The 128608-nt window shown below is 32.3% G+C and overlaps 1 protein-coding gene across 1 annotated transcript; it reads right to left on the bottom strand.

The window, feature by feature from the left end:
* Positions 1-37027: 37027 nt before the first annotated feature.
* On the bottom strand, positions 37028-120558 carry LOC115880525 (octopamine receptor beta-1R-like). Its single transcript, XM_030897742.1, has 3 exons — positions 119816-120558; positions 82803-83033; positions 37028-37385 (listed from the first exon to the last, which is right to left on the bottom strand). The coding sequence occupies exons 1-3, from the start codon at positions 120556-120558 to the stop codon at positions 37028-37030; spliced, it is 1332 nt and encodes a 443-aa protein (XP_030753602.1).
* Positions 120559-128608: the final 8050 nt, after the last annotated feature.

Below are 128608 nucleotides of genomic sequence, written 5' to 3'. Positions count from 1 at the left end.
CCAGTTAAATCTGTTGTTTACGTTTATTTTGTTGGACGAAAGAATAACATATGTGTGGGTATAATAAAGCTTTTTATTTATAAAATTCTCGCCTTTTCTTTATTATTTTCCTCCATTTCCCGACAAAATGATACCCGGGGATTTATTTATTAACAATGCAATAATTTTAATAAACATAAACTAAAAATTTAAACAATAAAAATACAGAATTTATGAGATATTTTTAATGTTTTTCTTATTTACAAAATTATATGTTTCGAATAATTATAAGACCTTGTATTATTTTCTTCATGTGATATATTTTTATTTTTGCGAATTTATAAAAATTTTCGACCAGTAGTTCAAATGAACCGTCTTTAAAAATTAATTTTTGAAGTTAATTTATTTAATAAAATAAAAAGAATATATTTTAATGTATTGTTTACGCAAATAAAGATGGATTACTTAAATATAGCATGTGATATTACTAGTAATTTGTTGTTTGTTTTTGTTAGAGGCGAAAAAAAAATGTATATGTATGTACTAGTTAATAAAGCTGATGTTTTTTATAGTCTTCTGGTCTTTTATTTATTAATTTCCATATTCCTATAGAAAACTGGATCACCCTGTACAGCACGTAATAATACTCCAGTTAAATTTACGTTGTTTACGTTTATTTTGTTGGACGAAAGAATAACATATGTGTGGGTATAATAAAGCTTTTTATTTGTAAAATTCTGGCCTTTTCTTTATTATTTTCCTCCATTCCCGAGAAAATGATACCCGGGGATTTATTAAACTGCCATTTTGACATCGCGTAATGCATTTGGAAGTACCGCTGTGTGGGCGTACGTAATTTCGGGATTAAAGTTTGCCTCTCCCGATGAAACGAGGCTTAAAGCTCTCTTTTTCCTGACAAATTTGGTGTTTTTTTTGCTTAGATCATTCACTGACTAGATACGAATATTTTTTCTGTGATTTGAAGTTAGTTTAAAGTATATTTGTTGTTGGTAATTACCTTATCTTATGGTCAAAAGTTCATAAAATCATGATATACTTTTATGGATCAAGAATTTAAAGTATTACGGCAATAGTAATAAATGCATATTGTAATTTTAATTGCAATTATTATTTGCAATTGTAATTGCAGATTGCAATTACAAATTGCAATTACTTAATTGCACATTGCAATAGTATTGCAATTACAGTAGTGTAAATAAAAATTAGATAAGAATGATAAGTAAAAATGTGTCTTAGATTTATATGTTTAATTTTTTAAATATAAACATAGCCATATATCCTAAACAACTTGACAATATTTTTGTGAATTTGTAAATCAATCCATATTTACAGTAGCGGATTTTGTTCATAAAAGGACAAATTTGCTGACAACTAAATGTTGGGACAAGTATTGTTAAATAATTAATATCATCATAGGCGGCTTTGCTATAAACAAATGTCGCAAACTGTTTACTTCAGCATTGACAGCTTGTAAGTGACTCGATACTTTGACTAGTGAGATTTACTGTAAGAAATTTTAATTTTTTTAATTTTCAATTTTGTTAATTTAATCCAAAGTAATGGTCCGTGGAAAAGCTACAAATCAAAAACTACGCGAAATTATCATTCATCAATACAGTACGGGAAAAACAATTCGAACAATTTCTGATGATTTAAGTATTCCAAAAACCACGGTCTTTAATATAATAAAAAAATACGGCGAATCTGCCAATGTGGACGTTAGAGGTAAAAGTTCGGGAAGGCCAACAGTTTGTATCTCAGAGAGATTTACGAAATTTAGTAAAAATTTGCAAGTCTGCGAGAAGTACTCTTCGCGAAGTAACAGAAATGGAATACTGTAACTGGTTTAAATATATCAAGAGAATGTTGCTGAAAATATATCCACAAATGCGGTCTGGGGTTTTACAAGGTACACTTTATTTTGTGTAGATACTCAATTACCTGAAGATTATGGATACAAATTCTTATTTAGGCCAAATGAAAACTGCTACTGACAGAAATTCAAAAGAAAAATCGCTACAATTGGGCAAAATCTAAATTATCGTGGACACAAAATGATTGGAATAAGGTCATATTTAGCGATGAGTCTAAATTTGATGTTTGCGTTGGAGATCGTCGAAAACGAATAATACGAAATAAAGCAGAAGCCTTTCATAAAGATTGCTTAAAGAGGGTTGTTAAATTTCCCAAGGGGATTATGGTTTGGGGTTGCATGTCAGCAAGAGGTTTGGGCAAATTAAATTTTATAGATGGCACTGTTAACGCCCAAAAATATCAACATATTCTTGAGACCTCACTTTTGCCTAGTGCTCAAGAATTGTTTCCAAACGAAGACTATATTTTCCAACAAGATGGAGCATCGTGCCATTCAGCAAGATCAACTAAAAATTGGTTCGGTAATAATAATATAAAAGTTCTATCCCATCCTTCAAGTAGTCCGGACCTCAATGTTATAGAAACTGTGTGGCATAAAATGAAGCAATATTTAAGAAACCACCCTCAATGAACAATTTTTGACTTGCGGACAAAACTGCAGGAAATTTGGGATAATTTTTCTCCTCAAATGTGCCAATCTTTGGTAAATACAATGCCATTAAGAGTTCAGGCAGTTGTTAAGGCGAAAAGTGATGTAACTCCGTATTAAACAAATTTCTTGTTGTGCTGTCCCAATATATATTTGGCTTGATCTTGTCAAAATAAGCTATTATCAAAAGTGATTTATTTGCAAAGTTATAAAAATGTAGTAAAATTGTCTAGATCATATTGTACTGTTTGAATTTAGAATAATAAACAAAATAAATTGAGTCGTTTTAACAAATTACTATTTTTATTGCAAAAAAGACCTTGTCCCAACATACAGTTGTTAGGGCTCGTATTTCCGATTCAATTCCATAACTAAAAGTCAACATGTTTTGTCTCTTTAATATCGAAATATCATTTCTAATTTGGATAAAAAATGATTTTTCTGACAAATTTCTCCGTCAGTTTTTTACTTAAACTATTTACTGACTGTATTCGATTTATTTTTTTATCTTTGGTTTGCAGCGATTTGAGGGTGAATTTTTTGTAGTTATATCATTTCATAACAAATATTTTATTAAATTTACTTGAAATCACAAGTATGTTGAAATTATAAAGTAGTGTCTAGATAAAGCATGATATAAATTTTTGTTAGAGTTATTTATTATAGAATTGTAATTGCAAAATGCAATTGTAATTGCAAAGTTCAGTAATTGTAATTGCAAAATACAATTGTAATTGCCAAATGCAATTATAATTGCCAAACGCAAATGTAATTGCAAATTGCAATATCAATTACAAATTGCAATTACATTTGCAAATTATAATTTTAATGACAATTGTAATTCAAGTAATTGCAAATTTTTGTTAAAAAAATTGCTACTACCTTCTAGCCTGCAATTTTAATAGCAATATAATTGTAAATTGCCCGCGGAACAAGTAAAAATAACAACTTTTTCAACCAATACCTGACATTTTCTTTGTCTGTGGTTAACGCGAAAATGCTTTTAATTATTTCCTGTCCAATATTGTAAACTCGATTCACCAAATAACACCAACTTAAAAATTTAAACACACTATAGGTGTGTAGGAGAAACACCTTACTCTACCCTAACTTCGTTCCAGAAAGATATCGAATTAGAGACTTAAAACTTTACTCTCCCTAGACAAATCGAGGTAGGGGGGTAAGGGGGGATCCCCTGATTGCCTCCAACTTCCAGCGAAGCCCGACTGATACGTGACAATGGTGGCTAATGTTTCCTCCCAGCCCCTCACCTGTTCCTCGAACGCTCCGTCGAGCTCCTGACTTATTAATCGACCTCGAAAGAGCAATTAGCGTGACGCGGGCCTAAGGGATGTCAGGGACGATGGAAAAAAGAAGAAGATTGAAGGGGAAGGAAGTTAAACGATTGTTTAATAGTTTGGAGAAAATTTTCTTAACTTCATGCGGGTTAGGGTGTCCGTTATTTACCTGTTATTTACTTGATCACGATGTCCTCTAAATTTGTAGTTTATTGTCTAAAAAAAATAACAGACCATCGTAAACCCTTAATATTCACAACAAACCTTGCCCCAAAGACGATTAAATTTTCATTTAAATTACATGGGAATTTGCCACTTTTTGCAAATAATTTTTTTTCTCTCGATCTCGTTCTCTCGCAGCCATGATAATCATATATTCTTATACAGAATTGAACGCTCTACAAAAAAGGTCTCTTACAATTTTTCGATAAACCTACTGCTTCAAAAGTTATTCCTACCTTTTACCTAATTAAAATAAATCAGCTATACTTAAATCAGTTTAAATGGTTTAAATTTAATTAGACTTGAAGCTTTCTTAATTCCAAAACTTAACATCATCAGGATTGTACATTTTTACAGTAATAGATTAAACTTTTCAAAAATAATCATAAATTTTGTCAAATAAGTTGAAGAATTTAGGAATTTACCGAGTGGTTAGGTTTAACCGTGAATAACTTTTGACGGAGTAGGTTTATCGAAAAATTGTAAGAGACCTTTTTTGTATAGCGTTCAATTCTGTATAAAAATATGTAATTATCATGGCTGCAAGAGAACAAAATCGAGAGAAAAAAAGTATTTGCAAAAAGTGACAAATTCCCATGTAATCAAAGCAAAATATAAAACTAATTTGAAAATATTATATTTATTCATAAAAATATGGAACAATCAAGCTGGAACTATTCCTCCCTCAAAAATAACAGGCTATATTCTCGAAAATCGTCCAATTACCACAAATTACCATACGAACGGCCTCGGGCCATCGTTTATTTTCCACGGAATTATCCGAATATGTTTCCTTTGAGGAAAGAACGCCTCCTTCCGCTACCCAATTGGAAAATTGGGTTTCCCTTTGTAAATTCACAAAAGCACGCTCTCAAAAAACGTACCTGCCTCATATAGGTTGGTTTTAACAAAAGCCTCTATTTTTTACACCCTTATCAACTAATACATCGATATTCTTTTTTGTTTTTAGACAGATGCGTTATTAATTATTTGTGCTTTGAATCAGATTATTACGTGAACTTGAAAAAAAACGGCGTCAAAGAGGGCTGGGGAATGACCGATCGATGCTTTTTTGGCTAGGTCAAGCCCTCGACGTCATTTGCTTGTAATTTTTAATGGTTGTAATTTGTAATAAATATAATTTGTATAATTTTTAAAATTAAAAACTTACCGTAAGGAGATGTAGCATGTTTTGTCACACATTTTTATCAATTTTATTATATAAAATTCTATTTTAAAATCTTCTATTTTTATTCACAGCTACCTAAAAGAATAAATAAAATTATATGCTTGGTTTACCAAAGTTGGAATATTAAATATTTTCTCAAAGACATTTAATTTTTTTTTGTAAGAAAATCAAATAGAAGAATAATTGGTTCTAAATAAAACACTTATTAATTTTACGTTATTTATTTATTTATTTATTTAACAAATAATAAATCAGTACTTTACCAAATAACAAAAACCATAAATTATTATTTTTATAAAGATATGTCAGCTACTTTTCTCTATTATGATAACATTGCTTAAATTTTCTCTACTAATTTTAATTTAAAATAATAGAATATTTGTTCTTATATTATTTTTCCCTACAGTCACCCGAATCTACTAAGAAATTTACAGATTAATTAATATAATTTACCCTCATTTTATTTCTGTACTTACAGAATAAAATATTTCATTTTTTTCTCTTTGTAAGGTTTTTTGCTTTATACCCCTTTTCAGTGCTATAGTTTCTAATAATAAAAGACATAGTATATTTAGTATATTTTTTAGATATACAACATTAAAATGTATTTATTCTGTTATTTTGGTGTTTGGCATTTTTGGGACATATACTATTGGCGTTATCTACAATTTTACATGGAGTTTAACATTTTTATTGTAGCCCTGGATAACTATATACAGAGTGTTTCCTGTATCTAATATCTAAGACAACAATAATGTACACTCTTTTATACTTATTATGTACAATAATAGTTAAAATTAAATATTTCATCTATTTTTCTAAAATACAATATTTATCCTATCATCAAAGATTGTTTAATAAATCGAGAAAATTTTCAAAAACTCTATTATTAAATCAAATAATTTATACACTCGTATTCTATATGATTTGTATTTTTTCCTATAAAAATTGGATTGTATGTAGAATTGGTCAGTTTAAATTTTTGAGGTATTATTATATTCTTCTTCATAATATATATATTTGTTACTTTTTTATAAAATAAATAGGTATAACATTTTTTATAGGTATAATGGGACTTCTTTTTTGCAAATACATTTAAAAAAATTACTCAAAAATGATTTGGGGCAAGTAGTTATTGAGCCACACTGTTACCTATATAATTTTATACAGGGATTATTATTAAAGTAAACATTTCTTTGGTTTGTCGCAATTTAAATACATTTTTCTGAGGAACATTTTTATTTGAGATTATCTTCGTTCACCCTGTATATAAATGTAATGTATAAGTATATTTTTTTTAGAAAAATCTTTCTTAGTATAGTTAACAATTTTACAATATTTTAAAATATCTACAAAGTTACAATTTGATTGCATGATTTATATTATATTTAGTATTTTTTTTGGTATACTATAGTTTGAACATGTTAGTACAGCTTTTTGTATGTTAAAGTTTCTAAATTCGGGTTTCTTATGGATTTTATATATAGATATTGGATTGCTTTAAAGAGGGATTAAAGTTTATTATAAAAATTTGAATTATATTAAGAAAAAGCTGTACTTTACAATATATTATTTATCGTAATCTAGTAATTATAAACAAAACAATAAAGTCATTGAACTGTTTCTTTCATAGTTTATTATTTACTTTGTTTATAATAATATTTATACACCTATTAACATGTTTTGAATTTAATTATTAACTGTTTATAAATCAACAAATTAATGGTTTATATACAATTATTGTTTACTAAACTACTACGAAAATACAAAAATAAATAACAAGATATTTATACATAAGGTTTCTATTATACAGTGTTCTAAAATATTACAGTAAAAAATAAAAATTGTTACATTTATGTAGCAAGTAAAGTAAAGGTATTTTTTGAGCAACAGAATTTTTATTAATAAAGATTTTTTTTGAGCTGTTATTATAGGATTTATATTTTTTGTTATATAGACATTATATTTTTGATTTTTCCTGTACTATATACAGGGTGTCCCAGAAATAAGTGCAAATATTTTAAAGGGTGGTAGATCTCGATAAAAGAAACATATTTTCTCTTTATCGTTTTTCAAATAAGTCCAAAATAACGGAGTTATTTTACTTTGAAAATTTCCAAAAAAAATGATTTTTTGCTAAAATTTTGAGAACCACTGGATCTTTTCTGGATTTTCTTTCATGTAAATTTAATCTAATACCTATGTTTTCATATTATCAAGAAATTATGTTTTTTAACTAAAAACTAAAAAAATTTCCAAAAAAAATTTCAAAAAATTTCGAATTTTTAATTTTTTTTTTGCGAAAAAAACCTCATAGGCGTGTTTCTGGGGTTGAACTATACTACCAGTTAAAATATTTGCTCTTATTTCTGCGACATCCTGTATAATAATAAAAGTTGAAGATGTGTGTTCCTACAAAGTTATTTAGTTATATAGGGTGAATCAAAATACCTAAGATACATATTGCGATTTTAGTTTACCCTGTATCAGTAAAAAAACTTTGTAGAGAAAATCACCAAGTACCTACTGTAGAAATAAAATTGATTATAAAAAATCTAAATTGTTTTATTCTTATTTGGATCTTCTTGAGAGTTGAACCTACGCATTTTTTCTTTTGCAAAATACTAATTTTCCCTTATATCTAAGCACTTCAAGCATGATCAAATCAAATTGAAGAGCTTCAGAAATTGTCTGGCTATTGACAGGTCGGGAATGTAAAAATAATATCCAAGTTCGCCTGAAAGATCCGTGGATATAAGAAAAAAAAAGGGTGTAAAGAATTTTTTATTTTGTTTGTCTGAAAGCCTCGTAAAGAACATCCTTTTATACATGCTTTTTATTCATTTAATAATAAAACAACAATTTAAAAAAAAACGAAAATAATGTTTGAAAAAGCTTCTTCAAATATAATTAAATTTTTATACAGGGTGATTCATGAAGTACTGTCGTTTATATGAAAAGTAGTATAATTTTTGTTGTTCCAAATAGAACACCCGGTATATTATTACACTTTTGAAAACTATTCTTATTTTTCTATTGTACAGGGTGTCCCATTTTCGTGTATTTTATGGGTTTTCTCGTTTATGAGTTAAGATACAAATACTTTTTTAAACTAGGTTGATTTATGTTAAAATGATAATATATTTTTTACCTTGTTTATGAAAAGTTTTAGAAGGCTCATAGCAAGGCAAATAAAATTAAAAAAAATTACAGGGTACTAGGATTGCTAGAAACACTCATAAATAGAACACCCTGTACTTTCCTACATATATTTTTAATAGTTTTCCAGATAAAAAATAAAACATGATCTCCTTGAATTAAGCATTGGTAAAATTGTTTCGCATAATGAAAGTTGAAATTTGGGCTATATATTATGAAAATTCAATAGGTACGTTTGATCTATCTAAAGTAATCAATTGGATGTCATAATATACAGGGGGTTAAAAAATATGTTTGTTACCATTTCCTTCAATAATTATATTATTTAAAAAAAAAATCGAAAGTCTATTTTTTTTCTCTTTGAAGAAATGTAATCATGATTTATCTCTCTCTAAGTAGGTTATTTTTATTAAATCTTTCTTTTTAGCCTGTTATAAGGCAAATAAGGCAAATTGAAACCATTTCTATATAGAACGACTTTCCCCTAAGTAGGTCAGTTTTTTTTTATCTTTTATATAATCCAAAATAGTCAGCCTACGCTTTCGTCATCTCGGCTTTCCTCATATACGCTCTAATATGAATGACCTTTTATTTTCGTTTCTTAGCTACTATAATACCGTTTTTTTTGTAAATGACTCCTGCGATCTTATTTTTTTGGTCTCAAAATAAAAGAATATACGACAGAAATCCTTCAAAAAATAAATAATTATAATAATATCTGAGTTGTCCATATATTAATTATTATCTTTTTTATTATTTTTTTTGTTGTTCCGTTGAGGTACATAAGAGGTAGGTTTCCATTTTATGTAGGTTATCTGTGGTTCCCACCTATTAGTCTTATTGAAGACAAAAAAACTGAAAATAAAAAATCGGTAAAAAAACTTTTAAGTTATACGGTTTTATCTTATGTGCACTGAAAACTAGAAAATAATAATAACAATTAGGTATTTTGAACTTCTAGTTCAGAAATATTTTAGTACTAGGCAGAATAGCTTTTAGGCATATTAGAATAAAATAAAAACGTGGGGCCCATTAACTATTGCTGTAATACTTTCTTCTATACTAAGTGTGGATTGCATCGACTTACTATAATCGTAACTGTAGATTTTGACAATCAATAACCAGCCGTGGCGGCTTCACCAGCGAACGCCGAGCTCATGATCTACCAAAGTATAAAGATATGCTTTGCCATAGGTAGGATTTCAGAGGGGCCCAAGTTTTTATTTTAGTCTAATATGCCTAAAAGCTATTCTGCCTAGTACTAAAATATTTCTGAACTAGAAGTTCAAAATACCTAATTGTTATTATTATTCTCTGGTTTTCAGTGCACATAAGATAAAACCGTTTAACTTAAAAGGTATTTAACGCAAATGCCTACCGAATATTCCTCATTCTATTTAATTCATTTAGTGCATCATTATTACATGGTTTTTACCTGATAATTTATTACAATCTGACGCTCAGGTGTTTCTGACGCTAACAACTCTCTCTGTCTGTCGCGTTCTGATGCTAGCCTAGACTCATGACGCTCAGGTGTTTCTGACGCTAACAACTCTCTTTGTCTCTCTCGTTGTGATGCCAGCCTGGACTCATGACGCTCAGGTGTTTCTGACTCTACCAGCTGCCTTTGTCTCTCACGTTGTGCTATTAACCTGGCATCATGTTGCTCAGGTGTTTCTGTTGCTAACCGTTCTCTTCGTTTCTGTAGTCGACTATAGGTTTCATTTTCACTTTCTTTTGCACGTTTCGTTCTATACTTTTCTTTCGCCTTTTCGAGCCTTCTTTTTTCGTTGTGTAGCAGTTTCGTTTTTTTATTTTTGTTTGTTTTTTATTTATTTTTTCCATGTTGTTCCCACGAGTAATGGACATTTTAACGGACTCGACCCCCCCAGAGGTCCAGTAGAGGGACAAGGCTATAATATACAACAAGAGACGCCCAATCTTGAGGGGAAAACGCTTGCGACATTACATTTTTAGCCACCCTAATGCCATACAGTCCTCAGCACGTTTTAACCTATTACCTTAACTTGGGTGGTAAAGCTACCGCTAACTACGTAGGTACATCTAATCACCTATTTTTTTTATCTGTCCTTCTAACGTCACACAATCTTGGACACAACTGTTCTGGACACGACTACTCATGCCCTCACCCAATACGCCATTTTGTAACGACGTCCATCTTGGATTTTAAATTTTGTCGTAATCACAGTATTCTACTAGTGTAGCCCTTTCATTTGATATCCATATTGAGGGGGTTGTGGAAAAATATGAAATCCGCCATTTTGTACCGGCGGCCATCTTAGATTTACAATGTTATTGATATTACTATATTGTATTGTCACCGGAACTAAAGGTGTGTACCAAATTTCAGATCAATTTGACAACAGGAAGGTACTTAAATTTCAATTTCTAATTTTGACCCAAATAAATAAATACCGTACGGGTTGAGCTAAATAAAACCGTTTAAAAATATTACAGAATTTAATTATGCATAATTTATACTTGCTACTTTCTTTTAAAAAATCACGATTTTTAATTAAATCTTAGCTAAGAAGACTTGTTCATTAAAAAAACCGAACCAAACCAATTGGGATTGATTCTTTTCGAGTTTTTGAAATGCAAATGAAGGGTTGCAATAACGGAAGCTAATCAAGGTTTTTAAAATGGCCAGCAAAGTGACAGGAGTGCTATAAAAGGAAACCGCAGCTTTGCCTTTGTATAAAAGAATGAAGGAATATTTTAGCGTGAATTTTAAATTTTCCACTATAGCTTCAAAATTAGATGGAGATTCATTGGTTTTTCTTAACTAAAAGAATTCCTATTTTGAACAAAAGTCCGGTTTCTTTCAGTTCTACTGACCAGTACATACAAAAACGACACCCCATTTTTTTTAGACATTTCTAAATGTACATATTGTTCTATATTTACAAGGCAAACCCTAGGATCCATTTTGCTGCCCACAGATTACAGAAATTAATTCGTAATGCACAATGGCCGGACCTTTGGTAGGGGAAAGGCTAGCCGTTCCGGACGCACGGGTAACTTTTACCCCGGTCTCCCCTCTAGCTCATTTTTTACACGTCACGCGCGCAGAGATTATGATTCTTCCTGTCTACGCCTACGTACGAGTTAAATTAGGTTAGGATGCGTTGGCGAATAAGGGTATTATGCGACGGAAAAGTAACTTTCTGTTAAAAAAACAATACGAATTTGTGTTTAATAACGCCGTTAATGAATGAAGGTTTATTTTTAGATATAAAAAGCATTAAAGCTTCATTAAGAAACTCCAAATTAGTGCTTTCAATTATACTTTATATTTAAGGCTGTATTCCGTTGCAAAAACCCCCCAAAAAAGGTGAACCAAACATCGGTTTGGTCCGGAACAGTTTGATAAAATACTGGAAACGTCAGATGCTTTTAAATGGAAACACCCTTTTCTATAGGAGATAGACGAAAACTAATATCGGTGTCAGGAGCTCAATTTTTGTCAAAAACATGATGGTAAAAACCACACATCAATATCTGTTACTATGTGCATTTTTAACAAATCGCTGTAACTTTTTTGCTATGGAAAATTTTGTATATCTATGAAAACATTTCCAAAGCACCTTTTTACGTAAAATTTAATGGTGTAGGTATAATTTTTTTAAAATTAATAATTTAAGAGTTATCAACAGAAAAATTGATATTTCATTTGGGACACCCTCTATATTTTTAATTAACTGAAAAGAATTTAAAATTACCTTTTCAAAAATATAGCACACTTGATATTTTGTTATAATCCCCTTCGAAATACAGAATTTTTAAAAGTTTGCCAATGTTAACTAGTAGGCTTTGGACCCCTTATTGATGATATGCCCTTAATGGAACTCGAAAACATATTTTTCCAGCAAGACGACGCACCGCCTCTGAACGCTGAAGTTATCAGCAAATTTTTGCAGCCAATTTCAAGAATAATTGAATAGCTAACCAAGATCCCAGCCGTTGGCCGTCGACGCCGCCTGACTTAGTGCCCATGGATCTAATCCTATGGATATATTTGCGGAAGAATAAAGGTTCCGTATAATCTAGACAAGAATTAGAAATACTCAGCAGTTATGAGAAGGTATCTTTCACCCCTACTGAATTAATGAATTCCGCAAGAAATGCTCAAAAACTGCCCCATCTGTCCATAACAGAAGACAGTAAAATCTCATGTCTTGGTTTGCTATTTATTTTTATTTTTATTAGATATAGTTTAAATGTGTTGATGTTGGTTAAATATATTTTAAATGGTTATAAAATTCTGCATCTCTCATTATTTCGTTTAATATTCGTTTTAATTGATGCTCACAGCTAGAATTTTTTTGCATTACAGCCGGTGCCGTTCAAAGCCTACTTATTTAAAGCGGGCGAATTTTTATATACTCTATATCTCGAAGAGGAATCGAGCAAGATATCAAGTATGCTATATTTTTGGAAAGGTAATTTTAAATTATTTTCAATATAAAAAAATACACAGGGTGTCCCATATAAAAAATCAAATTTTTTGTTGATAATTCTTAAATTATTAATTTTAAAAAAATTATACTTAAACCATTAAATTCTACGTAAAAAGGTGCTTTGGAAATGTTTTCATAAAAATACATAATTTTCCATAGCAAAAAAGTTACAGCGATTTGTTAAAAATGCATATTTTTGAAAAACACCCCGTAACTCCGAAACGGTAACAGATATGGATATACGGTTTTCACGATCATGTTTTTGACAAAAATTGAGCTCTAAACACCGATATTAGTTTTTGTCTATCTCCTATAGAAAAGGGTGTTTCCATTTAAAAGCGTCGAATTTGACACACCCTGTACCTATTCTCTGCTTTTACATTTGCTTCTTCTTTTCAATGGAGTTTAATATTGAAAAGTACTTTATAAATAAACTGTTAAACTCGTTAGACAGCTCAAGTGAAGATTTGCAGGTCCAATATTAAAACAGATCAATAATAAATAAACAAATTTTCTCAATATTTATATTTTTATAGCTTACAAAACATTCACGATTACTTGTTGTTTTGTTTTTCATGTTTTCTTAAAATGTTCCTGACTTTAAGAAACGATGGCTGCATAATAAGTTTAAATGGTCCTAAAAAGTCATTCTATTTAGTTAATGAAATTTATTTACCTTTACTGCCTACCTCCATTGCTTTTGGATGTAAATACAAAATATTATTACAAATTTTAGAAATTAAATGAGAATTTCACTCGAACTTCGAATATTTGCTTGATTTCTGTCACATAAATGACGCTGATTGACAAACAAAACCAGAAAACCAGCCTCTCGCGCTGGTTAGTTTGGTGACAGTTATAACCGAATTTTTCAAGAACCGTGTTCCGTAATAAGAAAACTTTCAGGAGACCGATAGAAACGGAACATAAAATCATAACCATTGCCTGGAAACTTATATGGTGAAATTTTGATAAAATAATTTAGTAGATACTAAAAACACGGTATGTCGCTAGTGGTAGGAAAAATAATTTTTAGAGGTTACTAGTTTATTTGGTTGCTTTTGGTTGCCTCTGATATGCATATACAGGGTGTTTCCTAATTAATCTAAAAAATAAAAAATCGTTAGAAAACGGATTAAGGCGGGCTCTTAATAAGTATATTTATTTTTTTCTCGACAACCGTTTGATGAACAAGAAAAACTCAAAAGATCAATTTTGTTGAAAAAGGATGGCCAGTCAATAAAAAAATATATTTTCTTTAAAAAAGCAGTGGTGTACCATTTATGTTAAGCAAAAAAATCGAATTTTTTAAAATTTTTAACACCCTGTAGATCAGAAAGGAAGTACTTTAGACCCAATGCTTAGATAAAAATTGTTTTAATAACACGACATGAAGAATCACACAATAATTTTTTTAGACTAATTCGAAAACACCCTGTATATTGTCAACTTGACAATGACTGCTGATAAATAAAAAAATACCTTTTCAGTGAAAAAAAGCCTGATTTTCGCAGGAAAAATTTTGATTTTTATTGAATTTGGGCCTGCGTTTGCAAATACTGGTTTGTTTTTTAATTTTCTATCTAAATTTTAAATATCATAGTCAGAAATAGTTTTATTATTTATTAACTCTAAAAATGGTGTTTTCTTGTTGTGTTGCATCTTACAAAGAAACTAACAAAACTGCAAAAATGCACGTGTTTCCAAAATACGATAAGGTATGTATCTTAGATAAAAGAAAAATATATGGTATGTATTCGTAATCTCGGTCTATTCATTAGACAGCCAGTCGACTTACGATCATTTACATGAAACTGTGTAAAATAAATAAAAAAATAAACTGTAAAATATATATATTCTTATGTTTTATTAAAGTTACTCTGGTATACTAATATATCAGTGTAACTTTAAAAATAAATCCTTTCAATTCAAATATAAACATAAAAAACATTTACAGCAGAAAAGGCGAAGGCGCTGGGTTAAACATAGTCTCTACTAATAACACGGAGGGGCGCTTTGACCCAAAATTTTACTATTAAGTTTCATATCTATCTGAATAGTAGATTATTTTCTTTTATCTATGATCATAACCAAGCTTTAACCAAGGTAAGCAACGGAATACACCCACTTGACAGATGATAATCAAATGCCAAAATGACATTCCTCGCAAATTTTGAAGCATAATTAGCGGAAAAGTTAAAAGTGTGGTAACTTTTTCCACTAATTGAAAATTCCTACCACTAATTTTAACGTTCTGAATGCTTACATTCAAATTAGAGGAACAAACTTCCACTAATGGGCTCTTTCACAAAAAATAAAATACCCAATTCAAGGACAAAATCTGAAATAGAAGACTATTTTCAGTATATTTATCCAAAAAAAAAAAATAATTCCACGATATTGAATAATTTTTTTATAGGCCCTCAAAATTGCTTTAATTTGAAATAATTTTAAAGCGCCAATTGATGACGTATGAAAAATACACCCAATCACATTGAAGAACCGTACTCGTGCGCCAGCAAACAACTGGCAACATTGCGATTTGATTTGACCAGCACCACCTCAACTGAAGGCCAATCAACATGATATGGGCAAGGCGGCGAAATATGGCGGCGAAGGCAGCGCATTATTAAATTGTTTACCTTTAACCTGAAAAGCCGGTAGTGGTTTCTCGTTCCGATTGCATACCAGAAATAATTAATTATCTCTAGTTTGTTGTACTTCTGCAACACGTTTGTTTAGTTCTTAGTGTTCAGTGCATGGTGTGATCAGAAAATTGTGATAAAATAACAGTGTAATAAAAATCCAAACCAGACATTCCACATAAGGAACTTCTAACTTTTTTGCTTGTCGTACTTCTCTATTATTAATTATTTTAAGGTAAGAACTAGAAGTATTTATCAAGATATTACACCTAAATGAGTAAAACGCCTTCGCCGCTAGTCTGCATAGTACTTTATAATGGTTACTTACAACAATCAAAAGATAGGTATTAAAGGGTAGGTATTAACATTTTATTGTAGCATGCCTTTTACATGCTCTGTTCCAAATTGTTACGGGAATTATAGAGGGGTCCCAAGGTTTCTGCTTTTATATTCCCCAAAAATGACGAGCTTCGTAAAAAATGGTTGACAGCTATTAAAAGAGATAATTTCACTCCTACTAGTAGTTCTCGGGTAAGAAGTGCATTAAATATGCCTCAAAAAGGTCAAAATCCAAAGCCTCTGTTACCCTAGTGAGGATGTATTTATGGCTACTGCTTACACTTACCTCACTATAAGTAAAATATTGGAAGAAGAATCAAGCTTTTTACATCAAAAAGATCACAGAAAGATACTGACAACATTGACATTTGAAAATATAAATGGCCTGGATGTAAGTCTTTTTTAGGTCACAATTGCCCCTCACATACGTCAGAATTTATTATTAAATCCATCTTGTTCAGAATATCCAATATTTTATTGAAGAACTATGCAAAAAAAAGGAATGACGTCTTTACCACAAAGACAATGCCCTATGTAAAGAGCAAGAGTAAAGAAAACTAAGCTAAGCGTAAGTTTTACTTACGAACCCCCAAAAAGGTATTTAGTTTTTTTTCTATATAAAATCTTGAAACACATATTATATTTTTTATTTATCCTGACCTATTATAGTTTAAATTTATTCCCATTTGTGGAATGCTACAAAACATAGAAAAAATATTCCATATTTTTTGACCCAAGCCAGTGTAGTTTATAATTCCAAGAGCATTTACCAAGGCTTTTACTAAGACAAGTAACTTCCTATACTGTCCATAATAATATATATTTATCAAACGTTCAGTAAATTCTAAACTATGGCAATTGAATATTTAGTTTATATTGCTATTTTCTGTCATATATTTCTGGTTATTTCTTTTTCCGATGATTTTGAACACCCTATATATGCTACCTCAAGTTTGAATATTTTAACACTACCTATTTTCTTAGAAAGCAGACCTTTTTTTTTAAAAGTAACTAACTAACTGATGTTTTCATAAAAGTAATAATACTAAAAATTCCATACTTATGTGGAGAGCTTTAGACTCCCTGTATATTAAAAAATTAGTGAAATATTACATAATCTAACCCGACATTTGTGTGAAAAATGTCTATTTGGAAATAAAACAGGTTTTAAAATACGCGCCAAATAAAGCACTTCTATCTCCGCCATATTGGAAAAGGTTGAATGGCCTTGTGTGGAGGTGGTGGTGGGTCAGCATGGTGGCCCGGCCGTGATGCCGCTTTTCAACATGCCAGGTGTGACGTATTAAAAATAAAGTGCGGATTTTTATTCTGGGCTTTTTTGTTTTTATTTATTTTCTTAAGAACGACTTCAAATTTTTCGAAAGTGAGATAGCAGAAAATTCTAGAATTAATTGCTTTATTCAATTATGCTAATTCCAAAATATAGTGAAGGAGCCCATTGCGAAGTTCTGAATGAAGCTTTACTACCACTAATTTTGACGTTTTTATTGCTTACATTTTAACTAGAGGAACAAAGTTCTACGCTAATTTAAACCACTAATTCATTCCATTAATTTTGTGGTTCTGAATGAAGCTTGAAGCACACTTTCCACACTTTTTTTCCTATTTCGGGTTCAAAATACCCATTTTTTATCTCGCCTTTTAACTAAATAAAGCGATTCAACGTGCATGGCGTCTGACGTTTCGGCCCTTTTTTCCCTTCTAGTTTATTTACGTCGCTCGACACCCTGCGCTCACGGAAACCGAGGAACAACCCTTCGATTTTCACCTTCGAGACAGATTGATTGCCCTTATTTTTTCCCGCGACGCTACCCTTTGTCTTTGGCCCTTTTTTTACGCTTTTTTAACGTGTCCCTTTGCGTTTCCAAAGAAAGTGTCTGTGTGTGTCAAGTTAAGAATCAAATGGTACCACCATGTCTCAAACGTATCAGTCCTTGAAAAAGCGAGCTGCGCAAGCGATGAAGTCATGATTACTAAATGCCGCTTAAGATGAACTGGATGCAAGATAATCGCCTACCGAAATCTCTTCTTTACGGTGAGCTTGAAGAGGATAAGAGGAAATCAAGTGGATAATTCAGAAGATTCAAGGATATTTTCCATGAAAACTTAAAGGGGATAAGCGTGCAGAATGAGTGGGAAGAAGCAAGAACGGTAAACTAATAGGATTGCTCATTAGGCAAAGAAAACAAAGTCCTCCTACACTGGGTGCCTGCTCACCAAGGGATAGAAGGCAATGAAAAAGCAAATAATCTAGCTAGGAAAGGAGCGAACACTCCACTAACTGGACCAGAACCGTTCTGCTTTCCAAGTGGTAACCAACTCAAGGCGGAACTCAAGAACTTGGAAGATTCCATCCGCAACCTGGAATGGAAATCTTGTAATGGTCTAAGACACTCGAAGAAGTTTCTGAGGGCTTATGATCAAGAAAAATCACAGATCTTCCTGGGTCTGAGTAAGAACAATCTTCGGATTGTCACGGGGTTTTTAACAGGACACTGTCTCCTCAATGAACACCTCAGTAGATTGAAACTAAGAAGAAACGGCGAATGCAGATTCTGTGTGGAAGATGGGGAAACACCAGTACACCTCATCACTGAGTGCGCCGAGACGACAACCATTCGTGCCATGAATTTTGGTACGACTGATATTGGAGATGGAGAACTACCCTCTGTAAAACCGTCCCAGATACTGGCTTTTGTCAAAGCCCTAGGACTGTATGATGAGTTATGATTCAAGAAAGGGGGACACAATGGATCTGTAAGGTCGAAGTGATTAACCCCCCTCCCACTCATTCTAAATTCTAAAAAATTCTAAAAATAGGATTGCTCATCCTCATAAGACGTACGTTAGCCTCTTCCCGCGCTTCAGCTGACAGTTGTGACGTCATTGTAGTCCTTGTCATGATAGTGTGTATTATTAGTTTCCTATGGTAAACTTATAAAAATAACAGCTGCGAAATTTTGAGTTAATTATTTTGTCATTTTTAAATGTGAAAAAGGTGTTTTTAAAGTTTTTAGAGCTATAGAGTGTATAAATACGTTCATTTTGTGTTGTGGATTGTGACAAAGTGCTTACTAAGTGCCTACGATATTGTTTATTAATTATTTTAAAGCAAAATATGGAAGTACTCTAAAAAGAATGCCTGCAAAAGGTGATGCTGGGAATTGCTGTTCTTAAAAATGCATTATCAGAGTATTTAATACAATTTATACAGTTAATTTTCTATACTGCATACATATAAGGTGTTTAAATAAATAAACTAAATAATGAACGTTTTGCATTCGGCAACCAATAATGCACGTGTGTATATTATTGGTTGCCGGATAAGGACTAATAACCATGACAAGGGCTACAATGACGTCACAAAGCGAGTAATTTTCGCATGCACCTGGCGGACACTTTTGGCTGAGTGAGCAGTTCTATTAGGTTAACTGTTCTTGTATTTGGGGTACATTTCTCGATAGGTTATGTCGCCTCCCCTATATAACCTCATTGGGTATAGTAAATAATAGAACGTTTTGCATTCGGCAACCAATAATGCACGTGTGTGTATCATTGGTTGCCGGATAAGGACTAATAACCATGACAAGGACTACAATGACGTCACTTTTGGCTGAATGAGCAGTCCTATTAGGTTAACTGTTCTTGGAAGCAGCTCACAATAGAACTCAATGAAGAAGAATTGTAAACTCAGTTAACAACGACAAAAAAAAGTAAAGAGGCAACAAAGCAATGAGATTTTTGAATGTCCGGAGTGCGGTAGACAGATAACATCACGTATCGGGCTTTTCAGTCACAGAAAAGCTCATGAAAGAAAACGCCTTGCGTGACCATCTTCTGATACGTGTCAAATACTCGTCAGCAAGTAATGGCAGTATGTATGGATGTATCAAAAAAAATCTGCCCTGTAAATATTTGCAGTTATTATAACTCACCCTGTATAGCAGGGACAGTTATTATTAGACAATAACAATTTTCGTAGGCCAAAAGACAATGTCAACAGTTCGCTACAATTATTCTATATCGAAATTACGATTGGCACAGCACTTAGACCCGAATTTATACCTTTAAGTCCTTGCTAAATCTGTTTTAGGGCTTGGGAGACCTAAATGGGTAGAGAGGTAGAGAGACGAAGTGGAATTTCTGTAATTATCGCAAATCAAATATTAATCTGTGGGTCCTTAAAATAGAAACGGACTAAAGGATTTTGCCGATCAATAATTGGGACATCGACAGATTCGTGTGAATTATTAAAATTATGATTTGCTATTTTGACAAAATAGGCTATAAGTGGGTTTCCATTTGAAAAAAAATATTTCTGATAATTCCTTTATCGCTCAATTCCATGACAACTACCGCCATTTTTATATGACATTCGAACAATTTAATATTTGAAATAGAGAGCCACGTGTCTTCTCTATATGTCACAGTGGCTGTGGTAATCACTAAATTTGACGTTTAGGCTATTCAGATTTTTTTGACAGGCAGTTTTTTTCGTCAAAAAATTTTAAATATTTTTTTTTCTCAAAAACAGTTACTGTTAGGTATATATAGAGTGTTTAATATTAAAATTCGTAACATTTTACAGAGAATTTAACTATGCAATAAAAAATAAGGGAACTCATTTAAAATAAGAAAGTTGCTGTCAACTTCCGGTATTTCCGGAAGTGCCGCCATATTGAAAATATTTTTAATCGATAGATCTCGTTGTGAAACAATGATGTGCAAAAAATGTTCGATGTAGATATTGTAGTTCACTAGAAACTTTTAATGTACGCTCAGCCTCGGACACCCTGTATATCTAATAGTTTTCTGGATTAAGGGTATAAATGACTAATATTGATAAAAACGCTTAAGGGTTGGCAAGATCATGTATTTTAAATTTGAAATTTGGTCTACGTGGTTAGAAAAAGTCGATCTGTTTAAGTAGCCGATTAAATCGTATTCACAGAGCTAAAAAATATGGTTTTTCCATAGCAACTGTTAAAATTGCCTTATATCTATCAAAAATACTAGATAAAATAGTACTTTAACCACAAGGGTAGATTAAATGATACTTTAACAGCGAGGATAGGTTAAAAACTTTATTTCTTCTCGCACGTTTTTTAATAGCTTCCATTTTTGAAAATTTTTGTATTCCTTTTCATAAGTTATTCGGGATTTAAATGGGAGTAGTTTGGATATGGCGTTTGTCGCCTCAGCCCGAATATCTGTTGGTAATTTACTTATTTCGTTTTGAGCGATTTCTGGCTCCAATTCAATCAGCAATCGACACGAAAGAGAATTAAAAAATATTGACCACAAAACATCCCCCTTTAGAACTTCTTCTGTCATGCTAAGAAATGAAAGTAAATAATAAAGCGCCTCTCGTGTTTGTTCGCACACTACCAATTTCAATTAATGCCTGTATATATTTTTAATATATTTTTTAAATTTACATTTTTTTAATTGTAAAGTAATATATTACATTTAAATGGAATATATTACATAACAATTATGTCAATTACACGATTACAAGCTTGTTTTCTAACATTTTTAAAATAAAACAAATTATAAAATTTCAATATAATATATTATGTATATTTGTCGTAAGGTATGAAAAAAGTGAAATATAAAATGGACAAACGCTTACTTACATTGCAATAAAACTTCCACTTTTAGTTTTGCAATCCAAACGCAATATTTCTATTTCACAAATGAAAATATTCGATTAACTATCCGAAAAATATCACCGCACTTTTTGTTTTGGATCTGCATATCAACATTACGCTGTATCATTATGTTTTTATTTCTGAAATAATATCAATTATAACTTGTAAATTTTAATATTTTAACATGATTTTAACTATTTCTGACATAACTAAGTTTTTGTTATCAAGATGACATTTTAGACGGCAAGTGACACATATGTCATAATATTTGAATTTTAAATATGTATGTAATATAATTTAAATTAATATAATGCAAGTTTATACTAAAAAAAAAACATTTATACATTCACAAAATGCAACAAAGTCTAATAATATAGTTTGAAAACAATGAATATTGAATTAAAATTAAAAAAGTTAAGCGCGACCCCTTGTGTCAAAATTAGACGATTAAATTTTCGCAATTTTTACACCATTTGATGACCGGTGGCGCCTCTAGTGTTTGTTCGGGCGATTGCTCTTATACTCCCGCTTATGGCCTTTAAAGAGAAAGTTCTAAAGGGGGATGTTTGATGATATTGACTCAAAACTGACAACTAAAGAGACAGCTTTATTTATTTGTCAAATTACATAGAAACCAACGCCAACCCAGCACAATATTTTTTTCTACTCGTAATAAATTCCTTGAAATAATAATTTCTGAATATTTTTTAAAACGTAACTCGCTATGGAAAAAAGTATTGTTTTATACACGACGATAAAATTGCATTATTGACCGAATCTTTTCTATCGATGATAAAATACCATTTATCGTCTTGTATAAAAAATAACTATTATTTCAGTATGCTTTTTTAAACAACTAAGGCCCTAATCCAATGTTGTTTCTAGTTTATTCCTAAATAGACCTAAACTAAAAGTTAACTTTATTTAAAAAAGCTACACTGAACAAGTTTAGAAAAAAATAAAAAAAACCGCTCCTGATGAATTTAAAAAAGGTTTTTTCCAATGCAGCCCCAAACTTTTCGAGTGGCTCAATTTCGCCTAAAAGGTTTTTATTTGTGTAGCAGCCCATTTACATTTTTTTTTCATCCCACCGTTGTTTTTTCTTAGTGTGCATCAGTAAATACAAAAAAAAAAGTTTTTATATCTGTAAAGCTTTTTTAAAACTACTATTTATTTTTCGAAATAATAGGTGTGATTAAAATAATTATAATTTAGTTTTACGACAATCTAAAATTGTACCGATCTAAATATTCTGGACGTTTGTAGAACTTTTGCCCCACAATAATTTCAAACTTTAACTAGATCCAGGCGTTTGCTTCCTTCGTGTCGACGCAAAGTTAAATAACTTTTAAATTAAAATAATTTTACTTTTTAATCTGTACAAATAAAAACGAAATGCTCGTCGTTAGCTAGAGTGTTACTGGAGACCAATTTAATTTGGTTAATTTTGATTTGAATATGTCTGCAGTAGTTCAAAGTTTGAAGTATGTTTCTAGGTAAAAAAAATAAAAATAGTTATTTTTTATACAAGACGATAAAATGGTATTTTATATACGTTAATGCAATTTTATCGTCGTGTATAAAACAATATTTTTTTCCATAGTGAGTTCCGTTTTAAAAAATATTCAGAAATTATTATTTGAAGGAATTTATTACGAGTAGAAAAAATATTGTGCTGGGTGGGCGTTTGTTTCTATGTAATTTGACAAATAAATAAAGCTGTCTCTTTAGTTGTCAGTTTTGAGTCAATATTTTTTAGTTCTCTTTCGTGTCGATTGTCGATTTCGTGTCAAATTAAATACCACAGCGATTTTTTTACTCATTTTCAACGAGTTGTAACTTTGAAAAAAATCGACCAATTTTGTTGATTTTTTAGCACATTAAAGTTCGGTTTTCGTAAATTGATCTGATTTTTCTAAATTTTGTATGAGATTTAGTTTTCTATGATATACAAAGTGTGAAAAAAAGGAATGTAATTTTGGTAATTTTTGTGTTGCTGTCATTTTGCCAAAAAACAAAATTTAACTAGAATTATAAGTTCTGGGTATAGCTAAGACTAATATCTCGGGACGTATTTGGAATTTTTACGATAACTCATCGGGAATAAAACATAATAAATTTTTACTCTAACTTGTATTTTTTCTACCTTTCTTAAGAGATATGCTAACAAAACTGAAATTAACTTTAAACTTGTAGGGTATTCGTTACTTTTACAATGTGAAATTAAAAAAAAACTACTAAGTTGCAGCTAAACTACAGATTTTTAGACACAAAAAGAGTTTTTACAAAAACAGCAAATACGTGTCGAGCTTTTGGGCTGTTAAGTTCAGAATATTAAAAAAATAATTTTACTTTTTCGCTGGTCGTATTTTTAAGAGATCCTGTATTAAACTGCGTTAGTTAAATCATTTTTTTTTAATTGTAAAAGTAACGAATATCCTACAATTTTAAAGTTAATTTCAGTTTTGTTAGCATATCTCTTAAGAAAGGTAGAGTAAAAATTGATTATCTTTTATTCCAGATGAGTTATTGTAAAAATTCCAAATACGTCCCGAGATATTAGTCTTAGCTATACCCAGATCTTATAATTCTAATTAAATTTTGTTTTTTAGCAAAATTAACAGGCAACACAAAAATTACTTTCCTTTTTTTCACATCCTGTATATCATAGAAAACTAAATCTCATACAAAATTTAGAAAAATCAGATCAATCTACGAAAAACGATCTATATGCTAAAAAAATCAACAAAATTGATCCATTTTTTTCAAAGTTACAACTCATTGAAAATGAGTAAAAAAATCGCTGTGGTATTTAATTTGACGGGCAGTTTAGTTACATTATTTTTTAAAAAATCGAAAATTTTACTTAAAAAGAAAGAAAAATAAGAAACCAAATATGGAGCTTTATACGTATGGAGCACAATACTATCGCCCTGTACATTAAGGAATTACTACGCCGAATGCATCATAAACAAACAAGAAAACAAGGAATGTGTCGAGTTGTCTAGAAAATGGAACAAGAAAAGCTTCTCGAAGCGAGGTGGGAGCGCAAAGTGGAGTTAAGTAGGCGAGAATAGGTTGGAGGAGTCAGGTGTAGCATGTAGGAGGCTTGACATATAACACCCTTCAAGCTGGGACATTGTGGCAGGGGCGTAGATAGGTGTATGCTATGGGGGTGGTACTATGATTAAGCCGCAAAAAAATCACCGTCGGAATTTTTTTGTCGAATTAAAACGACGGCGATTTTTTTGTCTTCAAAAATATATAAAAACATAACAAAAAAATTAAAATATAGATTTGTAAATAACATAAACAAAAATGAAACAACGACGTTTATTAGTTAATTTTCTATAAACTATAAATAAAAAACTCTAAACTATCAAAAAAAACTATAAAAACTATAAACTATAAATAAAACTACAAAACAAAATCAAGTTTTCTAGTAAGCTGTTTGGAAAACCTATCAATAACAGCATCAACATTTATTTCAATATCTTTATGGATATTGATTAGAGTTAACCCCACTAATCTGTCCTGGCCAATAAGAACACTTTGTATGCTTTTAATTAGGTCGAACATATTATAAACGATAAATCAACATAATTAAAAGCATACAAAGTGTTCTTATATGTCGGATATTAATTTAAAAAAATCCTTTCATAGTCAATGACTATTTCAATTCTCGTATCTCGTCAAGCGTCAGGGGGGGTACTGTCCCCCAGTACCCCCCCCCTTATCTACGCCCTTGCATTGTGGAATACATTGGCTGCTGTCTCCTAAATAGCTTTTTGCTCTAACAAGCACAGAGATATTATATCGATTTGAATAAATTTAAAATAAACATGAGTTATACAGGGTGAGTCTTAAAAGTCCATTTTACTGGTCCAAAAAAGTAGCAAAAAAAGCGTTCGCATTTAACGTTTTATGTAAAACTGGCTAGGTATTTTTACACAAATGAAGAAGGAAATTAAAGATAAAGGATTATATTATATCCGTATTGTAGCACATTTTTAAACAACTTCTTTATTTTTAAGATTTTGATGATCAAACAACAAAACAAAATATTCCTTATGTTTGGACTAAATTTTCTCGAAAATAAAGACACAATTTAAAATTCCGTTACAATACGGAAATAGATTGAAATTTTGTGATTACAGTGATATATAATTTATATGGTTTTGTAACAAACTGCTCGCTATTTAACAGGGTAATAAAGTGCAAATATTTTTACGTGTCATATATTTGACCTTTGAGAAAAAAGGTATTTTTTTTTAATTTTTAGTTAAAAAAACATAGTATCTCGAAATATGGCAACATAGGTATAGTCATATTTTATATTTATATACATGATAGGTTTTATTTAGCTCGACCCGTACGGTATTTATTTATCTGTTTGTTTATTTGGGTCAAAATTAGAAATTGAAATTTAAGTACCTTCCTGTTGTCAGATTGATCTGAAATTTGGTACACACCTTTAGTTCCGATCACAATACAATATAGTAATATCAATAATATTGTAAATATAAGATGGCCGCCGCCGCCGGTACAAAATGGCGGATTTCATATTTTTCCACAACCCGCTCAATATGGGTATCAAATGAAAGGGCTACACTAGTAGAATACTGTGATTATGACAAAATTTAAAATCCAAGATGGACGTCGTTACAAAATGGCGTATTAGGTGAGGGCATGAGTAGTCGTGTCCAGAACAGTTGTGTCCAAGATTGTGTGACGTTAGAAGGACAGATAAAAAAAAGGTGATTAGATGTACCTACGTAGTTAGCGGTAGGTTTACCACTCAAGTTAAGGTAATAGGTTAAAACGTGCTGAGGACTGTATCGCATTAGGGTGGCTAAAAATGTAATGTCGCAAGCGTTTTCCCCTCAAGATTGGGCGCCTCTTGTTGTATATTATAGCCTTGCCCCTCTACTGGACCTCTGGGGTCGACCGTTAAAATGTCCATTACTCGTGGGAACAACATGGAAACAATAAATAAAAAAACAAACAAAAATAAAAACGAAACTGCTACACAACGAAAAAGAAGGCTCGAAAAGGCGAAAGAAAAGTGTAGAACGAAACGTGCAAAAGAAAGTGAAAATGAAACTTATAGTCGACTACAGAAACGAAGAGAACGGTTAGCAACAGAAACACCTGAGCAACATGATGCCAGGTTAATAGCACAACGTGAGAGACAAAGGCAGCTGGTAGAGTCAGAAACACCTAAGCGTCATGAGTCCAGGCTAGCATCACAACGTGACAGACAGAGAGAGTTGTTAGCGGCAGAAACACCTGAGCGTCATGAGTCTAGGCTAGCATCACAACGTGACAGACAGAGAGAGTTGTTAGCGGCAGAAACACCTGAGCGTCATGAGTCTAGGCTAGCATCACAACGTGACAGACAGAGAGAGTTGTTAGCGTCAGAAACACCTGAGCGTCATGAGTCTAGGCTGGCATCAGAACGCGACAGACAGAGAGAGTTGTTAGCGTCAGAAACACCTGAGCGTCAGATTGTAATAAATTATCAGGTAAAAAACCATGTAATAATGATGCACTAAATGAATTAAATAGAATGAGGAATATTCGGTAGGCATTTCCGTTAAATACTAAAAACTAGAAAATAAAAAATCGGTAAAAAAACTTTTAAGTTAAACGGTTTTATCTTATGTGCACTGAAAACTAGAAAATAATAATAACAGTTTGGTATTTTGAACTTCTAGTTCAGAAATATTTTAGTACTAGGCAGAATAGCTTTTAGGCATATTAGACTAAAATAAAAACGTGGGGCCCATTAACTATTGCTGTAATACTTTCTTCTATACTAAGTGTGGATTGCATCGACTTACTATAATCGTAACTGGAGATTTTGACAATCAATAACCAGCCGTGGCGGCTTCACCAGCGAACGCCCATCTCATGATCTACCAAAGTATAAAGATATGCTTTGCCATAGGTAGGATTTCAGAGGGGCCCCACGTTTTTATTTTAGTCTAATATGCCTAAAAGCTATTCCGCCTAGTACTAAAATATTTCTGAACTAGAAGTTCAAAATGCCCAATTGTTATTATTATTTTGCAGTTTTCAGTGCACATAAGATAAAACCGTTTAACTTAAAAGTTTTTTTACCGATTTTTTATTAATTTTCAAATTAAAATAACCGATAGAAATTATGATAAATCAGTTTGTGTTGAACCTTTGGTTGGTGCCAAAGGTTCACATCTGCAACATTTATTATTTCGGTCTAATAGCTATGTAGTCTACATGTTTAATTTTTGTTACTTTTATACAGGTAAGAACAAAAAATTGTTTCTCTTCAAAACAATTAAAGAACATGTAGGTAGAGCCCCCTGCAAGCAGGAGTTATATTGACATTGAACTTAAATTTTTCATGTCAAAAAACTGCCAAACACAAATTTTCATTTAAATATAGAATTTCAGGAATTATTTAGATAAAAATCGAAATAAAAATGAAACTTCGACACCCTGTATCTCCAAAACGAAACATTTTAAGACAAGATATAGTTATGTCCTATGAACTTTTTTACGTATTTTTATCTGCAGAATATGCTGCCACAGTTTCCAGAATACAATTCAGAATACCCTGTATAAGTTAAAATACTTTCAAAAATTTTAATGCAAAATGCCTAAATGTCAAAACACTCGACCTTTACAAGTTAATTTATGAAGAAATTGAGGAAGAGATGGAGATAAATAAAAGAGAGACGAGCCAACGATAAACAAGACATTTTTCATTTGCTATCGCGTACACGTTTTTAATTTTGGCCCAATGAAAAACGTGACCCTCGGTAAAGAGTTTTTAATGTAAACTGGTAGAGAAGGGTATAGAGTGGAGTAAAAGGGTGACAGGAGTAAATATTAGGGCAAACAAATTCGATAAGCGACGAAGGGCTACGATATTTAACATCAAATATTAATATTTATGTTATCGATGCTCTCTTTCAATGGCTATCTCTATTGATTTATACAAATACTAACGTGTACCCGCGGTGATGATAATAAATGGTGATGATAATAAAATTTTCTCACATTTATGTCAGCATGAGAAAAAACAATATGGCGATATTATATTAAACTTGGTAATATTTCAGAGGTAGTTTCAATTCGTTGGAATTTGACTTTCGAAAAATCCGTTTGCGAAAAATAAGCTTTTTACGTCAAGCAGTTTAAGCAGAATCGTGGTTAATCAATTACCCAACTTTTTGGAACACAATGTATGATTTTTTCAAAAATTTCATAAAAACAAAATAAATTATGCGTGTCCAAGCGTTTTCCCGAAAGACTAACCGTTTTTTAAATAACAAATATTGTAATATTTGAGGGGCCTTTTCACCCTCTTGCAATTTGAGATTCGAGAAACCCCTCCTTATCGAACCTCTACACCCCACAGTCAATCAGTTTTCCAAAAATCAGCTTTAAACGTCAAGCAGTTTAGGCAGAGTCGTGATTACTCAATGGTCATATTTTATGAAACACCCTGTATAAATTTATAAAAAATCTTAAAATATGTAAAACAACAAAATAAAATATACGTGTTTAAGAGTTTTACCGAGAAACTCACCGGTATTAATATTTGAGGGATAGTTTCACCCCCTTAGAATTCGAGTTTCGAAAAATCCCTTCTTATCGAACCTCTACACCCTAAAGTCAATCCGTTTTCCAAAAATCAGCTTTTTACGTCAAGCGCTTTAAGCAGGATCGTGATTAATCAATGACCAGATTTTTCGAAACACCCTGTATACATTTTTAAAAAATCTTAAAATATGTAAAAAACAAAATAAAATATACGTGTTTAAGCGTTTTTTTCGGAAACTTGACCCCTCAAATATTGTAATATTTGAGGGGTTGTTTCACCCCCTTAGAACTGGAATTTCGAAAAATCCCTTCTTATCGAACCTCTACACCCTAGAATCAACCTGTATGCCAAAATTGAGCTTCTTACGTTGAGTGGTTTGAGCAGCATCGTGATTAATCAGTGAGTCAGTCGATTTTATATATTAGTATAAATTAATATTAAAGACCATTAAAATTATATTTTTGAAAAAATATCAAGAAAAATATAATTTTTCTGTTTATTTCTCTACAGCAGCTTATTTTTTTTCTAAGGACTAATTCGAAAAATATAGTAGTTGTACTACAGATTAAAAGTTTTTTTCAGAGAAAAATAACGACAAAACTTTGATTTCTCCCCGGATTAGAAATTAAGAAAATGGAAAAACTGGGAGGGTTTTAATCCCCTTAAACTGGAAAAATAAATGGGGGGCAAAAGTAATAATCCCCAATCTCTTCTACACTTATTTTCTTTCTCTGGTTCTCTCTAAAAATAGAGAGAGAGAAAGATAAAAGAGATTCAGCAAAAATAAGAGTAAAATTGCTTCATAATGGGTTTTTCAAAAACGACTTTAGGTGTATACAGTGTGGTCACACAAATTGATCATTTTAAATTTCTAGTGATTATTACGATTTCCTTAATAGAGTATACATATGGATTTAACTAATTTGACAGGTTTGTTGAATTAATGTCAATTAATTCAACAGATGTGTAACAAATTAGTATATAACGGTAAAATGCAATATGATAAAAAAACGGCGTCAGCAATGGATATGAAATGAAAATTGCTGTTATTTTGTATGAAAAATTATAGGTTCGATGTTCATTTCCAAGCCAACTGGATGGCGTTTTTTTTCAATCATATGGTCGAAGACAAAAAAATGAAAGTGGCTTTGTTAATTTAAAAGCCATATTAAATAATATTAGGTTACTCTGAATATCAGCAAAAACTTTAAATATTTCTATATAGACATCTGCACATTTACAAGACGCATAATATACAGGGTGTTCCATTTTAAAGAGACAAGGAAATTTATTTTATATTTTAGCAAATATGGCACTGAATGTTATACACCCAGTACAATTTATGATTATGATGTTTATAATAAAGCAATGCTTTTTTATTTCAGAACATGAATTTGTTTCTCAAATACTTTTTCTTAAAAAATACAGTTTTTTACTTATTAATTAATTTTTCTAGAACAATCAAAGTAAATTTAATAATAACCAAGGTCAATGTAAACTGATCTAAAAGAAACCCAAAATACATTAATAATATAGAGTCCCATTTAAAAAAATAATTTTCATCTTTTGAAACATTTTTGAGACACCCTGTGCAAGGGAACACATTTTTTAGGCCTCTACATAAACAAAATCCCTAAATACATACCCTATTTGTGGCAGCACCCTGTATATAGGCAAGCATTAAAGACTGTCTTAAAAAAATATAGATTTTATACCGAAAAAAAAATCTGAGCTGAATATTTTTTCTGACCACCCTGTATACTGATGCAGAAAGAGGGCAGCAAGCGTATAATGGGAAAACGTTCAATTTTCCCGGCCCGGGAAATTCTATTTCTATTATAAAGTAGTTTTCCCCGATTGGAGTTATGAGTTCAATTAAATTACCTATCTTCGGAAATGGTCGGAAAACACTTTGATTTTTTTCCAAAGATTTGATTTATTCTCTTGCAAAAAAAAACAAATATTTCCTATTGTTTCTTGCGTTTTTCCGAATATATTTAATACCAAAAGAAAATTATTAAGAAAATATGGTTTAACCGAGAAAAAATATGCAAGAAAGCAACAGAAAGGTTGTGATTTTGAAAATATTGCAGTATTTTGTAATAAAGTAGTAATTTGTAAATAAGTACCTTTTTTGTCCAACATGGCATCCTCGTTGTATCCTAGTCAAGGCAACCATTTTATGGTATCAGATATATCGTCCATTCTATATTTCTTGATATATTTTCAAGTCTACTCAAGAATTTCCTTTTTTTTCACAATAAATTAACATAACAATCACACACAAAAGATATAAATACAACGATACTCAAACACTTTAATCACTTGATTTACTCAAAACTATTCAGAAACAAAAATTAATACAATAAAAAGTTTGACAGACGCCTACTAGATATTTTTTCGTGATCTTGGTCATCGAGCGCTGGAAAGCATTCTTTGTCCATCCATGGCAACTGTGATGAGAGATGGGTAATGTTACAAATAATCTTTTGATTTTCGATGCCTTTAAAGGGTTGAATCAAAGAACATAAAGATACTGTTTTAAAAGGGGGAGATATTTTCACTGATTTTATATAGGAAAAATAAAAAATAATATTATGTACAGGGCGAGCCAACGATAGAGTAAAATATATTTTCTCTTTTATATTGAGAGTTAACGAAAAAATGATAAATAGAATAATTTAATACAGTGTTAAAATTTAAAATGATTTCTAACTATACAGGGTGTTCCAGAAAATGGTCACTGATGTCACATATCCTTTTTTTGTAAAATAGATTGAAGAGGATAATAATGATATACAAAAAAACATAGAACTTAATGCGTAATCCAAAAAAAAATAGGGTGTTACATTAAGAAAGTGCTCTATAAATGTTTATAAATAAAAAAGTACTTTCACGTAACATTATCTTTTAAGTAAGAATTTTACATAGAATCTTTCAAGTCCTCGGTGGCCGCGTGGTTAAAGCGTTAGGACTTTACGTTGCTATGACGTTGGAGCCGCAGTAAAGCCCCATACTCACACTTCGCTCCTTCCTCGCGTTACTTCCTCGCGTTCCTTCGTCCCTTCGCTTCCTTCCTTCGTCTATTCGATGCTTGGAAATTAGTCAGTTATGCAACAACACACCACAAAATATTTTTAATATAGCAGCTACATGTTTAATACGAAATATCTAGTAACCTCTAAAATTTTTAAAAAATCCGAAAGGCGCATAATTTTTATTTTATAAAACTGCAATTCTTTGTCGTGTCAAAAATAAAAATTGAATTTTAATAATATATTTTTTTTTAATAAATCCGAATATTTCAGTATCATGTACAAGGTATATCAGTATGAATGTACAAGGCGAGTCAACAATAGAGTAAAGTTCATTATGTAATTTATATCGAAACCACGAAATATGACATACTAATTAAACGTTAATGATGTCAATCCCCATTTCTTCAGATATTTTTGTAAAGGCATCATGCACACTATTTCTATTTTTTATTTTTGTCGCTACGATTACATAAATATGGACATGCATTTTTTCACAAATATGAAGACAATATTGTTTTTTTTCCATTTTTAGACTATTGTGTGTGAATTATTTTTATATCGACTGGCGATTGCTAGATGTACAGGATGTCCCATTTGTGTGTGTTTTATGGGGTTTCTGGTTTATGAGTAGAGATATAAAGATGCTGTTTTCACATAATTGTTCTACTTATTATGAAACTAAATATGCTACATAAGAAATAAGAAATAACTTTGAAATACATATTTATCCTAGCCTTCTTAGTTCAAAGTTATTTCTTATTTCTTTCTTTTACTTTTTATTTTTTAATTAGTAGAAATTTTTGCATTTTTCGATAACCTTTGTATCTCGATTATCTTGTAACTTATCGAAAAGGTGAAAAGGGTCAGTGATGGGCGGTGGGTAAGTACCCAATTTGTAGATAAATAAAATCTGGGTATATATGTAGATTTAGTTGAACATCCTAATTTTAATAAAAGGAGTTTCCGACGACGGCATATTAAATACTCGGTATAATGCCGGGAATAGAAATATACCAATATATAATATCTACAATATATATAAGAAATATTGTAGATATACTCGTATTCCTGACATTACTGGTATTATATCGGGTATTTACTTATGCGGTCGTTGGAAATACCGTTTATAAAATTAGACTGTTCATCTAAATGTACAGGTATATACCGGATACCCTGATTTTTGTTTTGTTCTACCTATTGAGTACTTACCCACCACCCGTGTTTCGTTTTTCAGGTAGAATGGCAGTGACGAAAGTGGTTCTTCGTTGGGAGCTGTCTATTTCGAAAAATGACTCAAACTTATGTTCTTTTTTTTAAACAGGACACTCTATATATTATTTTTTATTTTATTTGCCTTGTTAATCCTTGATTAACGAGAACTTTCGAAAATTATAATATACTCTATATTTATTTATTTAGGTACTGCTAAACTGCTAAACGGCTCTTATTTTATTTAACTTAATTTTACCAGATAATTTTGCTTTGTATCGTGATATTTTGATAAACTACACGGAAACTGAACTTGTGCTGCTTTTAAATAACATGCCAATAACCAACATTTTACGTCGAATAAATTGGTTGATTGTTTTGATTACCTAATTTAAACCGGCCGACTATGTAATAAAGTTAAATAATGCATTTTTACCCCGTTTATGAAAATAAGTATTTTAGAAAGCTCGTAACAAGGAAAATAAAATAATATACAAAATATCGTATTTAAAAAAACATATAAGTTTTAGTCAATTTATAAAAAGACGTCAGAGTTACGTCACTGCATTCTACGTGAAAAACTGTACGGGAGACCGTTTTCACCTTTTCGATAAGTTATGATACAAAGGGGATCGAAAAATGCAATAATTTCAGATTCGCCCTGTATTTTAGGAAGTAAGAGAGCTAGGACATATCTGTATGTAGCATATTTAGTTTCATAAAAAAGTAACAGCGTAATGTGAAAACCGTATCTTTGTATTTCGACTCATACACGAGAAACCCTGCAAAACACACGAAAATGGGACACCCTGTACAGACGTACTGCCAAATCAAGAAATCAACTACGAATGAAATCCAAAATCGATTTAAATATTTTATATATTTTAATATTTTTTTGTGTTCGTGATAATTCCTTTGCTACTTCCTCCAAAAACCGACAGTACGTGGAAGGACCGTTTCGAGGAAGTAAACGGACGAAGTAGCGTTTTGACGAAGGAGGAAGGAACACACAGTCGCATAAAATCTACATTTTCCCATAGTAAATATATGATTTTTGAACGAAGGGACGCGAGGAAGTAACGCGAGGAAGGAGCGAAGTGTGAGTATGGGGCTTAAGGCAAGATAATGAATTTTATTCTATAATAAATTGAAAATCACTCTAAAATATACAATGTTTAAAATCGTTTCACAAAAACCATTCCTCTGAAACTTTGAGGGTTAAACACAAAATTATACGCATTTTCTAAACGTAAAATTGTCGAATTTTCGGTTTGAAATTAAACAAGCATAATTAGGATTTTTCGCATGGCGAAATATCTGTTTGATATTGACTTTGTCAGCGGAATAATTATTTATTTATAAAGGATTTCTTCATCGACCGTTATGATCGTATATTTATTTTTCTGTTCTGTTTATTTTGGATGTTTTGCGATCGAAATATAAACCGATTTAACAAATATTTTCTTATAATAACCTTGTACAAATTTATTCTTTTTTGAAATCAAACTTCTTCTTTAGGCGTGCTGGGAGTAAAAATTCAAGGCTGTGACACACGAGCTACACATGACAACATTTTAAAATTCGCCCTGTGTTTTAGGAATTAAGAAGCCTAGGATAAATCTGAGTGAAAAGCGCATCTTTGTATCTCTACTCCCTAAATTATTATCTCTACTCCGTATTTGCCAATCGAATTTCTCATCAGTCGCTTCCGGAGTCCTGTATTTCTCGACAATAAATGACCACGAACATGAAATAATTATGAGCTCCTTGCTAATAGAAGAAGAAGAAATCACGAGAAAGAATCGAAAGTTATAGGTTCACAATACTGGCAAAAATCCACATTATTTTCATATTTTATTGAGGATGAACTAAACATTTTTCAATATTTCAATATGAGCCATAAAAAATATGTATATCGTCGATTTTAAAATAAACTAACTGTATGTATGTGTAGAATGGGCATAATCAAGAGGGCTACTGATACCGTGTTGTAAAAGTAAGGTAACTAAGACTTATTTTTTGGTATTTATTATAATTTTGCTAATATCTTCGGTTTGAAAGAGGATATCAAGATGCGGTTTGCGCTGACTTTTTAAGCTTTTATTACTGTTTACTATCAGCTAAAATTACATATACTATTGCATTTATTTTTTTTGAACAAACGCACAATGTTTGTTAAATTGTAAGACAACGTCCCCTAGCGTCTACGTTCAAAAGCTGATTAATATTGTTCATATGATGCAATATAGAGTAAGAAACGCCTTTTTAAACGAGACTTCGCTTGTTGGATTCCGATCATCCAGTCCAGAGTTATTAATATTCAAATAAAAACAGATCTAACCTTCCCCCACCACTTTATTTTGGTAGATAGGGAAAATGGCTCTAACAAAAAATATTCAAAATTTACTGAAGATTATGAAGCTGTTACTTACAGTACACCTTATCTAGGCAAAATTGTGTAAAAACTCCATTTTCTTATTTTTTGTTGCAGTTGCGCCTCCTAGCGGTCGTTCTACAAACTTGAAAATAATTTCCAGCAATTTCCCATAGCCTCTTTAGTTACAAAAATTTTTTTCGGCAGTCTCTACGGCTAATACTTTCCGAGATACAGCCGAGAGCTATTCTTCGTGGGACACCCTGTACAGCGTAATAGACTCTTAAACAAGAAACCCCGTAAAACACCCGTAAATGAGACACCCTGTATACAGCATGCGCTTTCCAAAAAATCTCTAAATATTGCAAATATCGCGCAACATAATCTCCATAACGTTTTCGCTTAATCCCATAATGGAAATGTAGTGTATCGCGTTTTCGTTCATCCTGGACCGAAATCTGGATTCTGGATGTGTTCCAGTTGCACATTAATACATTTTTATCGGCTGGGAATATGGGAGATAACCACGTGGCATAAATAATCCGTCTGGGACAGATTTGGCAATGCATTCGTCTCGAATTTAAAACAATTACTTCCTCTATTTATGAGGAGCGTGTTTATTCTAGCGATTTTATGACAGTTTTGACATGTTTGCTTTCAGTATTTATAAAGCAGATGTTTGTTGATTAATACCTGATAGTCTGATAATCATAATTTCCTATAATAACAGCGTTGATATTTGAGCAAACAGTATCATCAAAAACTAGTCACAATAATTTTAAATTTGTCTAGACATTTTTTTTTATTTTTACATTTATTTTACCATGTTTAGACAAAACTCTAGAACTAACTGTGATAAGTTTTTAATCATATCTTAAAGCGGGTTCTCACGTACTTCACACGCTTCATTTTGCTAGTTAAATATACGGTATGATGGAAAAAAACACTGTCAAAGAGGGCTGCGGAATGACAATCGATGATAATTTTGACGAGATCAATCTCTAGACGACATTTACTAAAAATTGACATAAAACTTGTCAAAAATTAATAAAATTATAGAAAGATTAATAAAGGATAGAACGTTTAGCCACTTCCCAGTCGTCTTTGACGCGTTTTTTTTGATCGTATGGTAAAACTAGCTTTCAGCTTTCAGTTTCATAGAAAGTTTCACTGAAGACGTATTCAGTCAGACTTAATCAGCGAGAGTGACACATGACAACCCTCTTTTAACCATTTTTTATTATCTAAAACCCTTAAGAAATTAAAAAAAACGCGAAATAAAGTATTTATATGACAGCCTCGCTCTGCAAATTCACAATCTCACCCTCCGAAATATTATAGCTACACCTTGGACCCGGTCCAAATCCAACCTCCCTCCCCAGGTGGTTCCCGTGGATCTCGCTGGAGGCGTTGCTGTACGAAATGGGCTCCCTACGCCTGCGCCACCTGCGACACAGCAGCTTCGACGTCATCTGGCAGCAGCCCTGGAGGGTTTTCTTGAACGCGACCCTGAATTCCCGGTTGAAGTAGGCGTAGATGAGCGGATTAAGGGCCGAGTTGAAGTATCCGACCCAGAAGACCAGGGTGACGACCCAGGGGGGGCTGTGGCATAGTTGAGTGCCGCAGATGGCTGATATCACGTACCTGAAAATAAAGAAATAAGAATAAATTATTTATTAAAAATTGTTAATTTGTTTTTAAAATATACTCCCTAACCTAACCTAACCTAACCAAAATAATGCTAAAAAATGTATCTACAGTGTGACCCACTCAAGACCGGGCACCCTCCATAAAATCTGTGTTTATAGTCCGATTTTGATAATTTTTTTTCAAATATAAAGTTTCAAAAAATGTACTTTAGAGTTCAATGTCATGTTATTTCACAAAAAACAAGGCCTACTTAATAAAGTTTTTGTGGTGAAAAATTTGCAAAATCATATTAGCGATTTTTTTCAAAAATTTGAGTACACCCGATCGGCATCCCCCAAAACAGTTCTGTACCAAATTTCGTTTAAAAATATTAATTATTAATAATTCTGCAGTTAAATTAAATAATTCCCTATTTTTGCCAATTTAACGATGAGTTATCACGTAACCCTTGAAAAAAACAATCCACAACAATGGGTTTTTATTAGCTGTCAATTCTTGCAGCGTAGAATTGAATATTAATTTAATAGCACGCAGAAAAGTGTTGTATCAAGAAATATTATTTGCATTATGGAACAATTAAATATTAGGGATAAAATTGAAATTATTCGTTTAGTGGGTGATAACTATCTTCAAGCAGGAGAAGCTGCCAGAGAATTTAACAACAGACATCCCGACAGACCCTGCAGTAAGTAGAAGCACGGTTCAACGAATAAATAGAGTTTTTAATGAAACTGGTTGTGTGTCAAAAATACTTACTAAAAAACAGAAGGCCGGAACATCGAATAAATAGGCGGAATGAGGAAATATTAGAATATTTTCGTAACAATCCTCGTGCAAGCATTAGAGGCGCCAGTGTTGATTTGGATATACCAAGGGAAAATATTAGGAGATGTTTGCGAACTACTAAAGTTAAACCCTTTAAACCAAAGATTTTACACACTTTGGAAAACGGAGATGATGTTAGACGATTAGAATTCTGCTTATGGGCTCAAGCAGAGTATTTAAATAATAGAAATTTCTTAAAAAAGAAATTTTATTTAGTGATGAGGCAACATTTAGTACAAACGGAGTAGTATCCTCTCAAAATTCGCGATTCTGGGCAGTCGAAAACCCTGAATGGGTGATCAATACAAGAAGACAGTATTCTCCAGAAATTAAATGTGTGGTGTGGCATACTTGATGATAGAATCATTGGTCCATATTTTTTTTTGAGAGAAATTTGAATAGTCCAACGTTTTTGAATTTTCTGATTAATGACTTTTGGGATGCAATACATAATTTACCATGCCAAACCCGTTTGAATTTAAAATTTCAATTGGACGGATCACCTGCGCATAACGCGGCAGTTGTCAGGGAATGGTTAAATGAAAATTTTGAAAATAAGTGGATAGGTCGAAATAGCCCGCTAATTGAGTGGCCACCGAGATCCCCGGACCTAACACCCCTTGATTTCTTTCTTTAGGGTTTCTTAAAGCAACAAGTTTACAAGTCTAGACCTCAATCTGTAGATGAATTACGTATTAGAATTACAGAGGCTTCTGCAAATATTACACCACAGCAGCTTAGGAATGTAACTGTTAATCTAAGAAAAAGATGCGACAAATGTATTGAACTGAATGGAGGGCTGGTAGAAGCAACTAGAATTATTTGAATATGTTTAACTTATTATTCGGTTATTGTGTTGCTTGTAGTATTTTTATCATTGTTTGTAATAAAACTCGTCGTGATTGTTTTTTTCAAAGGGTTGACTTGATAACTCATCGTTAAATTGGCAAAGAGAAATAAGGAATTATTTAATTTAACTGCAGAATTATTAATAATTAATATTTTTAAACGAAATTTGGTACCAGAACTGTTTTGGGGGATGCCGAATGCAGGGGGTGTACTCAAATTTTTGAAAAAAAAAATCGCTAATATGATTTTGCAAATTTTTTCACCACAAAAACTTTATTAAGTAGGGTTTGTTTTTTGTGAAATAACATGACATTGAGCCCTAAAGTACATTTTTTGAAACTTTATATTTGAAAAAAAAATCATCAAAATCGGACTATAAACACAGATTTTATGGAGGGTGCCCGGTCTTGAGTGGGTCACACTGTATAAACTAATAACAGAATCATAAAAGTCGGATTACAAATTAAAAAGTTATGAAACATCAAAGTTAGTGAAAATTTTAGGGTGGCGGAATTTTGTGCTTGGGAGTTTATAAAAATATCCACGAAAAAAATTATTATACTTTTTGGATTCACGAAATTCATCAAAATTTAAAACGTATAATTAAATTATTAGTTGTATAAGCTCGTGTTGGCTTTTGTGTGTTCAATTAAGCGCACTAAGCAATTGTTCCGTTGCTAATTGACGTTTCACGAGGCGTATTGTTGTGCACGACGCTGTTCTGCGAGTAGGATACGTTTGATCGCAATTTATGTCAGTTCTTGTGTTGCTAGAATTATTGTTTCGACCGACTAAATACGAATAGACACCGTACTCAATAAGCCTGCATTAATTCGACACTTGTTTTGTACTTCTTTTTAACAATATTGTGTTTGCTTTATTGGGCTATGTGGGGTATTTTATTATTTTTTCCATAGCAACTGTTAAAATTCCCTTATATCTATCAAAAATAGTAAATAAAATAGTACTTTAACCGCAACGGTAGATTAAATGATACTTTAACAGCGAGAATAGATTAAAAACTTTATTTCTTCTCGCGCGTTTTCAATAGCTTCCAGTTGTGAAAATTTTTGTATTCCTTTTCATAAGGTTATTCGGGATTTAAACGGAACCACAAATTACCTATAACAGATGCGAAAGAAAGCGACTGCATCGGAAACCGCTCGGCAAACCCGACACGCCTATTGAGTGGTGTAAATACACCAGTCGTTTAGTCCGGAAACCTATGCTGTGTCGTATTCGCTTGCTGGAATGACATAGTGCGTGGTTATATATGTTTGTTTTTAAAAACGCGTGTAGGATTTTTGTTGAACTTTCGAACTGTTATTTCTAAGTTTTGGTAATTTGTATATCTTATTTAAAATGGGATGCAAATGTGTTTCTTTATAAGAAAAAAAAGATATTTATAGTATAAAAAATTAATATATTTAACAAAATTTAATTAAAAATTTGACAAAATAGTTACCTTTCTATTGGTTCTATCGGACTTTTTTCGACTATATAAATTTTTATTTGTAAACTTTAATACATCAAATATTTTCAATCTAATAAATCATTTAATGATGTAAATAAGAGGAAATTTCTCACATGGGTGGTCAAATTTTATAGTTTTCATTATATCAAACAGCCTCTGAGAAATGTTTTCAACTCAAAATGTCCTTAATTATGTTCGACTACATCATTAAAAAGGGTCTTCAAATACATTAATGTGATATTTGTCTAAAATTTGCAAAAAAATCCGAATCTCTGGATAACTCGAAATTATTTACCCATTTAAAAGCCTTTGATCATGAAAGTGGAAAAATTTGTTCATTTTATTTACAGGCTGGAAAAAATATTTATATTAAATTTTGATGAGTTTTGCACTGAAGAAAACATTCAGAGGCTGTTTGATATAATGAAAACTATAGAATTTGACCACCCATGTGAGAAATTTCCTCTTATTTACATCATTAAATTATTTATTAGATTGAAAATATTTTATGCATTAAAGTTTACAAAAAATAAAGATTTATATAGTCGAAAAAAGTCCGATAGAACCAATAGAAATGTAACTATTTTGTCACATCTTTAATTAAATTTTGTTAATTAAATTAATTTTTTATACTATAAATATCTTTTTTTTTTCCTAATCTTCTACGAGCTGATATAATGTGACGAGCAATCTATTAAATTACTGTGAGATTATACAGAAAAGTCCACAGACTTCGAGACCTAGGAAAATCAAGTCCATTTAGCGTGTGTCCAAATTTTTAAGTTTTCAAAAATGACAGTTTTGTTTAGACTGACGTTTAATTTCACCTGACTTCTCGGTGAATGATTTCTTTTTATGGGGGTACATAAAATCTAAAATTTACGGCCATGAAGAAATTCAAAATTTGGAGCAGTTAAGGCAGAAAATATTTAATGCCTTTGACACTTGATATGTTATCCAATGTGAGGAGGGGATTTTATGATCGTTTGGTTTAATGCAAGAGGGGGCACTTTTGAACAATTTTTGTAATTTTTTAAATTTCATTATCCTGTTTTTTACCGTTTACCCATTACCTACCTTGACGAACATGGGAAAACGAAGGTCCTTTTCAGGACCACAAATATTTTGATTGAGAAAATTGGTAACTTTTTCTTTGGATTAAAAAACAAAGTTGTTAATATAATACCAATTTAAAAAGTGTTTTAGTAGTTTTAATACACACTATGATATAAAATTTATTATTATTATAATGTACATTATTAATACTATTGTCCATTCGAAATGGCATTAAGGCCCAATTGCAACAATGATTTGAATTTTTCTTAAAGATAAGTAGAGCTTAGAATGAGCTGTATTTATATTTACTTTAATATTCACCTTAAATGAGGGAATTTGACTGATACAATTTTTGAATTTGAATTGTTTTAATGATACGAACAATTTTAGTTCAATTTTTAATAAAATTTATTTAATATTAATAGAAATCCAAGAGATTTGAAACCTCTTTTAGCGATGTATAACATTCTCAAATGAATTACAAGTGCCCTTATTTTCTATGAAAATCACACAGCTTTTTTCATAGTCGCTGCAGTTGCTATAGCTATAAAAAACTAATTTTTAAGGTGTGAAAATTGCGACACGCGCTAAATGGACTTGATTTTTCGTATGTCTCGAAGTCTGTGGACCTTTTTGTATGCCTCGATAACATATTGGTGCAGATTATTTTCACCCAAACAAATAATAACCCAAACTATACATTGATGCGGATTGTCTATGTACTCTTTCTGAAGGTCACAGAAACCTGAACGCGTAATTCGGTGTTCTTTCGCATCTGTTATAGGTAATTTGTGACGAAAGTAGCTTGGATATGGCGTTTGTCGTCTCAGCCTGAATATCTGTTGGTAATTTGCTTATTTCGTTTTGAGCCATTTCTGGGTCCAATTCAATCAGCATTCGACACGAAAGAGAATTAAAAAAAATTGACTCAAAACTGACAACCAAAGGGACAGCTTTAATTATTTGTGAAATTACAAAGAAACCAACGCCAACCCAACACATTATTATTTCTACTCGTAATAAATTCCTTGAATTAATCTTTTCGGTCGACGATAAAATACCATTTTATCGTCTTGTATAAAAAATAACTATATGTTTATCAATTTGAATAGCTAAAGTAACTAGAAAAAGATTTTAATACCCAAGCCCCATACTCACACTTCGCTCCTTCCTCGCGTTACTTCCTCGCGTCCCTTCGTTCAAAAATCATATATTTACTATGGGAAAATGTAGATTTTATGCGACTGTGTGTTCCTTCCTCCTTCGTCAAAACGCTACTTCGTCCGTTTACTTCCTCGAAACGGTCCTTCCACGTACTGTCGGTTTTGGAGGAAGTAGCAAAAGGAATTATCACGAACACAAAAAATATTAAAATATATAAAATATTTAAATCGATCTTGGATTTCATTCGTAGTTGATTTATTGATTTGGCAGTACGTCTGTACAGGGTGTCCCATTTTCGTGTGTTTTGCAGGGTTTCTCGTTTATGAGTCGAAATACAAAGATACGGTTTTCACATTACGCTGTTACTTTTTTATGAAACTAAAGATGCTACATACAGATATGTCCTAGCTCTCTTACTTCCTAAAATACAGGGCGAATCTGAAATTATTGCATTTTTCGATCCCCTTTGTATCATAATTTATCGAAAAGGTGAAAACGGTCTCCCGTACAGTTTTTCACGTAGAATGCAGTGACATAACTCTGTCTTTTTTTAAATTGACTAAAACTTATATGTTTTTTTAAATACGATATTTTGTATATTATTTTATTTTCCTTGTTACAAGCTTTCTAAAATACTTATTTTCATAAACGGGGTAAAAATGCATTATTTAACTTCATTACATAGTCCGCCGGTTTAAATTAGGTAATCAAAACAATCAACTAATTTATTCGACGTAAAATGTTGGTTATTGACATGTTTTTTAAAAGCAGCACAAGTTCAGTTTCCGTGTAGTTTATCAAAATATCACGATGCAAAGCAAAATTATCTGGTAAAATTAAGTTAAATAAAATAAGAGCCGTTTAGCAGTTTAGCAGTACCTAAATAAATAAATATAGAGTATATTACAATTTTCGAAAGCTCTCGTTAATCAATAACAAGGCAAATAAAATAAAAAATAATATATAGAGTGTCCTGTTTAAAAAACTGCCATTCTACCTGAAAAACGAGACACATGTGGTGGGTAAGTACTCAATAGGTAGAACAAAACAACAAATCAGGGTATCCGGTATATACCTGTACATTTAGATGAACAGTCTAATTTTATAAAAGGTATTTCCAACGACCGCATAGTAAATACCCGATATAATACCAGTAATGTCAGGAATACGAGTATATTTACAATATTTCTTATATATATTGTTGATATTATATATTGGTATATTTCTATTCCCGGCATTATACCGGGTATTTACTATGCCGTCGTCGGAAACTCCTTTTATTAAAATTAGGATGTTCATCTAAATCTACAGGTATATACATATATACCCAGATTTTATTTATCTACAAATTGGGTACTTACCCACCGCCCATCACTGACCCTTTTCACCTTTTCGATAAGTTATAAGATAATCGAGATACAAAGGTTATCGAAAAATGCAAAATTTCTACTAATTAAAAATAAATAGTAAAGAAAAAATAAGAAATAACTTTGAACTAAGAAGGCTAGGATAAATACATATTTATCCTAACCTTCTTAGTTCAAAGTTATTTCTTATTTCTTATGTAGCATATTTAGTTTCATAATAAGTAGAACAATGATGTGAAAACAGCATCTTTATATCTCTACTCATAAACCAGAAACCCAATAAAACACACACAAATGGGACATCCTGTACATCTAGCAATCGCCAGTCGATATAAAAATAATTCACACACAATAGTCTAAAAAATGGAAGAAAAAAACAATACTGTCTTCATATTTGTGAAAAAATGCATGTCCATATTTATGTAATCGTAGCGACAAAAATAAAAAATAAAAATAATGTGCATGATGCCTTTACAAAAATATCTGAAGAAATGGACATTAATGTTTAATTAGTATGTCATATTTCATGGTTTCGATATAAATTACATAATAAACTTTACTCTATTGTTGACTCGCCTTGTACATTCATACTGATATACCTTGTACATGATACTGAAATATTCGGATTTATTAAAAAAAATATATTATTAAAATTCAATTTTTATTTTTGACACGACAAAGAATTGCAGTTTTATGAAATAAAAATTATGCGCCTTTCGGATTTTTTAAAATTTTAGAGGTTACTAGATATTTCGTATTAAACATGTAGCTGCTATATTAAAAATATTTTGTGGTGTGTTGTTGCATAACTGACTAATTTCCAAGCATCGAATAGACGAAGGAAGGAAGCGAAGGGACGAAGGAACGCGAGGAAGTAACGCGAGGAAGTAAGGCGAGGAAGGAGCGAAGTGTGAGTATGGGGCTTCAAAAACGAAGCTAGAACTAAAGAAATTCAAGAATAAAATACAATCTGAATTGGGAATTGGGTCTTCCAAGCCAAAAATTCTGATAAAAACTTTTTGTCGGATATAACAAGAAAATAGAAGAATAGGAAAAGACGAGTAAGCTTCACGGGTTTTCGTATATAAAAAGGAAAATAAAACTTGACATTTTATCTATCTGTTGGCTCTCCGATAGACCATCGGGTTGATATGAAGGAAAACTTCTGGAAATGTCTGTCTCGACTACCTATACACATCGATTCATCATTGCCAGGCGCTTTAGCCCGACATTTGGAAAAGATTAGTTCAAAACTAAGAGGAATTCCCCTTTTTTCCTATCATATATTCGAATGTTTCCGTTATTTGGGATGAAATCAAACCGTAATGGGGCTATTAAACTGTCATTAGGTAAAAAAGAGATGTCGAAGAGGCTGTAAAATTGAATTTACATTATGGTTTTGTTTTATCAGAATTAGAACTAAACTCCCCTTGCACAAAATTCCGCCACCCTAAAATTTTGACTAAGTTTGATGTTTCATAATTGTTTAGTTTGTAATCCGATTTTGATGATTACGGTATTAGTTTGTAGATAAATTTGTTGGCATTATTTTTTATTATTTTAATGGCTTATACAGGGTTGTTCACCACATACGACACGGAGTATTGTAGCTAAACGATGAGATTTTTACAAGTTGTAAGTTTGGGGTTCGTTGAAGGACTATTAGAGCTACAATTTAAAAATAATTTTACAAGATACAGAGTGTCCCAAATAAATAAAAAATATCAAAGTTGTATTTTTTTAAATGGAACACCCTGTATATTATTACATTTTTAGTTTCTACGATTAAAATAAAGGTAAATTTGATTAAGGTTTATTATACTTAAACCTTACCGTTTTTGAAATATTTTCAATTTTGTAAAATTGCAGTAAAAATTTTAAACTTCATTTCTCAAGGGGTATCCAATGTTTTAATACTAAATATTTAATGAAGTTTATTTATTGATCAGTTATTGTGTTGCAATAATAAAAATAATTCTACCTTATACAGAGTGTCTAAAAAATTTATTTTAAATAATTATTAGCTTCAAACGGCAATAACTTCTTTAATTTAAATGGAATGCCCTGTATATTTTAGGAGAATCAGATGCACAATTAAATTGTCCATCAAATTGTATTATACCATTTTTTACCTATCCCTTCAAGTTTTCGTATAAAATGCATTTTCTTATAATTTAGACCTCATTTATCAATATATCAATGGAATATTGACATTTTAGATTGTTTTTAAAGCAACAAATGTACAAAATGTACAGACTAGTAATATTATCGTTTTTAGCAAAACGATAATATTACTAGCCCATTTGTATGCAAAAAGAAAACTATTTAAATCTTTATAAAAGAGTATACCATTAATTAAATATAACACCATTATTTGCGCCCATATACTAATTAATTACATACTTAATTGTGTTCGTTATTAAATTATTATAAATAAATGTGGATTTGAGTCAGAAATCAATATAATAATAAGTTATCAAATTAAAGTCTCTGTAGTTATAAATAAGCATTTATTAAAAAATGAAATATCATTTTTAAGGTGTTACTTTTTATCACACTGTCTAATGCCCATACAAAATTCAGTTTTTTAGTATTTGGAGCAATTATTATTAATCAAAGCAAACAGTCAGTTAATGTTGTTTGAATACTGGAATCATATTAACTGATCCTCTTTAACAAATATTTAAACAGTTTTTTTTAATTTTTTAATGAAATAAATGAATTATACCGACAATATTAGTATCTGTACTCTTTAAAAATTTGGTACATCTGTAAAAATAATCTAAAATGTCAATAGTCCATGGGTATATTGATAAATAAGTTCTAAATTACAAGAAAATGCATTTTCTACGGAAACTTAAAGAGATAGGTAAAAAATGGTATAATATAAGTTGATAGAGAATTAAATTGTGCATCTGATTCTCGTAAAATATACAGGGTGTTCCATTTAAATTAAACAAGTTATTGCCGTTTGAAGCAAATAATTATTTAAAATAAATTTTTAGACACTCTGTATAAGGTAGTATTATTTTTATTATTGCAACACAATAACTGATCAGTAAATAAACTTCAGTAAACATTTAGTATTAAAAACTTTGATACCCTTGGAGAAATGAAGCCTTAAAATTTTAACTGCAATTTCACAAAATTGAAAATATTTCAAAACCGGTAAGGTTTAAGTATAATAAATCTTAATCAAATTTACCTTTATTTTAATCGTAGAAACTAAAAATGTAATAATATACAGGGTGTTCCATTTAAAAAAATACAACTTTGATATTTTTTACTTATTTCGGACACTTTGTATTTTGTAAAATTATTTTTAAATTGTACCTCTAATAGTCCTTCATCGAACCCAAAACTTACAATTTGTAAAAATCTCATCGTTTAGCTACAATACTCCGTGTCGTATGTGGTGAACAACCCTGTATATTTCGGTTAGGTGGGTTTATACCGGAGTAAATCAAAACTTCGTTTTTTGCAATAAACTCAAAGCACCCTGTATAAAGCACCCTGTAAAGCATTGTGTACGATTCATTTGTTTTCAAGGGAAGTAAAAACAAAGCAAAGTCACATTATCACAATATTTTTACAAAATCAGTACACAAAAACGTAAACATTAAACACAAAACTTAATTATTTAAATATAATTACGACTATAATCGTATTCTTTCGTCTCTAAAAGATGGTTAAACGTTAGCTTAATTTGACGAGACACCGCCAAACAAGGGAGTATCAATTAATTCATAAAGAAAAGCGTCTTTTTGCAAAACGACGCCTCTATTCTGCGTTTTCCCCGTTTTCTTTCTCGTCCGATGTCGAGTTAATTTCGCCCATTAGCATAATGGAATTGGATTTCAGAGATGAAACATTCATAAGCCCGATGCCTCTGTCTGTCTCCATATTTTCAGGAAGTTTAAAAATGGCGTTGTTGTTAAAGTCGAATTTCAAAGCCACTACTCATATAATCCTTGTTTTTTTTCTATTTTAATTAAAAAAATCATTTGTAATGGTGATGATAAAGCAAAGCAAGAATTTTCATTAACCTACAAACTAGAACCCCCCTTATCGAACCTCTTCACCACAGTTAATCCGTTTGCCAAAAATCAGCTTTAAACGTCAAGAATTTTAAGCAGAATCGTGATTCTACTACTCAATGGTCATATTTTATGAAACACCCTGTATAAATTTTTAAAAAACCTTAAAATATGTAAAACAACAAAATAAAATATACGTGTTTAAGAGTTTTTCCGAAAAACTCACCGGTTTTTAAATAAAAAAATATTTTAATATTTGAGGGGTGGTTTCACCCTCTTAGAATTCGAGTTTCGAAAAATCCCTTCTTATCGAACCTCTACACCCTAAAGTCAATCCGTTTTCCAGAAATCAGCTTTTTACGTCAAGCGTTTTAAGCAGGATCGTGATTAATCAATGACCAGATTTTTCCAAACACCCTGTATACGTTTTTAAAAGATCTTAAAATATGTAAAAAAACAAAATAAAATATACGTGTATAAGCGTTTTTTCGGAAACTTGACCGTTTTTTAAATAAAAAATATTGTAATATTTGAGGGGTGGTTTCACCCCCTTGGAACTGGAATTTCGAAAAATCCCTTCTTATCGAACCTCTACACCCTAGAATCAACCTGTATGCCAAAATTGAGCTTCTTACGTTGAGTGGTTTGAGCAGGATCGTGATTAATCAGTATGTCAGTCACATATTAGTATAGATTTGATACACTGAATATCCTCTGTATTTCGGTATAACCGTTCTATTTTGCATATTCTAAGTTTCATTTGAGTCTAATTTTCCTTTTTGTACACCGAACACATCACAGACATCCCCGTTGATTTGTGGGGGGTGGTTTTAATCCCGCTCCCCAAACCACCCCTTTCAATCTTCATTACCAAAGAAATACTGGCGCAGAATTAGAAGGGTAATAGACGTTCCTTACACATCTCTCCGAGAGCAATAATAAATATCTGCTCCGATCGGATTTCCATTTCCCCAACTCTGAAGAGGATTTATAAGATCGGGTACGAAACGTTGTGTCGCTCTGTACTCGTCTCACGTCTGCGTATAGTTCGTTCGGAAATGGTTGAAAGTGTTTAATCAGTAAGAAGTAGTACAACAGTATAGAATAAATAAAATAAATTAAAGTTTGTAGTATTATTTTGAGACTGTACGACGACATTACAAACTAGAGGTGTGCAGTTCGTGAACGAACTAGTTCCAATGAACTATTCCGACCCCGGAATGAAAGGAACTAGTTCCTGGTTTCTCAAAGAACTAGTTCCTCAGGACCTATTCCGGGATCGAGACTGTGACCGATATAGAATAATATGCGACGGCGGCAGATCGGCTAGCGCGCGTAGCCCGGTGGTAGCCCGGCAGGAGTAGGGAGTGCCAGCCGTACGTTATCGGATCCGGACCTAGAGGAACTAAACTAAATAAAAGACTAGTTTACGTACGAACGGATCGGGCCAGCTCGATCGATGCTAGGCAGGAGTGGGGAGTGCTAGCCGTATGCCGTATGTTATCGGATCCGGACCTAAAGGAACTAGAGGAACTAAATAAAAGACTAGTTTATGTATGGATCAGCCAGCGCGATTGATGCTAGGCAGGCGTGGGGAGTGCCAGCCGTATGTTATCGGATCCGGACATAGAGGAACTATTAAAAGACTAGTTCACGGGAATCTATTCAGTCGGCAGATCCGAGATATAATACAAGGCGACGACGATGGATTCGGCCTTGTCTATTGCCACAGCCGGCGCGGCGTAATTACCACAGAAATTTGTCGTGGATACTGTTTTTGATTTTTAGTTTGTTTTTTAAATATTTTGTGGGAATGTTTCACTTTAGGTTCCTAAAATTAAGAAATATCTTATAAAACGAAGTAGATATTCTGAACTTTTAGACATAAACAAAAAGCTTGAGGTGAGGAAAAATGCAATTTTTCGTAAAATTTTTGTAATATTTGCTCCAATTGATTTGTGATATAGTTTTTTAAATTCTGATTTGAGTTTTTTATTTTTTTATCTGCAATAAAACTTACCTATATGTTTTTAACATACACAGTTACACTTCTCGTTATATCTCCGTACATTATAAAAATTATACAGATCATACTGTGAATAGTTCTGACTGACAACGAAACGCATTAGCAAGCAAGGGGGATGTCAATGTTAGTCGGGAACTATTGTGAACTAAAGAACTAGTTCAAGGAACTATTCCTCTGGAGGAACTAGAACTAAGGAACTAGTTCCTCCCAAGGAACTAGAATTCCCACCTCTATTACAAACGAGACACAAAAAGTAATTTTTTACAAAAGTACGAAATATATTATTAAACTGATATAAAGTGTCAAATTCAACGAGCCTAACCATAGTTTCTCCTTATATAATTGCATACAAAGTATTACTTTTAAATATTTTTATATTATTTGGAACGTTTGAAATTGTTTAAAAAAGTATTTGTGGCGTTTGAAAAAAAATAGCATGTTCTATTCGGAGCAAAAATGATTTTTGTAGCTCGCCTGTATGTCGTCAAACATACAGCCTTGCCATAAGAGGTGTAATTCTTGGAGCAACAAGGACGTCACGGCACTTCATAGGATTATATCAAATGACTTAATCACCATTAAATCTTGGTGCGATTCGAACCTCCTCAGTCTCAACATTTTTAAAACTAAAGCTTTGTCGTATAAAAACTCGCTGCAGCCTTTTGTACTTAACAACACCACCATTAACGTCGTAAAATCTGTAAAATTCTTAGGGCTTGTTGTAGACAATTCTCTGAAATGGGACATGCATATCGACGCCTTGCCGAAAAAATTAAGCTCTGCCTGTTTTGCATTAAGATCTGTTTCTAAGGAGCTTAACTTGTCAGTGGCTGGAACTGTTTATTAAGCATTTTTGAGACGCCCCTCAGCCTCAGATATGCCCTTCCATTCTGGGGTACGTGTTGTGCGACTCAATTTGACCGCATTTTTAAGCTCCAGAAGAGAGCTGTTCGATATTCACTGGGACTAAAAAGCAGAACTCATTGCCAGGACTTTTTTAAAAAATTAAAAATATTAACTCTTCCTTCCTTATTTATATTTGGGTACGTAATATAACTATGGTTACGCTCGTTGAATTTGACACTTTATGTCAGTTTAATAAAATAGTTTCGTACTTTTGTGCCTAGGCGTTAAAATGATTTTTTTTATATTGTGAATTACGTCGCAAAAATAAACACTTTTATGACGTTTGAAAAAAAATATGGTTATGTTTGTGGATTACAAACAGAGGGTGTACAAATAAGTCTATGCCTTCAGATATGGATGGAACATTCTAACGATTTTCTTTGAGCAAAATATAAGCAACAAAGTTATGCAATTTTCAAGTCTTCAGATGTGGACAAAACATGCTAAATAAAAACACTAAATCACCACAATACACCAAAACACTTTTACTTTTACACTGGACGCGCGTTTCGCTAACCATGTTAGCATCATCAGCAGATGATTATAAACTAAAGTACAATCTACAAGTTGAGCGTTTATATACTCGCTCAGTGGGCACCGAGTGGGCGTGGCAAAATCTAGCCAACCGAGTCAGAGCCAACTGAGCGTAACAGTTAGATTTCCGCTTCTAGAGTAGTAGGAACACAGAACTTGAAGGAATTGGACCGTTGACTCTGTTCATACTATCTTTACATTTATTAATTCTGATGCTTTCATATGCATCTAATTGCCTGTAATTTGAGACTTGTTTAATTAATTTTAAATTATTAAGATCTGTACAATGTTCTTTATCAACAATATGTTCGGCAACGCAAGATTTATCCGGTCTACCATATCTTATCTGAGCTAAATGTTCTTTAAATCTAGTTAATATTGATCTTCTAGTTTGCCCAACATATTTCTGATTACAATCTTTACAAGAAATTTCATAAATACCCGACCTTTCCAGTGGAGGTGGATCTTTTGGATTACCTAATAATTGTTCTAATTTATTACTAGCACTATACACAAGTTTATAATTGACATTCTTAAAAATTCCTTTTAGACCACGGGATAACTCTCTATCAAACGATATCGAAAAATATTTAGACGTATCTTTCTCCACTTGAAAAGTCGAATTTTCAGAAATCATTAGCCTATACCTACGTTTTCTAATTAATTTATCAACTAGTGAAGGAGAATATCCATTACACTCAGCTACATTCCTAATGTAATCTCTTTCTATTTCATATCTTTCGTTGGAAAGTGGGAAACTAAGTAATCTATGGACTAAGAAATTTAAACTAGCCATTTTATGTTCAACACTATGATGTGATTCATTAGGAATGTATCTGCGTGTGGTAGTATTTTTCGTATAGATATCAAATTCCAGGCAATTATTAGTATTTCTAATAACTAATACATCTAGAAATGGTAATCTGTCGTTGTTCTCAATTTCATGCGTAAATTTAATGGAATGAAAACGATTATTTAACTTATAAATAAAATTATCTATGGTGTCTGAATGTGTGTCAAAAACAGCAAAAATATCATCGACATACCTAAACCATACTCTTTGAAAATACTCAAACTGATTCTTAGCCTCCACTTCAAACCTGCTCATGAATAAATTAGCCAAAAATGGAGACAATGGATTACCCATTGCTGTACCTTCCCGCTGTTCAAAAAAGTTGTTATTAAATTGAAAACAATTTTGTTTCATACATAACGATGTAAGCTCAATATATTCACTCACAGTTTTGTTGTCGAGACCATTTGCGTTCAGTAATTCCTTCAAGTAGCCTAAAGTATGTGGAATTGGAACACTTGGGAACAACGAAGATACATCAAAGGAGACCAAAATTTCACCTTCATGCAATGTTATATCTTTAATTTTGTTAATGAATTTGAAATATCTTTAATTTTGTTAATGAACTGAATTGAAAACATGCTGTCAAGAGGACCATATTGCCCAGAACCACACTTCTTTAACATGTTAATGTAATTTTTGTCAAAAATAGCAAGAATGTTAAGACTTGTACCTATTCAAGCATTTCTGAACAAACTATATGTCAAGTTTCACATCAATTTATAACTGATAAGGTCTGAATTGATTTAAGCGAAGATGTTTGAGTGTAATGCGCGAATAATTTACTTTAAGCTCTACCCGTTCATAAATTTCACTTGATCTCGGATAAATCTTATTTATCTAGCACTAAATCATCACAGTTCAATATACAGTATGTCCTCGGATAGTCTCTTAAAGAGAAAATTTAATATTAACATTACAGTATCTTCTTTCTCAGCCTGGTTCCATCCAGTGTTGGATATAGGCCTCTTCTAGGTTTTTCCATGCTTCGCGATCTCTAGCCAATCTTATCCATTGTCTTCCCGCCACTGCCCTGACGTCATCGACCCATCTCTTTTTTGGTCGGCCCACACTTCTTGTTGTTCCCCTAGGTCTCCATAGGATTACTTTTTGGGGCCATCGGTCTGAATCCTGTCTTGCCACATGTCCTATCCATTGCCACTTCAGACTTGCCACTCTTTTAACGACATCTATTAATTTTGTTTTTTGACGTATGTGGGTATTCCGTATTTTTTTCTCTAATATTGACTCCCAACATGATTCTTTCCATGGCTCTTTGTGCTACTCGTATTTGTTCTGCTGTTTTTCGAGTAATTGACATAGTCTCTAAGCCATACGTAAGCACAGGTAGAATGCAGCTGTCGTAAGCTTTTTTCTTTAGGTTCATGGGCACCTTTTTATCCTTGAAAATATTGCTCATATTTCCAAATGCTACCCATGCCAAATGGATCCTGCGTTTGATCTCCGTATTTTGGTTTTCCTTGCCCAGCTTGATTTTATGACCTAAATATATATATAATGGTCTACGTTTTCAATAATAACGTTGTCAACGGTAATGTTATGGATATTGTTGCTCATTATCTTGGTCTTTTTCAAATTCATTTTAAAGCCAATTTTCTGGGATTGGTCATTTAGCTCATTTAGCAGGTGTTTAGTTCTTGAATGTCGGTGCTCAGCAAGACAATATCGTCTGCGAACCTCAGATGGCTAAGGTGTACCCCATCGATGTTTAGACCTCTATTTTCCCATTCTAATTTCTTGAAGACATTTTCCAGTGCCAGTGTAAATAACTTGGGAGAGATGGTATCTCCTTGTCTCACGCCCTTGCCGAGTAGTATTTTTTCTGTTTTGAGGTCATCATCTAATTTAACTTGGAAGGTTGCACTATCATAGATATTTTTAATAATGGAATAATATCTGGAATCAATTCTCGCGTCCTCCATTGCAGCTAGAAATGACCAGGTTTCGATGCTGTCAAAGGCTTTTTGGTAGTCTACAAAGGCCAAATGTAGAGGTATATTGTATTCTGTTGTTTTTTCAATGACTGTTTTAATTGTTTGTAGATGATCGATGGTACTAAAACCTTTTCGAAAGCCTGCCTGTTCTATTGGCTGATAGGAATCTAGTTTCTTAGACAGTCGGTTGTTGATAATCCTAGTGAAGAGCTTGTATAGATGGAGAGAGGCTTATTGGTCTATAATTCTCTATATTTGTAAAATCTCCTTTTTTGTATAATAGCACAACTTCTGCGTTTTTCCATGCGTCCGGGATTCTACCCTCCATCAGACATTTATTTAACAATACTTCCACGGCATCCACTAATGGTTTTCCGCCCATCTTCAGCATTTCAGGTGTAATACGATCTTCTCCTGGGATTTTGCCATTTTTTATTTGTTGAAGTGAGTATTTAATTTCTGTGGTTGATATTTCTGGCATATCTTCTGATCCTACGTTTGTGATGTGTTTTTGTACTCTATCTTTGTTTGGTATAACAGACTGATAAAGTTGTTCGTAGAATTTGTGAATTTCATTTCTAATTTCATGTTTGTCTGTTGTTATAGTGCCATGTGTGTTTCTTATCTTTATTATTTTTTGTTTTCCGCGCATTTGCTTGCGTCTTAACACTACTTACACATTACAGTATAAACAATATAAAAGAAATGCAACAGTATAAAAGAAGAATAAAAAAATATATAAAAATATGGTTAAACTATTTTTTTACTGTTACAATTTTTAAAGTATTTATTATATTTTTTCCACACTGTCTTTCATCTCATGGAGAAAAATATTCAAAACTCCTAGCATAGCCTTTTCCTAAAGTTCTCACTTTGTAGTTTTTCTGCTCTACTCTAACAGCGAAACAAAGTTATATCTGGAAAACTTTAGAACGAACCTGGAACGTTTTGTAAAAACTAAGAGAGAGAGTAGAAGAGAAGTCTGGAAAAATATGATATAGCATGGATAGGAAATATCCTTTAGAAAAAAAATACATACGGGTATAATATACGTTCAGTATTATTTCTTTCTGTTTATTCTTTGTAATTTTCGAAAGAAATCAGTGCATGTATATTATTTCGTATATTTTCATTTCAGAAAGCACTGTTCATTAAAATGTTGTATATGTCTTATGTTATAGGGCTTGTTTCTCTCTACAATTTCCTGTCTCACAATGTACCGTTTGTGTCCGGGAAGGGTTCATAGTTTCATAGTTGTCGATTTTCGAAAGAAATCAGTACATGTATATTATTTCGTATTTTTTTCATTTAATTCATTTTATGGAAAGCACTGTTCATTAAAATGTTGTATCCTATGTTATAGGGCTTGTTTCTCTCTACAATTTCCTGTCTCACAATGTACCGTTTGTGTCGGGGAAGGAATCATAGTTTCATAGTTGTCGATTTTCGAGAGAAATCAGTAGGTACAGTTTTTATTTTTTTTTGCTACTCTGAACGACTGCACTACATTTGTCCCTGTATGAAAGGTTCATGTAAGTTGAAGATCTACTTCACAGGGTGCAAGGTTTTGATCGAGTCTACTATTAGATCTTTTTCTCTTTCTTTATCTATCTCTTCAAATTTTTATCCCTTATTCAGTTAATTTTTCACCAAATTTATTTTATTTACCTTTGAGACTCTAATCCTCTAAAATAGAGCCATATTTATTCGTTTCTTAAATAGAGGGAGCTGCGTTATGAATATTTGGTCGCATCACAAATCCAATTCCTTTATGCTAATGGGCGGAATTATCTCTGGGAAAAGATGGAAAGAATGGAGAGAAAAAAAGATATAAATGTTATTGGGGGCGATATTTCGCCAAAACTGCCGCCCGTTATCAAATTCGTAAAATTCCTCCTCCATCTTGGATATCGTCGCTATAGCTTTAATTCAGAATTCCGCAACAGAATTAAATTTTTCCTCGACCTAAAGCTCTTTTGAAAAAAAACTCAGACTTTTTATTACTACGAGGGGAAACAGTGACGAAATGGAATATCCAGACACTTGATAATAATAATTATATAGATGTTTTAAGGTAGTTTTCAGTAGGCTTGTTATACAGGGTGAGTCGTGAATAAATATAGAGGGTGGTCCGAACTGTATTCCGGAAACTTCGCCAGCATATTCTGCATATAAAAATAAGTAAAAAAGTTCGTATAAATGTCTGTCCTAAAATGCTTAGTTTCGAAGATACAGGGTGTAGAAGTTTCATTTTTATTTCGATTTTTTCCAAATAATTTCTGAAGTAACGTCAATATTTCGATGAAAATTGGTGTCTGGGAGTTTTTTGACTTGATAAATTTGATTATGATGTCAATATGACTCCTACTTGTAGAGGACGCCACTATCATATTTTTTAACTGGGTTGAAGAGTTATAACTGTTCATCCGTACCTGTATAAAACTACTGAGTGAAGAAATATTTTCGTGACTTTTTACGTAAAAAATGTCTCTTCGTTTTCAAGAAATTTAGAATTATTGATAAAAAATAAACACGTTGGGTATACTCTGTTTTTTTTTCTCAGGTAAGATTTCGACAGACGATGACAGAAGAAAAGCAGATGACGTCCCATACCAATTTATTTATTTTACTAAAAAAAGTTTCTAATAATTTTTAAGTTATCTATGGATGGGTTTAAATATAAATCCGTCATGCGTCGTGTCTTGTTTTTAACCAGTTTTATTGGTTTATTTAAAAATGACAGCTCGTATTTCAATTTTATTGGTTTGACGGAACGATGAACGACAAACGGACGTATGCGTATGAACTCGCCTTTAGATTTTTGTCATTTTTGACGCTTGTCAAAGTCTTGCCAAATTATAGGTTATAATTTTGTGTCAACTTTTGTTAAATACCCTGCGTTTTGGAAGATGATGCATTTTGATTCGTATTATTACGTGTGTTTTGTGTCTTTTGAAGTTAAGTGGAGGAAAAATCGAGTGAAAATTAACTGTAGACCCAAAGCACAGTTTATGGTTAATACTCGCTGCCCAGGCAGAAAGTCTTGTACACCAATGAAGTTGCCATCGATAAAGTTTGTATACCATTTCGTCGTAGATAAGTGCATCTCGTATATGGTAGAAGGATCAAACTAAACACATACTAAAAACAGGAGTAGACGACATCACACGATAGGTAAATAATGGATTTTAGTACTGCAAAAAAATAATGTCAAAAAGTACTGGTTTAAAAAATTAAGATTAAAGTTAATTAATCAACCTTTAAGGTATAAAATTTGGTAGGTGTTATTATTAATAAAATAGTTTGTTTTATTTACCTATGTTCTTTTATTTATTCATGTGGAATATTACAAATTTATATTTGTACATAAGTTATATTGATAAACATAATCATAAATGCGGGTAGTTTCATAAAGCTTGAAAGTAAATAATAGCTTCTTTTTTATATTTTTTTGGTATGTAGTGTCTTGTTCTTGTTTGTTTTGTATTAACACATACCGTTTTTATTAAATAAAATAACTCGATTACATTTTTTCAGTTTTATACAGTTTTTTTCACAATATTTTGAAGTAATCACTTGTCATCTTGTCAATCAAATTTTAAATATATCCTGCTATGCGTTCCAGTTGTACCAACTTATTTCTTTGTAAAATAAAATAAACTACTTTGAAATTAAAATGACAGACACATCTATCTCTGTCAAGGATCTTCTCGTTGGACAGACTATAGTTTGACTGAAATAATAAATTTGGGAAATTTTTATTTTTTTGAATTCATCATACATTTTAATTTATGTCAATGATGACAGGTATTGATAATTTCGATTCCAAATATCTCGAGAACCATTACTCGGAGCAATTTTTACCAAGAGACCTTTTTTACGTAAAAAATATCGTAAATGTATATTTTTCTCTCAGTAGTTTTATACAGGTACGTAGAAAAAGTTATTACTCTTCAAACATGAAATACAAAAAAGAAAAAATAACTTTAAATTCGTTTTTCTTAAAACTAAGTTTTGTTACTGAATATAGTTTGCTTGTGGGGTACAGATATTGACTGGAAATATAAAAAATGTTACCTTGTTTTTAATTACAATAAATAAGTTAATGATCCGTTTTATTTCTGTTACAACACTGTAACTTTTTAACTTTCTGATGACCTCCCACAAAAACCACTAAGCTAACGACAAACACTTCGGTTTGTTGGAGTCGTTAAGAAGACCTTCATGGAAAAAATATATAAAAAAAGACAAGATATGACAAAAACACGGCAGTTCTGTATAGAATCGATAGCGTATAGGAGAGATGCCAAGGGTGAACATATCTCCCATAACGTTTTTGGCTTTATTGGAATCTTTTTTTACTGGTCTCGCCTGTAAAGGGATTAAATTGATCCCGATGACGAAACACACAGGCTGGACCATTCTTTTCTATTTTTACAGACAGAATTCTGATGGATTTGGGTCAAACGAGTCGTTTAAATGAGGCATCAAGCTATTAAGAGGACTTTGACTAATATGGTATGAAGATTAATTCATTTTATTGCCTTATTAATGTATTTTCTAATATTTTAACTATAATGGAGACTTTCCAAGACGTCTGGATTAATTATATTAACTATATTGTATGATCGAAAAAACGGCGTCTATTATTGGCGAAGTATTACATCTACATATATTAAAGCGACTCACTGATTAATTACGATCCTGCTCAAACCACTCAACGTAAGAAGCTCAATTTTGGCATACAGGTTGATTCTAGGGTGTAGAGGTTCAATAAGAAAGGATTTCTCGAAATTCGTGTTCCAAGGGGGTGAAACCACCCCTCAAATATTACAATACTCTTTATTTAAAAAAGGCCAAGTTTCCGAAAAAACGCTTAAACACGTATATTTTATTTTGTTTTTTTACATATTTTAAGATTTTTTAAAAATATATACAGGGTGTTTCGAAAAATCTGATCATTGATTAATCACGATCCTGCTTAAAGCGCTTGACGTAAAAAGCTGATTTTTGGAAAACGGATTGACTTTAGGGTGCAGAGATTCGATAAGAAGGGATTTTTTGAAACTCGAATTCTAAGGGGGTGAAACTACCCCTCAAATATTAAAATAATTTTTATTAAAAAAACCAGTGAGTTTTTCGGAAAAAAACTCTTAAACACGTATATTTTATTTTGTTGTTTTACATATTTTAAGATTTTTAAAAATTTATACAGGGTGTTTTATAAAATATGGCCATTGAGTAATCACGATTCTGCTTAAACTGCTTGACGTTTAAATCTGATTTTTGGCAAACGGATTGACTGTGGGGTGTAGAGGTTCGATAAGGAGGGGTTTCTCGAATCTCAAATTCAAAGAGGGTGAAAACGCCCCTCATATGTTACAATATTTGTTATTTAGAAAAGGTTAGTTTTTCGGAAAAACGCTTGGACAAGCATAATTTATTTTGTTTTTTTACCTATTTTGAAATTTTTTAAAAAATCATACAGGCTGTTCCAAAAAGTTGGGTAATTGATTAACCACGATTCTGCTTAAACTGCTTGACGTAAAAAGCTTATTTTTGGCAAACGGATTCTTCAAAAGTCAAATTCCAACGAGATGGAAATTCCCCCTCAAATATTACCAAGTTATATAATAATATCGCTATATTGTTTTTTTCTCATGCTGACATAAATGTGAGAAAATTTTTTACAGTTTGTATGTTAATGGAAATTCTTGCTTTGCTTTATCATCACCAAGTCGCGGGTACACGCTAGTATAAATATGTATATAATACAAATAATATAAGTAGAGACCACAATTAAAAACAAAAACGTAAAAATACATTTTTCGAATTACGTCTTTTTTTAAACATTCTTTTTCCATAATTCCCAATGGAAAGGGAAAGCCGGGTTATAAATCTCAATTAAGAAAACTTTTCGGGCGAAAATGCTTGTTTCGCGGATGGCGAACAAGAAAAAAACATTTCTGCTCTTAACACAGAAAGACGTAGGGTTGAAACAAAAGGGTGACACAGTCGTAGGAAGGAGAAACACCGACCCAAAAGAAAAAAAACTGTTATTTTTAAAAATTAAAATTTAATTTCTTTATTTCTGTTTCGGAGCATAAGAAAAGCAATTAAAGATTCTTCAAGCGCACTTTTTATAAATAACTTTCATGTTGAAATTCGAAACATTCGCCGAAACATTTATACTAAACAAATTCCTACGGTAATTTTGAAAGAGAAAATATTCGTTTGTGTGGTTAATCTTGTAACGTTAGAAAATTAAATTGAAAATTCGGACAGCTAGAGCCATAATTATATCAGGAAAAGTATGTTAAAACCCTCGTTAATTTCATAAAAGTTTCTTCATTATAATAACAAAGGTCGAGTAGATTTCTCAATGTTTCTCATGCCCGTAATTTATTTTAATTTTCATTAAAAGAGCTAAAACCCTACTCTCTAACTAAAATAACTTATAGTACGTTTAAAATAATCATTTTTGTAATTTAATTTCAGCGATACAGCTCATTTGGAACAAGTAGGTACTTCAGTTTCAAAAAAAATAAGAAGGATAGGAAAACAATAACAAACATTCTTCAAAATACAAAATACACTTGAGTCATTCATTGAGTCGATCATTACCACTTTTCATCTCACTAGCTCTACTAGTGAAAAGAAGATTCACTTCGAAAAGGTAATTAGTTAGACCCCTGTATATATATATATATATATATATATATATATATATATATATATATATATATATATATAATATATATATATATATATATATATATATATATATATATATATATATATATATATATATATATATATATATATATATATATATATATATATATATATATATATATATATATACATATCTATACTAATATATAAAACCCTTAAGTGACTGACATACTGATTAATCACGATCCTGCTCAAACCACTCAACGTAAGAAGCTCAATTTTGGCATACAGGTTGATTCTAGGGTGTAGAGGTTCGATAAGAAGGGATTTTTCGAAATTCCAGTTCCAAGAGGGTGAAACCACCCCTCAAATATTACAATATTTTTTATTTAAAAAACGGTCAAGTTTCCGAAAAACGCTTAAACACGTATATTTTATTTTGTTTTTTTTTTACATACTTTAAGATTTTTTAAAAATGTATACAGGGTGTTTCAAAAAATCTGGTCATTGATTAATCACGATCCTGCTTAAAGCGCTTGACGTAAAAAGCTGACTTTTGGAAAACAGATTGACTTTAGGGTGTAGAGGTTCGATACGAAGGGATTTTTCGAAACTTGAATTCTAAGGGGGTGAAACTATCCCTCAAATATTAAAATATTTTTTATTTAAAATCGGTCAGTTTTTCGGAAAAACTCTTAAATACGTATATTTTATTTTGTTTTACATATTTTAAGATTTTTTATAAATTTATACAGAGTGTTTTATAAAATATGACCATTGAGTAATCACGATTCTGCTTAAACTGCTTGACGTTTAAAGCTGATTTTTGGCAAACGGATTGACTGTGGGGTGTAGAGGTTCGATAAGGAGGGGTTTCTCGAATCTCAAATTCCAAGAGGGTGAAAACGCCTCTCAAATATTACAATATTTGTTACTTAAAAAACGGTTAGTCTTTCGGGAAAACGCTTGGACAAGCATAATTTATTTGTTTTTTTACATATTTTGATTGAACATAAGTGTTCCAAAAAGTTGGGTAATTTCCTAACCACGATTATGCTTAAACTGCTTGACGTAAAAAGCTTATTTTTGGCAAACGGATTTTTCGAAAGTCAAATTCCAACGAGATGAAACTACCCCTCAAATATTACCAAGTTATATAATAATATCACCATATTGTTTTTTCTCATGCTGACATAAATGTAAGAAAATTTTATCCAGTCTGTATGTTAATGGAAATTCTTGCTTTGCTTTATCATCACCATTACAAATGATTAATTCGACGCGAACGAAGTCGCTGGTACACGCTAGTATATACAGGGTGAGTTTCCTACAATGTTCTCTATGGGTATCTCGGAAACTACTGGAGATAGAGAGTCCGTTAAATAGGGAAAGAATTGCAGTTTTATGGGGTCATAAATAAGCGCCTTTCAGATTTTTGAAAAAGTTCATGGCTTACTAGATATTTCGAAAAAAACAAATTTTGGCTATTTTAAAAATTGTCCCTAATTCCATTATAACCTATTTTAGACAAAAAGTTTTCAGATAAAAGTTGTAGATATTCACATCCCTAATGAGATTGTGTTCTCCGATTTTTTCTAAAGCCTGTCATTTTTGACATATGACCCAAACATATGTTTTTTTTTAAATGGAAACCATAGTTGGCCATGACTTCATAAACAGCGTCATTTTTTAAGCTTTTCAGGGATATAAGCTATAATATGTTTCTTTCACAAAATTACGTTACGAGTTATAGCCAATTCTTATCTTTCTTGACTAATTTCACTTAGTTAGCCATGGAAATAAGTTCAATCGTCGTTGCTCTCAGAAATATGAAATTGTCATATTGAATCTTTGTGAATTAAAATAAACAAAAATTGTAAATAAGAGTTTTTCAAATGAAGAAAATCGTGTAGGATTATTGGTTCAACTTTTCTTGGCCATACAGTTTCGAGGATACGTTGACCGGTAAACGTTACTTACGTTTTGTAGAGAAAGGTTTTCAAGACATGTTAGAAAAGTTAAATTTATTAATACTCGCCCATTAATAGAGTGGTTCCAAAATGACTTTCATTATGACACACCAACCCCAATCCCCCAAACATACAATGAAAGAAATGTTAAAAATTATTTATATCATAATTATCTAGACTCAGGGATAGAAAGAGGTGGACCAAATTGCATGGGTCTCCTCGGTCACTTGACCTATCCATTTTAGATTTTTTTATGCGGTATGGTTAACAACAAGGTTTACAGAAGAACTTATGAATTAAGAGAGGCACTCGCAGAGTTCTATGTGAATAGCTAGAAATTCAGTTTTAAAAAGATGCATTTATGTACTCAAAACAATTGCGGATTTTTTGAAAATTTTCTAAAATAACTTTATAATATAGATTAATAATATATTTTGTCTTTTTATAAGTGATAAATCATAACAAAATTAGAACACCATTGAAAACCGTTCTCTAAAAAAACGTAAATAACTTTCACTGGTCAACGTATCCTCGAAACTGTATAGCCAAAAAAAGTTGAATCAATAATCCTACACGCTTTTCTTCATTTGAAAAACTCTTATTTAGAATTTTTGTTTATTTTAATTCAAAAAAATTGAATGTGACAATTTCATATTTCTGAGAGCAACGACGATTGAACTTGTTTCCATGGCTAACTAAGTGAAATTAGTCAAGAAAGATAAGAATTGGCTATAACTTAGTAATTTTGTGAAAGAAACATATTATAGCTTATATCGCTGAAAAGCTTAAAAAATGGCGCTTTTTATGAAGTCATGGCCAACTATGGTTTCCATTTAAAAAAAAACATATGTTTGTGTCATATGTCAAAAATGACAGGCTTTAGAAAAAATCGGAGAACGCAAACTCATTAAGAATGTGATTATCTACAACTTTTATCTGAACACTTTTTGTCTAAAATAGATTATAATGGAATTGGGACAATTTTTAAAATAGCCAAAATTTGTTTTTTTTCGAAATATCTAGTAAGCCATGAACTTTTTCAAAAATCTGAAAGGCGCATATTTATGACCCCACAAAACTGCAATTCTTTCCCCATTTAACCGACTCTCTATCTCCAGTAGTTTCCGAGTTGCCCATAGAGAACATCGTAGGAAACTCACCCTGTATATATATAGGCTTAAATAAAACAAGTTTAAAGTTAAACTCCATCATCCTTTACTTATTCAATCTATTGACAGTATTTTCTCAGAACTCCTTATTTGCCTGATTTAATATTTAACTCCATTCTCCCGTATTCTCAGCTTCTTCAGTAAGAAGTTTAGGAGCTCATCATCAGGGTTACCGTGGCAACCTGGAGAGTCTATTATTTTATAGGCAAATAGTCGAAATAATTTTCAAACGTAATGAGACGGAAAGATTGGCGAGATGAAGAATTTTGTTTCATTATTTGACTTTTGTCTGGGAGTGAAATTCTAGGATTTTGGAGAATGGTCGGGATTTAGACATTTTCAAATGTTGCAATTTGAAATATTGAATTATGAATTATTAGTTCCAATGAAAAATTACTGTTTTTATAAAATTAGACAGTTATTAGCAAGTTTTCGGAGATAGAGAACTAACCTCTGTAAAACCGTCTCAGATACTGGCTTTTGTGAAAGACCTCTTTTATAATGAGTTATTTCAACCCAAACTCAAGAAAGGAGGACAAAATAGATCTATAAGACCTTATCACAGTGTCCTTCCGGATTTATCTATATATATATATATATATAAACGGGATTTGGTTTAAGTATTTAATACTCATTTCCAACTACAGCCTATTGCTGCCTTCCCGTTACCCTACGCCACACATCTCGATTTAGAGCGTCATCAGCTTCTAGGTTACGAGCTTCCATTGCTTCCGTAACCGTTCCGTTCCAGGATTTTCTAGGTCTACCTCTCTTTCTTCTGCCCTGGGAGCCCATTGAAAAACTCTTTTGGGCACCTGTTCTCCGGCATACGTAGAACATGTCCAAACCATTTTAAGCTGGATTTTTCGATTCGATCCAGTACTATCTCCTCCGATGCATTCATGATACGCCTGACCTCGATGTTTGTCTTTTTTCCATCCTAGATATACCTGCACTTCTTCTAAGGTAGTCCATTTCAACAACTTGGATTTTGCGCTTCGCGTCTGCACTCAGAGTCCACAGCTCTGAACCATAGCAAAGAACTGACTCCACCAATGTTCTTCCAAGTCTCTTTTTAGTTGTTGCAGATAAGTTTCGGTCCCACCAGAGGCTGTTAAGACATCCAATAACTTGTTTGCTCTTCTGAATTCGGGTTTGTATTTCTTCTTTGCCCAAACCCTCGTTGTTGATAGTAGCACCCAGGTATTTAAATTTGTCTACTTGTTGAATCTGGACGTTATCATTAATGAAGACTTCAAAACGAGCGTTGGAATTGACAGCTAAGTATTCGGTCTTCTTTAGACTAACCTGAAGTCCCCATTTGTTGTATTCTTGATAAAGCCTCTTAGTCATGAACTCTAGATCGTATGAGTCCTGCGCAATCACGAAATTCGTTTGTTCAATTCGACGTAACTTGCTAGATGCATGTTACTTCGGATCTCAAGGAGATACTCCAATGTCGAGTAGGAGTATTTCATCAAAAACTGAGAAATGTCCACTGTTTCATAGGCTCTGCCAGCAAGTTCTATTTCCTACGTCCTCGAAGGCTCATGAGAGCCGCGTGACCACTGGTAATGTATGGCATCCAATGGATGGGTGTTATGCAGCTAACAGGAATAGGGCGAAGGCGAGATTCCGGCGCCTCAAAACCGGTTCTCTCGGCTAAGGATGGGCATCCCTACAGAAAGGCCCCTGGTCCTCCAGGTTGCGGGTTGAGGCATCGGGTTAGCGACCTGTTACTCGGAAAAAAACTTAATTGCTCAAAGAACCCTAAACACGGATTTATCTAATTTGGATAAAAAAAGATAAAAAATTAACAATAAATAATCCAAAAAATTCCTATAGACTGATAAAATACGTTCACTGGGAGCAAATAGTCAGCCAATAATAAAGGAATTATCCATTTTATATCTCGATCTAATGTTTTAATCAATGTGGTATTTTTCCTTTATATCCATTAGATTAAAACAGATGGCCATTGCAGCACAGTCTTTAGAAGAAATTAATTCTCTTAATGTGTTTTCCTTTTTCCGATAATAAATAAATCTCAGGTCGAAAAAAAACGAGAAGAAAGAAATATAATATATTTTGTGATAACAGAACTACCATCAGCTTGGGTATTTCTTATCCTTTCTCATCTTGATTTACTGGCCATATTTCTAGATGTTTTCCTTTCTCGATAACTTGGTCTGCTTTAATTTTTCTATTTATTTTTTCGCGTATAGGGCACAAAAAACTGAAATTATACAGGGTGAGTCTTTTGCAAATATTTTCAGGGCTGGTAGATCTCGATAAAAGGAACATATCTTCTCTTTACCTTTACTCAAATAAGTCCAAAATTTTGATGTAAAAAACGGCGAAAGTGTATATTTTTTTACTAAGTAGATTTATACAGGTACGGACGAAATGTTATTACTCTTCAAAACAGTTAAAACACATGTAGGTGGCGTCCTCTACAAATAGAAGTCATTTTTAAAACAAAATCAAATTTTTCATGTCAAAAAACTGCCAGACACCAATTTTCATCAAAATATCTAAATTAGTTCAGAAATTGTTTGGAAAAAATCGAAATAAAAATGAAACTTTTACACACTGTATATGCGAAACGAAGCATTTTAGGACATAAATCTATACGAACTTTTTACTTATTTTTATCTGCAGAATATGCTATGCCGAAATTTCCAAACCCTGTATATTGAGCTCTTTTATTCAAACGTAATAAAAATGTCTCGTATTTTATGTGAAAATTTGTTAAATTAAACTTACAAAGAGCAGATTTATCCCTCATTAGAATATTTACTTTATTATTTACAAAAAAAATACACAAAACACATATCAAAAAAATAATTAATGTTAGGATAACAAGAACGAAAAAAAAGTCAAAGCTTTTTTCTCCGTAATCCAATTAAGGGTAATTTTTCCGCTGTATTCCCTTTTATTTTGTAGGGATTCCAATTCTTTCCGACCCTTAAATATTTATCCTTCGACCTGCTCCCTTTGCCATTCCTAAATTACTAATAAAGCTAGTTTTAACCCTTTTTAAAGATTAATTTTGTTTATCCTGGAACTAAAAGTGATTTTTACCAGAGAGTTTTATTTTTTGCGTTTTTATAAGAGCTTTTTTTTCGATTATACTGGGTAATCAAATACATACTACTAATATTTCGAATTCAAAGGCCCGAGGACTATTGAAATTATGAAATATCAAAGGTTATTTTATATTTATATATAAACGCTGAAATAATACAATCGAAGCTCGATATATTATGATTTGTACGCGTACGAGTTGATTTCCGTTTTACTTTTAATATAATAATATAAAATTTATAGGAAATATTATTTCGGAATATTTTAGTACTATATTGATTTTACTTTGGTATGTAAATACAAATATGTATAAAAATGTCGATACCTCTGTAGCGGATTCAAACCAAACCAAACTTAAAAACAAAACTTAAAAATGTAAACAAAGCCCAAACCAAACCTTGTGTGATATTATCCAAAGAGGACTCCGTATCACTGAGAGATGGTGTAGGACTGTCGGGCTGAGTATCAACTCAGACAAAACCGCGATAGTGCCATTCACCAGAAGGCGAAGTCTGAAAAACTTGAAAAGAATCCAACTAGATGGAAAGGAAATACTGCCAACACAGGAAGTTAAATACCTGGGAATAACCCTGGACAGTAAACTCCTGTGGAACAGGCATATTAAGAACACTACCAGCAAAGCCATAAAGGCTCTCATGATATGCAGAAGACTGGCCGGAAATAGATGGGGCTGCTTCCCTAACATTTTGCGCTGGATGTATACCATGATAGTAAGACCCATGATTACTTATGGAGCAGTTGCCTGGTACACAAAACTAGAGCAACGGACGGCAAGGCTAAACCTATGCAAAGTCCAGAGACTAACATGCGTTTGCATCACAGGAGCCATGAGAACCTGTCCAACAGCAGCAATGGAGGTCATTCTAGATCTAACACCACTGCACATTGTCATTGGTAGATATGCCAATGCGACATTGATTAGAATGGTCACTAACGGAATTAGTACTGGGAGAATTGTCAGATCAGGGGCTTGGAACACCCTCATAAAGGAAATACCACTCCTGCAACTCCCAGTGGACGATATGCTAAGAACGTACAACTTTGAGAAACATCTCCATGTAGTATTGAGCAATAAAAAGGATTGGAAGAGCGAAACGCTTGCCCAGCAGTTAAAAGACCATACCATAACTTGGTATACTGATGCTTCCAAAACCAATACGGGAACAGGGATCGGAGTGTTTGGGCCGAGAGCTAAATACTCCGAACCAATCGGCACTTACCCTAGTATCCTACAGGCAGAAATCTACGCTATCGAAAGATGCATACAACTTATCTTAGATAGGAACTATCGGAAACAAGAAATAGCCACCTTGTCTGATAGTCAAGCAGCGTTAAAAGCGATCAACTCAGTATCAATCCATTCGAAATTGGTCAAAGAATGCATAGAGAAGCTGAATAAATTAGGCAAAGAAAACAAAGTCCTCCTAACTGGGTGCCTGCTCACCAAGGGATAGAAGGCAATGAAAAAGCAAATAATCTAGCTAGAAAGGAGCGAACACTCCACTAACTGGACCAGAACCGTTCTGCTTTCCAAGTGGTAACCAACTCAAGGCGGAACTCAAGAACTTGGAAGATTCCATCCGCAACCTGGAATGGAAATCTTGCAATGGTCTAAGACACTCGAAGAAGTTTCTGAGGGCTTATGATCAAGAAAAATCATAGATCTTCCTGGGTCTGAGTAAGAACAATCTTCGGATTGTCACGGGGTTTTTAACAGGACACTGTCTCCTCAATGAAAACCTCAGTAGATTGAAACTAAGAAGAAACGGCGAATGCAGATTCTGTGGGGAAGATGGTGAAACACCAGTACACCTCATCACTGAGTGCGCCGAGACGACAACCATTCGTGCCATAAATTTTGGTACGACTGATATTGGAGATGGAGAACTACCCTCTATAAAACCGTCCCAGATACTGGCTTTTGTCAAAGCCCTGGGACTGTATGATGAGTTATGATTCAAGAAAGGAGGACACAATGGATCTGTAAGGTCGAAGTGATTAACCCCCCTCCCACTCATTCTAAATTCTAAATTCTAAAACAAAGCCTTAATTTATAAAAAAACAACCGTGTTGTTCTCTGTAATTTATTATCTACACGTTCGATTTTTTTCCAGTGTACTACTATCGCTTGCAGTTCCTTAACAAGTCTATATTTCAAACTGCATTATGAACTATACGCGTCTCGCAAGTAAAACAGCGCTCAGCGTGCTCTCGGGACCCTTAATGCACCTTCTAACGCTTAGCATCCCCTAGTTAGTAGACCCTGTCACGATGCTCGGGACTAAAGTTTAGGAAGTCGCCCCCCAACAAGGGGGCCGAGTTGGGGGGAAGTCTCCCCATTATTCAAGAGCAAATTGCATCCCTGTAGCGGCAGTTAAGTTGGCAAACATGGCGAAGGGTAGGAAAGGATGTCGGGGTGCACTTTGAAAAGTTTGGAGAAGGTCAGCACATTGACATAATGATGTGTTTAGTTGTTTGTTCAAGGATTTCAGTAAATTTGAGTCAATTATAGGCTTTAGTACAAATTAACGAACTAAATACAGCCAGCAATAAAGTAGATCTTAAAATGAATTTAGCAAAAACTAAGGTAATGTACAGAATTATGGAAACATCCTTTTCTATAGGAGATAGACAAAAACTAATATCGGTGTCTGGAGTTCAATTTTTGTCAAAAACATAATGGTGAAAACCGCATATCGATATCTGTTACCGTTTCGGAGTTACGGGGTATTTTTCAAAAATATGCATTTTTAACAAATCGCTGTAACTTTTTTGCTGTGGAAAATTTTGTATTTTTATGAAAACATTTCCGAAGCACCTTTTTACGTAGAATTTAATGGTTCAAGTATAATTTTTTTAAAATTAATAATTTAAGAATTATCAACAGAAAATTTGATTTTTTATAAGGGACACTCTGTATATTTTTAATTTATTCAAAAGAATTTAAAATTACCTTTCCAAAGATATAACACACTTGATATTTTGCTCCATTCCTCTTCGAGACATAGAGTATAAATATAAAAATTCGCCCGCTTTAAATAAGTAGGCTTTGAACGGCACCGGCTGTAATGCAAAAAAAATCTAGCTGTGAGCATCAATTAAAACGAAAATAATATTTGCTACGAGGGATGCAGAATTTTATAACAATTTAAAATATATTTAACCAACATCAACGCATTTAAACTATATCTAATAACAATAAAAATAAATAGCAAACCAAGACATGAGATTTTGCTACAGGTGTTCGACATATCGACCGTCTTCTGTTATGGACAGACAGACGGGGCAGTTTTTGAACATTTCTCGTGAAATTCATTAACTCAGTAGGGGTGAAAGATACCCTCTCATAACTGCTAAGTATTTTTAATTCTTGTCTAGATTATACGGAAGAATAAGGAACCTTTATTCTTCCGCAAATATATCAATAGGATTAGATCCATGGGCACTAAGTCAGGCGGCCTCGACGGTCAACGGCTGGGATCTTGGTTAGCTATCCAATTAATCTTGAAATTTGCTGATAAGTTCAGCGTTCAGAGGCAGTGCATCGTCTTGCTGGAAAAATATATTTTCGAGTTCCATTAAGGGCATATTATCAATAAGGGGTCCAAAGCCTACTAGTTAAAAGTGGCGAACTTTTAAAAATTCTGTATTTCAAAGGGGATTCTAATGAAATATCAAGTGTGCTATATTTTTGGAATGGTAATTTTAAATTCTTTTCAGCTTTTTAAAAATATAGAGGGTGTCCCAAATAAAAAATCAATTTTTCTGTTGATAACTCTTAAATTATTAATTTTAAAAAAAAATATACCTAAAACATTAAATTCTACGTAAAAAGGTGCTTTGTAAATGTTTTCACAAAAATACAAAATTTTCCATAGTAAAAAAGTTACAGCGATTTGTTAAAAATGCACATTTTTGAAAAACACCCCGTAACTCCGAAACGGTAACAGATATTGATGTGCGGTTTTCACCATCATGTTTTTGATGAAAATTGAGCTCCAGACACTAATATTAGTTTTCGTCTATCTCCTATAGAAAAGGGTGTTTCCATTTAAAAGCGTCGAATATGACCCACCCTGTACATTCAACACAGAACTTAAGTAAAAGTTGGTTTTTAAGTAAAGGTTTTTCAAGTGTTCACCTGCGAGACTCTCGGTACGAGACACGAAAAGTCTCGCGACGAGACCGATAAAAGTCTCGTCTCGTATTGTCCGAGTATGGTCTCGAGTCTCGTCTCGAAAACGAACTAAATCCTTTCATCACTCTTAACACTATATATAGTCACTTTGATATTTGCCGACGTTTCGTACAGAAAATTCCATCACCAGAATATTTTATGCAAAAAAAATAAAAATGCAATACGGCATTTTATTGAGCATCAAATTGCGCAACTTTGCCTCCATTTAACCGATCCTGTATCTTTTATGGTTTCCGAAATCCCAATGATGAGCGTCGAATTCGAGCCACCCTGTATAGGGTGTCCCACTAAGAATAGCTCTGGGCTATATCTCGGAAAGTATTAGCTGTAGGGCCTGCGGAAAAAATATTTTTCACTAAAGAGGCTATGATAAATTGTTGGAAATTATTTCCAAGTTTGTAAAACGGCCGCTAGAGGGCCCAACTCCTATAAAAAATAAGAAAAAGGAGTTTTTACACAATTTTGAATATTTTTTGTTAGAATCATTTTTCCTTATCTGCCAAAATAAAGTGGTGGGACAAAATCTGTTTTTATTTAAATATTGATAACTCCGGACTGGATGATCGGAATCCAACAAATGAGAGCTCGTTTAAAAGAGCGTTTCTTACTCTATATTATTCGGTATAAACAACAATAATAAGCTTTTGAATGTAGCTGCTAGGGGGCGCTCTCTTACAATTTAACAAACATTGCGCGTTTTTTCAAAAAAAAAAAAATAAATGCGATAGTATATTCAATTTTACATGATAGCAAAGAGTAATAAAAGCTTAAAAAGTCAGTGAAAACCGTATCTTGATATCCTCTTTCAAACTGAAGATATTAACAAAATTATAATAAATACCAAAAAATAAGCCCTTAATTACCTTATTGGTTTTATTGTATACTCAAACATATTCAACTCTACAATGCCACTTTATCTAAAGAAGAAAACATTAAACCAATGTGTACACTGGAAACAGTAGAGGAATATACAGGGTGAGACTTAAATAAGTGCAAATATTTTAGGGGTAGTATATTTTGACCCATGTAACACGTAAAAAAAATATTTGACATTTTTTTTGAAAAAAAATTTGTATTTTTATTTTGTTAAAAACCATAATTTGTTGATAATATGGAGACAAAGGTAGCAGATTAAATTAACAAGAAAGAAAACTCAGAAAAAAACAGTCGTTCTCAAAATTTTTGCAAAAAAATTATATTTTTTTGGAAAACGGTAAAGAGAAAATATGTCTCTTTTATCGAGATCTTCCAGGTCTGAAAATATTTGCACTTATTTAAGACCCACCCAGTATATCAGATGTATATTTATACTACGTGGAAAAAAATAAACTTATTTAGTAACACTTTTAAGAAATATTCTCATAATTATAGTTCCGTCAACTTATTCCCGAGGGTTTAAAATAAAATTAAGCCAATTTCACAGGAAACGGGAAGATCGATCTTGGCAAAACAGGATAAAAAGGCGGATAGAAAATAAAAATAGAAAATAGAGCACTCGACAGGATATAGAGCTAAGAGGAATTTGTCTAGCTGTAAATTGGATCTTCCCTTCACATACACACACTCACAAGTATATATTTAGTTTTTTTAAGGAATTTTTGGGATATATCCTCGAGATATCTGTCTGAAAAATATCATTTTCTAGAAATGTCATCTCTTTTCCTAAAAACTAACAGAGAATTGAAGAAAAGTGTGAGTTTTTTTGTTAATTTTTTGTGTAGACTGATTTAACGAACGATATGGAATGATTGAAACCAATTTGTGTGTACTCCAAGTATTAAGTAAGCATTTTCTATTTATTTCAATATCTTATTATTTTTTTTTTCCATAGCAAACTGATTAAAATTGCCTTATATCTATCAAAAATAGTAGACTAAATAGTACTTTAACCTCAAGGATAGATTAAATGATACTTTAACAGCGAGGATAGGTTAAAAACTTTATTTCTTCTCGCCCGTTTTTTAATTGCTTCCATTTTTGAAAATTTTTGTATTCCTTTTCATAAGTTATTCGGGATTTAAATGGAAGTAGTTGGATATGGCGTTTGTGTCGCCTCAGCCTGAATATCTGTTGGTAATTTACTTATTTCGTTTTGAGCCATTTCTGGCTCCAATTCAATCAGCAAACGACACGAAAGAGAATTAAAAAATATTGACTCAAAACTGACAACTAAAGAGACAGCTTTATTTATTTGTCAAATTACATAGAAACCAACGCCAATCCAGCACAATATTTTTTCTACTCGTAATAAATTCCTTGAAATAGTAATTTTTGAATATTTATTAAAACGTAACTATCTATGGAAAAAAATATTGTTTTATACTTTATAAATATTATTTTATCGTCTTTTATAAAAAATAACTATTATTTATTTAGAAATTTAAATATATTGATAAAGAATATATTTTTTTCTCTTTCAGGATATTTTTAACTTTTAGCCAAAAATAAATCTGGCATTATTCCGAAATTTAAATAAACATATCGGTTAGGACTAAATAAAATATGTTTTTAATATACTCACACATTAGCATACAAAAGAAAATGAAGAGAAAAATCGTAACGAGCAAGAATGAAAATATATTCGTTCTAAAAAAATTCGGAGAAAGTGTATAATATTTTTTCGATATTAGAAAGAAGTATTATAACGTTCTATAAGAGATATTTTCATGGTTTATTAAACCTTGTACGCGCTGGGCTGAGCTCCTGAACGAACACAAGCATTTTCAAATGTAAAAAGACATATAGACATTAAAAGTAGTAGAGGGCATACTGATATACTCAATGAAATCTTTATTTTTTTAAAAACAAATAATTTTTAAACCATTTAGAAGTTACATTAGTAGAAGTTAAATATACTCTGCTTTTTTTCTCAGGTAAGATTTCGACAGACGATGACAGAAGAAAAGGAGATGACGTCCCATACCAATCTATTTATTTTACTAAAAAAAGTTTCTAATAATTTTTAAGTTATCTATGGATGGGTTTAAATATAGATCCGTCATGCTTCGTGTCTTGTTGTTTTTAACCAGTTTTATTGGTTTATTTAAAAAATGACAGATCGTATTTCAATTTTATTGGTTTGACGGAACGATGAACGACAAACGGGCGCCGATGCGTATGAACTCGCCTTTAGATTTTTGTAATTTTTGACGCTTGTCAAAGTCTTGCCAAATTATAGGTTATAATTTTGTGTCAACTTTTGTTAAATACCCTGCGTTTTGGAAGATGATGCATTTTAATTCGTATTATTACGTGTGTTTTGTGTCTTTTGAAGTCAAGTGGAGGAAAAATCGAGTGAAAATTAACTGTAGACTCAGAGCACAGTTTATGGTTAATATTCGCTGCCCAGGCAGAAAGTCTTATACACCAATGAAGTTGCTACATCGATAAAGTTTGTATACATTTCGTCGTAGATAAGTGCATCTCGTGTATATGGTAGAAGGATCAAACTAAACACATACTAAAAACTAGAGTGGCTGTAAAATATCGACATCACACGATAGGTAAATAATGGATTTTTAGTACTGCAGAAAAATAATGTCAAAAGGTACTGGTTTAAAAAATTAAGATTATGAGTTAATTAATCAACCTTTAAGGTATAACATTTGGTAGAATGTTATTATTAATAAAATAGTTTGTTTTATTTACCTATGTTGTTTTATTTATTCCTGTGGAATATTGCTAAATTTGTATTTGTACATAAGTTATATTGATAAATATAATCATAAATGCAGGGTAGTTTCATAAAGCTTGAAAGTAAATAATAGTTCTTATTTATATTTTTTTTTGGTATGTAGTGTCTTGTTCTTGTTTGTTTTGTATTAACACATACCGTTTTTATTAAATAAAATAACCTCGATTACATTTTTTCAGTTTTATAGAGTTTTTCACAATATTTTTGAAGTAATCACTTGTCATCTTGTCAATCAAATTTTAAATATTTCCTGCTATGCGTTCCAGTTGTACCAACTTATTTCTTTGTAAAATAAAATAAACTACTTTGAAATTAAAATGACAGACACATCTATCACTGTCAAGGATCTTCTCGTTGGACAGACTATATAATACCTATCGAAAAAAATAATCAGAACAGTAGGTATATCATATCAAACCTATCTTAGACTATATATTATATCATCTATTATGATCTAGACATTCCAGAAGTAAAAACACTAAGTACTGTCCAAAATATTAACTTGTCAAAGGTTATGTTTCTATTTCTGTTAGAAATGATATAAATCTCTACTAATATATAAAATCCTTAAGTGACTGACTCACTGATTAATCACGATCCTGCTCAAACCAGTCAACGTAAGAAGCTCAATTTTGGCATACAGGTTGATTCTAGGGTGTAGAGGTTCAAAAAGAAAGGATTTCTCGAAATTCCAGTTCCAAGGGGGTGAAACCACCCCTCAAATATTACAATATTTTTTATTTAAAAAACGGTCAAGTTTCCGAAAAAACGCTTAAATACGTATATTTTATTTTGTTTTTTTACATATTTTAAGATTTTAAAAATGTACAAGAGCGCCATTTAAATGGATACAAAATGGGAGAGCGCATTTAATATTACAATTCTGTGTTAAAAAGTTTTAAATGAGAACGACCTCCAAAGACTAGTTCAATCTAGTAGCAAAATCTTATAACATGATAATCTCTGCATACGAAACAAAGAGCCTGACTACATCAAAAATACCTATCAGATGCAAGATTGTCGTGGATAACACAATAATACAGCAAGAAATGGCGATATCGAAACAGAAGTAAGACAACAAACAACAAAAGCAATGAGAGTGGCTGGATGTCTGAACGACACCATATTATGGAAAAATAAATACATAGGTGTCGAGGTCAAGTCAAGAATATACAAAGGCTGTCGTCAGACCCATAATGACTTACACCGCAGAAACCAGACCGGATACAGCAAAAACAAAAGATTCTTGGAAACAGGCGAGATGAAAATCCTCCGCAAAATTACAAGTAAAACGCTGCTAAATAGAGAACGAAGCGACAACATAAAGCAAACATGCAAGGTGGATAGCATTAATGAATGGGTATTGAGCAGAAGACGCGAATGGAATGAGCATATAAGCTGAATAGACGAGGGAAGAATAGAAAGGTTAGCTCGAGACAAATCACCACTGGGAAGTATTGTATTGTATTGACTAAGAGTGGGTCCCATGGGGACTCTCCACTGAGGCCGCGAGGGCCTATTGTGGCTCAGTTTCTACACGCTCTAATTTACAAGAGCGTCAAAGTTCACCCTCAAGACCCAGCCTTCTAATATAGGCCGTTATGTCTGAGGGCGATATGTCTCCTAGGTCTGATAGGTCTAGCATGGGTTTGCCAAACATCTCAAACCTGGTCCTGCTCCCAGCGGGGCAGGTACACATAACGTGCTTCATTGTTTCGTCATCTTCCATACAGAGTCGGCATTCGGCGTCTTCCACCAGTCCCGTCCTCTGTAGGTGAGATCTCAGCCGGCAGTGGCCCGTGTACACTGCAGTGAGCACACGCGTTCCATTCCTACCGGCCTTTAGGAGTTCTCCTGTTCTATGTTTGGATGGCCCTGCTAGGATTTTCTTGGCATGTTCCATTCCGGGACTGTCATTCCAGTCCCGGAACGTCGCACTCCTAACCCATTCACAGAGCCTGTCTCTTGCGAGATTTTTAGGAACGCTAAGTGTCAGTTCTGGGCCCACGAATGGCGAGCCTGCACCAATTTTGGCGAGGGAATCAGCACGTTCATTTCCCTCTAGGCCGACATGTCCCGGTATCCATATTAGCGACACTTTGTTCCTATCTCCCAGTATATTGAGTAGTTTCTTACAATGAAGAATCGTCATAGACGTGCTTTTCGTTGCCTCAAGTGCTTTCAGCGCGTCTTGACTATCCGAAAATATGCATATTGTTTTCCCGGTGTATTGCTGTTCTACCAGCAGTTGCACACATGTTTCAATAGCATATAGCTCAGCTTGGAAGAACGTGGTGTGTTTTCCAAGACTGTAGTAGATCTCAGTCTTTGGACTGCTGCAGTAAATTCCTGCTCCAGATCCTTTTTCGTTTTTGGATCCGTCCGTGTACCAACACAGTTCCGCATGTAGTAAACCGTTTCCCGGCTTATCCCACTCGTCCCTATTCGGAAACAGGACGTTGTAGGTGCGCGTCAAGAGTTGGACTGGTGGTGTAAGATCCGAGATCATTCCCAGAATCTCATCCGACTGTAGTTCTTCTACTAGCCGGTTTTGTATGAACATAATTGTTCCTTGGCTTCATCGTGCTATATTTAGAAACCTATATGTAGCCAATCTCGCCTCTCTTTCCAAAAGAATTTGAAGGGGAGGTAGGTCGAGTAGGGTTTCCATAGCTTTTGACGGCGTGGAATGGAAGGCACCAGTCACCGCTAAGCATGCTTGTCGTTGTAGTTTCGACAATTTATTCTTTGCCGTTGTTTGGTTGGCTTTCTGCCACCAGGCAACTGCACCATACGTGATAATAGGTCTGATGGCAGTCACGTATAACCAGTACATATTTTTGGGGTTTAATCCCCAGTTTCTACCACGAATTCGGCGGCATGCCCATAGAGCATAGCAAGCCTTTTTTGATGTTTTTTCCAGATGAGAGGTCCAGCTAAGTTTTTTGTCCAGGTTTAATCCTAGATACTTAACTTCCTCGGCAAACGGAATTGTCTCACCAAGAAGAATGGGCGGTTTCAGTTTGTCTGTTTTCCTTCTTCTGGTGAATGGTATGATCACGGTTTTCTGTGGGTTTACACTTAATTGTTCCAGTGTGCACCAGCCGTGAATTGCATCTAGGACTCCCTGTATTTTTGAGGAGATGTCCTCCTCTTTGTGTCCTTTTACTAGGATTACCAGGTCGTCTGCATATGCTTGTGCTTCAACCTCGTATGCATCGATGATTGCCATCAGGTCGTCCGCTAACAGGGTCCACAGAAGAGGAGAGAGAACTCCTCCTTGCGGGCATCCTCTGCCCGGAACAAACCTAACGTACTCACCACTGAGCGAGGTCGTTGCTACTCGATTTTTGGGCATTTGCTTAATCCATTCAGTTATGGTTGCTTCGACTCCTCGTGCTTTCACAGCGCCTAGGAGCGATTGAGAGGTGACATTGTTGAATGCTCCCTCAATATCTGAGAATATCCCTACCGCAATTTCTTTGCGATCAAAGGTACTCTTAATTTCCCCTACCAAATTGTCGAGGGCCAGTTCTGTTGATTTTCCCTGTTGATAAGCATATTGTCGGACATTCAGGGGATTAGAAGTACGGGAAGACCAAGAAAAAGATGGAGTGATGACCTTACCATCGATTGAAACTGTAGTCATGATGTGAAGAATGAACAGGCAATCTGCCTAATATAAAGCAGGAAGAAGAAGAAGAAGAAGGTTTGGGATTGAATCTGTTTGTGGGGGGGGATTTAGCCGAGAAATCTATATGTTTCAATGTCGGTGGTTTAGATTTAGTCTGACTCGTTCTGATTCAGTATAAAATGCCTACGAAAACGCTGAAAAGGATGCTGGAAAAAGGGGGACTAAAAGTAAACCGATACTGTGAAAATTTTCCTCAACTTTACGAACAAGGAATTTACATTCCGAACGCGGCTTTAGAGAAAGGATTTACTCCATTTTACTTCGTTTTTTTAATAAAGCTCGTATCTGAAAACATATTAGCTGGATAGGGTTTCGATATTTTAATTTCTTGATTAGCTTCGTTTTATTCATTTGAACAATAGTTTGTTATAAGCTTAAAGCTATCTAAAATTCAAAATTTGAAGTTTGTGACACTTCTAGAAGTATCTTTGAGTACCTAAGAGTGAGTCGCTGGCGAAGTTAAAGAATTTTGACTAGAAAAAACTCATAATCCTTGAATTATTGTTGCTACATTCATCTATACTAATATACAGGGTTGTTCACCACATACGACACGGAGTATTGTGGCTAAACGATGATATTTTTACAAATTGTAAGTTTGGGGTTCGTTGAAGGACTATTAGAGCTACAATTTAAAAACATTTTTACAAGATACAGAGTGTCCCAAATAAATAAAAAATATCAAAGTTGTATTTTTTTAAATGGAACACCCTGTATATTATTACATTTTTAGTTTCTACGATTAAAATAAAGGTAAATTTGATTAAGGTTTATTATACTTAAACCTTACCGTTTTTGATATAATTTCAATTTTGTGAAATTGCAGTAAAAATTTTAAAGCTTCATTTCTCCAAGGGTATCAATGTTTTTAATACTAAATATTTAATGAAGTTTATTTATTGATCAGTTATTGTGTTGCAATAATAAAAATAATACTACCTTATACAGAGTGTCTAAAAATTTATTTTATATAATTATTAGCTTCAAACGGCAATAACTTCTTTAATTTAAATGGAATGCCCTGTATATTTTTGGAGAATCAGATGCACAATTAAATTGTCTATCAAATTGTATTATACCATTTTTTACCTATCCCTTCAAGTTTTCGTAGAAAATGCATTTTCTTTTAATTTAGACCTCATTTATCAATATATCCATGGAATATTGACATTTTAGATTGTTTTTAAAGCAACAAATGTACAAAATGTACAGACTAGTAATATTATCGTTTTTAGCAAAACGAAAATATAACACCATTATTTCCGCCCATATACTAATTAATTACATACTTAATTGTGTTCGTTAATAAATTATTATAAATAAATGTGGATTTGAGTCAGAAATCAATATAATAATAAGTTATCAAATTAAAGTCTCTGTTGTTATAAATAAGCATTTATTAAAAAATGAAATATCATTTTAAAGGTGTTACTTTTTATCACACTGTCTAATGCCCATACAAAATTCAGTTTTTAGTATTTGGAGCAATTATTATTAATCAACGCAAACAGTCAGTTAATGTAGTTTGAATACTGGAATCATATTAATTGATCCTCTTTAACAAATATTTAAACAGTTTTTTTTATTTTCTAATGAAATAAACGAATTATATCGACAATATTAGTATCTGTACTCTTTAAAAATTTGGTACATATTTAAAAATAATCTAAAATGTCAATAGTCCATGGGTATATTGATAAATAAGTTCTAAATTACAAGAAAATGCATTTTCTACGGAAACTTAAAGAGATAGGTAAAAAATGGTATAATATAATTTGATAGACAATTAAATTGTGCATCTGATTCTCGTAAAATATAGAGGGTGTTCCATTTAAATTAAACAAGTTATTGCCGCTTGAAGCTAATAATTATTTAAAATAAATTTTAGACACTCTGTATAAGGTAGTATTATTTTTATTATTGCAACACAATAACTGATCAGTAAATAAACTTCAGTAAATATTTAGTATTAAAAACTTTGATACCCTTGGAGAAATGAAGCCTTAAAATTTTTACTGCAATTTCACAAAATTGAAAATATTTCAAAAACGGTAAGGTTTAAGTATAATAAACCTTAATCAAATTTACCTTTATTTTAATCGTAGAAACTAAAAATGTAATAATATACAGGGTGTTCCATTTTAAAAAATACAACTTTGATATTTTTTACTTATTTGGGACACTCTGTATCTTGTAAAATTATTTTTAAATTGTACCTCTAATAGTCCTTCATCGAACCCAAAACTTACAATTTGTAAAAATCTCATCGTTTAGCTACAATACTCCGTGTCGTATGTGGTGAACAACCCTGTATAAAATCCTTAAGTGACTGACTCACTGATTAATCACGATCCTGGTGAAATCACTCAACATAAGAAGCTCAATTTTGGCATACAGGTTGATCCTAGGGTGTAGAAGTTCGATAAGAAGGGATTTCTCGAAATTCCAGTTCCAAGGGGGTGAAACCACCCCTCAAATATTACAATATTTTTTATTTAAAAAACGGTCAAGTTTCCCAAAAAACGCTTAAACACGTATATTTTATTTTGTTTTTTTACATAATTTAAGATTTTTTAAAAATGTATACAGAGTGATTCGAAAAATCTGGTCATTGATTAATCACGATCCTGCTTAAAGCGCTTGACGTTAAAAGCTGATTTTTGGAAAACGGATTGACTTTAGGGTGTAGAGGTTCGACAAGAAGGGATTTTTCGAAACTCGAATTCTAAGGGGGTGAAACTATCCCTCAAATATTTGAATATTTTTTTGTTTAAAAACCGGTGAGTTTTTCGGAAAAACTCTTGAACACGTATATTTTATTTTGTTGTTTTACATATTTTAAGATTTTTAAAAAATTATACAGGGTGTTTCATAAAATATGATCATCGAGTAATCACGATTCTGCTTAAACTGCATGACGTTTAAAGCTGATTTTTGGCAAACGGATTGACTGTGGGGTGTGGAGGTTCGATAAGGAGGGGTTTCTCGAATCTCAAATTTCAAGCGGGTGAAAACGCCCCTCAAATATTACAATAATTGTTATTTAAAAAAAGGCGAGTCTTTCGGGAAAACGCTTGGACACGCATAATATATAAAATTTTATCCAGTTTGTATGTTAAGAGAAATTCTTACTTTGCTTTATCATCACCATTACAAATGATTAATTCGACGCGAATGAAGTCACAGGTAAACGCTAGTATACGAATAAAATCAGAATAGACCGAGACTCAGAGAGAATTTGTTAGGTATGTTTATTAGCATTGAAGAAGAGATAGAATAATCGTAATAAAGTATTTCTTAAAAGTTTGACAATTAATTTAAGCAAATTATTAGATTTCCTCTATTAGTAGTTGGCCATAAATCTCGACTGCGAGATGCTATCTACGCGTGACACGTCGTAAAACATAGAAAATCTATACGCCAGCTTTTACCATACTTCCGCTCACTACCTACCAATCGATAGGAGACTGAAATTACACGTCATAAATTCTCCGGCTGTACTCCTTTCCCCCATACTCCATCTTTTTACCCTCCTCCCCCTCTCACGGTTTGTCTTTAACCCCTTCTCGTTTTCTACCCTTATTCCATCTCTGTCCTTACTATGGCTAAAATACTTGCCCCTTTTATTTTTTTACATATCAGTCTTCATTAAAAAACTATTGAGAAAGTCCTAAAACTATTTAGGACATTGTGAGGAGATGTTCTAGTTTTATAACAGTTAAATAATGATTGATTTAGCTAATTTTATAAAAAAGAACCTTCTGTGTGTAAAGGTGCTCATTCACATACAGTTCGCCTGCAGTTCTAAAACTATACAATTTGAACTGAAGATCTAAACTTTATTAGGCGTTACTTACCATAGAAAAAATGGGAGCCAGCAGGCCAAAAACGCCGAAACAATGATTCCCAGCGTTCTGGCTGCTTTCCTCTCCCTTCTCATCTTGCTGCTGGTTCCTGGATCGGATGCTGAAGCGTTGTTCTTCTCTGCTTCCAGACTTGCGTCCAGGGAATGCCTCAATGTGGTCAATCCTGCTGATATCCCGTTGATTTGGAGGTGCTTGTTGAGTAGGGCTGCTGCCACTTTACTTCTGTAGAGAAAATGAAGAGATGTTAAGAAGAATTTTCGTATATTTTGTTTTTTTTTTGTGTTTTGTGTGATTATGTACAGAATGTCTAGTAAAAGAGAACTTTTTTTGTACTATTTTGTGTATTCTAATAATTATATACTTCTGTTAGAAATGTATTTTTTATATACAGGGTTGTTCACCACATACGACACGGAGTATTGTAGCTAAACGATGAGATTTTTACAAATTGTAAGTTTTGGGTTTGTTGGAGGACTATTAGAGCTACAATTTAAAAATATTTTTACAAGATATAGAGTGTCCCAAATAAAAAATATCAAAGTTGTATTTTTTTAAATGGAACACCCTGTATATTATTACATTTTTGGTTTCTACGATTAAAATAAAGGGAAATTTGATTAAGGTTTCCCGCACTTTCATCTTACCGTTTTGGAAATATTTTCAATTTTGTTAAGCAATTCATTTCTCCAAGGGTATAAAAGTTTTTAATACTAAATATTTACTGTAGTTTATTTATTGATCGGTTATTGTGTTGTAATAATAAAAATTATACTACCTTATACAGAGTATCTAAAATTTTATTTTAAATAATTTCTAGCTTTAAACGGCAATAACTTGTTTAATTTAAATGGAACACCCTGTATATTTTATGAGAATTAGATACACAATTTAATTGTCTATCAAATTGTATTATACCATTTTTTACCTATCTCTTCAAGTTTCCGTAGAAAATGCATTTTCTTGTAATTTAAAACTCATTTATCAATATACCCATGGAATACTGACATTTTAGATTATTTTTAAAGATGTACCAAATTTTTAAAGAATACAGATACTAATATTGTCAATATAGTTTGTTTATTTCATTAAAAAATAAAAAAAACTGTTTAAATATTTGTTAAGGAGGACCAATTAATATGATTCCAATATTCAAACTACATTAATTGACTGTTTGCGTTTATTAATAATAATTGCTCCAAATACTAAAAAACTGAATTTTGTATCTGTATTAGACAGTGTGGTAAAAAGTAACACCTTAAAAATGATATTTCATTTTTTGACCAATGCTTATTTATAACAACAGATATATTCATTTTCATAACTTATTATTATATTGATTTCTGATTCAAATCCACATTTATTTAGAATAATTTATTAACGAACATAATTAAGTATGTAATGAATTAGTATTTGGGCGGAAATAATGGTGGTATATTTAATTAATGGTATACTCTTTTATAAAGAATTAAATAGTTTTCTTTTTGCATACAAATGGGCTAGTAATATTATAATTTTGCTAAAAACGATAATATTACTAGCCTGTACATTTTGTACATTTGTTGCTTTAAAAACAATCTAAAATGTCAATATTCCATGGATATATTGATAAATGAGGTCTAAATTATAAGAAAATGCATTTTCTACGAAAACTTGAAGGGATAGGTAAAAAGTCGTATAATACAATTTCATAGACAATTAAATTCTGCATCTGATTTTCCTAAAATATATAGGGCGTTCCATTTAAATTAAACAAGTTATTGGCGTTTAAATCTAGAAATTATTTAAAATAAATTTTTAGACACTCTGTATGAGGTGGTATTATTTTTATTATTGCAACACAATAACTGATCAATAAATAGACTTCAGTAAATATTTAGTATTAAAAACTCTCATACCCTTGGAGAAATGAAGCCTTAAAAATTTTACTGCAATTTCACAAAAATGAAAACATTTCAAAAACGGTAAGGTTTAAGTGTAATAAACCTTAATCAAATTTACCTTTATTTTAATCGTAGAAACTAAAAATGTAATAATATACAGGGTGTTCCATTTAAAAAAATACAACTTTGATATTTTTTATTTATTTGGGACACTCTGTATCTTGTAAAATTATTTTTAAATTGTACCTCTAATAGTCCTTCAACGAACCCAAAACTTACAATTTGTAAAAATCTAATCATTTAGCTACAAAACTCCGTGTCGTATGTGGTGAACAACCCTGTATAGTATTAATAAAAAATGATCAGACAAGTAACAATTTGAACGGTATCACTGTACAGGGTGTCCCAAAGGTCAGTGTAACCCATTGGGATAGTGAAAATTATAAGACAGACGAAAAAGGTCAAATTACTCTTGAGTTTGGGACACCTTGTATGATATATGTCAAAATATGAAGGTTTAGCATTGATTTAAAGTGTGTGATTGAGGAAATTACAAAAAAGGCATGACCATAAATATTCAAAAAGCACATCTAGCGTACAACAACATGGGAAACTTCATATTTTACAGTCAAAGCATTTAGAAAAAAAAACACTTTTATTTTTATTGGGTCCAACATGAATTTTTTAGCATTTACCATTGAGGATGTATCAAAAAACGGACAATTTTTGAGTAATTAGCATATTTAGCATACAATACAGAAGTACAGTACAGTGTTAACATTTTATTTTGTCTTACTTTTAACAAACTTTAACTTTTTTGAAGTGAACAGCTACCGCCATTACTATATGACATTCAAACAATTTAATTTTTCAAATAGATAGCCACGTGTCTTCTCTATATGTCACAGTGGCTGTGGTAATCACTAAATTTGACGTTTAGGCTATACAATTTTTTTTGTCAGGCAAATTTTTTTTTGTCAGGTAAAACAATGATGTGCAAAAAATCCCCGATCTAGATATTGTGGTTCTCTAGAAACTTCTAATGCACGCTCAGCCTGGGACACCCTGTATATCTATATAGCTCACTCTATATCCCTATATTATATCTATATCTCTGGCTAGAACTACAAAAGTTTGGCTTAAAAAAATACGAAAAAGTCAAAATTTGTCAAATATAAGGACAAAATATAATACAAGTACACCAAAAAAGGGAATTTCTGGACCAGACCTTAACTTTAGTGACCCATTAGGTGTTTGTTGGTAACGAAAAGATCCAACACTGGAACATTTCAACGATTCCGACTTTGCCGATCTCAAAGACGGCGATTTTGCGGATTTGTTGGACTTATTCGACTTTAATGAGCTGGATTTGGTGCGGTGTACCGATGCTGGTACTTCGACGATTTCGTCCAGACCGCTGGAAATGCCGTTGATTTGGAGGTGGTCGTTTAAGAGTGCGCCGGCAACCTTGTTTCTGAAATAGTGTTTAGAGTGTTGTGTATATCTACAGCTACGGAAAAAGTACTACTTAAATTATATAATATGTATAAAAATTAGAAGAGAACGACTTAACCAGAAAGAGATATTTTAATTTAGTATACATAAGAAAAAAATCTTATATTTTAATTTCTTTAATGTTGGATCAAAAAGACACAGTGTTTATGTGTTCAGTCTATCTTTTACTACATTTTACACCGACTGTCTTTTCAATGACAGTGACATTACAAAAACAATAAATACTATTTTATAAGTGTGTTGATGAGGACCCAAAGAAGGGATTATAGTTTCATAGTTGTCGATTTTCGAAAGAAATCAGTACATGTATATTATTTCGTATATTTTTCATTTTATTTATTTTATGGAAAGCACTGTTCATTAAAATGTTGTGTCTTATGTTATATGGCTCTACAATTTCCTGTTTTAGTACCGTTTGTGTCCGGGAAGGGTTCATAGTTTCATAGTTGTCGATTTTCGAAAGAAATCAGTACATGTATATTATTTCGTATATTTTTCATTTTATTGATTTTATGGAAAGCACTGTTCATTAAAATGTCGTATCTTATGTTATAGGGCTCTACAATTTCCTGTTTTGGTACCGTTTGTGGTCCGGGAAGGGTTCATAGTTTCATAGTTGTCGATTTTCGAAAGAAATCAGTACATGTATATTATTTGGTATATTTTTCATTTTATTGATTTTATGGAAAGCACTGTTTATTAAAATGTTGTATCCTATGTTATAGGGCTTGTTTCTCTCTACAATTTCCTGTCTGACAATGTACCGTTTGTGACCAGGAAGGGTTCATAGTTTCATAGATGTCGATTTTCGAAAAAAATCAGAACATGTACATTATTTCGTATATTCTTCATGTTATTGATTTTATAGAAAGCACTGTTCATTAAAATGTTATATCCTATGTTATAGGGCTTGTTTCTCTCTACAATTTCCTGTCTCACAATGTACCGTTTGTGTCCGGGAAGGGTTCATAGTTTCATAGTTTGTCGTTTCGAAATCAGTACATGCATATTATTTCGTATATTTTTCATTTTGCTAAAACCAACCATTTTGCAAACCGCTAAACCGATTTTAACCAAATTTGGCACAAAAATACTGTGGAACCCGAGAATCTGGCCATTAGTTTTTGGTGGGGGTGGGGGGTTGGTAAGGGGGTATGGGAGGGGGTTAAAAATTTAAAAAAATCGTAACTCCAAAATAAGATTAAGATTAGGAATAATATTTGCAACAAAATTTGTAATAACATCAAAATCAGTCAAAGTCGCAGTTTTCGAGATACTAAGATATTTTAGTATGGGCGGCTATACGTGCCTCCTGGCGCCAATTTTTATTTGTTTAATGTTGGATCAAAGGTTGGATCAAATCAAGGCTGGACTCAGTGTTTATGGGTACAATCTATATTTTACTACGTTTCACACTGACTCTATGCTTTTTTTATCCAAAATAAAGTGATGGTTGTCTAGTCCAGGAACCTCAAGTATGAGAACTTTTTGTAAGTTTATCGCTGTTTGCCAGCTTTCCAAATTTATAATGAACTGCACCTGTAAGAACAACATTAATCTTATGTCAAGAAGTTATTTAGTATCTATAGGAAAAATACGACCACACGCAGATATATTCCTAATGAATCACATCATAGTGTTGAACATAAAATGGCTAGTTTAAATTTCTTAGTTCATAGATTACTTAGTTTCCCACTTTCCAACGAAAGATATGAAATAGAAAGAGATTACATTAGGAATGTAGGTGAGTGTAATGGATATTCTCCTTCACTAGTTGATAAATTAATTAGAAAACGTAGGTATAGGTTAATGATTTCTGAAAATTAGATTTTTCAAGTGGGGAAAGATACGTCTAAATATTTTTCGATACCGTTTGATAGAGAGTTATCCCGTGGTCTAAAAGGAATTTTTAAGAATGTCAATTATAAACTTGTGTATATTGCTAATAATAAATTACAACAATTATTAGGTAATCCAAAAGATAAAACACCTCCACTGGAAAGGTCGGGTATTTATGAAATTTTTTGTAAAGATTGTAATCAGAAATATGTTGGGCAAACTAGAAGATCAATATTAACTAGATTTAAGGAACATTTAGCTCAGATAAGATATGGTAGACCGGATAAATCTTGCGTTGCCGAACATATTGTTGATAATGAACATTGTATAGATCTTAATAATTTAAAATTAATTAAACAAGTCTCAAATTACAGGCAATTAGATGCATATGAAAGCATCAGAATTAATAAATGTAAAGATAGTATGAACAGAGTCAACGGTCCAATTCCTTCAAGTTCTTTGTTCTTATTACTCTAGTGGCGGAAATCTAACTATTACGCTCAGTTGGCTCTGACTCGGTTGGCTAGATTTTGCCACGCCCACTCGGTGCCCACTGAGCGAGTATATAAACGCTCAACTTGTAGATTGTACTTTAGTTTATAATCATCTGCTGATGATGCTAACATGGTTAGCGAAACGCGCGTCCAGTGTAAAAGTAAAAGTGTTTTGGTGTATTGTGGTGATTTAGTGTTTTTATTTTGTCAAGAAGTCCTTCTTCGAGACCAGAACTCACTAGGTCTGTTGACTAGGACCAAAAGCAAAGGTATGGTTTTAATGTAAAAATTACTAAAAAATGTTAGTGTCTTCTTCAAAAGCGAATATCTCCAACAGAAATAAAGCTAATGAGATGAATAAAAAAATAAACTATACAGAAAGGATGTACCTATATAATAAAATTATTTTTAAATTCCTTGCTATCTTAACATATTCCACAGGGTGTTTCAAACTTTCACCAAAATATTAAACTTTTATTTCCCCCGTATAATTGATAGATGGGAACTTTCATTTTTAACTTAGAAAAAGATACTAAAAAGTCTAATTATTTAGTTTCAAATTGCTTAAAAAATCATCAAAATCGGTCCACTAAAACATAATATATTTAACTTTAAAATACTAGGTAACATAATTTTGAATTGATTGAATTCAATTGATAAACATTTGAACGAAGAATCTTGAATTGACGTACTGTGCATCATAATGAAAAAATCTTATTTCTGTTTCTAAAATGAACAGCTTGTCATTAGTAAGCGACAATCGAGTAATTTTAAACGGCATTCATCGCGCATTTATGCTCATCTCCGTCTCGCAGTTATATAAATTTCCACTTTAAAACACTTGTTCTTCATCGTATTCAATTCTATCGTCTCTCTTATCCATTTATCCATCTTTCCAGATGCTGTGGAATAATTTACATCGTCATGCAATAATGGCCCCGTCTCCCCTAATGAGATTTACGGCAACGCCAGCAACAACAAAACAAAGAACGGCGTGTAGAACAAGGGAGCAAAAACAAAAACATCGATCATGTAATTCGATGAACTCTTCGTTTGGACGAGATCGTCGAGCTTTATCTGTATATGTCTAGTCTATACATACATAGTCTGTGCTGTCTTATAAAAAGCATAGACGTAGATAAATTTTGATTAATATACAGGGCGGTCCGAACTGTATTCCGTAAACTTCGACAGAACATTCTGCAAATAAAAATAAGTAAAAAAGTTCGTATAAATGCATGTCCTACAATGCTTAAATTCGGAGATACAGGGTGTAGAAGTTTAATTTTTTTATGATTTTTTTCAAATAATTTCTGAAGTAACGTCAATATTTCGATGAAAATTGGTGTCTGGGAGTTTCTTGACCTGAGATATTTGATTTTGATGTTAATATGACTCCTATTTGTAGGGGGCGCCACCTACATGTGTTTTAACTGTTTTGAAGAGTAATAACTTTTCGTCCGTACCTGTATAAAACTACTGGATGAAAAAATATACATTTCCGTGATTATTTACGTAAAAAATGTTTCTTGGTAAAAATCACTAGGAGCAACCATTAAATAAGTTATGCCTAGGGAATTCCCCTAAATTCTTTCTGTAGGTTAGCAGTGTTGTCAATTCGACGGATAGTGATATGTGCGTTTTATTATTCATCGATGTGCGTTTTATTGTGAATTCGAGTTAAGATTTTTTTTCGAGAACGGTTAAAAAATTAATGCTGTATCAGGAGCAAGGAAGCCAATGTCAATAAACTTTTTCGTACTGGTCTATATAGTGGTTCAATTTTATTTGATTTTACTACTCATATTGATGTCTCTTAAGTCAATAAATCGTGTCGAATCTATAGATTTCCTCACCGATTTCCAAACCGAGAAAAATATTTAAAATTGCGATTCTCAATAATGTACTACACACAGTAATATCTCAATTAGATACACGTTTTATTGGTATGAGTGCAGTCTGTCATATATTCAATTTTCTAACACCAACATTTTTATTACATGTTGATGAAGTAACTTTATTACAAAAATGTGACGAATTCTAAAGAAAATATTCAGATATAATAGGTCCTAGTTTTTCACTTCAATTTACTAATATTTATTTACCACCTAGTTTTACCTCAACTAACTCAAGCATGGACTGTTCACCAATTATGTAAGGAAATAATGAGCAAATATGGATTGCTATAATGCCACCTAACAGAAGTATTTACAGCAATATTATTATTCTTTGCAATTTCTGTCACTTCTGTAGCAGCTCAAAGGTCATTTAGCAAATTAAAAATAATAAAAAATTATTTAAGAAATAATATGGGCCAAACTCGACTCCTACATTTATCGCCAATAGCAATTGAAATTAAACCCGCATCAAGCCTGGATTTAAACGAAGTCATTGATACTTTTGCGAAAACTAAAGCTAGGAAAAAATTGTAAATATAATTGTTATTTAGTCAGTTGGTACACCTTTATACAGGGTGTCCCAGAAATAAGTGCTAGTGTTTTAACTGGTAGTAAAGTTCAACCCCAGAGACACGCCTATGAGGTTTTTTCGCGAATTTTTTTGATAATTCAATATTTTTTGAAAATTTTTTTGGAAATTTTTTTAGTTTTTAGTTAAAAAACATAATTTCTTGATAATATTGCAACAGTGGTTCTCAAAATTTTAGCAAAAAATCATTTTTTTTAAATTTTTAAAGTAAAATAACTCCGTTATTTTGGACTTATTTGAAAAACGGTAAAGAGAAAATATGTTTCTTTTATCGAGATCTACCACCCTTAAAATACTTGCATTTATTTCTGGGACATCCTGTATAATAAACCCTTGAATCTTCTCTATTTCGTTTATTTATTAGCCAAACCTACACCAAGCATTAATTGTAAACCTTATCAGTATACATAGCATTGGGGCCCCATTTTTTAATTTGCCCCAGGGCTCTAGCTACGCCACTGATCTCGAGAACCATTACTGGTAGCGATTTTTACCCAGAGACCTTTTTTACGTAAAAAACGTCGTAAATGTATATTGTTTTACTCAGTAGTTTTATACAGGTACGGACAAAAAGTTATTTCTCTTCAAACCAGTTAAAAATATATATGTAGCGCCCTCTACAAGTAGGAGTCATATTAACATTAAAATCAAATTTCTCATGTCAAAAAACTAGACACCAATTTTCATCCAAATATTGACGTTAATTCAGAAATTATTTGGAAAAAATCGAAATAAAAATGAAACTTCTACACCCTGTATCTCCTAAACTAAGCATTTTAGGACATACATTTATACAAACTTTTTTATTTATTTTTATATGCAGAATATGCTGCCGAAGTATCCGGAATACAGTTCGAACCACCCTGTATACGTTTAGCAGTTTTATACGCATTATTTTTTTTAAATAGTAAAATTTTCTGGTCTATTTATTGAAGTGTTCGCTCTTTTTCTAGCTAGAGTTTTACGTTTGCCAGAGTAGGAGGACTTTATTTTCTTTGCCTAATTTGTTTAGCTTCTCTAGCCATTTTTTTGACGAACTTCGAATAGATAATTATTCAGTTGATCACTTGTAAGGCTGCTTGACTCACTAGTAATGGATTGCCCGGTATATTAAATTCTATTCCTTCGTATCTAAAAATACAGCAGGCTAAAGCTTAGATACCAGTAAACCGTTGAAAAGAGTCAAAAGGACTTTTTCTGCGATATAGCGAACGGAGAAAAGAATCAAAAAGGATTTTCATTAAGACGACGTTTTTCAAATTTGCGGTTTATATTTTAATGAAAAGAAACTCAAGATTTTCGATGGACTGGCTGGTTTTAAAAACGGATTTTAATATACAACAAAAAGAGCGAAACAAAAATAATTTTAAGCTGGAGAGGATTGTGATGCCTTAATGGGGGATTTTTATTTTTAATGATTGTTTTTCGTTTGGATTTTGTTGTATTTTTAAACGGTTTTATTTAGCTCGACCTGTACGGTATTTATTTATTTGTTTGGGTCAAAATTAGAAATTGAAATTTAAGTACCTTTCTGTTGTCAGATTGATCTGAAATTTGGTACACACCTTTAGTTCCGATGACAATACAATATAGTAATATCAATAACATTGTAAATCTAAGATGGCCGCCGGTACAAACTGGCGGATTTCATATTTTTCCACAACCCCCTCAATATGGGTATCAAATGAAAGGGCTACACTAGTAGAATACTGTGATTGTGACAAAATTTAAAATCCAAGATGGACGTCGTTACAAAATGGCGTATTAGGTGAGGGCATGAGTAGTCGTGTCCAGAACAGTTGTGTTCAAGATTGTGTGACGTTAGAAGGACAGATAAAAAAAAATGGGTGATTAGATGTACCTACGTAGTTAGCGGTAGCTTTACCACCCAAGTTAAGGTAATAGGTTAAAACGTGCTGAGGATTGTATGGCATTAGGGTGGCTAAAATGTAATGTCGCAAGCGTTTTCCCCTCAAGATTGGGCGCCTCTTGTTGTATATTATAGCCTTGCCCCTCTACTGGACCTCTGTGGGGATCGACCGTTAAAATGTCCATTACTCGTGGGAACTTCAAAACCCAAGTGATGAGTTTGCAACAGACAAAGCGTTAAGGGTATACCCCACTAATCAGCAAGTAAACAATCACAACGCTGCTGTTTTAAATCTGTTCCGGAATAAGGGATCTCGAATTTATACCATTAAAGCACAGGACCAACTAATTGACGCCACACGAAATACAGATAATTTAAATTTAGCATATATAATTCCAACAGATATAAATAAGACTGGAGGCTTACCATCAGTACTTGAAATATTTGTAGGAGCAAAAGTAATGTTGCGGTCCAACATTGACGTTACAAAAGGATTGGTAAATGGTGCTATAGGCCAAATTACAGAAATTGTTTGGCCTCAGTTCCGTCGAACGCAAATGTACGAAACAGATGTACCATCAGTTTGGATTGACTTTGGCAGAGACGGCATACACGGTATACACCCGAAAGCCATACAGTTTACAGCAAAATTCAATTATGGTACGGCTGAAAGAAGGAAGTTACCCTTAATTTTGTCATGGGCATCCACCGTCCATAAAATGCAGGGCAGCACAGTCGACCATGCAGTAGTGTATTTGGGCTCAAAATTGTTTGAGGAAGGGCAAGCATACGTGGTCTTAGTCGAGTCAAGTCTCTGGAAGGGCTATGTATTGAGGAATTAGATTGTAATAAATTATCAGGTAAAAAACCATGTAATAATGATGCACTAAATGAATTAAATAGAATGAGGAATATTCGGTAGGCATTTCCGTTAAATACTAAAAACTAGAAAATAAAAAATCGGTAAAAAAACGTTTAAGTTATGGTTTTATCTTATGTGCACTGAAAACTAGAAAATAATAATAACAATTAGGTATTTTGAACTTCTAGTTCAGAAATATTTTAGTACTGGGCAGAATAGCTTTTAGGCATATTATACTAAAATAAAAACGTGGGGCCCATTAACTATTGCTGTAATACTTTCTTCTATACTAAGTGTGGATTGCATCGACTTACTATAATCGTAACTGGAGATTTTGACAATCAATAACCAGCCGTGGCGGCTTCACCAGGGAACGCCGAGCTCATGATCTACTAAAGTATAAAGATATGCTTTGCCATAGGTAGGATTTCAGAGGGGCCCCACGTTTTTATTTTAGTCTAATATGCCTAAAAGCTATTCTGCCTAGTACTAAAATATTTCTGAACTAGAAGTTCAAAATACCTAATTGTTATTATTATTTTCTAGTTTTCAGTGCACATAAGATAAAACAATTTAACTTAAAAGTTTTTTTACCGATTTTTTATTAACAAATAAGTAAATATTTAAATGCACTTTTTTAATAATTGTTTTCAAGATTTCTTTTTTATTTATCAAAACAGAAGCTTGTCAACAGCAGATTCGACAATAATCTGTGTTATAATACCAAGAAGTGTTCAAGAAGGCCGGCCATTCATAGCTACTATAATACTGCTTATTCAATATCAACTTGCTAATGCTTTTTTTGATAAAAATAATGATTAGAATACCAGAAGAAGTACAAGAAGCCATCTATGTCTTCAGATATGGATGGAACATGCTATCAGAAGCATTATTGTACTTATAACCCTGTATATTCAACTTGTTAAAGACTTTTTGTCTTCAGATATGGATAGAACAAACTATAAGAAGCAAAATTATACTCATAAACTCCATCTTTTTATTTTTATAAAAACTAGAGAGTGATATAAGAATAACAAATAAAGACAATGGATATTCGACATCATTTTTTTTATTTTATTCTATAATACAGTCAAAAACACGTGTGTGTACTTAAGTCTTTTTCTTCAAAGGCACTTACAATTTTTTCTTTCAGGCTATACTACTTTTTTTCCCCTCAAGCATCTACCTACTATTTTTCAATCATATTTTTTTGTCTGTACCTCTCTAGAATCCTTTTTGCCCATGTAAATGTGTCTACGAAAGTTTCTTTTACATCCATTTCATATTTTTAAATAAATATAAGGCTCTGAGAGCATTATTTAAATAAAAAAAACAAAGACCGCAGAATGAAATATATTGTAGCTTTTATCGTAAACCATTCCAGTTTTTTTTCTCCTTCATCTACTATGTTTAATAAATCCTCCATAGGACCAGACAAAAAAGACTCTTATAAGAACTTTCATATATCTTTCTGTACCCAATATTTTATAAGGATAAATAAGAAATACCAATTCAATTTTCTTATTTTTTTTGCAGTAGAACATATACGGGGTTGGTCAAAAATATTATATTACATATTAAAAAAATAAATCTTATTTTTAAGTGAGGAATCTCCTTTTATTTGAAACTCCCTGTATAAAAATAAAGTAAAAAACTAAAATATAACCCACACTATTATTCGATAAAAATACTGTCGATCTCTTCATTGTATCCCGAGCTTAAATTTATAATTCCCTTTTAAAATGTAGATGAAAAATCTTGAGAGAAAACGACAACTTTCCACAAACAGCATCAAGTTTCGCAGTATCTCGATAAACTCTCGCCTACTTACCTACAAACTCCGTTTTGTCGTTCAAATAACGGAGAAAAAGTTTCTGTTAAACTCGTTAACGGGAATCTAGTTGGAAAGAATGAAGAAAAATACATCGAAACAGTGATAATCCCAGTTGAAAATTGTTTTTATTTGCATATCTCTCGACGATGCGAAGTTCGAAACGAGTAGGAAGCCCGAGAAATTTTTAAAATCCTATTATAAGGTTCTAAAATTAGTTGGAATAAAGCTTTGGAATGTTCAGGTGCATTAAATTAAATTCTAAAAATGGAGAGTAATATATAAAAAAGTAAAGAATTTTATCAATGGGCCATCAGAAGTCATACAAAATCCCAGTAACGTAACTTTTTAACAACATCAAGAAAAATTAGGTGTATAAGGTAGGGATGAGGAAAATGATGATGCTAAATCAATAAATCAATAAATCAATAAATCAATAAATCAATAAATCAATAAATCAATAAATCAATAAATCAATAAATCAATAAATCAATAAATCAATAAATCAATAAATCAATAAATCAATAAATCAATAAATCAATAAATCAATAAATCAATAAATCAATAAATCAATAAATCAATAAATCAATAAATCAATAAATCAATAAATCAATAAATCAATAAATCAATAAATCAATGAATCAATGAATCAATGAATCAATGAATCAATGAATCAATGAATCAATGAATCAATGAATCAATGAATCAATGAATCAATGAATCAATGAATCAATGAATCAATGAATCAATGAATCAATGAATCAATGAATCAATGAATCAATGAATCAATGAATCAATGAATCAATGAATCAATGAATCAATGAATCAATGAATCAATGAATCAATGAATCAATGAATCAATGAATCAATGAATCAATGAATCAATGAATCAATGAATCAATGAATCAATGAATCAATGAATCAATGAATCAATGAATCAATGAATCAATGAATCAATGAATCAATGAATCAATGAATCAATGAATCAATGAATCAATGAATCAATGAATCAATGAATCTGAATCAATGAATCAATGAATCAATGAATCAATGAATCAATGAATCAATGAATCAATGAATCAATGAATCAATGAATCAATGAATCAATGAATCAATGAATCAATGAATCAATGAATCAATGAATCAATTAATCAATGAATCAATGAATCAATGAATCAATGAATCAATGAATCAATGAATCAATGAATCAATGAATCAATGAATCAATGAGGAAGAGGAAGAGGAAGAGGAAGAGGAAGAGGAAGAGGAAGAGGAAGAGGAAGAGGAAGAGGAAGAGGAAGAGGAAGAGGAAGAGGAAGAGGAAGAGGAAGAAGGAAGAGGAAGAGGAAGAGGAAGAGGAAGAGGAAGAGGAAGAGGAAGAATCAATGAGATCAAGAGAGCAAGAGCAAGAGCAAGAGCAAGAGCAAAGAGCAAGAGCAAGAGCAAGAGCAAGAGCAAGAGCAAGAGCAAGAGCAAGAGCAAGAGCAAGAGGAAGAGGAAGAGGAAGAGGAAGAGGAAGAGGAAGAGGAAGAGGAAGAGGAAGAGGAAGAGGAAGAGGAAGAGGAAGAGGAAGAGGAAGAGGAAGAGGAAGAGGAAGAGGAAGAGGAAGAGGAAGAGGAAGAGGAAGAGGAAGAGGAAGAGGAAGAGGAAGAGGAAGAGGAAGAGGAAGAGGAAGAGGAAGAGGAAGAGCAAGAGGAAGAGCAAGAGGAAGAGGAAGAGCAAGAGCAAGAGCAAGAGCAAGAGCAAGAGCAAGAGCAAGAGCAAGAGCAAGAGCAAGAGCAAGAGCAAGAGCAAGAGCAAGAGCAAGAGCAAGAGCAAGAGCAAGAGCAAGAGCAAGAGCAAGAGCAAGAGCAAGAGCAAGAGCAAGAGCAAGAGCAAGAGCAAGAGCAAGAGCAAGAGCAAGAGCAAGAGCAAGAGCAAGAGCAAGAGCAAGAGCAAGAGCAAGAGCAAGAGCAAGAGCAAGAGCAAGAGCAAGAGCAAGAGCAAGAGCAAGAGCAAGAGCAAGAGCAAGAGCAAGAGCAAGAGCAAGAGCAAGAGCAAGAGCAAGAGCAAGAGCAAGAGCAAGAGCAAGAGCAAGAGCAAGAGCAAGAGCAAGAGCAAGAGCAAGAGCAAGAGCAAGAGCAAGAGCAAGAGCAAGAGCAAGAGCAAGAGCAAGAGCAAGAGCAAGAGCAAGAGCAAGAGCAAGAGCAAGAGCAAGAGCAAGAGCAAGAGCAAGAGCAAGAGCAAGAGCAAGAGCAAGAGCAAGAGCAAGAGCAAGAGCAAGAGCAAGAGCAAGAGCAAGAGCAAGAGCAAGAGCAAGAGCAAGAGCAAGAGCAAGAGCAAGAGCAAGAGCAAGAGCAAGAGCAAGAGCAAGAGCAAGAGCAAGAGCAAGAGCAAGAGCAAGAGCAAGAGCAAGAGCAAGAGCAAGAGCAAGAGCAAGAGAAAGAGAAAGAGAAAGAGAAAGAGAAAGAGAAAGAGAAAGAGAAAGAGAAAGAGAAAGAGAAAGAGAAAGAGAAAGAGAAAGAGAAAGAGAAAGAGAAAGAGAAAGAGAAAGAGAAAGAGAAAGAGAAAGAGAAAGAGAAAGAGAAAGAGAAAGAGAAAGAGAGAGCCACAGAACTGACCAAAGTATGGACCACAGAACCAGAGAACCAGAGAATGGACCACAAAATTACATTGACAACAAAATGGCAACTCCTAAAAAAATCAAACTCGCAGATAGAAGATTATCACGGTCCTAGTTTACAACATCACAATCGCAGCAAAATCGCAACTCACAATTATAGAAGAAATCGCAGTCACCGATTTGTTGCTCATCTCTAGTAGTAAGGTGTGTAAAAAGCCAACCATGTCTCTAAGTGTGGATGAAACATGCCATCAGAAGAAAAAATTGACATATGATGATATAAGCTAATAATTAAAATAATGTTTTTTTTTATTTACTTACGTATGTTTGTTGTGCATTTGCAATAATTCTTTTTTAAATTTATTTTTCTAAAAAGAAATAATACTGTCTTATAATATTCCTTAATAAAAATGTATTCTTTATTACAAACAACGCGACGTTCAAAGTTTTCTTTTTAGATTTTTAGCAAACATGCATTGTTGTCCGGACAGTTTTTGGACAAGTCTTTTCAACGTCCCGTCCGTTGCATAAATCATCCCCTATTTTCCGTCGCACCAGCACGAAAAACGTTTAAATTTCCTGTTTTCACCTGGGCCAGCACAGCGCCAAACTTTCTACCGATCCCTACAACGAAATTACGCGAATATTTTGTTATAAATTGTTTGTATGCATTTACCAGTCCCAACAAACTTTACCCACCTTCGAAATACACGTTCCAGAGGATAAATATTAAAACTACACAAACAAACGACTCTGGCACGTGTCATACATTTACCATTTTTCAAAGAAACTACACTTTTTGTGGAAATAATCTTCTTTTAAACCTTATAATCCTTTCAAGCATTCGTATTCCTTTACAAATGTTTATATAAACTTCATAAACTTCTCTGTATATGTAGGTAGGTGGTTAAGCTTCAAAGTAAAGATAAGACTCAAGGTTTTTGTTGGAGAAATTCGGTTGATAAAGGATAATGTCGTCCTGGTTTTACCTCAAAACGTCGGCTGAAAGCTCTGTTTAATATTAGCAAGGACAAATGAGATTAAATTTAACTTTTAAAGGGAATATTGAGTTACAAACGTTTTAGGAAATAGAATTAAATGATAAAAAGTCGGAAAATTGTTTATTTTAAAGAAAATTACTGAACTTAAAGCAATTTAACAAATTAAAAAATATATATATTTTTTGTTGGTGCACTCTAATGTACCGTGTGGTGTATTGAAACGCGGGACATAGGAAATCCCATGTAAATTTTGAAAAGTTCAAATATTATCTCTCCAGATGATTTTATGCAAAAGTTGTATTAGATTTTTTTGAAGAGGCGTTAAAGTTGTACTTTTGTGTAGAATTTCGTTTCATTTGGATTAGTCATTTAAAAGTTATTTGCAAAAATCTACCTTCAAATTAGTAAAATTTATAATACGGTCCAGAGAAAGCTACAATTAAAATACCAACAAAAATATGATTGTGTCCTTGTCAAATTCGATGTCACATTTTGTTTACAAAAATTTGAAGGTACCAAACAGAGTAATCTACATATACTAATATATAAAATCCTTAAGTGACTGACATACTGATTAGTCACAATCCTGTTCAAACCACTCAACGTAAGAAGCTCAAATTTGGCATACAGGTTGATTCTAGGCTGTACAAGTTCGAAGAAGGGATTTTTCGAAATTCCAGTTCCAAGGGGGTGAAACCACCCCTCAAATATTACAATATTTTTTATTTAAAAAACGGTCAAGTTTCCGAAAAAAACGCTTAAACGCGCATACTTTATTTTGTTTTTTACATATTTTAAGATTTTTTAAAAATGTATACAGGGTGTTCCGAAAAATCTGGTCATTGATTAATCACGATCCTGCTTAAAGCGCTTGACGTAAAAGTAATCTGATTTTTGGAAAACGGATTGACTTTAGGGTGTAGAGATTCGATAAGAAGGGATTATTCGAGATTCGAATTCTAAGGGGGTGAAACCACCCCTTAAATATTAGAATATTTTTTATTTAAAAACCGGTGAGTTTTTCGGAAAAACTCTTAAACACGTATATTTTATTTTTTTGCTTTACATAAATTAAGATTTTTTAAAAATTTATACAGCGTGTTTCGTAAAATATGACCATTGAGTAATCACGATTCTGCTTGACGTTTAAAGCTGATTTTTGGCAAACGGATTGATTGTGTGTGTAGAGGTTCGATAATATGGCCAAAATATAATAATATCGCCATATTGTTTTTTCTCATGCTGACATAAATGTGAAAAAAGTTTATCCAGTTTGTATGTTAATGGAAATTCTTGCTTTGCTTTATCATCACCATTACAAATGATTAATTCGATGCGAACGAAGTCGCGGGTACACGCTAGTTTAATATATTTTGTACTAGTCGGGCGATTTTGATGAATTTTTAAACAATTTCTAGCTACACTATTTGACCTTCCATTCTCTTTTTTAGATTAAAAAGTGTAGAGTGGCGGAATTTAGGATTTTTTTAAAGATCTTCTAATGGAATTCCATTAATGGAATATCAGCAATCCAGAAAGAAGGTTAATTTAAAAACAGGTGTTAATTAATCATTTTGATACTCGACGTTTTTGAAAAAAACTCAATTAACTTGAAAATAGTGACAAAAACAAAACAGATTTTCATCGGAAAATAAAGGAGACCCGTGGAAAATTACCTGATAATGATACCTGCCCCGTCACAAAAACGAATCGGAAAAACACTCCAGAGCATTGCTAGTTAATTACAGTTTTATTGCTACTAGCCATTCACTGAAAACCGCAATCTTTTTAAGTGGGGGGAGGATATGTTTCCCTTGTGCACACTCCTACTTGTTTGTTTTAATTATAAATAGAGAAAAATTAATTGAATAAATCCTGAATGATAACTGTATAACAACCCAGGATTGTTCAACAATGTTGAAGGGGTAAGATTTTAGCCAACTCTATAACAAGCAGTTTAATTGAAATAAAAGAACCTACGTTGTGTTAAAAATATTACCATTACCATCAATATTTTTTATATCGTTCTTTACATATACTTTTTATAAAATAAATTCGTCTCACTTCTTCTCAATCAATATATGGATTTTCGATTAATCAACATACCGTCTGTGTCTCTTCTCATCTATCTCCACCCTACCTATCCCCCCTCCTGCCCCTGATGGACCTCGATAACAATGGAAAACAAACAATTTTCCACAGGTAGAGGCGTCGTCGGCTGCTCCACATATACGCAAAGTTATTTATACTCGGAGAGGCGGTTCGGAAAATTTAAATATGCACCGACGAACTCGGGAGGGGGGAAACGCCAGCTTTTCCGGCAGGGTGGATTACAAAGGGATCCCTGGGGGGTGTTTTCGGGCACTTTTGACGGCCGCTAAAGGGCCAATGCAGGTCTACGTGTTTTTGCTATATTTTTACCTTGATTTTTGATACGTTTCAGAGAACGTTTTATGGTGTACTAGCGTGTACCCGCGACTTCGTTCGCGTCGAATTAATTATTTGTAATGGTGATGATAAAGCAAAGCAAGAATTTCCATTAACATACAAACTGGAAAAAATTCCTGGTTAATCAATTACCTACCAAACTTTTTGGAACACCCTGTATGATTTTTTTAAAAATTTCAAAATATATAAAAAAACAAAATAAATTATGCGTGTCCAAGCGTTTTCCCGAAAAACTAACCGTTTTTTAAATAACAAATATTGCAATATTTGAGGGGCGTTTTCACCCTCTTGGAATTTGAGATCCGAGAAACCCCTCCTTATCGAACCTCTACACCCCACAGTCAATCCGTTTGCCAAAAATCAGCTTTAAACGTTAAGCAGTTTAAGCGGAATCGTGATTACTCAATGGTCATATTTTATGAAACACCCTGTATAAATTTTTAAAAAATCTTAAAATATGTAAAAAAACAAAATGAAATATACGTGTTTAAGCGTTTTTTCGAAAACTTGACCGTTTTTTAATTAAAAAATATAGTACCTAATCACTCACTTGGAACTGAAATTTCGAAAAATCCCTTCTTATCGAACCTCTACACCCTAGAATCAACCTGTATGCCAAAATTGAGCTTCTTATGTTGAGTGGTTTCAGCAGGATCGTGATTAATCAGTGAGTCAGTCACTTAAGGATTTTATATATTAGTATAGATTTTAAAATACATGAAAATTTTAAGGTTCCAGGAAAATTTATTGACTGAAAGCGAAAATGGGCTAAAAAAATACATCTCCACTTCGTACAAATATCTCGACCCTTCATATTTCGGGATCGATCTTTTTCACATCATCACCGAAAAACTGGAACAACTTGAAAGACTCGCGAAAGGACTTAAAACTGAGGAAAAAGCGTTTTGGAAAGACGTGGAAAATTCCAAAGCTGCTTTTTTCCCCCGATACAAAACTGTAAGGAGCTTAATTTTCCATTGTTTATCGCACAGAAAACTTGAAAATGAACTTATTGAAACTTTTACTTATCGATAGAGCAACTGTATAGAAATGAAGGAAATTGGAGAGTTTCAGTTCTTGATTTAAATTGGATTTTAATGTAGACTACTTCAAATATAATGATTAAAAATTAAAACACTTTTAGAGAAAATGATTAAAGAAATAGAATTAATAAAATTTCACTCAGCGAAGTAGAAGATGAAATCATCAAGTAGAGCTGCAACAAGTCAGTTTTAGAAAGACTTAAGTTTTAAGAAATTTAGAGATATCATCTCAAGTACATACCGGGTGTTGCATCGTCTAGCGGGACATAGGAAATCCCATGTAAATTTTAATGGGGTCAATTATTGGCTTCCCTAATTATTTTAGAGAATAATTCTATTTAGGTTTATTGAAGAGCACTAAAACCCACATTCAAAAGAATAATTTAGATATTTTTGATTAGCCCGTTTACGAGTTATCGCCGATTTCTTTTTAAGTATTTCTTCTTTCTTATGGCCCTGTATTTACTTATGAGCACCAGTCAAGGTAAAAGATAACTGTCAAAAGAAGTCATTTCAGAAATTTATCTATTTAGTGCTTTATTATTATTATTATTAAGAACTCATACCTACATCGAAAATATTAGCCATGAATTACACTACCGAAGAAAAAGTATTGATGATTAAATGGTATTATCAAGGAAATAGTTATCAAACGGTGTCGGACATGTTTGCTGCTCTGTATCCGAATAGACCGATACCTGGAAAATCTACAATCACAAGGAATATCCAGAGATTTGAGACCAAAGGTACCCTAATAAATAACTGCAGATGTGAAGCAAGGCAGGATCAAAGAGAAGATGCAAGAAATGATACCGACTTGGTAGTTTTATTGTGCGTGGAAGAGAACGATGGAAAGATCAGCACAAGGAAACTTGAGGATGAAATAGGAATAGATCACACTACACATTTCGAATTTGAAACGACATAAATACTATTCCTTCAAATATGAAAAGCACCAAGAGCTACGAGATGGGGACGAAATACGGCGGCAGGCGTTTTGTTTTGATATGATGGAAAGAGCAAACACGGATAGGGAATTAAAAAAAAACATATGTTTCACTGACGAATGCACGTTTACCTTAAATAATGAACCCAATGTTCAAAATTATCGATATTGGAACAAAGAAAATTAACACAGGTTTGTCGAAACAAGGACTCAATATCCACAGAAAGTAAATGTTTGGGCAGGTATATTCGGACACAATATTATCGGGCCATTATTTCTTACGCGAAATTTAAATGCAGAATATTATTTGGAACTACTCGAAAATCATATTTTACCTGCTTTACATGATGCCGCTAGGGCTAATCAGGAAGTTTGGTACCAAATGGATGGCTGCCCGGCACATAGTACCCTGGCTGGGAATATTTCGACAATAGTTTTAACGGAAACGTTATTGGCCTAAATCATACAGTAAATTGGGCAGCAAGGTCTCCTGATATTTCGCCAAATGACTTCTTTCTCTGGGCCATTTAAAAAACAGGATATACAAGTATAAAAAATACCCAAATCTAGACGAGTTAAAAAATGCTATTTCTGCCGAACGCAATAGAATTTCAGTTTACCAACTAGCGAATGTAAGAAGAGAATTTTATGATCGCCTGGGTTATTGTCTAGCAGTCGATGGAGGAATATTTGAACATCTTCTTAAATTCTAAAGTTCTAACAATTTAATAGTATCTAAATTAATAAGTTATTGAATATTGTAATAATACTATAATTAACCTTGTGATTGATTACTTTATTTTACTTTAATTCATATTAATTTGTATTTATAAATACATCTTTAAGATTTCCGATGCAGGGATGAGTTTTCAATAATAATAAAGCACTAAATAGGTAAATTTCTGAAATGACAACTTCATTTGACAGTTATCTTTTACCTTGACTGGTGCTCATAAGTAAATACAGGGTCATAAGAAACGAGAAATATTTAAAAAGAAATCGGCGATAACTCGTAAACGAGCTAATCAAAAATATCTAAAGTTATTCTTTTGAATGTGGGTTTTAGTGCTCTTCAATAAACCTAAATAGAATTATTCTCTAAAATAATTAGGGAAGCCAATAATTGACCCCATTAAAATTTACATGGGATTTCCTATGTCCCGCTCGACGATGCAACACCCGGTATACAAAATATTCACCAAAATATATTAAGTTGTTTGTCTTTGAAAGTTTCTTCTTAATTTCCATCCAAACTTTTTCTCTTTATCCCCACAATTTCTGTAACTGACTTTGGGTTCCTTCTGACAATAACTATAGTATAACAAATAAAGGCCAGAGTGTTTATCTTTGGAATTAGATTTAACCGATCCTTTGTATTCAAATTGGGCCAGACAGGGTCGAATGGCTATGAAACTCGTTTAATTCGAGGCAAAGGGACGGAAAAATACAAAGGACAGACGAAAAAACGATACGATGAAGCTTTTCGGAGCCCATTAGAATGGACAACGCTGAATGGACAATGAGGGGGTGAAAAAAAATATGTGTTCCTTTCAAATTGGGGATTAATCCCGAAATGATTGTGTGTTGACTTTTTCGATAACACAATAAAAAAATAGAGAGCACTTTAGATAGAGACATAATGTTCTATAAATGTTGGCAATGAAACAAAATATTTGAAAATAGTCAAGTTTTCTGCCTTGGTAGTATTTCTAGTATACCGTTTTGTAGCCACTCTTGTGATTGCTTTTAATATATCTCCAAAGAAGATTAATTTTTCATTATACCGAGTTGTTTATCTATCTCGAACATTACCGTTATTATTTAGGCATAAGTTTTTTTCCTGTAACGGAGCAAAAAGCAAAAGCTAATGACCATTTTCCATTAGTTATATTCATGCGTTATGTAAGGCAAAAAATAAAGCCTCTATTTTTTTCAATCTAATAATATTTCAGAGTTATTTTTAGATCCCTCTGCCATCCTTCAGGCCAAGAAGTATTTTTCTCGTTTTTTTTTCGAAATACCGGAGAAAATTTTTGAAGCAAAAAATGGAAATAAAGAGTTATACAGGGTAAGTTTTACATAAGTACTTTAGTAGTTTAATAGATCTCGATAAATGAAACATATTTTATCTTTACAGTTTCCCAAATAAAACCAAAATGAGCTGAATTATGTTACTTTGAAAATTAAAAAAATCAAGGGTTTTTTTTCTGGTTTTTCATTCTTCTAAATTTAATTTTCCTATTACTTATGCTGCTGTATTATAAAGATATTAGATATTATGTTTTTTTAATTAAAAATTAAAAAAAATTCAAAAACCCAAAATTTTAACATGTTCTTCGCCAAAAAAATATCATAGACGTGATCCAGGGATTAAAATTTACCACCCCAAATATACGTGCACTTATTCAATATTCATCCTATACAGGGTGAGTCTTCTTAAATAAGTCCAGATATTTTAAGGGTAGTATATTTTGGACTCAGAAACACGATTATGAGGTTTCTTTCGCGAAAACAAATTGGAAATTTGGAATTTTTAGGAAGTTTTTTTAATTTTTAGGTGGTAGATTAAATTTACAAGAAAGAAAACCCAGAAAAGATCCAGTGGTTCTCAAAATTGAAGCAAAACATATATTTTTTTAAATTTTCAAAGTAAAATAACCTGGTTATTTTGGAATTTATTTATTTAATTTGAATTTATTTGAAAACGGTAAAGAGAAAATATGTTTCTTTTATCGAGATCTACCAGCACTGAAAATATTTGCATTTATAAGACTCACCCTGTATAATATAGTTTTTTCAAAAAACTTATAATATACCAGAGGTTATTACATTTATATACTTTCTTAGAAGATTTTTTATGCTACGAGTTTTTTCCAGTATATTTTTCTTAGTAATTAGGCTCATTCTACATTGTTTTTACTCCTTTTAATTGATGCACATGCAGAATTTAAGTTTGTCTGTGTCTAATTAGTCGTTTTAAGTCGACCTAGAGATACTACTGTACTTGGAAGACACTCAAAGTGACTTTTGAGTGCGTTACAACAATTTTTTCTAGTGCTTTTCTAGTGGAAAGGTCATTATTTTAGACCTTGAACGTGACTCAATGTGTGGTGGAATATAAAGCTACTAAATAGAGCTATCCCGAGAGAAAATGTAACAAAATAATTTTTAGAGGACTAATATTATTTGACAGTTATCTATACTAATATACAAAATCTTTAAGTGACTGACTCACTGATTAATCACGATCCTGCTCAAACCACTCAACGTAAGAAGCTCGATTTTGGTATACAGGTTGATTCTAGGGTGTAGAGGTTCGATAAGAAGGGATTTTTCGAAATTCCAGTTCCAAGGGGGTGAAACCACCCCTCAAATATTACAATATTTTTGATTTAAAAAACGGTCAAGTTTCCGAAAAAACGCTTAAACACGTATATTTTATTTTGTTTCTTTACATATTTAATTTTTTTTTAAAAAGTATACAGGGTGTTTCGAAAAATCTGGTCATTGATTAATCACAATCCTGCTTAAAGTGCTTGACATAAAAGCTGATTTTTGGAAAATAGATTGACTTTAGGGTGTAGAGGTTCGATAAGAAGGGATTTTTCGAAACTCGAATTCTAAGGGGGTGAAACCACCCCTCAAATATTAGAATATTTTTTATTTAAAAACGGGTGAGTTTTTCGGAAAAAACTCTTAATAATAATAATAGCTCCCGTATATAGCGTTTAACGCCTTGGGAGTAGCAAGGTACAGCTTGCTATACTAGAGCCGTTCGGTATACACGGAAAAACTCTTAAACACGTATATTTTATTTTGTTGTTTTACATATTTTAAGATTTTTTAAAAAATTATATAGGGTGTTTCATAAAATATGACCATTGAGTAATCACGATTCTGCTTAAACTGCTTGACGTTTAAAGCTGATTTTTGGCAAACGGATTGACTGTGGGGTGTACAGGTTCGATAAGGACGGGTTTCTCGATTGTTTTTTCTCATGCTGACATAATAGATGTGAGAAAATTTTATCCAGTTTGTATGTTAATGGAAATTCTTGCTTTGCTTTATCATCACCATTACAAATGATTAATTCGACGCGAACGAAGTCGCGGGGACACGCTAGTATAACTATATGTATAACTATTACACAAGAGATGATCACGTAACAAGATACATTAAACGCATTTTCCCTGTTCAATTTCCCATCTTTAGGCAATTTCCATCCTTTTGGAAAATACCTGAACATCGTGCGGCACACCAGCGCCACGCCGGCAGGTGCGAGCAGCTGGAAACTTTGTTAAAACTTGTATAATTTTAATGAAACGATTTCCATCTGATTAATTGCTTTATGCAGACGATTCCGGCACCCTTTTCTAGACTATTTACATTCCTAATGAAATTCTGGACGTCGAATTTACTATGCGCAACCTGCGTTTTAGATCCTGCAAAATTATGGCCGCCGGTTGTTTGAGCGGTATGGCCAGATGCACCGTTATAAAACTTTATAGTTAATTCTTATACTTTAACGTTGCCTTTTCTTTGCGCAAACTGTCTGAAAACGTTTGAATCCGCAAAGTACATCTTTGTGAATAGCAATATCGTAGTTGTTCTTAAAACTTTCATATTATCTCAGAGATATACAGGGTGGTTCACCACATACGACACGGAGTATTGTAGCTAAACGATGAGATTTTTACAAATTGTAAGTTTGGGGTTCGTTGAAGGACTATTAGAGCTACAATTTAAAAATATTTTTACAAGATACAGAGTGTCCCAAATAAATAAAAAATATCAAAGTTGTATTTTTTTAAATAGACACACCCTGTATATTATTACATTTTTAGTTTCTACGATTAAAATAAAGGTAAATTTGATTAAGGTTTATTATACTTAAACCTGACCGTTTTTGAAATATTTTTAATTTTGTGAAATTGCAGTAAAAATTTTAAAGCTTCATTTCTCCAAGGGCATAAATGTTTTTAATACTAAATATTTAATGAAGTTTATTTATTGATCAGTTATTGTGTTGCAATAATAAAAATAATACTACCTTATACAGAGTGTCTAAAAATTTATTTTAAATAATTATTAGCTTCAAACGGCAATAACTTCTTTAATTTAAATGAAATGCCCTGTATATTTTAGGAGAATCAGATGCACAATTAAATTGTCTATCAAATTGTATTATACCATTTTTACCTATCCCTTCAAGTTTTTGTAGAAAATGATTTTCTTATAATTTAGACCTCATTTATCAATATATCCATGGAATATTGACATTTTAGATTGTTTTTAAAGCAACAAATGTACAAAATGTACAGACTAGTAATATTATCGTTTTAGCAAAACGATAATATTACTAACCATTAATAATGCAAAAAGAAAACTATTTAAATCTTTATAAAAGAGTATACCATTAATTAAATATAACACCATTATTTCCGCCCATATACTAATTAATTACATACTTAATTGTGTTCGTAAATAAATTATTATAAATAAATGTGGATTTGAGTCAGAAATCAATATAATAATAAGTTATCAAATTAAAGCCTCTGTTGTTATAAATAAGCATTTTTTAAAAAATGAAATATCATTTTTAAGGTGTTACTTTTTATCACACTGTCTAATGCCCATACAAAATTCAGTTTTTTAGTATTTGGAGCAATTATTATTAATCAACGCAAACAGTCAGTTAATGTAGTTTGAATACTGAAATCATATTAATTGATCCTCTTTAACAAATATTTAAAAAGTTTTTTTTTTATTTTTAATGAAATAAACGAATTATATCGACAATATTAGTATCTGTACTCTTTAAAAATTTGGTACATCTTTAAAAATAATCTAAAATGTCAATAGTCCATGGGTATATTGATAAATAAGTTCTAAATTACAAGAAAATGCATTTTCTACGGAAACTTAAAGAGATAGGTAAAAATGGTATAATATAATTTGATAGACAATTAAATTGTGCATCTGATCTCGTAAAATATACAGGGTGTTCCATTTAAATTAAACAAGTTATTGCCGTTTGAAGCTAATAATTATTTAAAATAATTTTTTAGACACTCTGTATAAGGTAGTATTATTTTTATTATTGCAACACAATAACTGATCAGTAAATAAACTTCAGTAAATATTTAGTATTAAAAACTTTGATACCCTTGGAGAAATGAAGCCTTAAATTTTTTACTGCAATTTCACAAAATTGAAAATATTTCAAAAACGGTAAGGTTTAAGTATAATAAACCTTAATCAAATTTACCTTTATTTTAATCGTAGAAACTAAAAATGTAATAATATATAGGGTGTTCCCTTTAAAAAAATACAACTTTGATATTTTTTACTTATTTGGGACACTCTGTATCTTGTAAAATTATTTTTAAATTGTACCTCTAATAGTCCTTCATCGAAACCAAAACTTACAATTTGTAAAAATCTCATCGTTTAGCTACAATACTCCGTGTCGTATGTGGTGAACAACCCTGTATAGGGTGGTCCAAACTGTATTCCGGAAACTTCGGCAGTATATTCTGCAGATAAAAATAAGTAAAAAAGTTCGTATAAATGCATGTCCTAAAATGCTTAGTTTTACGAGATACAGGGTGTAGAAATTTTATTTTTATTTCGATTTTTTCCAAATAATTTCTGAAGTAACGTCAAAATTTGGATGAAAATTGGTGTCCGGAAGTTTTTCGACATGAGAAATTTGATTTTGATGTCAGTATGATTCCTACTTGTAGAGGGCGCCACCTATATATTCTTAAACTAGTTTGAAGACTAATAACTTTTCGTCTGCACCTGTATAAAACTACTGAGTTAAAAAAATATATATTTACGACGTTTTTTATGTAAAAAAGGTCTCTTGGTAAAAATCGCTACGAGTAATGGTTCCCGAGATATTTGGAATCGAAATTATCAATACCTGTCATCATTGACATAAATTAAACATGTTAACTAAATAGTTATTACACTGAAATCGTAAATTTGAAATGTTTTTGTGCCAAATATTTAACAAAAACTGTTTTATCATCATTTTTTCGCAGAAAAAAAAGTTTATGCTTAATTATAAAAAATTAAAGTTCTCAAATTTGTTATTTCAAAAATCAAAATAAAAATATGAAACTTCTACACGCTGTATCTCCGAAACTATTATATTATATTAGAAAGTTATAAAATGCTATCTCCAATCTAAACTTTCCTTTTACCTAATTTTATCATCGTTTTGTTTCTTTCCACTAACTACATCATCAAACTAACGTAATAATACCCCATATTGTTACAAAAATAATCTAATAAGCGTTGGAAAGTTTGACGTGGAAACTCCGTTTTCCATGTTATAAACAAGGTGAGTGTTGCCTATAGTTTAACCGCATGCTTAATACAAATTTCCAAGTTCATAAATTAACAGATGGGCGTATAGAACAGAGAGGAAGACATTTTTAGTTGTACAAAGTGGTTATTTGTATAAAAAATACAAAAATAATACACTACTCGTCTTTGACGCTGTTTTTTTTTGATCGTATGGATTATATGTATATTATTCAATGTCTTTTATGATTTTTTAACAGCTCAGTTACAATGTATTTTTTAATATAAAAACCTAGAAAGATGGATGAAACATAAAATAAAAATTCGATAATAAAAATATTTACATTTTTTTGGTTCTTGTGATCATATGGTATTTTTTTCCTGTATATTTTCTTCTGAAAAAAGCGTACCTTTAAAGAAGCTGATCTTCTTTTCTAAATTTAATTTTTTATGAAGTTTCTCTAACGGAAATAAATATAAAACAAACTTAAGGACATTAAGAAAGTAAGGTAAAGAGTCGTTTAAGCTTCCTGTTCGTTTAGTTCAAGAATAATTAAAAATTCAGAGTGAAAAAAAAAGGACACCAATTTATAATTAAAGGACATTTTTGCGAAAAAAGTTTTACCGATGGAAAGTTTTAGGGTGAGACCTTTAATTAGGTATTTTAAATGACTTTGCCACCTGAAAGCTATCCTCTTTACAGTCTTCTCTTTTTCTTACTTGATTAAAAAAGCAGGATAGAAAACACTCTTTATTTGAAGTTCATTAACATTTTTAAATTTATTTATTTCGCATCGACGAAATAAGAAAAATAAATGTTTACTTATTTCAGTTTTGGACAAAGTTAAAAAAGATATTAAGAGTCCATAAAAAAAAATTAAAGTTTCCATTTCATTAGTCCGAAAAATTAGCGTTCGGCATTTAGCGTTTTATGTAAAACTGACTAGGTATTTTTACATAAATGAAGAAGGAAATTAAAGATAAAGGATTATACTATATCAGTATTGTAGCACATTTTTCATTAGTCCGAAAAATTAGCGTTCGCCATTTAGCGTTTTATGTAAAACTGACTAGGTATTTTTACATAAATGAAGAAGGAAATTAAAGATAAAGGATTATACTATATCAGTATTGTAGCACATTTTTCATTAGTCCGAAAAATTAGCGTTCGGCATTTAGCATTTTATGTAAAACTGACTAGGTATTTTTTACACAAATGAAGAAGGAAATTAAAGATAAAGGATTATACTATATCAGTATTGTAGCACATTTTTCATTAGTCCGAAAAATTAGCGTTCGGCATTTAGCGTTTTATGTAAAACTGACTAGGTATTTTACACAAAATGAAGAAGGAAATTAAAGATAAAGGATTATACTATATCAGTATTGTAGCACATTTTTCATTAGTCCGAAAAATTAGCGTTCGGCATTTAGCGTTTTATGTAAAACTGACTAGGTATTTTTACACAAATGAAGAAGGAAATTAAAGATAAAGGATTATACTATATCAGTATTGTAGCACATTTTTCATTAGTCCGAAAAATTAGCGTTCGGCATTTAGCGTTTTATGTAAAACTGACTAGGTATTTTTACACAAATGAAGAAGGAAATTAAAGATAAAGGATTATACTATATCAGTATAGTAGCACATTTTTCATTAGTCCGAAAAATTAGCGTTCGGCATTTAGCGTTTTATGTAAAACTGAATAGGTATTTTTACATAAATGAAGAAGGAAATTAAAGATAAAGGATTATACTATATCAGTATTGTAGCACATTTTTCATTAGTCCGAAAAATTAGCGTTCGGCATTTAGCGTTTTATGTAAAACTGAATAGGTATTTTTACATAAATGAAGAAGGAAATTAAAGATAAAGGATTATACTATATCAGTATAGTAGCACATTTTTCATTAGTCCGAAAAATTAGCGTTCGGCATTTAGCGTTTTATGTAAAACTGACTAGGTATTTTTACATAAATGAAGAAGGAAATTAAAGATAAAGGATTATACTATATCAGTATTGTAGCACATTTTTCATTAGTCCGAAAAATTAGCGTTCGGCATTTAGCGTTTTATGTAAAACTGACTAGGTATTTTTACACAAATGAAGAAGGAAATTAAAGATAAAGGATTATACTATATCAGTATTGTAGCACATTTTTCATTAGTCCGAAAAATTAGCGTTCGGCATTTAGCGTTTTATGTAAAACTGACTAGGTATTTTTACATAAATGAAGAAGGAAATTAAAGATAAAGGATTATACTATATCAGTATAGTAGCACATTTTTCATTAGTCCGAAAAATTAGCGTTCGGCATTTAGCGTTTTATGTAAAACTGACTAGGTATTTTTACATAAATGAAGAAGGAAATTAAAGATAAAGGATTATACTATATCAGTATTGTAGCACATTTTTAGACAACTTCTTTATTTTTAAGATTTTGATGGTTAAACATCAACAAAATATTCCTTATCTTTGGACTAAATTTTCTCGAAAATAAAGACATAATTTAAAATTCCGTAACATTACGGAAATAGATTGAAGTTTTGTGAATACAGTGATATATAATTTATATAGTTTTGTAACAAATTGCTCGATATTTTATGATAAATGCTGAAGCTCTGCAAACCTTAATCAAGCCTTAATCCAAGCACGTGTGTTTGGAATTTTGGGTGTGGCTTCACACGACGGGCTAAGTCTTCTAAAAAATAATATATATTTCCTTCGGCTACACACCCGTTTTACCCGAAAAGTACCTACAGCGTAATAGACTCTTAAAGAATTTTCCCTTATTTTGCTAGTTTCATCAGATTAATCTCTTATTTAATAACTAAAAATAAATATAGAAGATACTTAAAATTCTTTTGGTTAAAATGTTAAATTTTATGATTTTTTAATAGATTTTAGTGTGTACAGTTTTCATCCACCGACAAACCTTAATGTTATGGTTTATCGTGAGATATTCCCCAATCTACTACAACATCGTTACCGTCCATGCATCATTTAATTAAACAGCGTTTTGTTAATTAAGCTGCGACCTGACAGATTCAATTAACAGCCGGTTTGGACCCTACCTTGGGCCCCATTTACCCCAATATTTTTGCCAAATCCCTCCTAAAGTTAAACACAATATACACAGACCTACAAAATACAATTAGTTGCAAATTCTATGTGCAAATATCCGATTCGTTTTGATTAAAAAAAGCTGGAAATCCTTTTGTTCAAATAGATCATCGATACAAACTCGTATCGACTAGGACAGCGCTTTTTCCATGTTTAATTGGAAAAAAATGAGTGTATTGAGTAAATCCGGCCAATAACCAGCGTTTTGTTTGCATAGCGTGGCAAAAAAAACGTAGGTAGTGTTTTAACATACCGGGTTGTGACTAAAAGTGACTCACCCCTATAACTTTTTTATTTTTTCAGGCAAAAAAACGAGATTCGGTATGTTAGTATATGACATAAATAAGGATTGATTGACGTATTCAATTGTTTTCGGTCACTTCCTGTTTCACCGGAAATGACTACCACTTTTGATTTTTAAATGATATCCTCGGTATTTTTTTACGTTATTCCATAGGGAAAGACACTCTTGATAAAGAAGGCCTTTGATAGAGTCCAACTAAAAGACATCATCACTATCTTGGAAAGCAGTAATGTCTCGAAAAAACTCACAGAACTTATCAAGGACTTAAACACAAACACAACAACCCAAATAAGAACAAACTTTACCTTAACGCAGAGTCTTCAAACTACAACTGGTATTCGCCAAGGCGACAGTCTCAGCCCTCTGTTATTCAACACAATCATGGATCAAGTAATAAAAACCGTCAAGAATACTGGATTAGGATATCGAATGGGAATGCATAAAGTAAACATATTATGCTATGCCGATGACGCAGTACTTATTGCAGAGTCAGAGGACGACCTCCAAAGAATGCTACAAGCTTTTAACTGACAGGCAGAAAAACTTAACATGCAAATTTCCACAAATAAGACCAAATGCATGACCATTACAAAGGAGCCTCTACGGTGCAAATTGGTAATAAAAAACAAAACTATTGATCAGATAATGTCATTCGAGTACCTCGGATGCAAAATTACAAGCTCAGGATTCCTGGAAGAAGAAGTAAAGAAACAAGCCAATAAAGCTGCCGCAATATCAGGACATCTTAAATATCCCATATTGAAAAACAAACATTTCAGTACAGAATGTAAGTCAAAAATATACAAAACCTGCATACGACCAGTGATGACATATGGTGCGGAAACCAGAGCCGAAACATCAGTAACAAAGAGAGTCCTACGAACTACTGAAATGAAGACCTTAAGAATGATAACTGGATACACATTGAGGGACAGACAGAGAAATGTAGACATAAGAGAAAAGTGCCAAACAAACGACGTTGTCAGATGGATAAGGCAGAGAAGAAGGGAATGGAACCAGCATGTCAATAGAATGGGCCCCGACAGAATGGCCATAATAATTACATACTGGACGACCACCTAAACGTTGGCAAGACAGTTGGCAGTCAACTTCGCAAGAGTTGCTTAGACGAGGAGGAAACCGGAGCTAAACAGGCGATACGCCTTCTAAAAGAAGAAGAAGGAGAAGGAAAGACACTCTGTTTCCGGAACCTAAATGTCCCAAGAAAATTAATATAAGAATATATCGATACAAGGCTCAAGAACTCAAAATTTCCAAGAAAAAATTTAAAAATTAACTTGGAGTTAGTTTTCCACAAAATTCGAACTCTTCAAGCTGAAATCCTGGCTTGCAGACTTTCCTTCTGCCGAATTTTCCGGAATTAAATCGAGCCCTTGTCTTTTCCGGACGTTTTCACCATGCAGGGGTTTAAAGTCGACGGAAAAGCGCGATTTTTCTTTATTTTTCTAGGCAAACCGGACATTTCGGACGCTTTTAGAGGAATTTCCCGAGAAAAACGCTCGCATAGTCTTTATCGAAATAGATTGAATTTTCACCAGACGCGAAGAAAAATAAACAAAAACTGTTTCTGATAAAACCGTAGACATGCTTAAGAGATAGATATACAGGGTGTTAAAAAATAGTGTATCTAACTTAAGCTGGTTATCCTATAGATAAAAATAAAACAAAAAGTTTCTATAAAAATATAAGTCAATATTTTTATTAAACGGTTTTATTTAGCTCGACCCGTACGGTATTTATTGATTGTTTGGGTCAAAATTCGAAATTGAAATTTAAGTACCTTCCTGTTGTCAGATTGATCTGGTATTTGATTTGGTACACACCTTTAGTTCCGATGACAATACAATATAGTAATATCAATAACATTGTAAATCTAAGATGGCCGCCGGTACAAAATGGCGGATTCCATATTTTTCCACAACCCCCTCAATATGGGTATCAAATGAAAGGGCTACACTAGTAGAATACTGTGATTATGACAAAATTTAAAATCCAAGATGGACGTCGTTACAAAATGGCGTATTAGGTGAGGGCATGAGTAGTCGTGTCCAGAACAGTTGTGTCCAAGATTGTGTGACGTTAGAAGGACAGATAAAAAAAAATAGGTGATTAGATGTACCTACGTAGTTAGCGGTAGCTTTACCACCCAAGTTAAGGTAATAGGTTAAAACGTGCTGAGGACTGTATGGCATTAGAGTGGCTAAAAATGTAATGTCGAAAGCGTTTTTCCCTCAAGATTGGGCGCCTCTTGTTGTATATTATAGCCTTGCCCCTCTACTGGAATATGGGGGGGGGGTCGACCGTTAAAATGTCCATTACTCGTGGGAACAACATGGAAACAATAAATAAAAAAACAAACAAAAATAAAAACGAAACTGCTACACAACGAAAAAGAAGGCTCGAAAAGGCGAAAGAAAAGTATAGAACGAAACGTGCAAAAGAAAGTGAAAATTAAACCTGAACCTCTGGGGGATCGACCGTTAAAATGTCCATTACTCGTGGGAACTTCAAAACCCAAGTGATGAGTTTGCAACAGACAAAGTGTTAAGGGTATACCCCACTAATCAGCAAGTAAACAATCACAACGCTGCTGTTTTAAATCTGTTCCGGAATAAGGGATCTCGAATTTATACCATTAAAGCACAGGACCAACTAATTGACGCCACACGAAATACAGATAATTTAAATTTAGCAAATATAATACCAACAGATATAAATAAGACTGGAGGCTTACCATCAGTACGTGAAATATTTGTAGGAGCAAAAGTAATGTTGCGGTCCAACATTGACGTTACAAAAGGATTGGTAAATGGTGCTATAGGCCACATTACAGAAATTGTTTGGCCTCAGTTCCGTCGAACTCAAATGTACGAAATAGATGTACCATCAGTTTGGATTGACTTTGGCGTATGTGACTTTTGCTGGAGTTTCCAGCAAAATTCAATTATGGTACAGCTGAAAGAAGGATGTTACCCTTAATTTTGTCATGGGCATCCACCGTCCATAAAATGCAGGGCAGCACAGTCGACCATGCAGTAGTGTATTTGGGCTCAAATTGTTTGAGGAAGGGCAAGCATACGTGGCTCTAAGTCGAGTCAAGTCTCTGGAAGCGCTATGTATTGAGGAATTAGATTGTAATAAATTATCAGGTAAAAACCATGTAATAATGATGCACTAAATGAATTAAATAGAATGAGAAATATTCGGTAGGCATTTCCGTTAAATACTAAAAACTAGAAAATAAAAAATCGGTAAAAAAACTTTTAAGTTAAACGGTTTTATCTTATGTGCACTGAAAACTAGAAAATTATAATAACAATTAGGTATTTTGAACTTCTAGTTCAGAAATATTTTAGTACTAGGCAGAATAGCTTTTAGGCATATTAGACTAAAATAAAAACGTGGGGCCCCTCTGAAATCCTACCTATGGCAAAGCATATCTTTATACTTTGGTAGATCATGAGCTCGGCGTTCGCTGGTGAAGCCGCCACGGCTGGTTATTGATTGTCAAAATCTCCAGTTACGATTATAGTAAGTCGATGCAATCCACACTTAGTATAGAAGAAAGTATTACAGCAATAGTTAATGGGCCCCACGTTTTTATTTTAGTCTAATATGCCTAAAAGCTATTCTGCCTAGTACTAAAATATTTCTGAACTAGAAGTTCAAAATAAATAATTGTTATTATTATTTTCTAGTTTTCAGTGCACATAAGATAAAACCGTTTAACTTAAAAGTTTTTTTACCGATTTTTTATTTAATTCTCTTTCGTGTCGATTGCTGATTGAATTGAAGCCAGAAATGGCTCAAAACGAAATAAGTAAATTATCAACAGATATTCAGGCTGAGGCGACAAACGCCATATCCAAACTACTCCCATTTAAATCCCGAATAACTTATGAAAAGGAATACAAAAATTTTCAAAAATGGAAGCAATTAAAAACGTGCGAGAAGAAATAAAGTTTTTAACCTATCCTCGCTGTTAAAGTATCATTTAATCTACCTTTGCGGTTAAAGTACTATTTTATCTAGTATTTTTGATAGATATAAAGTAATTTTAACAGTTGCTATGGAAAAAATACACAAAATATATTATTTTATTATTTTTTTAGCCTTTCAAGTGCTGTAACTTCTTCGCGAAGCATTTTAGGGCATATATGTTCATAGGAACTTTTCATTTTATTTTTATCTGTACACAATTTTCTTGACATCCTGTATAACTCCTTCCATCTATATTTAGACCACGTTAGGTTTATTTTGGCCAAAGATATAGGTACTAAATTTATCGCTGGCTGATTTTATTTCGCATGGGGATGGTTTCTCTGACCCGCGGCCAAATATTGGACGCTATAAAGGCCCCCAGGCTAGATCGATAACCCGAGACTTAATAAACATTTCACTCACTTGAAAATCCAATTCGCATTGTCCAATTCACGTATCAAACTTATACAGGGTCTTCCTCAAACCCCCTACATCCATTTCAATACAACTAAAAGTATAATATTAATAGAAAAAAAAATCATATTCAAAGTTAAAATATCTCGTCTATATTTTTAAAACATGAAAAGGTACATTTTTTGTGATTCTCCTATTTATTTTTCAGTAGCTGGCTCTGTGTAAATTCGCAAAGAGCAAAGCCGGAAAATACGAAACAATACATTTTCTTTATTGTTATCGGAAAATGCAGAGGAGCTATGTAGATACTCTTCTGTTTTCCCAACGTTTTCCTGTTTGTATATGAAATTCGTAATAAGATTTTCGAATGTAAAATTCTCTTTGGCCCGTTGAGGCTTTCTACAGTTTGATAGATCGATAGAAAGTAGAACTTCTGGATTATTAACTGAATATTTAACATCGTAAAATTGTTCTTCACTATCTTTCTATACGCTAAGCTTGGACGTACATAGAAGAAGCAATACTATTTTAGTCAAAACTTGATATACAGGGTGGTTCGAACTGTATTCCGGATACTTCGGCAGCATATTCTGCAGATAAAAATAAGTAAGAAAGTTTGTATAAATATATGTATTAAAAATTAAAATGGCTTAGTTTTGGACATACAGGGTGAGAATTTTCATTTTTATTTTGATTTTTTCCAAATAATTTCTGAAGTAACGTCAATATTTAGATGAACATTGATGTCAAAAAAAATTATTTGGAAAAAATCGAAATAAAAATAAAACTTCTACACCCTGTGTCTCCGAAACTAAGCATTTTAGGACATACATTTATACGAACATCTTTACTTATTTCTATCTGCAAAATATGTTGCGGAAGTTTTCGGAATACAGTTCAGACCACCCTGTAGACACACTATTTTTTTACCGCCCCGTATAATCACTATAAATTTCTTCAAGAAAAATCTCTTTCTAGTTTTTGTCAATCAACAAAACACAAATCTAACTAAACAACTACTCCTTACCTGTACAACATTCTTTCTTGTCTATCTGCCTCCACATAAATCCGGTAATACATCAGTATCATCACCATTCCCGGCACCCAGAAGCTCACACTGGACGATATCACCGAGTAAGTCCTGTTCACAACGAACAAACATACGTCCGGGTTCTTTTTCCTGAACGCCGTGTGCTCCACCGTTGTGTACCAGCCCATAAAAATCGGTAAAAAGGACATTAAGGCTGGACTACACCAAACTATAGCCAGCATAACGATCAATCTGCCATTTGTCATGATCAGTGGGTAGTCCAGAGGCTGGACTATAGCGTAATATCGATCAACACTTATACAGCATAAATGTAGAATCGAAGCTGTTGAAAAATATACATCTAGAGAATTCCAGACATCACACATGAAGTATCCGAAGATCCAGTATCCTCCGGTAACTTCAACACTAAAATTGAAGCACATCGCCCATATAGCCACGAGCATATCTGCCAGAGCTAGACTCACAACGAAGTAATTTGTGATAACTCTGAGTTTTCTATGCCTCATGACCGAAACTATGACCAGGAGGTTCCCGAATAAGGCTGCTATGATTATCAGTGCCATGACGGTGGTTTTTAGGGCCACCAGGAATGTCCAGGGGTGGAGCCAGGTTTTTTCTACTGACATGGTTCTGTTGGGGGTGATGTCTATGATGTCTAAAGTGTCGTTAATAGTGTCGTTTTGGTAGAGGTCCGTGGTTAATGAGAAAATGTCTGTCATAGTGTTGTTAGTTGTGGAGATGATCCGGTTCAAATATTCTCCAGTCCTTCATGATGGATTTTTTTATCTGAAAAAGAGAAAAAAGAAGATTTAATATAAGGGATGGAGCTTTTTTTACAAAAATGTATATTATTTCTTCCTGGGATTCAAATTCTATTTATATTCTATAATAATTTTTGGAAATAGAATTGTCCATTTCCAGAGAAACAAAATTGTTCTAAAGATTCCCACTAATTATTACTGATTTCAAGTTAATTTCTCATACAAGTTTCAAAAAATTATAAATTAATAGCTATTCAGTGTGCATACTTTATTTTCCGCATAGCTACTGTAAAATTGGTCGTGTAAATTTTAATTTATTTCCAATTTCGTATCGATAAATTGCGCTAGCGCCCAATTAGTTTGTTTTGAAAACGTTTATTGAATTTATTAATTAATGTTATTAAAATTTTAAACCTCTCGGTGTTTTACATAAATATTTCATAAATAAATTAACCGAAAATGGCATTGGGGTTGTTTAAAAAAATGATGTAGAAGTTTATTTAAATAAAATTCTAAAATAAAATATATGAAATGTTGTTTTATAGGCATTGTGTTTCCAAAAAATATATTTTCTTTTATGGTAACTAATAACATTCTAAAAAAAGTCTAGAATATTAAAAAATTTGAGAAAGACGTTTTATAAGTTACTTTTTATAAGTAACTTAGGAAGGTGTTAAAGCCGTAAAACTGTATAATGAGTTGTAAGCCAAGAAAGGGGGACAATATATTTATATGGCTAGAACTGTATATTATGCACTTTTTGAGTCGCACCTCAGGTATGCCCTTCCATTCTGGGGTACGTGTTGTGCGACTCGATATGACCGCATTTTCAAGCTCCAGAAGAGAGCTGTTCGATATTCGCTGGGACTAAACAGCCGAACTCATTGCCAGGACTTTTTAAAAAATTAAAAATATTAACTCTTCCTTCCTTATTTATATTTGAATCCGTTTGCCTAATACGTAAGCATGTATCAGCTTCTCAAGAAAGGCCATCTCACACTTATCCACTCAGGAACGCGGAGCAAGATCTTTATCTACATACCCCACGCTCAGGGTTAGTTAAAAGTTCAATATTATACAACTCGAAAAAAATGCATCACCTGCCATTTGAAATCAAATCCATAACATCATTTTCTTCATTTCGAAAAACATTGAAATCTTATTTACTACGCCGTAAATGACTTATTATGACTTTCTACGCCGTAAATGACTTATATTTTGATAATCGAATTTGATCTTGTAGACACTGGTCTAATGTTTGCTATTACTATATTTAACAATGACATCGAAATAAATTTATCTAGAGGTCATTGATATTTACTATCAACTAACTAAATATTTTTGAATATTATTTTTATTTTTTTATTCTTTGACATTGTAAACATTTATAAATGTTTATTTTAAACAATAAGACTGACAATGTTATTTGTATAATGTTTTGTATTATCTTTTGTTTGTTTGTTTGTTTACTTTATATTTGTCTACAAATTGTAAAATTTTTTGACAATAAAGGCAATTATTTATTTATTTATTTATAAGGTCGTGTTGATTAACCACATCCCTATAATACACAGGATGTTTCTTAATGCCATGTGCAGAAAATTAATAAAGAATCTATTGTAACATCAAAGTTATTATGAACAAAATTTTATACCACCCTGTATCTCAAAAGTTAGGATGTTTAGGACGTTTTTTTCTTAGAATAGATCCAAGAATCTTCCTTTAAATACTACCATGTCATCAAAAAACACCCTGTATCAGACTCTTGGTTTAGCAAAGTATAAAAATATTCCCTTAACTCGTTTGAAAAACTTTCCAAATGCCAGTAAAACTCGTCTTAGAAAATACGAGTACCTACGTAACGTCGATATTTTTATAAAGTTTCAAAACTTTCAGATAGCCCTACTTAGTTTACAAGTACCGGGAGAATAAAATTCATAACGGCAAACTCAAAATACTAGTTTGCGACGTTGGAAGTAATTAGTTTTTTACTAAAAAACTTTCGAAATTTTTGTCACTTCTTGTTAATATTAAAAAGTCGTTTAAAAGTGCCCTTTTCGAGCATTAATTAAAAGAGGAAGAAAAATAACAAACTGCGTTTAAGGGATGTTAATTCTCGTTTGAATTGTAAATGAAACAAGCGCGACGTTAAAACAGAACGTAAATATCAAGATCATTACTTTGATCTACGGAATAAACAAGGTGCTTTAGTTTAATGGATATAGCTCAGTGGCGTTGCTGCAATAAGTGATTTGTGAGCAATATTTCCTAATAGTTAACCTTTTTTTCTTAATATATATCGCAATCTAGACAGAGCGTCTTGTGTCGCTTATTGGGTCGAGAGGTAGGCTCCTGACCCTTGCTGGAGAAGGTGGTAGGTTGTGTGCCACTTGTGGAGGATGATCCCAAGCAAGTGTCAGCCGCCCCTTTTGTAGTTTCCTTTGGATTTGGTCCCTTGGAACTTTCATTTGTAATGTTCCCAGTGTCGCTCGGGGGCTTGCTTCCCCACAGCTTCACCGGTGGTGTTTTTAATGCTAGATCTCATAGTGTTCCCACGAATCGCTAGGGATAGTCGGTCCACTTCCACAGAGCCCCGCATGTAGGAGTAAGGGGTAAATACAATGGGGTGCCCCTGATGCCCCAAGGATGAGGCCAGTAATGGCTCGTCCTCCATCTAGCCACGCATCCCTTTGAACTGGTCCCGCCATCGTAGGATTTAGGTTTTTGGTGAGATTGTCTCCTTTTGGTCCAGGCGGTTAAGCCAAGACCCCCCCACACCCTCTACCCGCGAGACATGACCACAGTCAGTAGGTTCTCGTCTGGCATCGTTATATGTCTTGGTGCAATTCCCTGGCCACGACAAAACGGTATGGATATGAGCCAGGGACAAGACGATATGGATCACAGAAATTACAACATGGTACCCGCGAGGAATTGAGAGTCCTAGAAGAAGACCAAACCTGTGAGGAGTATTAAATTGTGCATAAAGGTTTGCGGCGGTATAAAATTACATCTAAGTGTAGAAATTAACCATTTTTTAACTCCTTTTTCTCCGTAGTAAGGGCCGTCACTGATTTGCGTGCTTTTCGTTCAACAAGTTATTACTATGAAGGCCGCTGAAGTGATTAATGTGCAAAAGAAATACATAAGCTTTAAGAAATAACCCAATTAAATACCATTCTAAACAAGGTCAATGATTTTAAAATATCGTGGTCACAGAAACTTTTTTAAAATTGCCCCGTATTGGATACTAACTACTTAGTTTTTCGTTTATTTAACGTTTAAAATATTAATAAAGGTAAGAAATGACTTTTTTACTGATAATGTATAGGAATTTTGTGTACTTTTAGGAAATTGTGAGAAAAAAGCGAGCATATTAAGTTTGTAGTCAGTGCTTATATCTATCTCTATTTTCCATTAATAAATATTGAAATTTTATCAACAAATACCCTCGATTTATTTAAAATTCACACATCCACTAAATAATTCATTCTCTATCGTGGTATAATCAACCCGGTTCTTATTTAGCCGTGATAATTACTGTCCAACTAATAATGTGCTCCAGTTTTGGCTAACCGCACTTTGCTAAATTATTATAAACAAATCCCGATTAAAGCTCGTTTGTTGGTCAGCCCCCCCTCCCACCACCTATCGACAAAATCAAATGAGTTCTCCCTGTATCGATTTTGATATTAATAAAACATTACATGGCCGGCCGCATGTATAATACCTATGCATATATGTTTTTCGGATGTGACGACACAAAGATAAAAATAAATTAGCTGTATTATGTAGGTAAATATTTTGGAAAGTTAATTAAACATTCCATGAACTACACTTTCGACTATAAAAGCATAGGCATGTGGCTATAAAAGATAGACGAACGATTTTTATTAATAACCTTTTTTAATAACTAAGTGGTAACAACTTATAGTTATTTTTTATACAAGACGATAAAATGGTATTTTATCGTCGACCGAAAAAAATTCTGGAGACGATAATGCAATTTTATCGTCGTGTATAAAACAATATTTTTTTCCATAGCGAGTTACGTTTTAAAAAATATTCAGAAATTATTATTTCAAGGAATTTATTAGGTACGAGTAGAAAAAAATATTGTGCTGGGGTAGGCGTTGGTTTCTATTAGCGATGGGAACTATCGAATGAATTAGACTATCGAATGGTTACTGAATGAATGATTTCAACTATCGAATGGTTTTATTCGAATAAAATTTTCATTCATTCATTTGTATACTAAAGCATAAGTGACAACCTCGCCGTGCGACTAAATGGTTATCGTTGCGCCACGAGCCACGACTATCGAATGTGTTTGATAAATGTAATTTAGTATTCGTTTGATTTTTGTGTGCGTCAGTGCATTATTAGTTCTTCCAAATTTTTATAACTTCGCCTTGTAAATACTATGCTATTTTTGCGTTTATTAATATATTTAAAATACTAAAATAGTAATTTTTTTTTAATTCACGATTTTGTGCGAAGTGGTCAAAATTTTTCGGAAAATTTGTGTGATTTTCCGTAGCCCGATCTTTCAATTATTTAATTTTATATGATATATTATGGTTAGGTTAGATTGCATTTTTTTAATGGGAAATTTTGAGAAGTAACAATTTTTAAGAGAGATGAGATGAACTTACAATTAATTTTAAAAATACATATTTGTATTTTGGATGTTTTAATAATATGAATTAGTTGAACTTAATAATCATATTTAAGTAATGTGGTTAAGTAAATGATTATTGAACTCAAATTTTTGGGTGAGAAAATTAAATTGAAAGTTTTACACGTGCCAATTTAAAAAAAAAAAGTTAATAATGTTTGTATTTTGTTTATGCTAATTCTCTTACATGTAGTTTTTTGCGGAGAAATATTTCATTTATTTTTTAAAGTAAATGCCAGTAAAAGTAAATATTATTTTTAAATAGTAATATAAAGTAATAAAAAGTAATATAAATAATTTTGATTTCTAATTTTTTATTTATATTTTCCTTCCATTACACTGCATGCTTAGAAAATTAATAAATGTTTATATTTCATGATTTTAAAATTTGTTGTTAATATAACAAATTAGTTCTGTAACTATTATTATTTAATAAACCAACGTTGCCATTTAGAGACTATATTATAGGATCTAATATAAATACTTTTGACTTCTATTTGTTGTTTATATTTTGCTACTACTTAAAAAAATGTTTATATTATTAAATGATTTTAAATTTTGTTGTTAATAGGTATAACAAATTATTACTCTTATTATTATTTATTAAACCAGTCTTTGCTTAAAAACATTAAAATTCATTTTCCTACATCCAAAATAAAAAGTATTATTGCAGTGTAATAACAGAATATTAATAAAAAAAATGCAAAACATTAGACATACTATCCCTAACTAACTAATGCTAAAGAATAATATTCTTTGCTCATACCAACTAATACGAATATATGGCAACGGCGCCCTTCATAATGTATTTTCTGTGTAAATACTAGCACCTCAATAAAAAAATAATGTGTCCTTATCTTTATTTGACTCCGCAAAAAATCAAAGATGCCGGCTTGTTTCATAGCATTGCCACCGACCGCTGTCGGGTTTCTAGGAAAGAAACCTACGTCGCCGGACGACAACTAAAATCCAGTTTATATTTTATTAAAATCGATCCTGACGAATAAATGAATTTGATAAATGAATGAATTTTATAAATGAATGGTTTTTGCTGCCGAATTACTAGAATACAATATTTCAAGGCAGATGACGCATCTATTCGATAATTTTTATTCAAATAGTTTTCGACGAATGTTTTCTTACTAGCTATCGAATTATTCGAATGAATTGCAACTATCGAATGTTTCGATAGTATTCATTCGATAGTTCCCACTACTGGTGTCTATGTAATTTGACAAATAAATAAAGCTGTCTCTTGAGTTGTCAGTTTTGAGTCAATATTTTTTAATTCTCTTTCGTGTCGATCGCTGATTGAATTCGAGCCAGAAATGGTTCAAAACGAAATAAGTAAATTACCAACAGATATTCAGGCTGAGGCGACAAACGCCATATCCAAACTACTTCCGTTTAAATCCCGAATAACTTATGAAAAGGAATACAAAAATTTTTAAAAATGAAATCAATTAAAAAACGTGCAAGAAGAAATAAAGTTTTTAACCTATCCTCGATGTTAAAGTATCATTTAATCTACCTTTGCGATTAAAGTACTATTTTATCTACTATTTTTTTATGAACTTTATGTGAATGGACACCTTTAGCTGTTAAACTAACAACGAAGACCCTGTATATCTTGGGTATCTTTCCTTGTATTTATTTGTCCGAGTTAAAACCCTTATACAATATTTACCACAAACATACACGTACCGTATATCTTTCAAAGCAAGATATTTAACATGGGAACACAATTCCGCTAAACCCCCGGTTAAACTTTAACTACCTTTCTCCAATCCCACGCTAATTTATAGTGTTCCCAGCTTGCACTAGCTCGGCAAACATTGTCAGCCAGGCGTGCAAACAACGAGCCAGGTATATGGCGATTTAGAACTATAAAAAAACGGGCTTAAACTTCTCCCGTAAAACTAACTTAGAATTTAGTGTGGGCGGTAAAAAGTTTGATGAAGCTTAGGGAGATATTAAATTTTGAAAAATAACAGATGGTGGGTGAGATTGAAGACAGAATTGAGGCAATTTATCATTATTTTACTTTATATTTTTAGATAGTAATATTATGATTGGATCTTAGAGACACTATGCAATCTAAGATACATTTGATATTATATTATTTTCTGTTTTTATACTCACTTAAAATTTTGTTTTAAAGTGTTTTAAAGTTTTATACAGGGTAGTCCAAACTGTATTCTGGAAACTTGAGTCATATTGACATCAAAATCAAATTTCTCATGTCGAAAAACTCCCTGACAACAATTTTCATCCAAATATTGCTGTTATTTCAGAGAAGAAAGAAGAAGAAAGAAGAAGAAAGAAGAAGAAAGAAGAAGAAAGAAGAAGAAAGAAGAAGAAAGAAGAAGAAAGAAGAAGAAAGAAGAAGAAAGAAGAAGAAAGAAGAAGAAAGAAGAAGAAATAGAAAAGAAGAAATAAAAATAAAACTGTAAAATTTCAAGTCTGGAACAGAGAACTGGAAGGATTTGGACCATTATCTCTGTTCATATTATATTTACATTTATTTATTTTGTTACAGTGTTGCCGGATCATTTGAAAAGTGTAGCATCTTTGTTATTGTAAATGAAACATATTATTATCAAAGTAAAATAAAAATTTTGTAAGATTAAATGTATAAAGTGTATGCTTTGTCGAATTTACAACACAAATAAAAACATAATTTTTTACAAGTTAGTAGGTATTTTAGACAGTAGCTTGTCTAGATTACATAGATAATTTATTATCTGAACAAATATTGAACTCAATAAATAATTGTAAATCGTAAGCTAACAAATTATGAATCAAGAATTATTATATCAAAGAAACATGTTTTAAAGTTTTGATATCTCTAAAACTAATAAGCAAAATGTAAATTAAACTTCATTTTTAAGGTTTCGTACCCAAAGGGTAAAACCGTCCGTCACAAATGTCTATCTTATGAACCGTTATAGCTAGACAGTTGAAATTTTCACAGATAATATATCTATGTTGCCGCTATAAGAACAAATACTAAAAACAGAATTAAATAAATGTTTATAAATAAAAAAGTTCTTTCACTAAACATTATCTTTCAAGTAAGGATTTTACATAGAATCTTTAATCTTTCAAATCCTCGGTGGCCGCGTGGCTAAAGCGTTAGGACTTTACGCTGCTATGACGTTGGAGCCGTAGTAAGGCAGGTTTGAATCCTAGTCAAGGCAACTTTTTTTTAATCGTTTTTTTTTTAATTTTTACATATTAATTTTTACTTTTTACATATTTATTATTGCAATTTTTAGTAATGTGTTCCTTCATTTTTTTTAACTACTTATACGCGCATTCAAAATTTCA

The sequence above is a fragment of the Sitophilus oryzae genome, unplaced genomic scaffold (genome assembly GCF_002938485.1).
Source record: "Sitophilus oryzae breed Bouriz unplaced genomic scaffold, Soryzae_2.0 scaffold_1625_pilon_pilon, whole genome shotgun sequence".
NCBI lineage: Eukaryota > Metazoa > Arthropoda > Insecta > Coleoptera > Curculionidae > Sitophilus > Sitophilus oryzae.
The sequence above is the reverse complement of the archived record's forward strand: the minus strand, read 5'-3'. Positions and strand labels throughout refer to the sequence as shown.

Bases quoted from the DNA above. Each gene is read 5' to 3' on its own strand.
- LOC115880525 (XM_030897742.1), bottom strand. From the start codon at position 120,558: ATGACAGACATTTTCTCATTAACCACGGACCTCTACCAAAACGACACT. The intron at 83,034-119,815 runs GTAAGGAGTAGT...TTTTCTCTACAG, and splicing joins CAAGAAAGAATGTTGTACAG to AAGTAAAGTGGCAGCAGCCC. The intron at 37,386-82,802 runs GTAAGTAACGCC...CTTTATTTTCAG, and splicing joins TGGCTCCCATTTTTTCTATG to GTACGTGATATCAGCCATCT.